Below are 144179 nucleotides of genomic sequence, written 5' to 3'. Positions count from 1 at the left end.
ATACGATACCACACAATCAGCAAAAGTTATTATTTTATTTTAATATGTTAAACTCCAATCTGTTAAAAAGATAATCAGGTAGTTAAATGTCATTTGCTCCCTGTGAAAAAATGGGTTAACCCATTTTCACTTTTTGACCAGGCTGCTCAAACTTTTGAAAATGCCTGTACATCACAGAGGACAAAGAGTATGGATGCTAGTTTGGGTTAACTCTGCACAACAAACATGCTTTTATAGCTGTGACCTGAAGACACTTGGTAAGTGGTAAGTTCCTTTCATAATCCCTTTCACAAACTTCTCAATGATAGCAATAAAAGCAGCCCACCCACTTTAAGATATAAACTGTACACCATGAAACTTTTAGACTCAATGTGGTAATATACAATGCTCCATAAAATATTAATGCATGTGATAAAATTATGTTAGTCCCAATATATTAAATTGCCACTGTCTATAAACTTGGCCTATCAATGTATATTTACAAGCAGGCAGGAGTAGTCTTTAAAGCTGACAGCAGGTGGTGACTTCTTCGGAAGTTGTGTTTATGAACACTCCTGCGTAAGTGCTTATAAATCTGGATGGGATCACAGCAAAGTTGATTTTGAGAACATAACTTCTACTTTTACTGCCTCGTCTTTACCTCAGACTTATGTGCTACAGCCAGACTGTCTGAGTTGTCTAGAGGTGAAGAATAAATGAATGTAAATCTGAAGTAAAGCATTCTTTTTTTTTTTTTTGAAAGAGTCTCTAGGCCGGATAGGATTTAATTGACCACTTTAAAAGGTCTTCATTTAGCCCTCAGAAGTCAAAAGTTATTATGTATATTTTGCTTCACTATTAAAATGTTATATATGTTATAGAATTACATATTCCTGCTGTCGGAGCAAAACCTCATATCTCAAAATTGATAACTTTACAGGAGAAGGAAAACATATACTTTTAATATAAGTCAACGGAACCAGACATTTTTCCACATAACTTTGGGCCATTTATTTTGGTATTTTCAACTGATTGCAGTTGTTTAAGCTTACTGCATTCATTTTGTACAATCATTTTGCACGTCAGATTAACAATAATATTAAGCTGCAATAAACAAAATGTGAAGTTAGAGTGGTGAAAAAGAAATGTAAATAAAAGAAAGTAGTAAGTACATTCATGAGACACTTCACGGGACTGTTAATGTGGTGCTCTTACATGTTTAAAGGGCAGCTCAAGCAACGTTTCTGTACTGTCAGCTATGTAGCTAATTCTAATGTTTTTAGCATACGTGGTAGCAGAATGAGAGGACTTATTTTGGCAAAAATATAAGCTTTGCTTGACTTGACTACACATGATTCTGTGTAATGGTGCAGTGTATCAGTGTAAAGTGTTGTGTAACACTGACAGTACTAATGTTAGCCACCTAGAAAGCACAGCTAGGAAACAAGCCATTTTTGGCTTGTACTTGAATAGATGCATATAATGAGGAAGAAAAGACAATTAAATCATCAATCATAATAACTGACGAGACAAATAATGGTCAGTTAAAATTCATGATTGTGACAGCCCAAAATATATCAGTAATTGCATTAATAATAAATACATAAACAAGCCAAAAATGTAAAGGTTAGTCAAATGTGCTGCATTATTCATTTGCTGAGATGTAAATATAATTATTCAGAGTGGTTTTAAAGAAACTCAGATTTCTTAACATAGGATAGGAACTGGGCATCATCATGTCTGCAATGCAAATTGAGCCATTTTATTAATTATTTACAACCAGCTATGGACCTACATGTGTCTTCTGAGTTACTGGAATGTAATGATAAAGATAAAATAATCCTAAATCTGAAAAATATACTTTTCTTTGAGGATTATTTTGTCTTACAAAGGCCAGAAGTACCTTTTGCCATGAATGCTTTTGCAAAATATGTTTTGGGCCAAAATCTTACGTTAAAAACTGCCATAACACTATGTCTCAGGCATCAGACAGCATAGTAGTAACCATTATAAGTAATAATTTATTGCAAAGTACCTTTTAGAAGGATTAAATGCTTTGGATGTCTGGTTCCCATCACCACCACTATGCACAATTCTGACTCATCCAATTTCTCTACAACAGAGCATTTCATTTCAAACTACACTGAATGATTTTGCTTACATCTTAACAATTTTATTATGCAGAACGAACATTGGTGGAAATTTCCTGTAAAATCATAATAAAATATCTCACGCCCTACTTAATAAAATAAATGTGATACCAACTGAAAGTTTAGAACCTGCAACTGTTACTAAATTTCTCCACTTGTTTCAATGAGCGCTGAGTGACTTTTGCCTTCTGCTTTGTTATCAACGGTGCTATCTGTACGTTCTAGGAGTTAAATTACTCATTTGACATACAAACAAAACCATCATTCATTAGCAACAACATAAAATGTGTTTGTAAGCATGTCTTTTCATATTTGCATAGCAGACATACCAGACAGAATCTAACAAACAGACATTGCCTGAATCTGTATCTGGGCCATGTCTGAGACTGGCTTGAATGCTTGAGTCACTATAGGGGTGATGGAGGTACAGTGAATGCTCCATTCTCCTCGGGGCTGCAGGGTGTGAAGCAGTGCCTCTACCTCAGCTCGCCCGCATCATGCCTTTAACCAGCTGACAGAGCAGATCTGTTCACACCATTCGCCCAAAGAGAGAGGTGCTAAAGCATTACTTCAACATGTGTCACAACACCTTCCACACAGCTTTCTGCTACTGAGGACCAGACCACTGGGAACCCCGACCTATATATTTACTCAGTTTGTGATATTTCTACACATGAACCTGAAAAAAGCACCTCTACATGTCCATTTTTGTCCATGTTTAGTTTTCAACATCATTAGAACACATTTGCTTCTCTTCTATTGCTTGAAAATTTCATGATGAACCAGTAGAAAAGCTCCAAGAACACTTGGGAGTGTCAAAGTTCAGTCTTAGAAGTTGGTTGCATTTTCTGCTTCTCACAATCCAAATAATTCCAAACACTTTCAGTGATGTTGAGGTCTGGACTCTTGGGTGGTCAGTCCATTGTTCTGAAAAGACCAAAAGCTTTTCTGACTAATTTACAAATTGTCTGCTTTTTTCAGTCTTTATTTTCTTTTCTCAGTCAGGACTACTTGACAGCTACACATCCTTTCAGACCCATAGCGCTGAGTTGTTTATTTGGACAGACCACTGTAGATGACTTGCAGATGCTTGTGTTGTATTTAACTTACATTTAACTAAATATCTATTCACTTTATTTTTCCCAAACACCCTGCCCCGAACCTTAAACTCCGCCCAAACCTTAAACCTAACCCTGGACCTATACCCTTGTACTAATCCCAGCCCTAACATTGCTGAGAATCAACTGATTTTCAAGTGACAGTTTGCTAATAATTTGAACATCTATAGATAATCTGTTGGGGGTTGTCCAAACAAAGTGGAAGCCAAAGTGTCTTCTCACATTGGAAGGATTGACAGAAACACTTGTTTCTGTGAAGCTTGATTTTCTCCTCTCTCTCAAAGGTGAAAAGTTTTAAGTACTGTTTATCTGATGGGGACAGTTTGGTGGTCTACCAGGTCTTTTACGATTGTCAGGAGTCACATTTTCTCTGTATCATTAACAATTCTGGGAATGCTAATTTTGGAAACTCTTGTTTTTTCACTCATTTTTCTTTGTCTTCACTCCACTTTATGTATGTAAATTATGTCACTTCTAATCTCCACAGAAATATCTCCTAAGTGAAAATTAAACTAACCCATTGGTTGTTTTTTCTAGAAATAAATGAAAGGTGGTCTTTGACTTTTACACAGTGTAATGCAATTTACTACAGGTACACATCATTCTGTAGGCTCCTTCCAACACAGCAAGACTATTAAATAAAAAAAATGCAGAAATTATTCCGGAATGAAAGAAATCCTTAAAAAACATGTCACATCAACATAGTCAAACATCATTATTTCCCAAAAAGAACTTATTCTAGACAATAATAAGTCAATCTGACACAATTTTAGTTTTAACAACGAATTCACTGTTTTAAACATTGGCTTTAAAACTGAAGTGGAGCACACGAGCAAGGCTTTTTCAGTCAAACAGCCAAAGTCCCCCCGTGTTTATAGTTCCGCGGGATAAAATAGGCTCCATAACCAAATGCAATTAGCTATGTGTTACATGGCTAATCAGACTTGATTACCTGTTTGCAGAAAGGTGAAAATATCATGCTCTATTTTCAGCTAAATGGGATGCTGAAATTGAGAAGATTGGACTTGAATGCAGAAATTAGTGCATAATAGTGGTTTCAGACCCAATAACTACGCAATTCTGATCCAATATTGCGCTTATGCTCCTATCAAGTGCCGTTAACGGCTCTGGTTGAGGATCTTGAAATATGCAAAATACTTTACAAGATAATGCTGACGGAAAAAAAGTCAAGATCATGATGTACCAAGACAGAAAATCAGAGAAATTGTAAGTAATATGTGCTTATTCCATATTTTAGTGATTACAATTCCCTTGACAGGTAAAAAGATGAGATTTTTTTTTTTGAGCTGCGACAAAGAACTTCTGTGTCTTGTGTAGAGCCATCAACTCACACAGTGACTTATCATTTGGAGGTAGTGCTGAGCTCTGCCTGTTTAATTCATTTAGCTGGAAGGCAAGGAGGCTGATAAGACAGCAAACCAAGACTTCCTTCAGAACTAGGAACATGCCAAGTCTGACATAATCCAATCGGGCGCGTTTTTACGAGCTTTTGTCTTGTATTTTTTGCTCTTCTTTTAAACTTCCACTTGGTTCCGGCGCCGAGTAGAAAACCTGAAATGACACAATTCGGTCGCACTTGTATGCCGTGGCGGCCCCGATCCAACCAGCTTTTCTGCAGTAAAACCCTTGAAGACCCACACACATCTAAATCTGGCCCTGAGGGCAACAGACTCTATACCACCAAGATAAAGTGATCAAGGCCAAAAGAAGGAGGGGGGGTGGTGAAATTACACACACATATGTATATAAAAATATATATATCCTGAGCTTTGCTATGGTGATGGCATGCATGGCCCTGACTTTGCAGTAGAGCTGAAATGCTGCAGAAGAAGGAAAAAGCCTACAGAGACAGTGTAGCACATGTGCTAGAGCTTTAATCGATTACATGATGGTGTGGTGGGATGTGACACAATGCAGAAGAAGGGTTAAACAGAGAGCAGAAGATGGTTTAGTGGTCAATTATGACAGAGGAATATCCACAGCAGAGCCACTCAATGGCTCTAAACTCAACCAGGCCCAGCATGAGCACACCCCAGGCATGCCTGCCTCTAAAGCTTTCCCCCAGCCTACTTCCCCACACATTAAGAAACACTACCCACTTAGTGTATTATACAGAAATCCAGTAAGATAAAAGTTAGAGGAGCATCATGAGTTCAGTTTATACTTGCCATTTGTAAGCAGGAGCATTTTTGCCATCAGTGCAATAAGCAGTCACTTAGTCCAGATCTTTTCTTACTTTTTTTCCCTATTGATTAAGTTGTATTTATGCATTCAAAAGAATATTTGGGTGCATGCAGTGTGAAAACTACCCCTACATTGGAATTTCAGTGTTAACATTTCAGTTAATTAAAACTACATAAACAGCTAGAATAAAAATGGTGAATGGCAAGACATAAACAGAACAAGACACATCAAAATGATATTACATTTACATGTCCAGCTAAAAACATTAGGTTCCATAGAAACTGCAGCCCTGAGCCACATCAGTTTAAAACAACAAGCTATGACATATTCCTTAGTGCACTTTGCCAAACAAATTGCATGGGCAATGTTCTTTATGTGCTTCATTATAAGAGTGTGCTCAGAAAGAAGGAACGCATGTGGTGGTAAAGTATTTAAATTTACATCAAATAAAACAGAGAAGTTTTTCTTTCCCCCAAATATTTCTGTCCAGATCAGTGCTATTTGCATTTAACTGTTACACTCTAGGCTTAGAACACAGTTATTGCGTTTTAAGTCTTACTATTCAGTAATTACTACGGAACTAATACGTAATATATACATTATAGCTATGAGACTGACAAATTGAAGCCTTTACTGAATTTGCTCTTAGTTTTTAAATAGCACTGAAAACTATTTACAGAATTGTCATAAACCAATCAGTGTTCTCACACTTATTTATATGGCTTTAGCCTAAAGGCTAAAAGTCTACTGAAAGTAGCTACCTCATATTTAATGCAAAGGTTTTCACTTTGTGACCACATTTAGTGTCCACATTTACACTGGTGTGCTAACTAGGACCAGCAATGCTTGGCTGACTAATAATTCATGGATGTCTGCATTTGCATATCTATTTAATTGAACCCTAAACGGGAAGCCAAAAAGTGGAAGTGGAAGAAGCTACCATATACTGTATGTACTGCAAATGCCTTTGTTTAGTGGCTATACTTAATGTTCACATTTATACTAAGAGGTCTCAAACTAAAAGCACACATGGACACACACTTTTCTCAATTAATGAGGCTTTTCCAGGCCAATCAAGAACAAGAGGCACATCGAGGCCTTCTTCCCATCTCACAGCCAGCACATACATGCCTGCACGCAGTAGGAACACTCCACTCCTGGGCAGAGCCTGAAAAAGTTGGTTAGAAGAAGCAGGAGAGGAGAGTGGGGCGCACAGAGTCCCCCATGCGTGCCTAATTGCACAAATACTCTTTGGTAAATCTCAGGCAAGCCTCTTTTGCTCAAATTAAAGAAAGGGGGAGAGAAATCCGCCACTCGGCTTTAGCAAACTCCACGCTGTGCCACCTTCATTCCGAGCCGTCGATACACCATGAAGATATTTTCGGTTCTCAATAACATCTGACAACAACACAAACTCAAAAAGGAGGTGCGTGTTGGTGATGGTGGGGGTGTGGAGTTAAAAAATTGAGTGTGGGATGCTCCAAAATAAAACCACTGGCATATTATCCTTTCAGCATGCGCACGTACACTCAAGATGAGAGCCACTCCCGTGCGCAAACGCGGCCGCGTCCACGGAGCAATGATGAAAAGCCGTAACACCTATTATGAGGCAAAATAACAAGCTCTTATGAGGGGCCCTGATTGTTTAGAGAATCATCGATCTTTGTAAGAGGTGTGTAAAGTAGAGCTAAGTCTCCATTATGGGCCACCGCCGCCACGGCGCTTTTGATTTTCTGTCAACATCCCTCTTCCAAAAAACCTAACGCGCTCCGTTTACAAAACATACACCGGGGCCAAAAATGGATTGAAGCTATCGCTCCGTCTCACGTCGTTCGAAAGTGTGTCAACTGGTTCGAGGCGTTTCGCATCCTTTATTTTAAACATCTTCAGTCCTTCATTTGCTCCTTCATCGCTTCATGTTGAGCAAATCAACAGGGAAAGGAAAACACACAGTGTGGATGCGGTCTGCGCTGCGCTGCCACAAAGAGGTTTAGCCGCTATTGTGTTGTGAAGACAGTTCACTTCTGAAACACAGAGTCGCGCCAGCTGCCGTTTTCGCACTCAGCCCAGAAGACAATAGACATTAATTGAGAGATGCCTGAGACCTTCCAAAAAGCTCCTGAACACACAAAAGAGTTACGGTTTTATTCTTTTTGTTTTTCACTCTGTGCTTGTTTTATTAAATGCATGCATACTGTATACAGTCATTAATTGTTTCATTCTGTGAAAAGTACATTATTTCTAGAAATAGAGCTCTTATTTTAAAATACAGTTGCATTTGACTTTGTCACATATAATTTATCTACTGATGACATTAATTATACATATAATTTTGGAGCATTAATGTATTTTACAAAAATACTTTTATGCAGCTGTCAAAAAAGAAGTGAATCAAGTTCACTAATAGCCAAAGCTAAACGCCAAAATTATAACAAAGCACAGTTTGAAAAGAAAATTAGGACAAAATACTATTTGTAGCAAATGTCTATTGAAAGAATTAAGCACAAACGTGTTTTTTACTATAGCTTATCTACCACAATTTTGCAGTAACTTTTCATGAAATTGCTTTAGTTTAAGGAATTCAGCACAAAGATTGTAGATTTGTATTAAAGCTCAACTTAAATAACTTACTGCAAATACAATTTGTACCAAAGCCATGAATACAAAAAAAAAAACCAACACACACTGCAGCAAACATTACTTTACAAAAAACAAAGAATTTAAAAAATGTAGTACAAATGTGACTAAATTTGCCCCAAAGGCCAACCTGAGAAAAACAAACTGCATATAATGGAATTTGTCCCAAAGGTCAATTTAAAGAATTTTTAACAAAAATGACTCATACCAAAGCTCCAGTTAGAAATACAACTTGTACTATATCTCAATTTAGAGAATTTTGCACAAAAATGCTTTGCCCAAAAGCTCAGAGAATTTTGCCCAAACAAAAAAAGCTCCAGAATTTAGCACAAATAAGATTCATACCAGAGTTCATTTTATTTAGAATTTTCTCAAATCTGATCTGCAGATCTGTACTAATGCCTGATTAAAAGAAATTAGCACATGTATTATTTTGATGTGGCTGAAATAAATCAGAGATTGTTGTGTGTGGAGTGTGTGAATGGGGTGATTCTCAGTGACAGTGTGTGTGTAGATGGGCTGTTAGTGACAGTACCCTGGCAGGGAAAAGGGGTGAGGTCCTGGGTTGGCACTGGGGCTCTGCCTCCTGGGGAGCAAGGAACAGATGGTTATGGAGCTTTACACTGTAATAATGGAGCTGAAGCTGAGGTGCCAAGCATTGTCATGAGTCTCTTTCATCTGCATGCCTGTCCTCCATCACCCCTGAGTCATGACCCTTCCGTCCCCTCTAAGTACCACAATAAATTCAAATGTAATGCTCGTAAATGAGATCACTTACATGTGTCATTTTTCTTCCCTTATATTTATAATGTGCCACTTTGGCCTTGATTAACAAATGGCACTCAAGGCACCCGATTCTTCACGGTTGATGAGGACGAGCAAAAAGGCCATGGAGGCCAAAGCGGGTGAGATGTGACCAAATGATGATGGCCTAAAACACAAAAGGCATTACTGTAAATGGGCGGTACATGTATGTGAAGAATGCATTGTGTCTTAAAGTGTAACTGATTCAACGATGAATGCAAAGCACCATGGATTTCGACAAGCATTAATTGCAAAAAGTTTTGCAGTAGTGAGAGCAGGTTTTACTTTTATATATTGTGTCCTAAATCGACACAATAGACACTTCAATAATATAAGCATATTACAAAAAAACTGTATAAAGTATGAGGATCTAGAAGCCGAACTTCAATTTAAGGACATAATATGGGAAAATACATTTTTCTTAATTTTTTTAAATTAAAGAGTTGATGATAGAATGTAAACATTGTTAACATCTCAAAATGTACCCGTTTGTAGTCTATATGGTCTATACATGCAAACTAAGCTGAAACAGCCCACATATTTATTGTTTTTGTGATGTCACAAAAAATACACTTTACATATATCTGCTCATTCAACCCCCAGCAGTTTAGCCCCACCTGCTCACAATCATGTCATACAAGGGTTTTAGGCTGGGTTTATCTTATTTATTTATTTATTTTTAATAGCAGTACAGGGCAGCCAATCAGAAGAGAGATTACGGACATATCTATATCTTAAAGGTGCAGTAATCTAAACAGCCTCTTTAATTCTACAGCATAAATAGAAGCTGGAAAAAATTAATTACATCAGTTCATGTGAAACTCATAGGGAAAAAATGCAGAAAAAACATGGGATATGAGCAAAATAAGCAATAATTCTACATATGAAAAAAGAAGCTACGGAGAGGAAAAACAAAGGTAGTTTAAAACTTTTTAATAACTGTTCTCAGTGCAGTATATGATAGAATAACATGTTCTGATTTCTCTATTCTGTGTGATGCACACACGCACATGCATCTCTCACGCGTACAAAAGACACCCCGCATCATCTGCCAGCCTCCAGCCTCTTTCATTTCCATTTTAGCTTTAATTGGGTGTCCTCTGCTACACTGTGTTCTGCAGCCGGGTGTGTTTGTTCATCACTGGAGGTTAATCTTACCTATTGTTAAATTTATAGGCTGCTGTTTTGCTGTCTCCACTTCTCCATTCCTCATCTGTGTTTGGCAAAGGAAAGCCCCATTTAGCTATTAATTATATCAATGCAGAAGCACGCTGTAGCCAGCCACGCTAACCCTCCTTTTATTCCCTTTAATACACATTTTAAAACAGCTTCATTATAATAATGTATTTTGATTAATGATGTTTACGGCAGTGCTCGGTCATGTAAACTGCTTATCCATAAATTAAACTAATAAAAGTAACTTGATGAAATATGGCCCAAATGTTAAGCACGGTACCACGTTTTAATTCATTTTCAGCACCAAGAGTCTTAAAACAAAATGTACATAGCATGTACAGGCATTCATAAGCATGAAAATGAATCAATTATATTTCACTGTAAGTGAGAACCCCAAAAGAAATATAAAAATCTGATATGTGCATATATGTGCACATTTAGCTTGATATATAAGGCTCATACCTCAACAAGGCCATTAAGAAAATGAACAAAATAGACTGGAAATGCTATAAAGTGCCTTTCAAAAATGAGTAAAAATCAAATGCATTAAAAAAATGTGTCTAACAAGTAACATTACATCAGACACTGGGTATTTAAATGCTTATACAGGCCTAATCCTGTTGCAGTAGGCAATAATTCCTCTGTACGCTCCAAAGTTTAAAAGGGCAACATATGCACAGCTTAACTGAGACCTTCCCATTAGCAGCAATCAGCGAGACTGTATTCATTTTGAACAATTTCCAAGTAGCCAAACACATCAATTCCTGTAATTATACAGCTGTGTATGCATTGCCTCCCATGTGGAAGCAGGTACTGATCTGGAATGAGTTTAAACGTAAATTCCATCGGCATACAGAGAGAAAGAAACAATGTGCTCTTTTTCGAGCCATGCAAAAATGATTATACTATGATTTCATTTCGTTTTGTTCATGCAATAAAGCATAACTGCATCAACCCAAAGCATGCTGGGGAAATTAGCCATAACGACTCTCTCTGAAATGAGACTTAAGTGCTCTGCAGACTTTTTGGTACACTAATTGAACTTTGGAAGCACTGAACCACAACAGTTAACCAAACTTTTCATGCAAATATGAGTGACTTAAAGTGGTAGATTTGTCAATTATAAGAAACACATTATAAGAAAATGCAACCAGCTTAGTTTTACAGCATTAGGCAATTGGACAAATAGCAAAGCTCTAAAATGTCCTGGTATGAAATCTCTTTACACTAACTTACATTAAAGGGACGTTCCACCAAATTTTCTAAATTTTTGCATTATTATACATCATACTGATGACATGTAAACAAAGTCATTAAGAGTTATTTGATAAGACACACACAGTCAGAATCAGTCAAAGTGGAGGTGATAGGAACCAGATGTCTGAATAATTTAAGGCCTCTAAAGACTCCCTTTCAGAAGGTTGTTATATAAAATGGTTATAAGCTCATTGCTCAATCACTGTCATAAAACCCATTGTTTTACAGAAGTTACCTACAGGGTGCTGTCTGGCAACACAGTACCAGACAAAAGTGTATTTTTTTCAGATTTACCAAAATTTGACCTTTATCAATAGTGTATATAAAACATGTAGGTTAACTGGTGGTTCTGGATTGTAAATATAAAGACTAGATGTTGCCATTCCTGGTTCCTATCACTACCATTGTTAAGAAATCTGACTCAGTATGTTTCTCTATGATGAGCCACTTCACACCAAAGGACTCTGAATGACTTCACATAACAACACATAAATAACAGATAATAACCAGAACATGTTCATTTTTCAAAGACTGAATAATGCAGAAATGTTCAAAAATCGGTTGAACTCCCCTTTCAGAATGTTTTGACCTTGTGTGAAGTTATTTCGATTTTACTTTTGTATTCTAGAATTCCTAAATCAAACTTTCTTAAAATGTAATTGGAAAACTATTTAAAGCAGATGGAAATGCTGCAGTCAGCGTTTTATATTCAAAGCAGAGATAAGCAATTAACCCTTTTTTACTTTTGAATGATGATGTGCATACATTCCTTTCTCTCTGTATGTAATCTTAAGAGTCCCTTATCATTGTGTTGTATTAGGAATGGAAGTCTATACGGAAAAGGGAATGAACTGTTGTTTAACCTCAGAACATCAAAATCTCTTTCTCTCATGAGTTCCTAACATGTTGGTATATTAGCAGCAGCAGCAGGAGCGTGCCTTTTGGAACACACAATGCAGCATAACAAACACAAATGTAGAGGACTGTATCTTAATCATGATGTTATTGCGACTTGAAGTATGACTGAACCATGACATGCTTTTGCATGAACATTGTCAGCTGAAGTCATGCTAATGCTAAGTGTATCTCATTATACTCATAAAATAATCAAACTCTTCTACCCCCTAAGAATGGGAATAGCGTCACTTTGATATTAGAACAACAACCATTCACCTGATGTTTATAATGCCAGTCTTTAGCATTTAGTCAAATGAGAATATACTGTAGCTGCAATATGCTGCTATAGACACAATACTGATAGAAGAAGTAACACCAGACCTGTATTAGCTCTCCCGACTACAGCAGTAAATGAAACGACATGAAATCAGAGCTTCTCGGTGACAACTCCTTGTTTTCATGCAGATTCCTAATTGGGGTCTGAACCGGTGTAGCATCCAAGGTAACAAAAGCCTGTTTACCCTGGAGGTACATGTACCAGCTAGCTAGAGAGAAAGAAGAAAAAAATCAGGGTAAAAGCTTTGTTGAGCGAGTCGAACATTTTAACATCGTCGTATTTCATCTAAAATCAGTGACAACAAAATTGCCTGGAGCACGCTTTTCTCCCCCCCTCTTCACAAACTTAACTATGACATCTGGCATGGGTTTGTGAAAGGCAAGGCAACAGACACTCCTGAAGCTCAGCAAATGTGTGTCATGAGAAAAAGGAGAGAGAGAGAGAGAGAGAGAGAGAGAGAGAGAGAGAGAGAGAGAGAGAGAGAGAGAGAGAGAGAGAGAGAGAGAGAGAATTTTACTGGAGGGACCAAAATGTAAAAAGATCAGTAATTACCATTATTTAAACAGCTTCAAATAACAAATGGATTATGGCTCGCCAGTCTATTGTGAGGAGAAAGCGTCTCTTAAATGCCTCTGATGTACAGCTTTTTGTAGTGGAATATCTCAGAGCTATAACACACCACACTGAGGAATAAACGAACCTATAGCAGCAACTTCTCACTGGCTGGATGAGACTGAGCCACGCTAAAGTGCGTATTAGTAGTAGTTTCTATATTATTCAAATATTGAAACTGATGAGCAGTTAAGAAATGGAAATGAAATTAACAGAAGAGAATATATGTGACAGATAGATAGATAGATATCATCTCTATTGGAGTAAAAATACAGTAGACAAAAAAAGATAGTTTTTATATAAGTTATGTTACATACGTAATATCATAATAACATTGACAAACTGGAGATACAAGCTTTTGTTCCAACAGCGACAATATATAATATTAACTGAATAATTATTCATATTTATTGAATTATACTGCTATTCACTGGATCCTAAATAAGGACTTCAAACTTCATTTTCCCATTATTGGGAAATTATTGCACTTAAAAATATTAATAATAAAATATAAATATGAACTTTACAAACAATTGTAGCCATATTAGCTCAAAAACAACATATAAGGATTTCCTCACGCTGTTAATGTTCTCATTAATTTGCCCTGTAAGCACAGCAGTAGTACTTTTCGACCCATCCACTATACGCTTTCATATTGTTCTGTACTAAACTCAAATGTAGCATTTAAATGCCATTGCATTAAATGTCAGATTGAGATCATTCTTTAATGTTTTCTTTAGTGTCGATAGCAATGTCATTTATTTCCATTATTATTTTCAGAAGGAAATTTCAACATGTACTACTACCTAACATAACTTCAGATTGAGCGCATGTGTGTGAGTGTGCGTGTGTACGCTGAGTGATACAGGAGTGTATGAAGGGTGAAAAAGGTCTTGATCCTGAACACAGATTTGTGTAAGCATTGTCAAGCAGCTCCCTCTTGTGGACAGAGGTAGAACTTCAGGTCTTCATCATGCGGCAGGCTCTTCTGCAGCAGCTCCTTAACACTCTCTCACTCTCTGCTGTGAGAAACATTGAGCCTTGTTTGTCGTCCTCCTCTCCTCCACGATCCATCTGCATTTGCAGCCTGTGTGTCGTCTCCAGCTGCCGCCGCTGACCCCCTGCTCAAATATTTAGCCATTCGATTGCAAGCCTCTTTAAGGAACTGCTCACCATAAACAAATCGATGGGCCAAGTTCAAATGCCAGCCAAGCGCTTGAACGTAAACAGGTTCATTCGGTGGCTACAGCAAGAGCCTTCATTCCTTCCAGCCTGCATGCTGCAGAGGAGAGCGCAATGGGATGCAAATGTATGCACAGCCATATAGTTTGCATATGCATACAGAGCGGGGAGGGATTACACCCAGGGCTGGCTCCAGCTACTGAGAGGGGTTGCAAACCAGGGCAAACGTTTGGACAATGCTCAAGCAACGGCTGGAGAACGTTGCAGGGAGGGAAGAAAAAAAGAAACATAGCGTGTTTACCAGGAAAAGAGAGTGGAGAGTGTGCTAGAGTCAAGTGATGAGAGTGTTCGGTGAATGTGAGTGCAAACCTCTGCACATATGCAGGCAACAGAAAACCAGCTAATGAACTCCTAATGCTTTTACATTGATAGTTTGGCAGATAATTCACACAAATCCTCTCTTACCCCAAACGTAGAGTATCAGCTAAATGAAGCTACGATAACAAGTAATGGAAGCTTATAGCTACCAGTTTAGCCTCATGCCTAACAAAACTGCCTTAAAGTGTGTCGAGGTTGGGTCAAAAAGACTTGCTGACACTGTTTAACTATAAAAATGTTCAAAAGGGTGGAGAAGATTCCGGCTTTAAACGCTACTACTGTTTTAGCTGTACCACACAGATCTGTCCATTTGAATAGATAACAGTATGTGATACAGTGTCAGAAATTAAGCACATCTGTTTGAGGTTTCTTAACAACTAAACAAGGTTTGCGGTAAATGTGTGATGATTTAGGCATGCAGCTTGCACAACTCTAGATTGATAGCTAAATTAGGCTTGTAGCTCCAGTGCAAAATCAAGGAAGCAAACTTCAGACACCAAACATGCCTTAAGCACCATTTAGACAGAATGTGGAAATGGAACAATGTAATTTTGCCATAGAACAACATGTAATATACATGCAATTCACAAGGGATATCCTAGTATAAATGATAGAGACTGAAGCACCTGCTCAACTTATGCACTACAGCTTATAAAAAAAAAGTTCCATACCCAGTACAACTGTTCATATGTGGAAGATGTCAAAGCGTACCCAGGGATGTGGGAAAAATAATAATAATTGAATGATAATAAACTTTATCATAACTTGAGTGTGGTAAAGACCATGTTTGATTGTATTCGAGCAGAGTTTATACTTTCCTATTTTACTTATATATTTTCAAAATCTTCAGCAGCCCTTCTCTAAGGATGTATTTCCATCGCAGTGAGCCCAGTCGCTTCTCATAACAACTGTGGCTGAGTTGCAAAGAACACAGCAGGTTGAGGTTCAAAGTGGGAGTCTATGCGGAGTTATAGACAATTTCTCAGCCAAAAACTGGCTTGATATTGTTTTTAAATAAAAAAAAAATCATCTAACATGATAATGATGTATTTGTACCTCCCACTCAGAGTGCAATCCAGTATTTAATCTCACTGTGTGACTGTGAGTGTGGCATAGACGGCATAGACTGCACAACATCAACAATCTGATAGGTCACCACTCATTTGCATAGCAGATAGAAGATGGGCAACAGTAGCTTGATGTGCCATATTATATATTATATAATGTAGCCTCTGCAATTTGCTCAGAATTAATATGAACTGAGATTATTTCTACTGTTCATTTTATAGAAGGTAGAAACTGCTGGAATCATTACTGATGCAGGAACACGCAGTCTGTAGTTTGGACTGGACGACAGTCACTGAGAAACACTGATGATAATAATCCAATCTCCTCATGTAAAATCAATCCCACTTGAATAGTACTTTAGCTGATCAACTACTATAGTCTGAGGGGAATACTGTGTAAACCTGACTGTTGGTTGAATTATCACTTTAAGAAAGGTGTGATCTCCCAATATTCCAGTGTCTCCTAGCTGTGAAATGCAAGGCCGACCAGACAACATACGCCTGTGCTGCCAGAGCAGCCCACAGAGGCTGTGTTGGGGGGGTTGGGGATGTGGGATGAAGGTGCTGGGTGATAATTGTGCAGTGTCATGTCACGAGAAGGGCTTGAGCGAGTGTGATAAATTCTGGGTGACCTCTCGTCAGGGCTGGGGGAAAGGACAGCATGCCCTTGCTGTTCCCTTAAGGCGTACACAATCTAACTGCCCCCCACCCCGGCCCTCGCATCCACAGCATTAATATCCCCACACCACCCCTTGACAATACCCCATTATGTATGGAACCACTGGCCATGTATATTATACACCTTGAGCCAAAAATAAACACACTTCTTTCTTCGCCTAGCTATTAGAACCTGAGCCAAAAGAGAATAAATGGAAAAGTTTTTTTTCATGTTTTTGTTATTAATAAAACCTTATTTTTTCTCATAAATGTCTTTTCATTTCCAACCTTGTAATGTCTCTACCACAGTTTGGCTTTCTATATTTTTTGTCGCGCTTTTATGCAGTCCATGTTATGGAAACACTGTCTGTAAACTGAGCTGTTCTGAATTCATTGTTTTTGTAATGTCACAGAAATCAGTGCATTTACATACATTCACCTACTTACATACATTCACCTACTTACACTGAAGTTATAAGAAGTGTTTCAGTTCTGACTGCTTTTTAATGGCGTACAATATGGAGCAGCTAGTCAGAACAGAGCATATTTAAAATTATGCATCTAAAAGAGTCAGGTAACAAACAGCCTGCTAATTGTGAGAGATAAGAGGCTGGAAAATTGTCACATAAAAATGAAATGTGCTATTTTTGGTATATAAGCCCTCACAAATACAACAGGTGGACCCCACAGGGGGAAAAAAAGCTCATGAAAAATGTGGAATATGTGGCCTTTAAATAAAAAATATACAAAAATGTAAAGGTTGATTAATGTGGATACGAAATAGTGATGTAAAAATGGAAAAAAAAGGTTTTGGGTAAATAATCACACAAAAACAGCATAAAGTGGACCTCATGGAAAACAACAAAGCACAAGAATAATGCAGGATGTGGCTCTTTTAAAAGGAATGAAACAGTGACACAAACATGTAAAATGCAGTGGGATATTAAAGAAATGGAGAGAACATGATAGCAGCCGTGGTCGGCCCAGCCAGATGTATTATGATGTCTCTAAACAGGGAGCATGTCTGGTGACACCAGGCCTGTCCAGATATCGATTGCTCAAGCAGCTACAACACTAATAGTAGTGGAGAGCCATTGAGCTTTAAAGCAAATAGTTCTTCTTCCTGCCCAGGGTGCTCACAGCAGATCAATACATCACAGCCGAGCCGCACGCCACGCCCGCTAATGCCTCTGTCTGTCTGCACTAATGGCCTCAGCGCTAGTTACTGTGGAACAGAAAGGTGGGCCTCCACCTGACCAGAGCTTCAGGAACCACTGCAGATCATGCAGGAGAAATCTCAGTCCAGTTAAATTATATAAACCACTTTAGTCACTTTACCGTTATTTTGGCTAGACTCCGAATATTTTGGTCAGATTCTGAGTACCACAGCTCTTTCTGTTCAATCTGAAATGAAACGGATGAAAAGATGTAAAAGCTATTTATCTGCTCAGAAAAAAAAACGTGAACAGTTTTATTGCAAAATGCAGTATACACATCTCTAACAACTCTGGAACTTTGGATTTTGGAATAAAAAAAAATATGAAATACCTTAAGAAATAGGAAAATATACTTTATTTCTCTAATAAACATGGTATTAAATAATTCTGCATTGATATCTCTCCCAACAACGTATATCACGAGACAACAAAACAAAAAAAACTATTGAAAGTGGTCTATAATGTATATAAGTTTTTGCAAGAGAAGCAAATTTCTAAATGAAAGTAACAACACATTGTCTATAGCATGTGTATATATATATATATATATATATATATATATATATATATATATATGCTCTTTATTTACTGATTATAGTGTGACCCTGTATTAAAATGCAAAAAAAGTAAATGACTCTTTATTGCTTTATTATGTCATACATGAAAATATGTCATTCAGAACTACAATGGCACTAAAAGCAAGATTTTTTCCTGTGACTATAAGCCTATGACTCTGACTCAGACTAGAAACTAGTTCTTCACTCTCTCTGTAGTCCCATTTAAGGATATTACTGTAAAACAGTCATCTGCAAAAAAGGTTCACAGCTCAGTACAAGACAGGGAAAGTCTTTCCGAGTAGAATCATCTGGTCCCCGTCCCAGGATCGGCTTCCACAATAAGCCAGATCGCAGAGAGTTGAAAGTAAGAAGAAAAGGAGAGAGCAATCCCTCAGAGTGCACAGAAAAGTAGAGCAAGCAAACAAAATGGCTGATGGGAGAGGAGTGAGCTTGGAGGAGTTTGAGAAAAAAAAGAGTTAGAGAGAGACAGGGAGAGCAAGAGATAGAGGCAGAAAAAGAGAGGCCAAGACACAGAGCTGTGCAGGTCTCTAAAGTCCAGGCGCTGAGCCCCGGGCCCTGAGAGCCTTTTCCCCACCTGATCCCTGCACTGCTGACCGCTGAGAGAATCGCTGCCATCCCCATGGCTAACAGTGGAAGTGCTGGACAGTTTGCAGCACTGATGCGTATTTCACACTCTCTACACAAAGCTCATCAAAGAGCAATACAAAGTGATCAGGTACTTTCTATACTTTCTGTAGACCTCAGATGTATACAAACTAAACCTCATTCATAATTGAGCTCCAGCTCTACTAGTCAGAACTCTGTAATCTCTGTGCCCAGAATGAACTAAAGGCAGAACAGACAACGGAAAACTGTCTAAATTAGCTGTGTAAAACTGATCTGACAGTCATTCATTTCAATTCAGGTTGTTTATGTAAATAAAATCATCCTTTGAAAGATTTTGATTTATATAATTTTCCAATTCCACCAGATGTAGTTAATTAGACAAGACTTTTCTTGTGTCCAAATTTAGCTTCTTTAATATTAAACTAGAGCTATGAGGCTAATGGTGATAACAGACATCAATAGTCACCCAAATCTTTTCTGTAATTTCATCCCCAAAACCATGGTCGTGCAGACTTGTCCGTATTGTTTAGCATCCAGTCTAAACTATAAAAAGAACTAAATGTCAATATGTAGCTGATTCTGTTTGCCAAACCGTTACTTTGAGAAATAATTCAATACACTGTGAAATCTCAAATTTCACCACGATTTTTCTAAATGAAATTAGATTAATTTATTTTGGTAGAATTTGTATTTTGTTTCATAATACAATGTATAAACATACAAGGCTGAATTTACACAGCAGCAGAGACAACAAACATAATAAACACAGACAGTAGCAAAAATGGCTGTAATGGACTGAGAAATTCATTTCAGCCAAAAAATGACTGCATACTAAATTGTGCATCATTATAATTGTTAACATGCAGAATCATAGCCTTCAGATTAATACATAATAATGCAGTGATGCAAATAATGTATGAAAAATTATGATGTAAATGTGTTTGGAAGAACTCTTGAATTTGTAAAGAACCTTTCCATTATAGTAAAGATTCTTTAAACCTTTAAATAATTCTTCACACTCACACTCACATCTCTTTTTCAAACTCAGTTCTTTCAGGAATCAAAAGATATTCTCTCACTGCTCTCATTGAGTGCAGCTCAAATAAGTAATTCTACCACACAGAGAACGAGACTCTCCATTCTGATGGGTTTAGCCTATTCAATGTAACACTGTATGTGAATGAAGAGACTGGAGGTTAGGCCTACTTTCTGTAGTCTGTGTACAAACGGCTCTGAACTAAACCTCAGTCAGTTTGAAGTCCACGTTCTACCAGTTGAGAAGTCTGTGAGCTCTGCATCTGTAATAGACAAAACGCTGGGACGGAAAATGGCCCAAATGAGTAATTCCATCACACAGAGAATGAGGGGAATATTCTAGATTCAATTTGAGTGTCTGATGGGTCCGGCCTACTCATTTCTTAATGTCACTTTAACATCGTGCGTGTTAATGAAGAGACAGGAGGTTAGGCCTAACTCGGAGCCATTATCCACTTATTAGACGCATTGACCCTAATGCTCCCCACTCCATTAAACTGTATGAGGACGCGTCCCCCGCCACGAGCCAGAACAAGATAGGCATGTGTGGAGATGAGAACCATCAGCGTTCAGCTTGACTGGGCTGAGCTCAAGTGTGAACGCAACGCCGCCCCTGTCTATTCTGACAGAGGCCGAGTGGGACACCCCAAATTCAGCGCACCCCAAGCACTCACATACTCGCGACAGAACTACTGACATGGGTCACTACCTCCTCTCATCCACCCACTTATCTCCTGACAAAATGTATCTGTCAGGTTGTGGGCGAGGCAGGGCCAGATCGTAATAGACAATTTCAAAGTGTGACGGGCGTCGCTGCGCTGGGCGGTTATGGACATCCGTTTGAAACAGGGGTTGGTTGAAATTCTATATAAGAGACTGTGTCTGTAGAAAAAGCACACAAAACACAGTGACGCTTCAATGAGCCCCTTTACATTTTCTCACTGAACCACAAAACTAAACAGATTTGCTTGTGTTACTCTTCCGTAGATGTGGTATTTGAATAAAAAAGGCTTAAAGAAATAGTTCAAATCAAATGTAGAAAATATTCTCTTTACCCATGACATGTCTGAGGTTTGCTTCTGGAGTTTTGCACTGCAGCTAAGAGGCTAATTTAGCTAATGTATAGGACACATCTGCATTCCATCACAACAGCATGCAACTTACTTCTGGGTGGATAACACTGATAGTGCTGCATTGGTACACCAGGATTTTGTACTAATCCTGAGAGTTAAAGATTGAAAGTTATTTAATCAAGATACTAGAAAAACAAAGCTTTCAGTGATCTTCAGATGAAACTGCTCAGCGTGTAGATCAGGAGTGTCAAACTCAACCAAGAAAAGGACCATATTAAAAAATCTCAATAAATATGTGGGCCAATGGACACCTACATTTTTATTTGATTTTTAATTCATGTTGCGCTAAAACCCAAACTGGGCATTGTTTATTCATAATACACAAAACGTCAACAATAAAATACACACACTTGTAGTAGACCTTGAAACGTTACATGAATACGTGAAATATTTAAAATGTAAATGCCCTCAGGTGCTTGGTGTTTTAAACCTAAAATTTATTTGCTTGAACTAGACACCTGCCATCTTTCTCAGATCCATGTTTATTAAGACTTGGGCTCAATGTCTCAGTTGCTGGGGTGTACAGCTAGATGTAAATGAAGCTAGTGCATTTGGTGATATAACTGGTGTGGAATTGTGTGGAATTGTGTAGAACTGAGGTGTAACCACTGTCCCATAGCTCTTGGGGTAGCAGTGCATGCTGGGGACTGTAGTGCAGGGTATTATGAAACACGTTTATATTAATAGAAAATTGAAATACTTTTGCAGGCCGGATATGATTGTCTTGCGGGCCGGATCTGGCCTGCGGGCCTTCTGTTTGACATAGTTTTACAAACAAGATGCTCCTAATGACATCACTATTGTTTACATTAGTAAGCTTGTATACCTGTTACGGTTAAAGTTGTCTGTTATTTTTAAACTGATCTTCTCGGGTTGATAGCTTCACACCCTTGTGTGGCCAATTTTTTGTCAGACAGGCTAATTATGAACATGCACTAACAACATTTCATTGCAGCATTCACTGAATAAGAGGTCACTTCATAAGGATGTTTTTATACTGCACATCCAAAACTGACCCAAACAGGAGCCTAGTTCTAGTTCATTTTCCACCTGCTTCAGACACAGTTTAATTAAACTGTCCTTTTAGTCATTTCATGCCAATCGAAAGCATCCAATTTGGCTAATAACTGGTTCATGGTAGTGTATAGTCATGTTGGTTGAACAGCATACCGGCATTCAAAACATAACATATGCTGGTTTTGCTGGTGAACAGCAATGCTGGTCTATGCTGTTTTTTTTTCTAGCAGGAATATGAAATATGAAATGATATACTGCACTGGTCTGCATACGCATAACCAAAAATGTCTACATGCACAGAGTCAAGCAAAGCTTATATTTTTCTCTGTCAAGTGTGAAAATACAAGCAAAAAGACTAGTTCTCTGGAGGCTAACATGATGCTAATAACATTAGGCTCCTAACTAGCTTATGTCAACTTATAGTTACCTCTTTTCTAAAAAATAGACATCAATTCTTCTCATCAACACAGTGTTCTGGTTACATTCTGGTGATATAATAGCACTTGGTGACTTTACCTTTACCTGAACACATACAAGTTTACTATATTGTCATTAGCTTCAGCTCATAGCAGCTCTACCTGCTTTTGAAAGCTGAAAAATGGGAAAAATGCTCATAAAATTCATTATGTTCTTGGGTACACCTGTCAGTGTCAAATTCAACAAAATGTTACCATTATTGCCAATGTTCTGTCTGTTTGTATTTATGGTTACCTAAATACCTGCTTCCAGGCTGCCTGACATGTTTTACTTACCCAAACTTTATGCTTATACACATATATAATTTGGTCTCTTGGAAGCCTATAGCCACGTTATGCTTGTGCAAACTGCCTAAATCATAGACTTACCTCAAATAATGTTGTTAAGTCATCCTAAATAGACTTTTTCATGTCATTTCTAACACATTACAACATACCAAAATAGACAAAGCAGCAGCCATCCAGCAGTATAGGCTTTTTTTCTATTTTGGCTGATGGAGTACGTTCAAGTAAGAAAATAAAACTGTGAAAATTAGATTCCTCGCTGAACTATTCCTTCAAAAGATCTGAAATTATTCAGGTACCAACTGCATTTCTAACATAAGGTGCCCTCTGTCCATTGTACAGCACGAGTTAAAATGATGCTGTTCAGATGCTGCACACGGTCTTAGACGTTAAAAAGGGCCTGTCTTTTCAAAGGGCAGTGTAAGTGTGAGATTTCATGCACTCAAAGGCCTATTTTCATGTTTGGAGTGTTTGTGTTGTAATTTCCACTGCCATTAGGGCCACTTTGAAGAATTACCCTCAGGAAAAAGGAATGTTCTCGCTGTTGCAGGGTCAGCCACTGGCGCTGACAGCTCGGAACGTTCCAGGTCTGCATAGTCACACAGCAGTGGCACTGTCCTGCGCCTGAACCCAAACTTTGCACTAACATATCATTCCCCTCTGCTCCCCTGACCCCATTACTTCAACCTCCATCAGAAACCCCCCGAACAGAACCCGCCTGATTGCTCTAGTGCTCCGTGCCTTCACCCTCTCATAATGTTATCTTAAGAAACGTGGAAACGATTGGGCTGGGTTTTTATTTCGACAGAGAGAGCTGAAAATGACTACCACATTGGGCCGTCTGCAGGGAGAGGTCGGGCTGGAGCTCCAGCTGTGGGAATGCAGGGATATCCCGGGAGGAGAACCTGTCCTCTGGCCAGATTAAGCACATGTACCATTCTTTAGACTGAAAAAAAAATGGCAAGATCAATTTGTGTGTAGTACAATGGACAGAGGGCACCTTATATGTTAGCAATGCAAAACGTAGGAACAGAAATTGGGCTCTTTTACATGAATAGTTACTTAAGAAAAACAAAAAACTGTCAATGTTCCTTCAGACATGAAGGACAAACATGAACAAAATGCAGGCTTTATGATGGCTGCTAGTAATATTCTGGCTAGTCAATATACCATTGCATTACAGTATGTCATACAGTGTCAGAAACCACATAACCAAGTCTATTTGAGATTACTTAACGTCTAATTACTTAAGTCTATTTGAGATTACTTAGTGGCTCAATATGGGTTGAGACAAGTGTAAGGCATTTTTACAGCTTTCATTGCCTGTAAGCTACCACCCTTCCTTAGGCAATGGTCTTGCAACTGTACCAGAAGGAAGCAACTCATCTTTCACATGTTGATATAAAATTAGCAAGTTATTACCTCATTTCAACTGTGTAGCTGTCAAAACACAAATACAGTCATATTCAAAAGTGTCTCTGATTGAATTTTATTACCGATTTTGATGTTTCTCTAAGGAAAAAATAAGTACACCTCCTCTACACAGAACACACCTCTCAACATTTTAATGCATGCTGTTTATATGATGACTACATATATTTAAAAAAAAGTAATGCTATATTTTATATTTTATGTTTTATTTGCAATATGGAAAAATAAATCAAGAAATAAACAAATAAAATAGAAACTGTGCACTAACTTTAGCATAAAAGGTAATATTTGTATTTGTTCTCCTCACAGGATGTTGAACTTATTTTCAACAAAATTACTTCAAATATAGTCCATTAGCAAAAACGGACAAAAGCATGGACAACATTCGGGATCAATCATGGCTGCTACTACTGTTCTAGCTATGCAGTGTAACTTCTATTATGAGCACATTTCCTTTTAAACCTAAATCTAAAGGCATGTTTTTCAGTAACTATGTACTGCAAAAAAACTGAGTTTCAGTTAAGTTATAGGAGCGAGAAATGAGAGAATGGACCTGCTGTCAGCTCCATGAAGGTAAAGAGGTTGAATAACACATTACACAGAAATCACAGAATAAAAATAAATAGAAAACGGTTGTAAGATGACAAAAGTAAGCCAACAGTGTAAATGGAAGACGACGCAGCGATCATAAGAGATCACTTTGAGAGAGAAGAGATGGAGTCAGAGGGTCTAGTGTCATTCCAGGCTCAGGTTAGGAGGAGAGCTGGAGAGGCAGGATCTATCTGCCGTTCTTAGCAGGGATTACAGGGGCCACTTGTTCAGCAGAGCCCACTTCCCATTACCCCAGCCTGACTGAGGCAGCGGCGGGCCAGCGAAATCTGTCACCATAGTCCAGCACAAGTGGCAATCCAAATTGAAAAAGTCTGCCACGAGTGGAAAGGAGGGGGGAGTGACGGAGGGAGAGGGGGAGGAAGCGGGAATAGAGAGAGAGAGAGAGAGAGAGAGAGAGAGAGAGAGAGAGAGATAAAGAGAGAAAGAGATAGGAGGGGAGGGGGAAAAAATGTGGTCATCAATTGCTGGCAGTAGATCGCAGGCAAAGATTATTGGAAGGCAACACTGGAGCAGATGTCTGATGAGTGTCTATTAACCTGCTTCCTACACTCATACACACACACAGACACATGCACACACACACACTCTTTCACTTCCTGGTCCAGATCATCATGATGTCAGACTGTGAAGCCTTGTCCAGCCCTATAGGAGGGGCTTGTAATCCCCCGGAAAAAATATGAGGCTAGGCCTGCACGGCGCTTCTGATTTGTCAGACTTATTGCATTGGCTGAGGCAGGACACTACAGTGGCTAGTCTGCCAGAAAAACCCACTGTTCCGGTATAACTGAGCTCATGGCGGACTAGGAAAGGTTACCATGTCAGCCATCTTGGAATGCCACTCAAGTGTACACTACATCCTCATATATTTGGAACAGAATGGAGTTTAATTGATAACTGCATACAGTGTTCAGTTTGCCATAAGAATGTTCAGATTTGGTGTGTTCTGGGACTGCACTAAGGGCCTCTGAGGCTTGGCTTTAGTCTTGTCTCTGCTTTGGCTGAGCAGTTGCCATATGGAACATACTACTATAGGCCAATCTCATGCCAAAGTTCTCCTGTCCAGCTCCCCCAGGACAAAACATTCAGCACTAAAATTAATACAACAGACTCTGATTCCCTAGACCCCCTTAAATATCTCTGGCATGGTCGACTGTGCTTTGGAAACAAAGGCCCAGCGCTGCTTCCAGACAATCCAAAATATCAATGTATTGTGACGCATTGTGTCCTAAACTGTAGCTCTCTTGGACTCATTGGCCCATTCTTCCTCCCATCTTGCTTCCATCTCAGTCTTGTCGTCTTTCCATATTAACGCCGGCGCCAACTGGGACGTTTTATATGAGCAGGACTGGACGTTCCACTGCATAGCATTGCATTCAGTGAAATGTCAGTGTACGAAGTGATGAGTCTAAGCTCTTAACTGAACAGTTGACCAGTCCCAGAGAAAGACAATAAACTACAAACAATGGACTCTATCACTCTATGATAATACAATAAAAATGTATTATATAATGTAAATGTATTATATTATATAAACACTAACCATCATATATATAATTCAAGTTTTCCCCCTTTAATCTGCACTCAATACCCCATAATGAAAAAGTTAAAACAGAATTTTAGAAATTTCGCATGGACATAAGTATTCAGACCCTTTGCTATGCCACTTGAAATTTAGCTTTGGGGGCTTCCCATTCCTTTTGATCATATTTGAGATCTTTCTAGACCTTAATTGGAGTCAAATCAAGTCAAAGTACAGAGATATTCTTAATAAAAACTTGATCCAGAGCTCTCAGGACCTCACACTGAGCCGAGAGTTCACCTTCCAACAAGACAATGACCCTAAGCATACAGTCAAAACAAAGGAGTGGCTTAGGGTCTTAAGGTCTTTGAGTGGCCCAGCCGGAAACCTGACTTGAATTTAACTGAACATCTCTGGAGAGATCGGAAAATGGCTGTGCATCGATGGTCCCCATCCAACCTGACAGAGCTTTGTCATTATGGGGTATTGAGTACAGAGTGATGGAGAAAACTTGATTTTTTTATTTTAGCACAAAGCCACAACATAAAATCTTCTGAATGCATCAAGCACTTTATTAGTATCACCTGTACACCTGCCTTTCAAGTATTTATCTTATTATTGAGTAACGCAGTGCATAAAATCATGCAGATGCATTCAAATATTTAACTGAATAGAATTACAAGGTGTAAACATTAATATGGCATTTTTTTTTTTTTTACAAATTGTCTTGGAATTACAAAATTGGCTGCAGAGAGAGTGTACTGTCCAGCTGAGCATATTTTATTAAATAGTGTGCCTTGCAAGCTGCTGTAGCACTGATTCTCAGCGTGTTTGCTCAGTACTTGAACACACAACATGCTATTGTGAATGAAACAACTTTATATGAAGCTGTCCATAGACAGACTTGGGGTCTGTAGGGGCCGCATTTAACAGAACAGCAGCACTTTTTTGACATGGAACAAAACCCATTCTTCTTCACTGAAACCCTACTCAATCCAAGAAAATTAATGTAGCATACCAGACTAATGCATGTCATTTAAAATCAGCTAGATTTTAATGATTTAACTGTTAAGTTACACAGCACTCATTTACACTAAAACTAAAACTAAGTAATTAATTCATTATGGTATTGAACTCAGTATAGTTGAGTTTTAAAAATCTGTGCTCATACTCTGACAGCTGCAAATACATACACATACATGTAAACACAAAAAAATGACAAAGACAATCTAATGTGCAAACTAACAAAATACACCCATTCACCAAAAACACCCCCCAACACAACCCTGCAGAGCAGCCATATTTCTAGCAATGGATCCTTCGTAATTCATCTTATCTCCCTTACACACACACACTCACACACATATACGCTCCCTACAGAGCACGCACGGACAGAGACCATCTGAAATACAAATCATCCCCACCCAATCATCGGAGTCTAGCAGTTTGCTCCCATTAAAGCTTATTTTTACTAGCAGGCAATAAGCATGACCTCAGCTGATACGGCTGGCTTGGAGCAGCGTAGGAGAGGCTAACCCTCTCCACATCTGGTACTGTATTAAAGGCATATGGGCCATCCCGCTCAGACAGCCCAATCAGGCCTGATCGGGGTGATGTCATGGCCCCCGCCGCTGCCTCTGACCCCCACCCCCTCCCCAACACCATCCCCACCACCATCCCCACCGCCCTCCGTTCTGCAGAACAACACTGTCGGAGCGCCAGCAAGCTGTCATCAGCACAGCTCGAGCGAGAGATGAGGAACGAGGGAGAGGGATAAAGGGATAGAGGGAGGAAAATGTAAGGAACAGGTTGGGATATTTCATCCTGGCAGAGACAAGGGAGAAGAGAAATGGTGAACAGCGACAGACAGAAAAATTGCCTTCATTTTACCTGACGATTGCAATTCCTGTAACCATCTTGTATAGCATTAATAATGCAAACAGTGTAACTCCTCAACACACCTCTGACTTTATTTTCAAAAAGCCAATAAAAGAAGTCTCCTTTAGAGCATTCAGAACATTTACAAACATTTCCAGAAGGCTTTCAAAATCCTACAAAAGCCAGTGGTTTTATTGGAAATCTATAACAACATGACATCCTGCTGTTCAGTATGTAGTGGCTTCAGTGTTGACTACTTTTACCTCCCAGTGACAAGCAGTGAACCAATCAACCCATCAGAGGTACAACAAAGTGCTTTTATTTTGTAACTGCTAGTGGAAGAATCAGACATCAAAAATATTTTTTAAACTTTCTGCATAATGTAATGGTTAAGATGTAATCAATTATTCAGAATGGTTTGATGTGCAATGGCTCATTGTAGAGAAATTTACTGACTGACTGATTTTTTACAGTGGTAGTGACAGGAACTGGGGTCTCAATATCTGCAGCATTAATATAGCAATTTTACATGCTACCCAAAAAGACAAGTAAACACAGGTGGTTACAAGTCACTAAGTAACAAGTAACAAGTAAGTCTTGTGTGTTAAATTAAGTCCCAAGTCAATACAGGCAAGCCTTAATTCAAGTCCTATGTGCTAATCTTCAAGTCACACAAGTTAATATGCAATATGCAGCGCGTAAGTAGTGTATGGCTGTATATTACTTTTTATACATTTTTTCCATCCTTCCAAATAAAATACAACATCTATGGTACATAGGTAACCATGGCAGATACACTGGCATACCTAGCATATGCAAAGAGCAGTGCAAATTGCTCTTTTACTACAAATGGAAAGAAATAGAAATAAAATACTATTAAACTTAATAAAACTTTATATTAAAAGGTGATTTTTTTATGATCTTTGGGAAAGGATTAAAACAAAACTAGATCAACTAGATCAGTTTATATCAACTACAACTACTTCAGCTAACTAAAACCAACTGCTGGTTTGAAAACAATTTAGATAACATCAGAAACCAAAGCTGAACTAAGTTAACAGAAAAGACAGCACAATGATGGTAAACGTATGAAGCTTGACTTTTTATTTGTTTATTTATTTTTCAAAATTTTTATTCATTCAAATTTTCTGTTCCTCTTTAAATGGTGCAGCAGTTACATTCTGACACCCACCTGCAGCACTATGTAATCTGAATATAAAGCTTGTCATCTTATATTGCACTTGTTTCAACTGCAAAGGAGAGCTGTGTTTCTTTTGCTTTGCTGCCATGAGGAAAACGGTCAGTTTGTCTATTAAATTTCTCAAGCAAGAGTTTAAGCACTGAGAGAAGGCTTACCGATGCTACTGCTGCCTCTTGTTTCTAGCTTACAGAGATGAACGTTGACACTTCAATGCTCTTCCAAAATAAATGAACAGTAACAGACTTTTGAGGATGCTGCAGTACATCAAATGGCAAGAAACAAATCCATTCACATGAACAGTAAGCATCTGCGTAGAGTCCGGTCAGATGCCTCTCCATGCCTCTTCCACTTTGGGTCTTGAGTCTTTCTGAGTCGTGAGGCTCAAATGAAGTCACTGTTGTTGTAGTCAAAATCGCGTCGCAAGTCTTTTTCGATTTCGTCAAGTTGCGTCTCAAGTCATTACATTCATGACTTGTGTCAGACTTGAATACATACCTCTGCTAGTAAACCCTACATGTGTATTCTGAGATTATATAAGTAATGCTGAAAATTAGGTATGAACCAATATCACTTTTTACCTCCTGATACCTGATCCTTGAGTATCAGCTGATAAATATTTTTCGTATTTTATTTTGGTAAATGATGTGCTCTGTGTAACCACAGAGCTAATTCAGATTCTTAAAGCTGATCTATTTTTGTATATTTACTATATATAAACAGCAGTTGCATTATTTTTATTGTGCAAAATGACAGAACTGAAAAATATATGAATAAACCTGTAGTGTTTACATGCTGCAGCTTCTGTGGCTCAGCAAAAACTACGCTGAATACTGTTCCTAATTGTTCACATCTGAATTCATACTCGTGCTTACATCTCTAAGCATCATACTTTGCTGGATTTTAGTCAATTTTACATTTATGCTAACAGCAACAGTAGATGAGTCCTGGACATCTCGGCTTGGTTGAAGCGAAAGGTCGCTCTGGGATGACACTTATTGACAGAGGTGTACCGCAGACAGGGAAACACAGGCTACCAGGCTGTTATGCTAAATGCTAAACCAAGGCTAAATTACCCAAAAAGAACTGCAGTTCCTTCCATATGTCTCTCTAGTGTTTAGTCCTTCAATAACTACTTAGACTGACCCAGAACTGTAACGGACTGGAACGATTTCATGTCATAACTTTTTTGTAAGATAACTTTAAGAGGCATTAAATGCAGACACCTAGTTCCTATCACCACTGTAGTGAACAACTGTGACTTGACCGTATTCTCCAAATGGCACATTGCACATCAAACCACTCAGATGCTCTTTACATTTCAGTGATTAAATAATGCAGAAATCTTGAAAATTTTGTGGAATTCCCCTTTGGTATACATATCAGACATACATACATTAAAGTTGTCAATACAAGCAGATCTCAGATCCATTTATTCGCATTACAACAAATCAAATAAGGCCCTGCAGAGGCTACCAACACCAGGCCTGCGGTAACCCTCACTCGTCCGAATCCCATTCACGCTCTGGCGGCTTTAATCACGTGGCTTTTACAGGGGGAAAAAGGAACAATCTGCTTCAGGGAACAGGTATGGGCGGTAGAGCATGTTGCTGTCGACTTGGGAGGTCTGTGGAGCTGCACCACGGGCACTTTTCAGGCAAACGCTGCTTCAGCCGCCCAGGAGCGACCCCTTTGAGCATGTCATTCGGATGTAATGAGGTCAGATTACAGGTTGGGTGGCAGGTAATCCCTCATTCATTAAAGGCCCCACTCCGTGGCCGGCGGGATGGAAAAAGAGGTGGGCGTGTGTGTATGTGTGTGTGCATGATGGAACTCAATAACACTTGATTCGATATGAAAAGAGCCCTGGCGCCACCCAAGAGCATGCAGGCCGGATGCTGGTGAAGGCCAAGAGCAGCAGGAGTTCAGTGTCCAGCGAACAAGCCGTGTTTTGTTCTCTGTTTTAAAGAGCAAAACAGATAAATCCGGCGCAATGTAAGCTCAGTGACTTTGAAAACCTGAGCACAGGAACACCTGGGGATCAATAGGGCTTAAAGAACTACAAGCAAGAAGCTGGCTTAAGGACAAGAGGACATAGTCCTGCCTTGTTTTACAGCTGAAGCCAGCGATTCGCTAATCCATACCAGTCCGACTAAATAGCTCAATCTTTAATTGAATAGATCTGCTTGCTTCCAAAATGTTTGGCTGAATATGTAGAACAGGTGCTGCTTAGGAGACTGAATTCCTACTATATTTAAAGTTATTCAAAAAATAAATGATAGTAAAAAATCTAAATCATATAATTTCTCAACTGCAACCAATCAGTCAAGGTATGTTTATTGTCTCAAATTTGCTTCTTTAGATGTTATAATGGATCTACAAGACCAATACAAGGAACAGAAGAATTTGTACCATCAAATAGAACTGTGCAAACCGCATGTTAAGTGTTTAAGTAATCTTAACTCTCCTATTATGTTCACAAACCAGATACATAATTAATCTTTGAGGGTGAATTTTGACCATGTATAGCTAAACCACCTCAAAGCAGTCCTAGAACATATGCTACTGCGCAATTCCATTTGACCCTACTTTCCCAACTTAATCCCCTTGAATAACCTAGAGATTAACTTATTTAATTAGTTTATTTTACTGTTCATAATAATCATAATTACCTTAAAATAAGACATTAAAGACATTAAGTTTCATTAAAAAACACACGTTAGAGCACTGTTGCTGTTTTGAATGCAAGAGCCACATATTCTACTGTATTATCTCTTTCTAGCATGTATGTACTTCACAGATATTGTATTTGTATTGATTACATCAAATTATGAATAAATTCACAATTTTCATGTTATGGGTCAAAATTGACCCTTAGGTTATAGATGAAACCAAAATAGTTTTAGACATTTTTCCTGAAGATCTTGTGGGCACTAGAGTCAGTCTAATCATATTTTGAGGCCATTCTACTCCAAGTTTCAGATGAGAACATGCGCTTTGGGTATTTTTGGACATGAATGCCTGCTGTTCATCATTGTGATGCACATCAGTTTCATCAGAGAATAATTCCTCATTGTCTGAATTGATTTCAACATTGTTCTCTGTTTCTGATGCCTCTTCTTCTATTTCCCTATCTTCTTGTAAATCATGGCCATCTTCTTGCTCAAGTTCAGGGACTTCAGAGTCTGTGAACCTCCTTTTAGCCATTATGGTGGCAGAAGATGTGGGCTCTGTCCTGCACAGGACCCTTATATCAGTTTCACCTCTACCCTGGCAGCTATGGATCATACTTTCCCCAGAAAATATTTAGTTTCTGTGGACTAAAAGTAACACTGTAAGTGTTTGAGTGAACATAGCACACAGTACGTGTGTATATGTATGTGTGTGTGTGGGGGGGGGGGGGGGGGGGGGGGGGGTCCCTCTGGGTCTGGATTATACTTTCTCATGAAAAAAATGCTTAGTTCCCATGTCTGTGTGTGAAAAAGAAACGCTGCACATATACGTTATGGAAAAATAATAAAGAACAGGCAAAACTTAGGCCTGAGGTTAGCTGCTACTACTGTTTTTAGCTATGCAATGCATAGATGTCAACCCCTAGAGACTGTAAACTAATTATGTGTTTTACACAAATCTTTCAGCTGTTTTTGGAGAACACTGGGACCACACTCTCATTAAAAAAAAAAGAAAATTACAACAAAACAAACAAGTAAATTCTATGACACTGTATCTGAAAATGAATCTTTACTCTGTTGATCACTTTATGCTTGTGATCTCTCTCCTCTCAGGATTCATGTAGTGAAAGCACATAACACCTGACTTTATTTCTTGTTTAAACAACAAACATAATGAGGTTTTTGTTTATTAGTTATACAGAAAGCAGATTAAGGTTGTAGTGAAAATGAAATGATGGATAATCTTGCTTAAGAATGTAAACATAATATTGAAAAAAATAATGGTCAATGCTACTAAATGAAGAGCTATTTTGGAGCTGAAAAAGTCAACTCTTATTTGTTAGCTGAGATAATCAATCAGACTTACGTAACAGAGTCAGAACACCCTACACTGTAAACCTTAAATTCAGTTAACGATGTATAATATCTTTCTACTGTTAAAATAATAACCAGCTACAGCAGGTTATCCATGTCTTTAAAATAAGAAATTTTCCTCTGGTAATCTGATATCAGGTGTCTGAAGAAATCTATTTTATCATGAAAAAGTTATATTTATATTTATATTCGCGCTCCCGCCCCCACCCGCACGCAACCCCACAACCTTTTCTGGGGCAGTAGTAAGTCAGCTGGTAGTTAGTGTAATAAAACAGACAGTGGAAAATATATTTAAATGCAACAGAATTATTGTCATTAACTGGCCGTAGTTTATATGAAAAGGTACTAGACCAGATCATATGGAGACAAAACAAAGGAAAAAATCCTTAATTTATAGGGAAAACTGAATGGGTTGCCACTGACGGCAACAATCTTTTGTTCATTTAAAAAGAAAACAGTATGACCTACAGTTATGATTTAGGCATGCAGTTTGCACAATGTTAACTGGTAGACAACAAGTTACCATTACATGTTAGATACAATATCCTGTAGCTCCAACTTCAGACACCCATCACATCTTGGCTGAGTGACTACATCTGGGCTACAGAAAAATGATGTAAATTGATTTGTTAGCCTACAATTCCTTTAAAGAATGCACAGACACATTGTGGACTCACACTCTTCCAGATACTATATCTCCTCCATTAATCAAGTGGCATCATGGGTCCATCTCTCCACATTCTTCACTAAACTGAAACAGATCCCTGGCTAAGCCCGGCTGGCATCTCCACGGCCTGGTGTTTACACAGCTCAAGCGGAATTGTCAGGGTTACACTGGGGCAATTATGGCACAAAGCCCCATTATCAGTCCCTCCTATCAGATACAGTTTTCTCTCCGTCGCCTCCAGTCCTGGGGTGTCTTTTAAAGTTAATCCCTTAAGAGGCCTGGGCCGTGGAAGAGTTAATGAAAACGATTGTGCTGAGAGGGCCACGCCAGCCACTGCATAAATCAGGCCTTTGCACTTTCACTGTCCACAGAGAGCAGCGTCGCTGTAAGAAACACTGCTTCTGATGTAAAGCAGGCTTTAAGTAACAATAATGCAAATGTGCCTTAATGCATCATCAAATGGAGCGCTGAAGGTTTTGCAAATGTTAGTGGAAAAATATGTACAAGTGCTGGTATGCCACATCCATATCCTACTTAAAGTGTACATTTTACTGTGCAGTCAATTTCAGTCACAAAGGAGATTTTCACTGTACTGTACATTTATGTAGTGAATTAAATAAAAGTGTTATATTTTGTGGTAATGTATATTTTACTTAAAATGTATATTTGAACTAATATTAAGTAATAATTTAGTAATAGCTGCTAGTTATTATTAGCAGTCCAAAATAGGCAGCTCAGCTACAAAATACACTGTTAGCTGAAACAGTACACATAAATGACGAATAATTAAACTCAATCAAACAAAGGGTGTGTAACCTGTATATTTAACGGTATCATTAAAGTCATTCAAAGTAAATGTACCCTCAAAGGTACAACAATGGTTTTAAGGTCCAGTTCTAGACTTTAAATAAGTTTTTTTCCAGGTGAAAAGTATGTATGTGTTCCTTTTCATAATCTAATGTTTTAAAACAACAATACATTAAAAAGCCTGCAGACGTGACGGGGTGTGTGGAGTCAATACATCTTAGAAAATATCGTTTCAGTGGACTATCATACAATTATGTTCTCTGGCTAAAGGTATTCAGATGCACCCTTGAGGGTCCTGCCCCAGTGACAAGAGGGGAACTGCCCCAGTTACAAGAGGGGAACTGCCCCAGTGACAGCATCATATGCTTTTTTTTCTTAGAGTGTACTGTGTACAGTATGTACAAGCACAGGGACAGTCTGTGTGCTGAAATGAATTAAAGAACTCCTAGAACTACTAGCACATCATGGCTGCAACAAAACCTTCTCCTAAACAGTTACTTTTTTTAGGAGAAGGAAAAACAGTTTTAAATTTGGATGTAAATTAATGAAACGAGATTCCCAAGTGGACCTTTCCTACTCCTGACAGAGACAGTATGTTGTGTAATGGATATTAGACTTACATTTCATATGTAAACTATTAGGGTAATTTAATAAGAGCTGTATGTTAGGTGTGGACGATATGGCAAATACATTACATTACAATATCACAATATCACAACAAACAACTGAGGTCTTATGAGTTTGAACAGGAAAAAAGGACCAGTAATGCTGCATTAAAAAATACTTCCAAACACTATGACTAATAATTTATATTATTATTAAACAATTCACATACTGCACTGCATTATATCCAATTGACATAATCCTATATTTGCATTGTGATACATTGCGACTCCTGGTTCTTATCACCACCGCTATAAAGAAATCCAAATTGTTAAGATTCTCTATAAGTGCACTATTTTACATTAAAATACTCTGAATGACTTTGTTTACATCGTAACATTTTAATTATGCTGAACATTTGAAGAATTAGTTGCATTTATCATGGTAAAATCACTGGAATGCATGGCATCTACAGGCTTACTGCAACCTTCAGGAATAGTCAGCCCATAATAGAGATTTTCATTGTATTGCACCCTTATAATAAACACTGAGTTGAATTAAACACAGCTTTAAATACAATTGGTGAGGTCAATAGTAACATGAATCTTTGCTCAGATCCCACATTCTCAGGCATAAACCTGACCACAGAACCTGTGTTCCCTGGTCACCTAATAAAGAAATAAACTCTGGCTAATGAAAAGAGCCTAGTTCCGCCTCAGCTCCCCCACCCTGTTTCACCTCCTTATTAGAGAAGCTGAACTGAGTGCAGTCAGTATTGTCGACCCTCTGACCCCTGAAACTGTTGAACGTGACCTCCAGGTCACCTTGCAGCCAGGTTCCACTGACCTGGGCAGGCCTGGTTGGCTGATAAGGCCGGAACTAATAACAAGGACAGCAGGCTGACCTGGCCAGGGAGAATGTTGTCCAGGGCAATTATATTCCAGACGTGTGAATTGGACAGCACAGTGGAGAGCAAGCAGCTGACCGCTTTTTCTCATCTGCGTTTGATGGCTGAAAAAGCGTAAAAGAAATGGACATTGTGGAATGTTCTTTATGTTGTGGCCACTGAGGTGTGTACTTTAAAGGGCCCATATCCTACATTTTTTGTGAATTATTTTGTTCACAGAAGTCAACTTATGACATTTTTGTGGTTTCATGTACCAAAACAGTAATAATACCTTTCTACATGACTATTTTCCAACATCTCTTTATCCCTTTAAGACTGATATGTAAACGACCTCTGTTCTGATTGGCTGCCCTGTATCCTACCTCATCCAGAAAGTGGTTTAGGCTGAAACACTCTTTAAAACTTTAGCGTGAGTGTTTGGAGCTAAACGGCAGTAGGAGATGTACTTAAATGTTGTAATGACATCAGAAACACAATGTATTAAAAATTGGCTGTTTTTGCAGGTACATTTCCATAACTTCCATATTTTCATATTACATTAAGCTCTTTTATTTCAGTGAGAAAAAATGTTTTCCATTATATCGGTCCTTTAAAACTGATATCTAAAAATAACTGTCCTGATTGGCTGTTCTGTGTTGTGCCTCATTCATTTATAACTTCAGTGTGAATGGGCGGAGTTTAACTGCTGTAGGCTGTTTAGGTGGATATATATATATTGGTTTACATAACATCAAAACAATGAATTCATGGGCTGTTTCTGCAGCTTAGTTTCCATAAATGGCCTGTAAGAACTGTGGAGTGAATATGTTTTGAGATTTATACAACATAAATGCGTATTATATAAATAATGTTTACATAATAAAAGCTCTTTCATTTCAAAATTCATGCAAGCAAAATTCATTTCCATGTTATGGGTCCTTTATCCACCAAAAAAGGACATGTTGAAATTCAAATGTGTACCTGATTCATGTGTGTCAATTTTGTAATTTATTTCATTCATATGGAAATCCTGTACACATCAGAAAATGTGGTTGCCCAAACATAAATTAAAATGTGTCTAAATCTTTATTTAATAATTTATGGTAGAGAAAAGTATCAAATCATGTATGTGCAAATGGGTGAACACACACCTGGCATGCTAAACAAGTGATTCAACCAGAAAATCTTTGCCTGTGTGCATACATGTGTGAGCTACTTAACCCACCTGGCTGTGGTCTCCTACAGCATGTGTTAAAGCAGTCTGCGCTACATTAGAGAGAGCACATATGGAGAGCTTTCCTCTGGGCCAATTAGAACACACTGAGAAGAAAAAGCTCTGCCCTTAATGATCTCTCAATCTCACCCGTTTACCGGCACACTGAACACATTTACATGTACAGGGTTATCTGATAACTGCCAAAAATCAGATTTTGGAAATCATTTTATTCAGCATATATACATGCCCTTATAGAGGAATTCCGCTTCGTTAGAGGATTTTTCAAATTGTCTGTATAACTCAATTACTGAGATGTAAACACAGCCATCCCGAGTGGTTTGATGTGAAAGGGCTGATTGTAGACAAACTTACTGACAGATTCATTTACAGTGGTGATAGGAACCATGGGTCACAATGTCTACAAAACAAACAGCCATGTTGTTTTACTACCCAAAACCACTCTGTGTCTAATTTTGTGTATATAAACTTACTTAGAAGACATGTGATGGTTTGGATAGTAAAAAATTATGGCTGTTTGTTTTGTAGACAATTTTTGAAGATATCTGTAGACGTTGATCATGACCAAATATGGGGAAAGTCTGGGTCTGCTTTGCCGTACAATGACCTGCATACACCACTCTGTCATGAATGGATTTAATAAAAATAAAAAAAAGGTTATTTCAAATCTTCTGTAAACCAGTGTCTCACCAGACAGTTTATATGCAAACATTTTGTTTTATAACTTTCTGTGGGGAGTGTTTAGAGGCATTAAATGCTTCCAACGTCTGGGTCCTTTCACCACCACTGTGAACAATTCAGACTTGAGTTTGTTTAGGACAGAGCATTTCACAAATCCCTCTAAATGACTTTGTTTGATAATCTGATAATGGGTAAACTACACGTCTCAGTCAATAATTTGATTTCTGTCTAAATACATAATGAATTCTTTGTAAGTGCATTATGTATGCACAGTTGCCTGTTAATGTTCCAATAAACGAAACAAAGAAGTGACTAAAGACGTAGTTTAATAATAATCATAACAATAAAATTAGAACTAGAACTAGAACTTTAGTTGTTTCTGTTTTTGATGTGTTGATGCAGGTGTAATTTTGAATTAGGTCTACAGGGTTTATTTCTTCCAAAGCAGCTCATCACTACATTATACCTGTACACATACACTGAATAACCTGTTTATTTGGCTAGAAATAGAGGTGCCTTTATTGGATTTCTTGAATATAAAATTTCGTAACACGCTATTTGTGTGACCACTGGTACATTCTGCCTGCAATCAGGTAATGACCAGATTTTTAGTGTGAATGCATGTAGATACGGTCACTGACTCTTCAACATGCCCTCAGTTTTCTTTTGTCTTGGCTAGAAGACCCGTTCTGTCTTTCATTCTTTCCAGAGGAAATCAGACAAAATGCTCCTGTTGCTTTTTTTTTTATTTTCTGTGCAAAAGACACAAATTCACAAAATGCATCACCACATTACACAACTACGGCCTTTAACAATAAACCAGAGGCCGTATCACTGTACTTGCCGGCTATTTACATGCATGCAACCTGTATGTACAATATGTGTAGCCATCTATATCTAGTATGTCTGTGGGCTAATCTTACATTTAATGTCGGGGTTGTTCCATTTGGGAGCCCATAAGAAGGCCTGGCTGTATCAGTCATGCAGTTCAGAGAGCAGTAACCTTCCCAAGCGGCCAAATGCACCGTCCTCACTGCAGCCTATTGACCAAAGCAATAAGCCATTCTATATGGTGTATTAAAGTCATTTTCCACATGCTACCTCAGCACCAGCCATTGTTCATGCAAGCTCCTGCTGACCATGAAGAAAAAAAAGAGCGAGCGAGTGAGAGAGAAAGAGAGAGAGAGAGATGGCAGGAGACACAGAAACAGAAAAAAACCCTGTGTGCTCTCAACTAAATTGCAACACTTTACACCGTTACAACAGTTAAGAAACAAGCGGCCCCTCCAACAGAATTGTTTCTCATTCTTTTTTTTCCTGCCTCCCTATTCGCTTTTTGTCGCTTTCAGCTGTGAAAGGCGTGGTGATTATCGCGGTCACTTGAGGGGCAATTTTAGCGCTGTCAAAGCGAGGCCGGAAACAGCTCCCGAACACTCTAGAATATATGCTGACTGCACCAGAGTGCCTTTTCCTCTTCCGCAGCCGATGGCGCGCTGTTAGAGAGGCCGGGCTAATGTGAAATAAAGGGGGTCTCGTTGGCGTAATGTGTTCCGGGGGCACATCTGCGTAGTCCGGATGCTCGTGGTGTCAAAGGTGCTGGCGGAGAGAGCGAGGGAACGTATCCCGTCTGCTGCGCCCAAATCCACTCCCTGAGTGACAAATGATTTCAATCTAGGCTGTGGCGCCCTTGACTTGACCCTGAACCGGCGCGCACAAGTGCAGTCACTGGAAAAGATGTTGTGCTCTAATAAAGCTAAGGCCTGGACGACGGACGATGAGAAAGAGAGGATGGATGGAGGAGTGAGTGAATGAGGGATTCGTGGGGGGCGAGTAGGGGGGTTCCTGGACATCTCAGGTGCAGGTGGATAATGAGATCACTTGTTTGCTCGCTGAAAATTACCTTACAAGCCCTCACGCCACAACAAGGCCATCTTTGCCTAGCTTGCGAATTGGGCTAATTCCTCGGGGTGTGCGCCGTGTCAAGGATTTCAATCTCTTTTTTACACTGCGCAAACATGTAAATGGGCTCCGATGGCACCCTCTTGCCCCACAGACTCCCTTTACGAAGCTTTAAAGCCTTCCCCGTGCCATCGGCCCCCCCACCCGGCTTATAAACTTAACCCAGTAGAATGAGCAGGCACTTGCCAAGCTCAGTGGTGGAGAAGGCACAAGCTCTCCAGAAAGGTCCGGATGGCATGCTGGGTATGCAAATGAAATTCTCCTTCCCTTATTTTCACCTCACACCACCCTGCTGGCAAAGCAATCCCTCACTTCTAATCCTTTCCCTGCTCTCCCCTACTCTCTCTAGCTCGATCATGCTCTCTCCAAATTACACTACATGAAGAGTGCCTGACAAAAGCATGCCAAATCAGGCAATGAGGTTAAAAACCCAGCTGATTCAGACTGAACACAATGCACAAAGCAAATGCATTCTAGTAGAAATGAAAAGAAACAAACTACATAAAAACTAACTCAACCATGTTATCAACTTTCATTGTAGAATGAGTAACTAATGCAACACAACAACTTAAAATTAAACTAGTATTTTCATTTGATTGCTAATATAGCTATATTTTAGCTATAACTATGGAGCTTGTGGCCCAAACTGACAATGAACGATGCTGACAATATCAAACTTAATCAAAAATCCCTTTTAAGTGTGGAGTCCTCTATTTTCATTCATGTTATGGCAGAAGAATGCCCAGATGAAATCATCGTACGAAGCAGTCATGTAGATTTTTCTGCAAAAATATCAGGGAGGACAGGGTAGGAATAAGCAAACAACTGTTTGTGTGGGAAAACAACATGAGTAGGTGGAGCATATACAATGGTAGGCTACTGTGTAAGCTTGTTAAGGAAAAATATGGCACAATAACAAGCGCTGTTCATCCAGGACCGCTAGAATGGATCATTTCAGTCGTGAATGACCTGTGGCCTTGGCCAACATTGCTTTTAACAGCCGAGCAAGTTGACAAAATCGCGCTCGGAGAGCAATGCACTGAATTAGAGCAGTAAGGAAAGCAGTGAAAGGAGATAACACGGACCCAAAGTGTGTGCAGAATGTGATCTGACAGTTTGGGCTGAAATCCCATTGCCAGAGTTCTATCTGGTCAACAGCTTTAACGGCAGCTCTGGCACTGGAGACATTAGCATGGTGGAAACGTGTTGACACGCCATAGATCCTGCTCAGGAGCTGGAATGAATGCAAGAACGGTGTGACACCAGAGCGTGAGTGGACGTGATGGAAAAACATGTCACATGCTGCACAGTGCATGACACCATGAGCGGATGGTGGCAGGCTTCGCTTTAAAGGCTGCACTTCAGAGCTTGAAAATACACAGACATGCTTGCTTTACATGACAAATAGAGGTCACGCTAAACAAAAGAGGAAAGAAAATACACTGCATGATGCCTGTCCCTGTTAGATGACTGTTCTGAGAAGGCTTTGGCCTAAAACAGACTTTTAAACTGCATGCAGGTTTGTAGGGTGGCAAGGAAAAGTAGCACCCAAAGAAAACTTCTTTCAGATTTACTCTAATTTTACCCTCATCAACATTACATACAGAAACAGAGAAGATGTATGTTCATTAGTTATTTTGCATAGTAAATAGGAAAATAGTCAAATGTATGTACGTTTTTCCATATTTCTGCCAAATCTCAGGCTGTCAGGCTGCTCAGACAGACCCCAGGGCAGCTTGAGGCCAGCGTGTTTATTCTTAAAGGAAGCATAATATTTCATAATGTGGTACTTTTGAACAGCATCCAACCAGGCGGTAACAAGGACACGAATAATTCGCACAAAATAATCAGGTAGCACAGTGAATAACATTATAACCTGTTCTTCTGGAGACTGGAGTTCAAATCTCTGCTTGGGCAGTAAACCTAATATTTTTGTCTACCTTAGGAAAAATCTTAACATGTTTGGCTTCCTCTGAAACATGATCGCACTGTCTCGTCTCATGATACAGGTGGCTGTAATACACTCTAAACTAAATGAAATTTGATTCACACATATGTTGCCCTTCATTCCCTTGAGCCCTTGCCCCTCAGAATGTCTGCACTGGCCTGCAGACATGTATGAAACCACATGATAAGCTTATGTGGTTTCATAAACTATGGAAATCATATAAGCACATCTATTTAAGATTGCTCAGCGATTCAAAGCTACTTGAAGCCAGCGTGTGAGGATATAGGCATGCAGTTTGTATGATGTTAAACATCTCCAAAAGGTTATGAGTTTCTACTGCTTGTAGCTCCAGTGCAAAACTTCATGTCTTGGCTAATGGACTATATTTTAGGGTAAGAGGAGAACCATGTAACACTTTACTCAGGGGGAGTGTTTATAAAGCTACATAATGCCTACAAAAACCCTTCAAGACAACTTACATACACCTTCATAAACATGTATAAACACTCATTCCAACAGGCATAATTTGTCGTAAAAATTGCATTTGTTAGTTTTGAAGTCAATGACACCTATGTCTGACATAACACCTATGTCAGATTTCTGGGATGAAATAACAGAGCACTTTGTAATATCTGACTTTATAACTCAGTGTATGTCACAATGACATAATGCTGTTGACGTGACATTATGTAGGATTATTACAGCATTATGTCACTAACATGCACTGAGCTACAAAGTCAGTCAGAATGTGCTGTCAGTTCAACCAAGAAAAAATATGATGTTGCCTGACATAAGTGTTATGTCACCTTGACATAATGTTAACAAAAGCAGGCTTTATGACAGATGATGTCTATTCAAATATGTTTTTATAAATATTAATGAAGGTTTATGTCAGTTTTCATGAAGAGCTAGGAAGTAGGTGTCATGTAATTGAGTCAATGATATAAGGTTTTCAAGATGACAATTTTTTTAAATTGCATTAAAAGCGTTACTTAAATCTTGATCAAACTGCAATGAATTCTACATGATGTAAAACATTTCTTCAGAAAAATACGGCCTTACTAAGAAAGACCTACATAAACAAGAATACTCACATATTTAGCTTAAATGTAAGCAACTGGATGGAAGTAAGGAAGCAGGATCAGAGAATCTGTTGCATCACTGAGACTAGTAACCAAGAACACAACATTACAAATAACGAGGAATACAACAAAAGGCCTCTGTTCACTCTGTCACTGTCATAAGAGAATGCAAGAGATGCATTTTCCGGAGCTCTGCAGAAAAAAAGTGAGAGAGATGAAAAGGGAGAGGTGGCAGTGTTCGTGCTTTTTTGGCCAGTGCAGAGGGCTACAAGGAGGTTTTCTCTGCCCTCTTAAGATAATGGAGAGGAAAAAACCTGACCCTTGTGGCAGTGTCCCTGCAGGTGGGAAGATTAATGCCAGAGCACAGTCAGCGCTCAGACTTCTGCGTATCAATGGCTTTTCAATTCATTTATGCTTCATAACAGGCAAGGTCAAAAAGCAATTTGTGCAACATGCGAAATAAATAAAACAGGCTGGCAGTAAATTAAATAAAAAAGAGCAAAGCTGGGCCTGCAGCTAAAAGGTACAGCAGAAAGGATGGGAGGGAGGGAGAAAATCTAACATGAAAGCTAACGCTTGATAACATCAAGCTTTTTACGCATTTGACTAATTGGGATATAGTGGCTCTATAAATAGTGATGCCATTAGCGTGGACTTTGTTTTTGTCAGATATTATTTGTATGTTTTCTCTCTCTTGCAGCCACAATCCTACTGTTGATAATCAGATTTTTTTCCTGCCTCTCATATTACTGTATAAATCCTATTTTTACACTTTAATTTTTCTAGGCCCTCAGAATGTATTACTTTGTTACATTTAAAAATGGCACAATACCACTTTTTCCTACCCAGTACTAATACTGATACTTTAGAGCAGAGGTTGCTGACAGGTACACCGCGGTCCGAGTCCGGACCCAGATGCTATCCTATGTGGACCTGGACCTATAGCTGATAAACTATGGAGAAATATTTAATTTAGACTATTTGAATCTGCATACCTTTTCTAGCCTTACCAGTAACCCTTTAGCACCCGGGAAACTCACAGACCAATTGCATGCACTGTAAATATCACAGGTGACGCAACTCAGCCAATCAGACCTGTTCATTATGATGAGCACTGAGTGAGCGACGCACATACAGGGGAGAGATGAGGCGAGACAGAGCAGCCAGAGAAGAACGTGAGTCAGAGGGAAGTTATTTAACATGCATGCTCTGAAAAGAGAAAACTGACAATGAACGTTGCTGAAGTATTACTGAACTGTACTTCATTTGATTTGACATTCAGTGGTTGACTACAGAAGATGTTGATATAACTACTAGGCTACTTCAGTAAACAGTATATGGCACTGAATCATCAATCTGTATCTAGTTAGACTTTATGATGTTCCAGACCTTTGCCTGAGGAGATTTTCTCTAACTGGACCTTATTGAATTTTAATTCAAGACCCATGTTTTAGAGTAACAGATGATATTTTATTATTTAAAAATGACTAAGCTTTAAAATAAGCTTCATTTAAGATGGCCATGCTCATAGTTATGTGAAAAAAAAGTTCCTTGAAAATGCTTGAAAAGGCCAATGTCTGCTAGCACTTCACTGCTCTTATGTTAAAGGGGAGGTCCACTGATTTGCTTCTGGATAATTTTATTGTTGAGATGCAAAAAAAGTCATTCAGAGTGGTTTAATGTGAAATTAATGTGAAACTTACGGACTCCAATGTCTTTACAGTGGTGGTGAAAGGGGCCAGACGTCACAATGTCTACAACACAAATACAAGCATGTTATTTACTATCCAAAACCACCGGTGAACCTGCATGTGTAACACTGATAATGGTAGAATAGTGCTAAATAGTGTTTTTTCTCATGTGTAAAGCACTTTGAATGACTTTGAGTGTTTGAAAGGTGCTATATAAATATATTTGCCTTGCGTAAATCTGAAAATACATTTTCTCTGGGGTCTATTTGAGGTCACAGTGGCCTGTCCTGCCATGAATGTACTTTATACACATTTTAGGCCAGAACCTTCTCACAACTGTGAATTTCCCCGCTGTGGGACTAATAAAGGATTATCTTATCCTAATTATTGTAAAACAATGTCTCAGGCATCAGGCAGCATTTTCTTAACTAATTAATAAAATAACATTCCGTGAGGCATTAAACTCTTCAGATGTCATAAGTTTCTCTGGAATAGTTTCATTATTATTTCACAGGAGAGATTCATCTTTTTCAGCTAGAGGTTGTTGATTCATTGGTACAAATTATGTGATGTTAACACTGTCCTGCACCCCTGTTCACATAGAGTCATTGACCAAAGAAAAACAAATATCTCTAAAATGGTAACTTTACAGGAGAGGGCAGAAATGTTCTTTATGTTCAATGTAAGTTAATGTGAGAGGTTTTATTCCAAGCCAATTCAGAGCATTTCTGCTGGTCCAATCATCATGAAATTTTCACACAATGTAAAGCAGCTGCCGTGCTCAAATAATCTAGAAAGGCAAAGATTTTTAAAAATTGAGATGCATCTTTTCATTTGGATAGTAATGATATGTTCATATTATAGAAGTGACATGAAAAAATCCACTTTTTTCACATTGTTCTAAGTATAATAAATAAAAAAAAACCTTAGATGTGGTTTTTAATCATTTATGCACAAAAATGTTTGACAACTTTAAGATATTTTAACTGTCTGCTAATCTGTTTTCAACACATGCACTTTCACTCACAGAAGATTCAGACTGTTGTGTGCTTTTCACAATTAGCCATTTGATCTAGGGCTCAACTGATACATTGTATCATACTGATACAGTTATATCAGGTTACACAATTTATCATTAGTAAATGGATATTTAAAAACATTTCATATTAAACAGACATACATGACGCAAAGACAACTGTTCCCTTCTTAGCACTGAACTGTTACCAGCTCGTACATCAGTTTATATATATATATATATATATATATATATATATATATATATATATATATATATATATATATCACTGATAAATTTGAAGATAAAATACCACACAATGCTTAAAATCAAACATGTAAAATGGATGAGGATAACTGTTTGTAGCAAATTCATACAAAAACCTGATGAAAAATAAGAAAAATAAATTAAGAAAAAAATTATGTTCATTAAAGCTTTAAAAAATTTGACAACTGACAATCATATCAGCTGATATTATTGCTCTTCAACATCTTTTTCTTCTTAAAATTTGTGTCAGTATGAGGCACAGAAGGATCACATCGTCAGGCCCTGTTGAGTTCATACTTAAAGTGCTAACTTTGCTCAAGTTTCTTAACTTCCCAACACGTGTCAGTGCGTTAGCAGGTCATTGGCAGAAGATGAGACACTCCTAAGTGAATCCTCATTCAGTGACCCAGCTTTGAAACGTCTGGCTTTCACCGTGTCTTCTTACGCCCTGTTACCAGGTTGAAAAGCGTTACGTGCGCACACTGCCTCCATCTTTCCTCCTTTATGTGCGTACAAAACCGCTATAAGCAGCGTGGCGTGTGGATTCATGGCACACGCAGCAGCCTGCAGCACAAGTCAGTGTGGAGTGTCATAAAGCTGGAAGTGGAAGGGTGTCGGGGATGATCCGTTTTCCTCCCTGCATGAGGCCTGTGTGACTCAGACGCTCTGCAGGGGGGGGCAGCGAGCAGGAGCTGAATCATGTAATCTACTCCAAATTGTTGCGAACCGTTTGCTTTTTAAGCTCGCTTTCTCCTGTCTTGCACCTTCTCCAAAAGAAAAGAGAAGCATTTTGCATTTTCAAGAGTGCATTTATAACACACTGCACTGAAATCATCACCTAAGTCACTTCTCACAACAAAAATATTCAGGATTCTTACTATTCAGTTAGTAATCTTAATCTTGGTGACTACTCTGAAACTAATATGAGGCAGAGTACTGTGCAAAAGTGAGAGACCATCCTTCATTTATTTACTGTCCAGTCCAAACAGCTATTAAGTACAAGATGTAAATGTTTCATGAGATCGGTCCCAACTTTATATTAAGTGTCTGTAATAACTCTGTAGTTACGTGTGAACAACATATACAACAACAATGTAACTACTAATGATTTAGTCACTGTTACAGATGGATTAAAGAAGTAGATTTTATGTAATTATACAAGAGGAACAACTTCAGTTTTGCCTCACAGCAGATGAACCCTTATCTTAAAATGTAACTTTAGTGACATTAATTAAATGGGTTGCATTTTCCCAAAGGAATGTCTCTATTACCACTCCATTATTACATTGTACCTATACAACAACTACACAGGAACTGTCCACAGTGTAACTAACACACTTACAGGAAAGTCCCTGTGTTGAAGATACACTTATGTAATTACACGAGGCAAAACTGAAGTTGATAAAGATGTGTAATTGCATAGGCTGCACTTCTGTAATCCAGCTGTGTCTAAATCATCAGTAGTTACAGTGATGTTATATATGTTATTCATGTGTAATTACATAGTCATAAGAAACAATTAATATAAAGTGGGACCGGTATTTCTGAGGAAATTAGATATAAAGGAATGATTAAAAGATAGAGAAAAAGAATTCCTAACAACCGTACAAGACTTGGTAGATCACCAAAATTGTCACCATCAGATAAACAGTACTTAAAGCTTTTATCTCTGGCAGAAAATCAAACTCTTGCTTCAGGTCTGAAAAAATCCATAGAGGTTTCTGTCCATCCTTCTGGAGAAGACAGCTCAATACTACAGGTCTAAAAGGATGTGTAGCCGTCAAGAAGCCTTTTCTTAAAAAAAAAAAGGAAATAGACAAAAATGGTAAAACGAAGCTACTTAACAATGGACTGACCACCCCAGAGTCCAGACCTCAACATCATTTAATGTGCTTCAGATTGTTTGCACCATGAGAAGCAAAAAAACAAGGCTTCTAAGACTGAACTTTGGAGGTGTGGAAAAACATTTGTGTGTGTGTGTGTGTGTGTATATATATATATATATATAGTATGCATTAGTGTGTGTGTGTATATATATATATATATATATATATATATATATATATATACACATATATATATAGTATACATTAGTGTATATATATATAGTATACATTAGTATATATATATATATATATATATATATATATATATATATAGTATACATTAGTGTATATATATATATATATATATATATATATATAGTATACATTAGTATATATATATATATATATATATATATATATATATATATATATATATATATATAGTATACATTAGTGTGTGTGTGTATATATATAGTATACATTAGTTTTTTTATTATTATTATTTCTTGATTTCCTGTTAATGGAAATGCACTCTGCAGAGAACTCAAGTCCATCCCACTAGATGACCAAAGTTTCAAAGTTTGTGTCAAAGTTTGAGCCTGAAAGAGAAGTATACCTGGTACAAAGAATGCAAAAAGAATCCAAACCATGTTGCGCTGGTTACACAGTTGCATGCAAAACACCCTGGAGAAACTACATACTTTGTTTGTTTTCTCTCTAGATGGAAAAAATGCATTAAAATGTTTAACAAACTGGAAAAGAACTCCACAAAACAGAAAAATGACCATAACCTTTGCACAGGCCACATTTGACCCCCCCCCCCCCCCCCCCCCAACCCCCCCAATATTAAATTCAACAACTACAACATGCCGATGTGTGTTCTCTGTGGAAGACGCATATTTATTATCAACAAAAAATTGCTTGTTCTTAAGTTTAAAGTTAGTTAGCTAAGCAAGAAACCCTGTTTTGCTGGACAGGACCCAGGTAGGGTTGCAGGACACAAACTAGTAGCTCAGTCTCCACTGGTTGGGAGGTTCTCCTCAGGTTATAGTGCAAGGCAATAAGCTGAGCTTTACTTCGTCTCAGCTGTCAGAAAGTGAGACTCCTCATCTCTGTCTGGGACACTAGCACTTTCATTAAGTGCCATAACCTCCATGACACTCGAGCTTCTGAAACAGACAGTTGTTTTTAAGGGTGAGTTGACGCACCATATTTTCCCGTGGAAGAAAAAACGGGGGTAGCAGTTTATTACTGTTTAGGAGCATCGGTCTGTAGGGGGGGGAGAGTAATGAAACGCTGTGGGGTCAATATTTTACACGAGGATGCATTTTTTGGAACACACCTCTACAGGGCATCTACGAAACAATGGGTGTCATAACCAAAAGGCGCATGTTATTAATCTCTCCCCACTCCCTAATCAATCTGCTTCCTGCACCGCAAACACTGTAATGCATTACGGCATTAAATGAAAGACCATTTTTCATCGGCCCACAAAAGCGTGGCTCAGAAGGTGATGTCTTCTTCACACAAAGCAGCCATGCATTACAACTAAACAGCTTCCCAATGTTGTTATATACATTACTGAGCAATTCCAGTCTAAGGGATAAGTACAAACATTGTAATTTATGTCAATTTATTTTCCTCGCCTGACACAACGAATAAAAAAGGCAATACTGGAGTAGATGCAGCAGATATCACTGTTTAATAACAGCGTTTGTGTTTATTGTAGGTGTTTCTATTCAAATAAAAGGAAATTCAAAGCCATTATCGGGGCATATAAAGTATGAAAGCAAGAAGCATGGACTTGGCACGAGTCGCTGCATTTCTTCTGTACTGAGGATGAAAGAATGTTCACTTAATGACTAGCAAATCAGAAACAAAACGCGCCATCACATTAGCAACTGGAAACCATTTGAAAGGCATGCTCTGAGGTCATATGGGGAAAAAATCCTGAAAAAATAAAGATTAAAAAAAAGATGCTCACTACAACAATCATTGTATGATGTGCGATCATAGTGCAGGAGTTATTCAAGCTCTTTGATTGGCCTCAATGTACGCAATCACTGCTGAAAATCGATTTCAGGGACTTCCGAAAATCAAAAGCAAACAGCATGCCAACAAGCTGAGGGCATGTTTTGGATGGATTTTTTTTTTTCAGACATTTTCAAAAAAAAAAAAAAAAATTAGGCAGTTTTTTCCCCCCTCATTTTAAGATAATCAAGTGAAACAGCAGTGAGCTCGCTGTTGAAGATGCTGCCAAACACAGAGCAGGCAGTGAAGTGGAGCCAGGTACTCTCCAATTAACGTTTTGCGTAACTTAATGCAAACTGCTGGCAACTGGCACGCTGCGTCCGAGCACTTGTCACCACAGTTACACACATCCACCTTCAAATCGACTAACGCGTCCTGATTTGTTTTCCCTTCCTGAGCTAGCGTGAAAGTTGAAATGAGACGTTTCCGCGCGTACGCAGGCCCTGTTGGCACTATCGGCTAAACAGATTGGCTTCAGCACTGATGAAAAATACAAAAAAACGAGGGAGAGAAAAAAAGCAACTGCCATGGTGGCTGGCTGACACTCGATGGCTGTGATGCCTAAAACAACATCAGAAATAATCTATTTGTGAGATGCGTCAATTTGTGTGCGCGGTCTGTGTGGCGCAGCTCATCATTTGCATTTTACTGAGAGAAACAGCAAGTTACGGCAAGCACGTACAGTATTTACACTTCACTGCCACGCTGTGCCGAATGTCAATTTACACAGTGCATCGCGGTCTTGAGGCACTGTCTCTTTAATCTGAATCAAGCACTTTAGGCAGTCAGACCGAATTGGATACAGATACTTTATAACACAGAAAAACATGCATTTGTATTCCTTTGTTTGTCTGTTGTAGGTTATTTTTACATATTGGTCAAGGTACTTTACCAGCATAATTAAAACATTTCTGTTTTATGTTTTTCAATCTATGTAAGCTTCACCTTTCACAATGTCTTACTATTAAAAAGTGTCAGAATGCAATTATGCATCTGGGTCCCTATGAGAACAATCAGTGAAGATACAAAACACATATTTGAACCACTTCTGTCTCCCAAACATGTGTGGGAGACCAAATTTGTATCATTACCTTCAGTTAGCAAGATTTCAGTTTTATCGAATGTCATGCAAGTATGCAGCCATCCATGCAATCTTTCCACGAGAAATAGAAGCAAATGAGTCATACAAAGAACAAGGCAAACATCACATCTGACCCACTTTTGTCTGCAAATGATACTTTTCCTTCAATGTATTTAAGCTTCACTTTTAATCAACAACATTTCGCTATTAACAAGTGTTATACCGGAATAATACATCTGCATGAGAACTCCTATAGGAAGTATCAGCCAAAGTACAAAACAAACAACAAAGCAAACACAGTCTCCAAACCGTGCTTTTTCTCGTTTCCAGCTTGTGTATGCTTTGCCTTTTTTTAATAATATTTCAGTATTAAAAAGTTCTAATGCAATTATGCATCTGTCCATGCATCACCCTTTCCTAGAAAACAGTCTCTCTAAAGAAATAGCAGGAAAGCTAAAAAGTATAAAATAAAGCAAAGATTCTAGAATTATTGAACAATCAGTCATGTCCCCAAGCTTTTTGCTCTTCTGCATGTTTTGCCTTTAATTAACAAGGTTTCATCTCTGCAAAGCCCAATAATTAGCCCATTTGTCTATACACAATGTATAGGGTAACTTTTTTTATGTAAATAACAACATGTTACATCAACATACCTATCACCACAAATAAGTAAAAGACCAAAAGCTGTACTGATGTAATATATGTGGAAATGATGCCTGTGTGAAGGAAGTAAATTAAATGTGGTGTTCTCCTCAGTGTGCAAAATACTGAACGAGGCAAATGTCAAATTTGAACCACTACCGTGTCTCCAAATCTTGCCTTTTCTTTGCTTTTTCCCTCTTTTTTCTAATTGAGTGCAGACATTTGTGAAAATCTCCACAGGATGCGGTGTCTGGCACAGGCCACACAATCGAGTTTTGGAGATGGCACAAAAAGAAGACAAAAGTGACCATGAGGCCTCCTTCCCTCTCCTCAGTGAGAGATCCTTGGGAACACTGCCCAAATTTTCTCCCAAATTTTCTACAATCAGCCCACAGTGGAAAATCCAACCCACAGTGCTTCCTCCTCCTCCTCATCATCATCATCTTTCTCTCTCTCTCTCTCTATCTCTCTCTCTCTCTCTCTCTCTCTCTCGTGAGCTGTCTTTTTCTCTCTGACCTTCACCCTTTCATTTTTTGGAGATACTGTGCATGACAAAGAACATAAAACTGTGACATGTGTACCGAATTAGCCAGAGATACTTTCCATGCATGATGATGGTCAAATTGTTTCCACACGTGGCATTTCATGATGTGGAAATGGGAGAATATGAAGCTGTAGGCGCGCATGTTTGATTATACAGTAATAACATGATGATAAACATACACCAAGCCACCAGTAGAGGACCATGTGCAAAGAATACAACTCTGAAAAGTTTTATAATAATATCCATAATACGCAATGCATGAATTGCAAGGTTAGTAACAAGCAGGGCTGCACAATATAGGCAAAGTACCATATTGCAATTATATGCGACTATATTGCTTACAATATATCAAAATCCTATTGGAGAACTATTAATGTGACTTAAAATACTGGCCTGCATTATTAATATATTTTTTGCATAATTACCTTGATTGATAAAACACTCACAGAAACTATTCTGTTCTGCCCACAAATGTATCCTTTTGTAGCTGTTGCTGCAAAGCTGCACATGCTGTACAGAACACAAACAATTCACTCTAATGAGAAATTGTACTATACTACTCAGTGAAATATGAAAGTTTCAGTACCTCATTCAGGAGCTGAAACTTCAGGAAAGCTTTTGTATATACAGGCGTATGCAAGAGATGGAAAGTCCCTGTCAAATTACAAGTTTTGTTGATTTTCTAAGTGAAAATAAGTTAACACATCCTCCAGAGGGACTAAACTTCAACATGGCATTTTTCTGCAAATGTTATTGCATAATTTCTACTTATTTGCTTAATTCAACATATTGAAGAAAAAAACTACCAAATAAAACAAAATATGCAATGTGCCATAACCTTTTCACAAAAAAAAAATTTAATTAAAAAAAAAATTCAATATGTTAAATTTAGCCAATAAACATTGACTGTACATTAAAATGCAGCAGTGTGTTCTCTATGGAAGATTTGTTAACTCATTTTCACTCCAAAAACCAACAAAATTTCACTCATATCTTTGCACATGACTGACACTTAAACCTTGGCAAGCCAGTTTGATCAGCTTTTGGAGATGCTAGTACATCTGTGAGAAAGCAGAGGACAAACTAATCCTTTTAACATAAGTTTAAAGCTGTAGTTGCCAGAACACAACTGATCAGTGATCTTGGTTGTCACCATGCCAACGGCAGAGATGAAAATGATGAAAGAGGAATTCATGTCACTGCTTTGCAGAAATAAATCACAATCAATGTAAAGGCCTTTAGCATTTTTCATAACTTTACAACTTTACAGTACTTTACAGTAGTTGCTATGAAAAAATGCATTTAGAGGCAGAGCATGGAGAGGTCTATAGTTCAACACAGAACCAGACCCTTGGTGACTTGTTTGAGGACATTTTAACATATTGTTCCATTGCAAATCATTAATAAACAATATATCCTGCAGTAACTGGCACTTAGTGACTCCACCCACCACGTCTTAACATCAAACAAAAATCAGTACAAGCAAACTCATTCACCAATTCATTCCCATCTCAAATCCACAGTGCCATCTCAGGTCTTCTCCTTCATGAATGTTTTAATGTGAGGGCCTGTTTGTGGACTATCCACCCCCCTTTCAATGTCGGCCCACCCTGGGCCCAGACATCCCATTAAATGCCAATTAGGGTTGGGTTGCAGTAACAGTGGCTGTGGCTGAGCCAGGGCTTGGAGCAGGCCTGTGGGAAGGTGCTTATTGGTCCCAAGGCTCCAGGGTGGGGATGTGTGAGGTCGGGGAGCACACATTGAGTACACCCCCCCCCACCCCACCCCCCCCAACTCTATCACTATTGCACCTTCTGGAGATTCTCTTCAGCTTTCCAGCTTTCACTGTGGCTAACATGATTTGTTTTCCTAGATTAAGGTGACTGTGAAGAAAAAAAAGACAAGAAAAGTAACTTCTAAAGCATTTTTCTCCAGTTCCACACTTAAAAAAAAAGACTCAAATGTTCCCTAAGCTTTAAAAAGGCCTCCCATAAATAGTTCTTTGTCCATCAAATGGTTCTGTATCCACTGAAAGGGTTTTTATGGAACCAAACATGATTCTTCTTAGACACTGCTCCAAAGAACTCTTTTTGGCACTTTATTTTAAGAGTGTATTTATGCTAATGTTAATAATTTAAGAAGAGAAAAATACAAATGATAGTACAAAAATGATATAAACTAACATAACCACACATACACCCACAGAACAATTAAAGAACATCATTTAACAAAAAAAAAACAAAAAAAGATAAACCAAAAAAAAAAGAACTGAGAGCTATATGGCTATGCCTCTAACCATTCAATCCACAGACATCTAGATGTGGAAAATGTCAGACATGAAATGGCTGTTTCTGAAAATCCTTCTGTAAATTCTTTCTGTTTGCATTAAAGGGTAGTAAATACAGCCCAACCTATGAAATCCATTTTAGCTCTAGGCATAATAAAACTCCTTAATGTCTGACTTGCACTGTATTTATGTCTGCCATGTGCACAAATTGGTTATATAAATGTATGGGAGTTTTAACACACAAATATGTCTTGTCAGAACAGCCGGGGAAGTATTTCTTTCACTCTTAAGCAGGAGAGTGTTTTTATGCGTCATCTCAGTTTTCTCTGTGATTAGAGTGAAAGCCAAGCTGTGCTACTTTATTCTGATGTAGCTGAAATTTAGCCAGATATGTCTTAGCTGTGCTTGACTATATCTCCAGACAGTAATACAGACCTTAAAAGAGTACAGACTGAATAACATGCATGAACAAGCAGCTTCTAGACATTTTCACTACAGTATTTTCAATGTGCTTTCTCCATGACAATCTGCTCCTCTACCACGGGGATCAGTCAGTACAAGCTTAGCATTTGTGACCCATGCTGATATTAACAGCTATTAAGATTAATTGGAATTCATACATTTTCATGCTCTACCATGATAAATTTCATAGTGAAACCTCAGAGAGAGTCTCTGGGGGTGGTGGGAGGGTGAGGTAAGAGGGTGAGACATTATTGGACATATAAAAGTTTTTTTTGTTTGTTTTGTTTTGTTTTTTCCCTCGCCTGGAAAATCTGGATGTGTTACGGGCAAGCAAAATCAACTAAACTTTGATTTAAAAAAATTACAGAACTTTCATAGTTTAAGTAATATTTTTATATGTAAATTAATTGTAAAAATGGGCAACGGTAATGGGTCCAGGGTGGTTCCTTGAGGGACACCACAATATTTCTTTCTACTATTATAGAAGTTACAATTAAACAATGCAGAGCTCTATTACAGAAATATCTCTGCAACTATCTGGTGACTTTTTGGTCATTTTAGTCTATAAACAAAACTAAGCTTTTTCATAATATGCAATCATGGACTCATATGGATTTTGTAAAAGCATGCAGAAAATCTCTTGCCAGACTTTTGCTACATAAATAGATTGCTCTTGAGATGATACAACTTTTTCCATCAGCTTTTTCAAAATTGGCAACATACAGAAAGTTTCACTGTTAGAACTAATAAATAACTAATATCTAATAACATTATGTCAATATCTAATCAGTGTTAATATATGATACAAATGTAATAATTAATAATGTCTTCATCATGTACACCTTCTAATAGTAATTGATCTAATAATGTGACAGCTGAGTTGGAAAGAAAGGACTACATGTACGATTGTGTCTGTAACCAAGACAGAGAGCAATAAATATGATCAACTGTTGGAATTACCTTTACTTGGACTGTCCTGACCTTAACCTGACCTGTTCTTTACTCACAACTCAAACGACATGATACATTGTCACATCTGTCCTTTTGTTTCTTTTGTTGTCTGTTAACTGTGGCTTTCCTCCAACAGAGACAGAGGTGTTTGGATTTTTAATTTATATCAACCATATTGTTCTTTACACTGTGTACAAATGTCATGATGAATGGTCCAACACAAAAGTCCAAAACTACTTGTACAAATCTTTTTACATTAACCGCCATCAAAAGTTAAGTATGTTTTCCCTTCTCCTGTAAATGTACCATGTAGAGATATAGACACGGTATTCAATCTTCAGAAAATGTTGTCAAAAAACACAAAGTTAGAAACTACCAAATTATGAAAAAATAGGTTCTTACTGTTATGTGTAATGTGTTCTTTCAAAAGTTACTATGACTACTATAGATGGAACAGATACCTAAGCAAAGTATGCAAATTCCAGTTCATATTAACCTCAGTAAATCAACCCCTGCCCCAGAAACTCAGACAGCAAGTCTTATGTTCAGCTTAATTCATGAAATGGCAAGTTACACCTGCATTTACACAACTCATTATCATGCAAGCAAATATTTCACTTTCTTGTGGTCAGGAGAACAAGCTCTAAAAAATCTTTGGCATGTAAAAATTCTTGGGAAATGTTCCTAAGTTTCATGAACCTAATAAGTACTGACCAGTGGAGAGTGAGTGAAATATCCTGGGGCCCACGTCTAAGTCAACATCACTGTAGCTCGCCTTGCCCTCTTTGTCAAATCAATATCTGCAAATAATAAATGAGCTCCCAGAGGGGCGCTCCAAACCCCACAACACACCCCAGCCAAGTGCACAATTGGTCTGCGACTCTATATCACAGGTGAGCTAGAACAGCATGGAACATCCTTAGCACTTCATAATAGAAAATTAATGGTGCTCAAATCAAGGCTAAGGGGACCCTGAGGGTTACCTAATAGGCCTAGTTATAACTGTCATCTAGCTCAAATAAACCTAACGTATGACATGCAAAGGAGGCCAAAGATTATTACTCATGCAGGTGAGTGAGAAAGAGTAGTGCATAGGGCTTGAGTGAAAATGAAAGGATTTATTACAGGTAAGATACGACTACAAGGAAAAGAGACCTTACTAAAAGTCTAATGCAATACATAAGACAAGTTAGGGGAGGGCAATATGATTATTTTTATCATTATCATAATAACTCAAATCACAATATGCTTTTCTTTTCTGCTTTTCTGTCCGTGGCCAACATGGTGCATGAATAATATGTACAACAGTCAACAAAAATCACTTGTAATTGCAGCACATTGTCTGTTCCAACTTATTAAACCTCAACTCTAACCTCAAAAACTAAAATGTCTTGAAATATTGTGATTGTGATATTTTGACTGTATCGTCCACGTCTAGGAGATGTAGTGCTGAAATGTTGCACCTGTTTAAAAACAAAGGTTCCTAAATAGTTCTTGAATGGCACATAAGGTTCTAGGAAAATCTTTAATTGGCATAAAGCTTTTACATTATGTGGAGGTTCTTCACACGCACTTAATTTACAAAACTGGTTCTTTCAACAACCATCTACTGTTCTTTAGAGAACCAAAAAGGAATCTTCTCTAGCCCCAAAGAATCATTTGACACCTCTATTTTTCCTTTTAAAGTGTAGGTTGTGGAGCTTAATTCATGGAACTGAGTGACAAAATTCAAACAGATCATCAAAACATTTATGCATTAAATAGTAAAGAGTTTAGCACTAAACAGTAAAGAGCCACATCGTTGATTTCCTACAAATTTCACTGATCTGTCAGCAAAAACTGCATAAAATGAATGTTTTCCTAGCAAGAAAATGTATGTCAGTCTCTATATGCACATATTTCTCCCACCAATGTGATGCTGGCTAATCGAGAGTGGACTAAATCTGAGAGACTTTTGGTTTGAACACAGCATTACACTCACCCAAAAGGAGTAGCCCTCTTGTCCTCCAATGCAAACACTGAGCGTCAATCTCCGCAGGCCACCTGACACACTCTCTCTGAGAGCCAGGATAAGATGTAACTCCAACTAGAAAGGAACAAAGTTTTGGATTTAGACCACCGGCATCCATCAATCCATCGATTTCTAAGTATTCCACTGGTTCCGTGTCACAAAAATTCCACAAAATGCATCCTTGCAGGGGAGGATGAAAGACCTAGACAAGCCGGAGAAGAAATGGGGGGGGAGAAAAAGCCTCAAAGTGAAATGTAGACATGGGAGCTGTGCACATCCATGGTTCAGAGTCCATCTACGCTGAACGTGTGTGTGTCTCAGAGACTTCTATAAAATGAAAGCAAGCGAGAAGAACCAGCCGGTTCCTCATCATGCGCTTGTTAGCTTGTCCAATCTATGGCAATCAGCACCATCCCTGGGGTTGAAAGACATGAGACGGCGGGGGAAACAGGGGAAGCAAAAGCTGAGGAAAGATCAATACTGCACTGTGAAACAAGAAGTGTAGGCTATTTACTTTTCATTGATCCGATGATGCAGGAGAAACACCTCAGACTGCTGTTAAATTGAGGGAATAAGTCTTCTGGGCTGGCAGGGCTCCCCACTCCACCATGACCACCAAGGTCAGGAGAAAAAGCTAAACACGAGCAAGAAAGAGAATGAAATTAGACTGCAGTAGGTGGAAGAGAGCAGTTCATTTGAAATAAAATTCAAAACAGGGATTCTTGATGGGTGATGAGACTACAGTCTTGAAATGTTTCCTTGTAGATCTAAGAAAATACTCCTAACTATACAGAGCCCATTGAGGTATATCAAACTCCAAAAAACCTTCTCCATACTCACACATTCCATCTAGAAAAATGGTTCTTTGAAGAACCATCCATTAAGAGGTTCTCTTCTGTGGCAACACTCTAAAGAATTCCTTTTGGTACCTCTGTTTTTTCAAAGTTTAGAGTCAGGAACAGTATTTTGGTAGAAACTGTCCCACAGTTACGCTTTCATTTATTTCATTTCCTGTCAAAAAGGCCATTAAATATGCTATTCGTTTTTCATCATCAGTAAAACAGCAGAAAATATAGCTAACAGAAGATTACACAGAAGCCTAACAAATGAAATATATTTTTAAGTATTTAGTGTCCACCCTTTGCTTTTATAAGAGCTTCCATTTTCAGGAGTCTTGCTTCGAGCTTTTCAGAGAGGGATATTTTTTCCTGTCTATTTCCTTTTCTCAGGCTTCTTGACAGCTATATATGCTTTGAGACCCATAGTGTTAAGCTGATTTCTCGTAGTGGAAAAAGGGACAGAAACACCTGTGGATCTTTTCAGATCTGAAGCAAGAGTATAGCCTGATTTTCTCACTCAAAGATGAAAGCTTTAGGTACTGTTTATCTGATGGTGACGCTTTTGGTGAGCTAACAGGTCTTGTACCTATGTTAGGAACCCCCTTTGACCTTCCTCTTCCTTATGCAAGTGGATTGTTGTCTATTTCATCTACTTAAAAAGATCTCTTTTAGTCATTTTCGCTACACAAGAGAGAGAAATTCGTAAAGCAGCTAATGTGAATTTGGGTATTTGCTTGTGTGAGTGTTAGTGTCTCTTTGAACCGGAACATAATGTAAAGTAAAAAGGGGACAAATAAAATTCTGATAGACTTGATTTTATACGTAGTGTTGGAGGCTTTTGTGTTAAATATGTTTCCTGATTTTTCTAACGCTGAAAACTAAGTAACTTGTACTTAACGGCTGTTTAGAGTGGAAATCAAGTAAGGAAAATAGTGATTTGATTTGCTTGGTACTGTAGTTGTTTAATACAACAAATGCAGAGTACATTTACAGCTGTAAATTATGTGGGCTAGACGGTGCTAAAATGAACATGCACAGTTGGCAGCTTTACTGTTCCGTATCAGCAGAGTGGACCACTTACTAAATCACTTACTAATACCGGCCCCAAAGGGTTTACATACAGAAGGTACGTAAAGCAACTCAGTTTGATTTTTAAATAAATAAATAAACAAACAGAACAGGTAGAATGTGTAGAACACGTCATCGCAGTATCTACACTGACATACTACGCCTATCATTCCAAAAAACCCAAACACAGCAACATCTGCAGTTGCCTCATTAGCTAATCAAAACACCACAACATTCTCCTGATTGCTCACTGTTTTCCACATGATGTCTCTGATTACCAATAACCTCATCATGACCAGCTGAGGCCAGCAGGTGTAACGGATCAATTAAAATGTCTGAAACTCAGCTTGGTAAATCAAGATATGCTTAGACATAGGGGCCGTAATCATGACAAGTAAGTCATTTCCTGAATAGGCCATCAAGATTAAAGATGATAAAAGATTAAAGATTTGAAAATTACTACTTGGATTAAATAGAAAAGCTTCATGATATCATTTACCACAATCTAAATGGGAGGCTTACCAGCAATATCAGAGATATTACTGTAAGGGCCTGGAGTTCACTGACAGAAGTAGTGGCTCACTTTTTAGGCCCTAAACACCCTAAACACACTGGACAGATGTAAATAATGTGACGATTTTGTCCAATTCCCACATATAAAACATATATTTTTGCAAATATTAAAAATATATATCAACTATTATTAAAACATTGGCTAAAACTAGTTTGATGGTCACCCTGACCCTATCTGACTTAAACATGCAGTTGAGCTTCTCAGCACAGACTACAAGGAAGACAGAACTCCAGTTTTACCTGCTAAGTGAACATTTTACAATATAAGGTTATATTTTCATTAATATGTTTAACTGTTTTTCCATTTAGCCTAGGTTTTGGAGAATATGTGTCTGTAAAGGCACTCTTGAAGATTTACTGTTTTTGTGCAGTTAGTGTGCTGCAAGATCTCTCTATAATCTGAAAGTTTGGTGTCATGGCTGCTCCAAAGTAGCCAAATGATGGAGACCAAATCTCTAATGAGATTCACTTATGCTGGTCAAGTTTTATGGCAGAATAATTATTTATTTTACACAAACCACTAATTCAGTTGTGCATGTCATAGAAGAACAACCTTTATTTCTCTAAAAAAACACTTTCAGTGGATGGAGAACCATTTGTTGAAAAAACTTTCAAAAAAGGAAGGAACCTCCATACAATGTTAAGAATCTAGGAAGAATCCCTTATGATGGTAAATAATCTTTATGTGTGTAAATCTTTAAGTTTCTATAGGCTGTTAAAAGGTTCGTCACACTCACAAATCTCTTCTAAAACATGGTCTTACTAAAAAACTAAAAAAAACTACAGATCTGATAAAAAAGGATTAGTTGACCCTTATTAATCCCACAATGGGGAAAGTTCACTTCCGCATTTAACCCATTCGAGCAGTGAAACTCCATACACACACTGATGAAGAGACACACTAGGGGGCAGTGAGCACACTTGCCTGGAGCGGTGGGCAGCCCTTTCCACAGCGCCCGGGGATCAGTTGGGGGTTGGGCGTCTTGCTCAAGGGCACCTCAGTCACATTCTGTTGGCTCAGGGGATCCAACCGGTGACCTTCCGGTCACGAGGCGTGGGCTGCTCCTCCAGCCCACGACTGCCCCCAAATAATACACCGGTACACATAAACTATCGAAGTTACAGCTACTGCCGTAAAAGTATCATGCAAAAGGGCATGACCAGTGCAGAATAAGCAGTAAACATTTTAACCAAACAAACTAACAAACAAAACAATTTCTAAAATGTAAGGTTACTGCGCTCCCCTGCAGACGTAAAGCCATTGACCTATAAGACAGTGATATCCTGGAGGTGAAGAATGTCCAAACAACAGTGGGTCATTTACAGCCATTAGAGCCACACTGTCAGTGTACATAAACTCAGAATCCAACTTTCTCTTATCAGTGCTGCACTGAAAAACATCACTTGAAACCTTTTTTAAATAGTTTAAAAACAGAGTTTAAATAGTTACAAAACAGAATGCCTCGTAATTTTCAGACAGCAGGGAGTAATATTCCACTCTGAAACACATCATGTTCACAGGTCCACAACTGACTATAGCTGTTGTAGAGCAACCTTCAAGGAATTCCACGAATCTTCCACAGTGAGTCTTGTCTTCGATGTATTTTTCTCCAGTTTTTTTGCTTTTTTTTCCCCCAGTAAGAGAACCACAACGACAGCAGCAATACCAGCACTGAAAGCCTTCTAATGACTCCCAAAAGGCTTTTCTCTCCCTCTCTCTCCCACTCTCTCTCTCCCTCTCTCATCCCTCCTAATTAACCCTCTCTAATAGCTTAGATTACATTAGCTTTGAGCTGCCTCACACCCTCCACTGGACTCGCACAAGCCAAACAATGAACCTTGCCTTGCTTTACAAATCTCCCCCTTCAGCCAGGCACAATTATGAATTCAAACAAGCCTTATTCAAACTCTCTCATCCAGTACAGCGCCTCTCCCCTGACAAACCCCCCGTAATGAGGACCCTAAGCGGGACCACACAACAAGAGGGCTGGCCGCACAGCCCATGGGCAATTCACAATGGCAAAGGGTCAATTTAGGTGTTGAATTCGCCAGGCTTGTAGGGTCTGATAACCTCGCATCTTAACATTCCAATTAGCTTTCCCAATGGAATTTTAATTACTTCAGCCTAGGGAAGGGACAGAAGGAATGGTTTACTTTTCATGAGGTTAAAAAAAGAAAAAGGTTCTGGACTAGACTACTTAGTCAGAGTGCTATATTAATTTGTTTTGTTATCTTATTATTAAACATGTTATTAATGGATGTATTTATCCCTTTGATTTGATACATGCTATTAAAATAAAAGGATTGAAAATGGTTCTCTAGTAAAATACCATAGAAGAACCACATGTAGTTTCCTATATAACCTTGTACCAAGTGTGAAGAACTTTTCAAAAAGGCCCCATATTGTGGAAAACTGGGTTTATATATGTAGTCACTCACTACTAGTCCATACATGGAAACACAGGCTTGAATTGAATGCGTTTGTGATACCATACATTTACTTATTCAGCTTAGAGTAGCTTAGCTCTGACACACTGATGTTTAAAGCAATGTTTCAGCCCAGGCTGCTTTCTGAATGAGACTCAATACAGTTGCTAATTTGCTCTGTTGTATCTGCACATATCAGTCTTAAAGGCACAGTAACTAAAAGAGCCTGTTTAATTATAAGAGATAAAGAGAGGTTGTAAAATGATCATGTAAAAATGAGTTCTGACTACTTCTGGTAAGTAATTCTGTATGGACATCATATGTGGACCTCAAAGAACACAATAAAATGCAAGAAGCTGGGCATGTTTTAAATTGTGTCACTGTTTCATCATAAATGAACTAAAAGAAATAGTTCAAAATAATCTGCAAAAAAATCTGGTTAAATTGACACATATTAAGACGTTTTTCTCCTATAAAGTTCCATTTCGATGCAAGCTTTTCTTATGACAGCACCGATATGTTATACACAGCAGTGCAATGGAGGTAGAGCTCTCATGAGAGTATTTTTGCCAAGTAGCCATGAAACTATTATATCTAAGAGGATTATACAGAGGAAAAAGGACAAAATCGATCAAAAAAAAGGTACTTTTTTTGTGAATTGGAGGATATTTTTTTCGAGCGGCGAGTAAGGTAATCTGTAGATCATAATGAGAGCAGATAGAGGGAAAAAAGGGAAAAAAGGTTGTAATCTCTTCAACGTGAATCTAAATTGGTACATTTGTAGTGAAAAGGACATTCTCATGTTTCTTTGTCCGAACAAGTAATTTCGCCCCTCTCCCTCTCTCCAGTGCAGCTTGCCGTGGCAGCAATTTCTGCAACACGGAGCACTCTCCTTTCTATTTCAATAGGACAGCTCATTTGCTAGACTGTGAGCTGAACTGCTGACGGAGTCTTTTAGGCTCTTAGTGAGAGAGAGTGAGGGAGGGAGAGAGAGAGAGAGAGAGAAGGGGAGAGAGAGAGAGAGAGAGAGAGAGAGAGAGACAGAGAGAGAGAGAGACACTCAGGGACTGGGAGAAGGACAGAGGAGAGCAGACAGGGAGACGGAGAGAGTGTGTGAAAGAGTATGGTATCATTACGGCACTGAGAGATCATTAGACAGAGGAGCTGCTCTGTAATGCAAGGTCGTAGCCATCACCCTCCACACCAGCCCTTCTACAGCCAATCTGCACAACAGCTGTACACTAAACTCATCAGCTCCGCTCGCTACATCCTCCACTGTTTACAGCCTGAGACTCACTCAGTTACATTACCCACACCTACTGTTCTGCAGACAGTGAGAGAAAGAGAAATATAGAAAAACAGAATGTGCATGACAGAAAGAAAGCGAAAAGAGAAAGTAAGTGCATATGACAGCGAGAGAGGGAAAGAGAAACAGAGAAAAAGAGAAAATGTGTGCATGTGATGGAGAGAGAGAGAGAGAGAGAGGGAGAGAGAAAATAGACAAAAGATAACATCTGTACATCTGAGAGAGAGAAAGGGAGTGAAGAGAAAGAGAAAGAAAGCAAGACAAATGAAAGTGAAGGGGAACAGAAAGAGTGGGGAGGAAAAGAAAAGAGAAAGTATGTGTGTGTAAGAAAGAAAAAGGAGAGAAATGAAAGAGAAACAGGGAGAGAGAAGAGAAACAGAAGAGAGAGAAGAAGAGAGAATGAGACATAATGGAGAAAGAGAAATAGAGAGAAGGAGAAAGTGTGCATGTGACAGAGATCAAGAGAGAGAAAGTGTTCATTGGAGAGATAGATAGATGGAGGGAGAGAGGGAGAGGGAGAGAGAGAGAGACATGAGAGAGGAGAAACAGAGAAAGCAGTAGAGAGAAAAGAAGAGAAACAGACAAAAAAAAGTGTGCATTTGACTGAGAGCAAAAGAAAGAGGGAGAGACAGGAGAGAGAAGAAATAGAGAGAGAGAGAGAGAGAGAGAGAGAGAGAGAGAAAATAAATGTGAACATATGAGAAAAGACAGAAAAAGAGGAGAAACAGAGAGGAGACAGAGAAGAGATAAAGAGCAAAAGAAAAGAGAGTGCATGAGAAAGAGAGGCAGCGGACAGAGAGAAAATAAAAGTGTAGTGATGGAGGCTGTTTGGTCTCAGGAAGCTTCTTGTCTGTCAGACTGGCTTTGTGAGTGAGTGAGTGAGTGAGTAAATGAGTGAGCGAGCTACAGCATGAGTGAGAGAGAGTGCTATGAAGAAAGTGAGAGTGAGTGACCCTGCAGAAGCAGGTGCATCACGCCCGTCTGTAGAGACATGCATCTGTGTGCATCATCGTGTCCTCTGATTAAATCCTGTCTTTTAAGAGGGTTTGGATCTGGCAAACTGCCCTGAGCAAAGTCCTTGGAAGAAGAAAGGAAATGGGCAAACACACATGCGCACACACACACACACACACACACACACCTGCTAAACCCACTTTATGTTGTGCATAATCCCCCAACAACACTCCGTAAGTCTCCTCAAGGACATGTCTCTGGCCGTGGCTAACAAGTGGGCTGTGCAATTAGACCGCTCATCTAAATATTGACGGATATCCCCCATAAACAGGCCCACTACCACTCTAAAGAGACGAATGGCCAGCACAGCCTTTTACTCCACATTTAATGACGAGTTTGTGCTTCATCATCACACTCTGTAGAGACCTGCTGCTCGCCATCAGTGTAATTAAAGCCACACCCACCCAGGCTCACCAAAGCGAATCATTTAAACTAAACTGAATGTGAAGTTTCTAAAAAGAGCAAATGATCTTCACCACAGAACTGCGGATCAAAGACTTACAGCTTAACTTACAGCTGGTTAGCGGAGATGAAAGAGACAGACGTTGGGCTAGCGCTGCCCCTTCGACTCAACTAATTAGCCTAATGTTATTTTACAAGACACTTGAAATGTCAGCACATTGCTGGACGCAGTGTAAACTTAAATTCCATTACCTAGCAGGCATTAATTGCTCAGCCAGCAAGGGCCGAGCTCTCCCCGGGGCCCGATACGTTTCCCTCCCGCTCTGTCATCTCACTAACTATTCTGTCTAGACCAACTCCGAAGCCCATAATCCACCACGGGGATCAATAAATGGCACATAATTTAGGGCTAATAATGAGCTTTCACTTCCACATAAATGGTCACCCACTCCGAAGGAACGGTGGGCGTAAAATGATAATGTAATTATTAAAAGGACAGATAAAATCAGGAGGCACTTTGCTGCAGAGAGTGGACGATGGCTAAGCTCAATTAGTGGTACTTTAAATTATTATTATTCTAAAGCAGCCTGATTGAGGAGGAAGCTAATGTGTCCATTGCTGGTAATAGAAGGACATAACGCATGTTACGCATGTATACAGCCTTAAAAAAATGGTTCTTCAAGGCTTCTGTAGTAGAGGTAGTGGTTATATAAAAATTATATACAGAACTAAGAACATTCAAATACATTTTTGAAAGCATAAAAAAGTTTGTTGTATGGTTAAATGGTTCGCTATGATGAAAAACTTTTTTTTTTTTTTAAAGAACCTTTTAAAAATGGTTCTACCAAAAAGGGTCCCACTATTGTTAGAAGTCCTGGATTGTTTTTTTGATATTGCAGAGAAACCCTTTTGCTAAGAGTGTAGAACTAGACAACAGTGCAACTACTTTCCCAGTTGGAAACTGGACGAATATGCGTGAGGTCTGAATCTAGAGAACACAGAGGTGAATCCAACATGACGGCGTCCTGATGCTAGACAGTAAGAAGTTTGCTGCGGCTCGAAATTGTGGCTCTCCTCCTCCGACTCCGTGGATATTTAACTTCGGTTCTGGGTCATCTTGTACCCACTGCTACAGTGGAAGGTCTTGAAAACTTAATCGATCGATACTTTTACCACGAGATGGAAGTAGCGATGGATCCGAAGGAAGAGGTGCAATACCCGTCAAAGCGGAAGAAAACCGATTCCTCCACTGACACGGATGACTTAAACAGCAGCGAAATACAGGTCAGTGTACTGGCATCTATCAATAAAAAATGAGATATACTCAGAGTACTGCATCAGGACGTGAAAGACCTATGAACCAGTTTAGAATTTTCTCAAGAACAGATAAACAACCTCCAACGAAATAACAGCGAACTCAAAATCTCTGTGGCGTTACTTAAACTATTCTTGACATTCAGACTAGAAACATATGAGACAATCTCATCTTTTCTGGCAAACCTGAAAACGAAACGGAAAACCCCAAATTATTAATTAAAGACTTTATGCAGACTGTGAAAACATCTCCTTCCACCGTGAACACTGTCTTGAAGCCCGCTACATGAAGCCGAATCTGTTAAAATTGTGAAATATGCACACGACACCACTATAATATCCATATTATGTCCATATCCATATTATGGATAACAATAATCGATCAATAAGATGATGTACTAATAACGACCACCACCTTAATACAGAAAAACAATGAAGATCACTTTGGAGGAATCAGAGTGTAAAAACGTCAGTGCAGGTTTTGGGACAGTTAATACCCGTTGTAAAACCCTTAATTTTTTTGTTAACTTGCATTAGTGATTCTTTTAATCAATTCCGATCATTTTATCAAAAAAATTCAACGATTGTTCTTTTTGAGGCAAAAAAAAACACAAAGATATACTGGTTAAAATATATTAATCAATTATTGAAAGAGTTCTTACGTCATCTGTTACAGTTTGACATGGACATATAGAAATTCAAACTCACAAAAATCACAAGGTATTGTTTGTAAAGCTTTAAAGATAATTGGAATACTTAATGCATCCTTAAGTAAGCAAAGAGATAATTACAGATTGCTCTCATTCAGCATTCAGCGTTTTCTGACTAGTTCCTTCTGGGAGGCACTACAGATCTTTAAAAACGAAGACAACAGGCTCCCGAGTGGTGCAACCGTCTAACGCTGGCCCTATCATCAGGAGATCGTGAGTAATTCCAGACACTGCTGTTGAAAGAGACAGATCAGGGCTCAAAACTATGAAATGTACTTTACTTAGCTATAGCTTTATACAGAAGCACTTTTCTGACGTGGAACAAAACCCACTCTTTTCCACTGCAGGACTATTGGATACAAGGTAACTAATGTAACTAACTAGCTAATGCATTTCATGTAAAATAAGCTAGATTTTACTTATTTAACTGTTAAGGTACATTGCATTCATTCAGACCAACAACTGCTTAATTCTAAGTCAGTTATCAGTATCAGCAAGTACCGAAATACATGTACACATATTCATGCTCAGTCTGAAAGCAATGTTACCAATGCATCCCTATGCACACCAGATTTCTGCCCATGTTCAAAGAACCTGGTACAGTTCATCCCTTAACGTGGCCAGGTATTGAATACTAAGACAAAAAGGGCCATCTGACCAACAGGCAATATGACCATTACAGTGACATGGGGGCAGACAACTTTCCAAACAGTGTGTGTTAACAGACGCATCGTCACCACATGCATTAGCGAGGATGCTTGATGGTTCAGGTTTTGAAGTCTGAGGCTTTTTTCACTTTTTTTTTTTTACCTACACCAATATCCACTGGCCACCAACACCCCCACCCAGTTCAGGGACAATAACTCTTGCCCTCTATATTATTGTTGTCATTCAATTCACAGTTCATAATATGAATCTCATAAGCAAGTAGTGGTGAAGCTTTGCACCCAACCCCGCCATAGGCACCCATCCCACATCCTCTTCCCCCACCCAAGAGAAAAAACAAGATGTGGTAGAAAGGGGAGGGGGTTACTGTATGCAGAAGGAGATGGTGTGCGTCCTCCCCTTCTTCCCTCTTTTCCTTCTATAACCTTTCTCCCTTTTGCTTTTTCTTCTTTGTTCTTGTTTTATGCCATAACCATGATGTGGATAAATGTCAGATTTTACATATGTACTTCTGATGTTTTCACAGAGAGTGTGGAATGAGGAATTAGCTCTCAATATATTGTAAAAGGTGTGACAAGTTTTCCTCCAATAATGTTGTGTTGTTTCTTAGATTTGCTTTGAGTCATTCCTTCATCATTAGAGTGAGCTATAAGGAGCTTGAGATTTACTTACAATGCTTTATAGAGATTTAGTACCTTAGTTTTTGGCAATGGTGAGAGATATATTCATATAAAAGGTTTAAGATGTACAGGCATTTGTTAATGACCAAATGTGATTAAGTAGCACTGCAGTGGGACAGACAGGGATGCTGAATTTCAGATAACTTGTCTGATCTCTGACCAGAAATCATGGACACAAGGACAAAGCCAGAAAGTGTATATCTGTTGTTATACACACACACACACACACACATATATTACATACATTATATATATATCTTTCCTAAGCTTTAATGCTGTATCTGAGTCCGTAATGGAGTTTCTATTGTGGATTTTTCCTTTATAACTTCTTTGGGCTATATATACTAAAAGTATCAGTGATATGTTGAAGGTCATGAGCAAGTTGTTAGTGAGTAACTGTCCTAGGCTGGTTACTCCTCTCTGACTCCAAGCTGAAAACATGAAAGATTTATTTTTGATTAGAAACATGGGTTTGTTCCATTAAGAAGTGTGCTCAAAAGGAGTATAATTGAGGATTTCACTGGATTTCCACCAGACAGTTAAGGTGGTTTATGTACTGTGTTTGTAATAATCTGCTGATTTTATAATTTGGCCTATGCAGGGAATAATGTTAATGTCTAAGTCTTTAATTAAACTGTGTTCAATGTCTAACCATGGTTGGTTTTTGCAAAAGTAGCTGGTATGATAAGCAATAGTAATAAAAATGTTGGGTGCCAAGTCTTCCCAGATGTTTTGGCTTTTGAAGGGTGTATAATTTATTCCAGTCCTTTTTGTGCTTCCAGTAAAATATTCTAACGGCACTATTAGGAGAGGAGAACCAGCTGAAAGGTGGGGTGACAGGGCTAATAGAAAACAGATAATTGACTTCAGGAATGATATTCATTTTAATTGTGTATATTCAGACAATTAGGACTAAGAGTAGTTTATTCCACCTCTCTAGACTGTCTTTGATTTCTTGCTGTTGAGGGACATAGTTTAGTTTGTATAAATCACTTAGGTTTGGAAAAATGGAAATACCAAGATACTTAATAGATTGAAATGTTTAGACAGTATGACCCAAATTTCAGCATACCAGTTAAATTTACTTAAAGGCAGAAACTCAGATTCTAACCAGCTAATGGAGTAGCCAGACACCTTGCTATAGCTGCTGATCAGACTATGGACTGAAGGCATTGAAGGAATGGTGATATAATGAATTGGCATCAGCATGTAAGATGATTTTATGGTGTGATTTGAATTGAATACCTAAGATTTTGATGCTTTTTTCAGTTTTGATGTACATTTGAGCCAAGCGGTTTTAATTTGTCATTTGCATTGGGGTAAAGTGCTTATGAAGAGCAGATGTATGCTTTTAAAGGAAAATGTTGCACTGATTGTTGGCTTTATGTTAATCTGTGTTCTTGTTAATGTGTGCATTGTTTTGTCTTGCTATTGTTTTGTCTCTACTATCTTAAAAAATATGCACTAATAGCAATAACATGACCAATAATGAGGTTAGGTATGCTGCCATCATGGAGCTGAATAGCCCTCATGTAACCTGCTGTAATATTAAAAAAAAAAAAATCACTGACCTCCCAAAAAAAGGTACCGACAAAGGGCCCACCAAATATTTGTGCCCAGAGGCCATAAACTTCATGTTTCGGACATGCACAGTATAGATGAACATAGTGGCAACATAACTTCTTCTGTCTCCTCTCCTGTAAATGTAAATGAAAAGGAATTGTAACACACTTTTGTTTGACAAACAGTGCAGCAAGACACTGATATGGTAAATATGTGCAGCCCCTTCCCCACTAAGTGGTCAGTGAAGACACATGAGAACCACAGAAAGGCCAGGTATAAATGGCTACAGGTCTGGCTGTCCACTTTGTGCTCATTTGAGATGGCATGAATGTGATCATTTGAGATGACTAGGTATGAACAGGGCCTAAGATCTTAGTCAGATCACAACAGTCAAAACATGATCAAATCTTTATTTGCTGTGTACAGTATGTAAATGTAGTCAGACAGCTACAGACTGTTGAATGATGGCTGTGGTTCAGTAGCTAAACTGCTAACAGACAGCCAAATTAAGTGAACATCCACTACGTTTCCCTGTGCAATCTGAACATTACCTTAAAGTTCCAGTGAATTATCCTCTTTCCCCCCTACAGTGTACATGTATTTGCACAAATAAAACCAGCCCATTTGATGTTCTTCACCCAATGCATAAATTGTGTGCTACAGGATCAAGCTCTCGCACTTGTCAAAATTACTTGCTTTTCATTTCAGATTACGCTATTACCCAGGGTTCAGCTCTCCCTACTTCAGAGATATAGACTGCATTAATTCCTTTTTACACACGCATTTCATCCCTTATCCATAGCTAGAGAAGTGTGCCTGTGCGCTTATGCGCAGCCTAACCTACTGTATATTACAATCGCTTTGAGAGCTGTGGATGTAGAGTGCAGCGTGACCCCCAGGCCCCTCCACCAAATGACTGCTCTTTGATTATGTGCATCCTTGAACTCCAAACTAAATTAAGATGAACTTCAGATACCTTAAGATGTGCTCAGCCAAATCGGGAAATTCACGCTCGGCTTGCCTCCGCTGTTTATCTGCTGGTGACATTTGCTGCGAGGCCCCGGCAGCGGGATAATTACTCAATTTATTCATCAAACAAAAAAGCCTCCCTCCTTTGTGGGCACCCACCCCGAGTTGAGGTTGCAGGCCTTTCAGTGACATTTCAATTTAGGGATCAGCACCCATTCGCCATGTGAAGCAGGCCAGCTTCCATTTAAATTAGCATGAGGAGGAAAAATAAATAAATAAGTAAGTAAACATCATGCCATTTGACCTGCTGAGGGAGAACATGGACGTGGCCATGTTTTACAGCAGGCTGGTTCTCTCCCCGATGCACTAAAATGCAGCGACGCGCTTAGAATGTCGCTTCATCCGTAGAGAACTGGCATTTGAAGTGGGTTCCGCAGGCCCCCCTTCACCCCGAGTCGCCCCCCACCTCCCCCTCTCCCCCCCTCCCCAAACCAGAGCACTAACGGCAGATGAGGCTTGAGGAACAGAAGAGTCTGCCGGGGGAAGAACATCAGACGACACCAGAGAAAGGACGCCACACACCCACATCACTCAAAAGCAGCAAGGACAGCTCGTTTTCAGCTCGGTCGACTATGTCCGTGCCAGCAGGGTTTCAAAGTGCGGTGCAAATGCTCTCAGGCCTGTCCCAGTGTCTGATTCGGAGGCTGCCAGAGGCCAGGATTGAAGCTCGTCTCTGAGTGAAACAGCCTGACAGGATAATGGGACATCTGGAACAGATGTTTACTCCCCCATTTGTTAAATGGTGTCGGTTATGGGTGAATTATTATGCTAATTCAAAGCAAAGACACACCTACATTTTTGCATAGACTCCACTGCCAATTAAAAGTTTCGATTTTTGTGGGTTTTGTCTTATTTCGTAACTTCACTGATTAAAACTTAAGGGTAATAGTGGTACGCATGCTGCAGTACCATTCCTATGAGCAGCAACATACATGTTTCCTGTTTCGCTCTTAAGCTGAACTGCCAATTAAAAGTTATTTTAATAGCTGTTGTTGTTGTTTCTCCTGCTTTCACATAGCAAGTCTTTAACCAACATGTAATCAAATGACTGTCAATGCAAGTCAACACAGATGGATGGGGATGCAAGTGTAGACTTTCGCGATAATGAGCATCACATGATACAAGTGTTCTGATTCCCCCCAGCATTCCCTATGTTTAGGCTGTAATCAACACCCAGCCATCTGCAAGCTTGCAATTAGCATAATTGCTGTACATTACATGCTTAATGTAAAGTACATTTTTAACCACCATTCTTCTTGTGGTCCATCTTATTGTGACGAAGTTCAAGGAGGGGGTCCATTGATTGAACATACATTTTTGGGAGCTTTTGGCGGGTGCTAATAAGAGGATTAGCTAACAATGAGCAGTGCTGATGTCCAGGTGCAAGGTTAAAAGGTCAAGCAGCTTTGCTTTTATGTGACACAAATAGTTTTGAAACACCTGGAGGAGAGACAGCAGTTTAAACGCGTGAGTGAACGGGCGCAACACTGAAGCCTGGTCCAGCTGCTCCAAAAGAGCATAAATTGGACTTGATTAGAATTAATAGTCTTTAGAGAATTGGCATTTACATATAAAATCTAGAAGACATCTGCTATAAAGTCAGGAATTAAGAATATTTCGTTGATCACGGTTTCATAACACTCGGTTGGTTGTGGAATTGAGCTTACAATGTATTTCACTGAAGTAACTTACCTCTTCTTCAAATTGCCAGGACTGACTGCCTAGTGAAACAGTTGAATTCTTAGCCATCTTTCTTCTATTGGTGGAACTTTTTGTTTAGCATAATAAGCTCTTCGTCTAAATTCTACACACACAACATGACAAAATCAAGAGTTGGGGATCAAGAGACAGATGGAAGAGCTCCAGAGGCGAAGTTCAAAGACGTTATCATAAAAGCAAAGAAAGAGAATTACAGAAAAAAAAAAGTTAAATTCCTCAAAGGAACAAATCCTAAAGACTAAGGGGATTACATCAATAAACAGCTAGGTCTTTCAAAAGCAGCAAAAGAGACAGTGATCACTGATGGCCTTGAGGATCACAGAGTGGCAGAAGAATTGAGTGATTTGCTGAAGTCTTGACTCCTTCTTCTACTTTCGCAGCATCATGTATGTCTAGACAGTTAATCTGACGTGTAGAAATGGGCAAGTTAAGATGGCAATGACCAAAGGCCTGTAGCTGTGATGGGATGTCTCTATGGTCAAGGGCAGAGCAATGGACCTAGCTTCAGTTATAATTAATTTATGAACACGTTTCATCAAGTTGGCACTGTGCCTACAATTTAGGAAGCACCAAATGGATTAAATGATTGCCTGAATAACTATTTCCCTAAAACCAACCTTGGAAAAATAAACCAAAAAATGAGTTTTGAGAAAGATCATGACTACTGTGGTTGATCAGTTTAAAAATAAATGTTTCCCTCCTGAAAAAAAAAAGTGTTAAGAGCTACTTAGGTGACTGCAGACCTAAAATAACCCACAATGGTTATATCTTCCTGTTCATCTCAGTACTATATTAACTGTCTTGGTTAAATGTAATGCTTTTAGATGCAAAACACCTCACTGACCTGGCAACTAAGCAACCCCCTCACTCACTCAGATTTAGCAGGCTATAAATGTTTCTACATTGACCATTAGCAGTTAAACAGCTTTTGATGCTCACAGTAAATCTTTGTCCAAAACATCTTATCTAGTTGCGTTAAGTTACCTGACAGGTCAAAAAGAAAAGCTTTCAGCATATTTATAACACCAAAACCACCAAACCATAAACACACCTTTTCCTGACACTTTACATAGGAGTTAATGCTGATGACATTGTGCTGGCCTATTTCTGAGACTTTCTGATATTTGAGAAGATATCAAAAAAGCAACAGGATGCAGGTGCCTTGCAGAAATGGGACACCCAAAATATGTTTCTCAATGGGATCAAGTCTGATGAACTTTGCTCTTCTCAAAATATTCCATCCAATTCCTTTAATTCTGGTGAGACAGGATGTCTCCATACAGTCAAATGCTATGGCCGGGCTGTGAAAGAAGGTTCCAAGCACTTCACTTCTTTAGTGAAGTAAGATTCCTCAGGAGTCATCTATTACACCCTAATCAGGCCATGTATGGAACATGCCAGTGTGTTCTCTGTGGGGTGCTTGAAGAAGGGGAGCCTCAAAAAGAGTTTAAAAAAGGGCAAACAAGATCAGAGCAGAAACAGATCTCTCCTGTTCTTCTTATTGCAGATTCAAGAAGAGAAAGCTGCAAGCTTAGAAATGACATGTTTGGATCTGATCATCCGTTAAACGATCTCCTTCCCCAGAAATGAGGAACAAACTCTGGCTGGCTCCCATATAAGGAACTCACATGCATTGCTTCCAGAATGGAAGACTAGCTACAGTCACATTTTGGTAACATTTTATTCTGAGAACCCCTTATGTATGAGCTACAGATGCTTGAACTGTTTAAAAAATAAATAGTGATTATCAACACTGATAGAGGTAGATGCCGGATTTTAGATTTTAGGTTAAAGCTAAGGTTAAGGGTCAAATTAGGCTTAATACAATATCTTACATTCAAGTTAAAGTTCACATACATTCAATAGATGTTTAATTCAATGTTAGCTAAAACAACAAACATCTACAAAGACTACAATAAAACGATGATAAATTATCTTGGTTGATTAAGCAATTCTAAGGTTTCAACCTACTACATCTTGCTTCATTTCACTTCTGATCTGTGACAGAAATAAACCTAAACCTAAACTTGATCCTAAAGCTACACCCACTAAAGAATTCCACATAAAAAACAATGTCATTTTGTTCCCTTTCAGTGAAAAATGAAATATGCAAAACAGCAGCTTTCAAACTTGTATTTAATTGTATCACGTCATGGGTCCCGGGCTAGGGCATTGTTGCTTGAAGTATAAATTGGGTAATTCAATTAAAGTGCCTCGCAAAGACACATGATAACGGATGGAGGACGATCCTAACCCAGGCTTGAACCTCATGTCTCCTCCGTATCACTTGGCCTGCCTGACAAACGGCTGCCAGTTAATAATTGAAACACATGGCTGCCAGCACAGGTCAATAACGTCCTTCCCTCCTTCAGCATCAGTGAATTAACCAGCTCACCCCTTTATTCCAGTCTGCCTTATTTCCTCATCAACGGCGTCGGTGTGCAGCTGCTGATTAGCAATGAAAGCCACCTTATCGTACAAAAATAAACAGTTTTAGTTAATGACAACTGTGTGTTTGTGTTGTTATAGGTAATGTAGTCCAAAGCAAAGAGCTAGCCAGTCGGTTTGTTTGTCACGTCCATCAAAGACGGAGACAACTTGACAGTCTGACAACAGTGGAGAATCACTTTGTAGAACAGAGCAGCTAGGACCAAGGCTTGAAGGTCACTTAATGCTGGACTGAGTTTTATGACCTGGCAGCATTTCAGTAATTCAATTCTAACAATTTAACTGAAATTCTACTTCTAATTACTTTTAAAATATTTAAGAAGTGAAACTCTGGTGGGCAGAATATTTGTAATGAGGAATCACTGATAAAATTACTATTTAAATAAGCTCCTTTAAACATGATCTACTGCTCATTATAGTATTAGTGTTGTATAAACACCGATTAACTCTGCTGAACAGTCCGATGATAAAACAAAAACACACTTAATATTGTGTACACATATCTATTAAACCTCCAATATCCTCAGTGTATTTTTTGCAAATGTTGAGTAAATTGTGGGTCAAAGGGCAAGGATTTTGAAGACCACCTACCTATAACAAGCCTCTGTCGCCTCTAGAGGGAATAGAGTATTGCTTTAGGGCAATTCAAATAAAAACCTCCAAAAAGGTTGGACAGTGTGTGAAATACAAAAAAAAACTTAATTGATGAATATATTCTCATTTCAAAGTGGATGCAACATATGCAAAAATGTTGAGACAGTGCAATAAAAGACTAGAAACATTGTTGAATGTTCAAAAACATCTGAGACAGGTCATGCAATCATACTTGGGTATAAAAAGACTAGCCAGGAAAGGCCTAGTCTTTTATAAACAAGGGTGGGCCAAAAAAGCTAGGACTAAGCCAAAAGTTAAAGAACAACGTTCCTCAATGAGTGATTGCAAGGATTTTAGCCATTTCCCTCTGTACAGTACATAATATCATCAAAAGATTGAGGGAGACCAGAGAAATCACTGTGCATAAAGGGCAAAGACAAAAACAACTACTGAATGTCCAGGGCCTTCAATGTCTTAGACAACATTGTATTAACAACTGTCAATCATTCATCAATTTATGCACAAAGTTAAGACTGTACTACGCACAGTGACAGTCATATGTTAACATCCACAAATGCTGGGGAATCCTCTACGCACAAGCACCTCTGCAACGGACGGATGCAAAACTACATATTGTGGCCTGACTAGACTGTTCATGTAAATAATAGATGTCGCACTCTACCTGCCACAGGCGCAAAGAATAATCTATTTTGGTACCAGCATAAAGTTTATTTCATAGTTATGGGGGCAGGAGTGCATTAGAGCCCATGGCATATGTAACTTGCACATCTAGGCACCATTACACTCCCAAGACAAACACACTTTTGGAGCAACATATGCTGCATTTTAAAAGATGTCTTTCAGAGGCATCCTTACTTATTTCAACATGAAAATGCAATGCCACATTTTTCCTGTGTTACACAGTAAGGCAGCATAATCACAGAGGGCATGTGCTAGACTGGTCATTATGAAGTGCACAATACATCAAGAAAGGTCTACATGGTCGCACAGTTGAAGACTTGTGAAACAGAAGAAGGGCAAAATATTCCGTTTTCAAAACTAGATCAGTTGTTGCCTTTAATCCCCAAACAATTATAAAGTGATGTTAAAAGGAACAGTGATGTTACACAGTGGTAAGCACACTTCTGTCTCAACTTTCTTGGAACATATTGCAGGCACCAAATTTGGATTAGGCATAGTTTACAAAAGTAAAACAAAAAAAACACAAAGTTTACAAGACAAAGCTAATTACATCCTTCTGTTTTTATGATCAGTTACATACTGTCTGAATTATTTAGGAAACAGAGTTTAGTAAATAAAATCTCTAAAGTCATCTATGAAACACTTCAAACATGCCTCTTACATGCTAACAGCACACAGAGCTCAGGAAAACACAACAAGAAGATATTATATCCACAAATTAGTTTTACATGGATACTTAACTGAATCTTTTGTGGGGACTTTGTGTAGCAGGGGGTGATCGTTGTGTTGCTCCTGGTGAAAACACTGTAATCCGCTGTGCACAAAAGGTGGCAGCTCCATTGTCTGACTGACTGACAGATTTGTTTACAGGCGTGCACTAGCCCAACAGATTAAAACACTATTGCGGGAAAGATAAACGCGCACGCGGGCGTCTGACTGTCACAAACCTCCTCAACCCTCCCTTTAATTCAAGAAGAGGGAGTCAAATGGAACAATGCCTTTTAATCCATTCCACCCCTCCACAAGGCCTATTTGACATTGTTCTAGTGCAGCCCACACAATCTCCACATTTCAAAGTGAGTTTTGCGAGGAGCGGAGGATCAGAGTGAGGGGAAGGTTTCACCATTCAACTGAACTCATGCAAATGATTGCTCCAGTGAAGAGTCAGTGTCAGGGTGGCTTTTAGTGAACCTTCATCAAAAGAAGGATTTGTTTCTTCCTCTGTCTCATGCTGGCTTCAAGCCCATGGAGCGCTGCACGCTGAACTGTAAAGAAATGTTTGCATTTGAAGACGTCTATTTTATTTTAGCTCAGCCACACTAGTGTCTTCAAGCGAAGATGTGACCTTGTACTTTGTTACTGACATATCAAAACATTTTAGCTTGTAGACAAAAGCCTTCAGAGAGAAATCTATCTGCAGCCTAGCAGAGATACTCTAAAAGTACAGTGAACAAAAAGATGGGGCTGCATTAGATCGACAGGTCAATATCATAAGCTCTAATCGTTCTCAGCTCTTATCGCTGATTAGTACTGTGACATCACCAGAAAACAGGCCAATCTTTACATCTTTCCCACCAACTGTACTGCACAAAGCTTCCCTTTTGTGTTCTGTCAGAACTGTTATAGACTTGACGTGAATAAAAATAACAGGACCATCCTTCTTTAGTTTGCTTTCACTCCATTTGGTACATACTGTCAGTCACTGTACTAATCAAGGATGCTTTTTTTCCTGTTCTGATACCAATTCCTGATATCTGAACCTCAATGCTGAGTACTGATCGAGTATCGGGTTTTTTTAAAAGACCAACTTTTGTTTTTTTAAATAAAGACAGTATTTCTTGTATGCACTACAAATAATGAGTATCATGAAAAACAAATCTTTAAAAAAGTCATTCATGCACTTTGAAACAAAACCTTCATATGGGCTAATTTAGCGCAACATACAGTGCTAAACATATGCAGTGGAGACAATCATACACCAACATCCATTACAGGAATATTCTTTTTTTATCTATGTTGCTCTAGAAAGTTTATAAACTGTACTGTTGTAATTTTATTCCAACCATAACTAAGCAATAGTATCAAACGTGGATCAGTCACATTTAACCGATATCCAATCTGATTCATGAGGTTAGTATCAGTGCCAATACCAACCCAGTAGATTGGACGCTCTTATTAATGTCCCTCATGTGTTTGTGCAGCAGATCTTAAGAGAATCCACGTAATATTTCAAATTTGTGGAACTCTCCATGCATTTCCTACCTATACCTACATGTAAGAACTGCAGACACTAAACAGCTGGCTTTCCCAGCGAAACTCTTTACTTCATATTGCCGTGGTAAAAAATGATCATTACCAATTAAATGCCCATTAATTGTGCAAGCATGGGATCGCACCAGATGTTTACATTAGAGAGACAAATAGCCGCTTTTATTTATTTTTCCACAATAGCCACCAGCATAGTATATCGCTCTCACAGAGATTAGCAGCAACACATATGCATAGGCTCATGTGTTCACAGGATTAAGAGACAAAAAACACACAGCTCAGTAAAGGTAGGACTTTTTAGTCCATGTCCCCATAGACGGTGCATAAATCAGTGGAGAAGTAAAATGCATTTTAAAGATCGTATGCAATTCATGGACACACATGCAGGTTAAAGGCTTTTCTAGAGGACAAATATAATATGATTTATGAACTGCACAGCGCACCTGGTTAATTCTATTCCACTACACACCCAATTGCCAAGAATACACTGAAGTCTTTTTGAAAAGCGCTGCCCTATTTTTTTGGTATTGATATATCCACAGCACAATTGGAAAACAGAATCTAGGTCTTTCAAATGAAGACTATAAAAATCTATTGCAAGGACACATACAAGCAAAAGAAACCCAAAAGCACTCCAAAGACAGGCTTTGACTCTCCAGAAGGACTATAATAAATGACTACTGGGCACTCGAACAATCTGGTCCACGCCTGGTCTGACCTCGACACAATGGCCAGAGTAGGCCAACTGTGGCCCAGACTGGGTCCAGCAGCTGAGGGTAGTGTTCCAGCGCTCTTCGTCCTGACCTGGCTAAGTCTGGTTCTTCCTCAGGCCAGCACTTTTTAATTCCCACAAGCCGGACTGCAGAGCTGCATGTCCTGGCTAAGCAGGGGAAGCATCCATTGCACGTGTCAGGAGCAGGCACCATGCACTTGCTCACTGACCTCAATTAGAGCAGAGGAGCTTGCTCTAAAAACTACTGCCCTGACCCGTTAACTAAGAACAAACTGTACAAAATAGTGTAATAGGCTGGGACAATGTCATTAAGGGGTAACTGCTGTCCCTTTATGGTAAGCCATGGGATGCATAAAAAGAGTGCTCATTCTGAGAAGAATTCTCTTCAACTTTAACTTCTTTAACTGATCAACAGCAGTCAAAGCAGTTCTCTGGTCATCATTAAAATACTGGTTTCAGTCAGTCAGTGGGGAACCTCTAGGATCTTTCAGGCCTTAAGAAAAGGCCTGGAAGAACTAAAAAAAAATGCTTGTAATTTTTATTCAATACAGTCATTCCACTTGCTGTACTTGATCTTTGCCATTATTGCAGTAATACTCTTATTACTCTTACTATGCCACAGTTAACCTTTAGTTGGAAACAAATGATTCAGTCTCTTGAAATGGCCAGTGGACAACTGTCCATTTAGGATTTTCTCCCTAGAGTATCTATGAGGATACAGCTAAGATAGCTCTCCCTTTGGTTAGGCCTTCAGGAGTTGTACTAAAGGCCTTATTCATTAGATTAGCTACCAAAAAATGATCGAGAAGTAACAGTGGAACCAAGCAATTTTGATTCACAGTGGTGATTAAAAAACACCACTCTATGCCTTTTGGAAGACCCACATGTTACTGACTTTGAGTATGAGCTGTAGTCATTGCTAGAAATGGAAAAACAGCAGCTCTGGGCTAGGAATTGTAATGTGGAGCGATGACGAAGCAGAAGAATATGCGGAGAAAAGAAAGATTTATTCGGGGCAAATCCAGGGTTGTGGTCGATATAGTCCAGGTCCAGGTAGCCAATACGAAGAACAGGAGGGACAGACATGACAAAGAACACAGAAATCCAAATACTGAGAAAAACACTTCAAACAGAACAAGCAAAACTTCCAACAAATCAAACATATCCAACAAATCAAACAAAGACCAGCACTAGACTAAGGAAAACACAGGGCTTAAACACAAGAGGGCTAATGAGGGTTCACAAGACACAGGTGGAAAACAGGTGGAAACAATCAAGGGCGGAGACAAGAAACAAGGGGCAGAACCAGCAGGAAACCAAACAAAGAAGCACATTTACAGGACTAAAAGGTAAACAAAAGCACATGAGGAGATTGGGAGGGGCCAATCGTGACAGGAATCTTTACTGAAAGAGTCAATGTAAAACTTGCATACGAAGTATATATTTATGTCTGTTAGAAACTTCAAATAAGCATACGCAATATATTTTATATAAGCTTAAATTGTCCAGGTTCAATATCAAAAAGGCTGAAGAGCATTAATGTGCCACAGTGGTAGCTTAACACCAAAATACTATTAGAAATTCCATACGCACTCTAGCAGTAATCAGAATTAACACAGACTTGAATGAACAAGATGAACAAGTTTTGACATTTATGGCCTAAAATGAAGGCCTAGCTTTATTAGTCATGGTTAGCCACAGTAATCAGTACCTACTCATCCTGTTAGCTTAGTAATAACCACTGCAGACATGGAGCTTTTCTGCAACTCCATACTTGTGGCAATGGCATACCTTTAGGTTCTCAAAGAACCTTTCAGTGGCTGGTTCTTTACATGATCAATTTCCAACCTAATCTCTACCTGCTGAATCACAGGCACAACACACGTACATACGAAGCACCTGTCTACTGACTTCTTTTGTAAGTGCAGTGTGAGTTAGGAAGTTTTCTGCTCTTTTACTAAGCACAGGAAAACATGTCTACATTATGATCTGTGGTAATTTACCATATGTTACGGAGGAGCCTGAGAGAGATTAAGTTGAAAATCACAGGAGTATTTTTTTAAGTATCTTCCATTGAAAGGTTCTTTAGGGGACCAAATGTGGTTCTACAGCATTGCTCCAAAATAGCCCTTTGGCGCTTATGCTCTGTGTATTACAAAAACCTACAATCTAAACATAAAGGCCCTAAATCACTGGATGCATGATATATTGGTAACCCCAGCATCCCTTGACACCAAGGGAAGCCTCATCAGCTGCCCCATCACCGAGGCCCTGACAGTGGGTGGTCAGAGCAGATTTGTGAGGGTCATCTGCCTGTTCTGCCCTGCATAAGCATCCAGTGAGCCAGCGGCAGACAGGTCTGTTTTAGTTAATGCCATTAACCTTGTGGAGAAAGAGGGGGGAAAACAGGAGAAGGAGAAAGGAATAGAAAGATATGGAGAGAGGAAGAGAGCATGAAAAGGATGTGAATATAAAAGAGAAAAAAGAAAGCAAAGAAAGCAATACGTTACCAAACTGATCTGGCCAAAAATAACTATTCTAATTGATTCCAGCAATCCAAAACAGATGGACTTGAATTGGTGACTTCTGATGCATACAGCATCAATAAGTGCTTCAGAACGACAGGGAGAGAGAGAGAGCTGGAGTGGAGGAATGGTGGTGAGGAGCTTATCTCATAATGATGGAGGCGAGTGGGCTTAGGCTGAGGAAGTGTTCTGCTGTCCCTCCTCAGGGAACAAGAGGTTGGGAACGTGAGTCTCGCCGAAAAGGCAAAGATGAAGGGCCTGTGTCAGGCTGCGTTTTAATGGTCAGAAGTGTGGTTAGTTCCACTGCCTCGACCCGCTCCCCCGTGGCTCTGGGTCCACTTCATATAACTGGCCATAATTCACCTCGTTTGGCAGTTTGGGGTCTCCGAGGTGCAGGCTAAAAAGTGCAGGGAGCAGTAATGGCAGCCGGAGCGGCTGAGGGCACTTCCACGCTGCCGAGCAGGGGAAAACACTTCTCCAGCTGGGCCTGAAAACCAGTGGCTATCCATTAAGAGCAAAGCAGAAGAGCAAAGAAAATGAGCTGGGTATCAGAACCCACTAGACATACAATATTAACGTGATGGTTTGACCAAAAAGCAAATTTACACAATATTCCCCTCAGCCCAAATGTAGTCTATCAGATAAGGCACCTATGTCTTTTTAGACTTTTTTCTAGAGATAAGCAAGGCTAATGTAGCTAACAAGTAATGGAAATTTATAGCTGCTAGGTTAGCAATGTATAAACGGCATGTCTTTATCAGCATGTACTTGTCACAGTTGTTATGCAATCACAAATATCTCGCAAATATCTCACAAAGACAGAAAAAAACAGCAGCAGCCATCATCTTGAAGCCTAAATTTTGTTCATAGTTTTGTCCAGTTTGAGCAAAACTAAATAAACAAATCTCAGATAACAAACATGCGTTTACTCACTGGCTACATTTAAGTCCCAGGAAACAGAGTAAAATATAGAAATGTTTATGTGATACTACATTTGTGTGTTATATTATTAGCTTCCAGCAAAATAATAAAAAAGGATGGAAATTTAATAAATCACTGCTTGGAAAACTCTAATTGGACCTATCTGGGAACTGTGTGGGTGTGGGCCTAATATTTTAATGAGAATGCTTAACTGACAGACCTCTAACACTCCCAGCCTGCGATGCCACTGAAGAAGTGAAAGGAAGATGAGGAGAAAGTGAAACAGGTTCTACATATTGCAGGTGGTGTGGTCGACTCCACTGTGTCCACTACTCACTAACAGCATTGCTAGAACTTCTCGGACTGGAAACCCAGTTTTGTTAAGTGGGCAAGACAAGCCACATCAGGCTTGCGATTGGTGAGGATCATGCTTACGTAAGTAATACCCAAGATTAGAACCAAAAGGGGAGAATTCCATTTATGTCATTCACTGGACCCTGGAATGTTATTCATAGTGCATAATTTGTCCATGTATATTGTATATATTGTGTTACCACAACAGCAGGATTAACCTAATTACAAAGAAAACATGGCTTTATGTTTCCTGGTGCTTTATTAAGAGTTTTGTTAAAAATGTGTAAATATGATTTTTGGCTGAACTTACTTTAAAGTTTTAGGCAGGCACAACGCATTTATTTATTTGTTTATTGGTGTTAAAACGTGATCTGCTGATGTGTGAGGTGTGAGCCCTGTATTGTATATACTATTAACTGATGTGTCTCTCTTGGCAGTTGTGGATGCAATTATGCATTTCACAGTTCTTATTTTAACTGCAAACTCATAACTAATGTTGCTCTCTTTCCATCCATGCCATGCCATATTGAGCATGAAGCTAACAGCTGAAAAGCATGAAAACGAGAAAAACAAACAAAAAAGCTGCTACCTGACAAGCTGACTTTAATTATTTTATTTGAATCAACACAAAGGCCAAAGAACTGTAATTCAAATTAAGAAAATATCAGTAATGTGTAAAAACAGGCATGTTTGTGACATGACAATTGCAGCCTACAGGCTACTGCTCATTACAGTCCTTACATGCCTTAAACAATAAACATAAAAGGACAATAATAAACAGATTTATGGATAAACAACACATCTTCTCTTCCTACTAAGGCTAGCTATTACAGCAGACACTTTGCCAGGCACTTTACTTCCAGTGCCTTGGTCCCAGCCACCAAGAATAAGCACCACAGATTTGCATGCATATCCCAGACAACAGAAATATGTAAAGAATACTGCTTAAGCACATTTGTTAAAATCTTAACTATATACAACTCAAATGAACAATAAATGACAATTGCATAAACAGTCTCATTTACAAATACCAATATCTGGAATATCAGGTCCTCCACCAGAACTATAGCTGGTGATGTTACCGTACATAAACCAGTGCATTTTCAAGAAAAAGTTCAGGCAACAAAGCAAACGTTAACTAATACTAATGCAAACGAATAGCCACGAGCTAGCAATATGCAAATGTGATCATGCTAATTGACACCTACTACCTTTTATTCACTGATAGCCACATTAGCATCTTTGGCTTATCAATTCCATTACCAGCTGTATAGACATGCATGCACCAAGGATGAGTCTGAATTTTCAAATAGCCATGAAAGTGTAAAGAATCCAATAGTAAACTGGGATTAAACATAAATTGTGATTTAGCGTAACAACAATGTTCTCGTAATTAAGAGGGTGCTATTTTCCGAACATGTTTGTAATATCAGATTTGACTGAAATGTCCACGCTAGCACATACCCAGAAGCAGACAGAGAGACAGAGAGAGAGGGAGACAGGCATTACTGCATCCTGAGAGCTTTAATTGGGGTGCAGAGGTGGCTCAGGCACCCACAGTTAGTCTAGTTTCTGAGTCTAGTCTGGACATGTTTAGTCTGGATCACTGAGGGGAAGACAAACCCCTCTTACCCCCCACAATGGGGCAAGTATGGACAATGCTAACTACCGCTGAGCAGCGTCCTGCTTCAATTAAAGGGTGCAAATCAAAACCCTGCCTTACCTAAAACTCTCAGCATTATTCTTCAAACAATCATTTGTGGTGATACTTGAGATACTTGAGACATAATACCAGGGTTCATGACTTAACCCCTTAAACCCCAAGCTCACTATTCAGTTATTAATCTTAATTATTCTCTAACTACCAACTGCTTAGTAACTATTATGAAATAAACACGCATGTTATGTACAGGGTTCATATAATGGAACACTGAATTTTTCTAACTCTCACTGAAATATGAGTTTGACAGTGTTTCAAAGCATACCGTTCAGTCTGTTGAGAGCATATATAGAAATTAAGCTGCAGAAGCTGTTGTTCTGAGTTCACTGTTTTTGTGATGTCACCAAAAACACCGCATTTCCACCTATTCATCCAACGGGAGTTTAGCTCACCTACATTCTCCAATGAGGACAAGGTCCACAGTGTTTATCAGATATGTATACAGAATACATCCGATTCCAATTTGGTTTAGTTAATACAGACATTTCACTGTCTATATCAATCAGCTAAACCCACCTATTATCTGTGTGTTTTGCACCTTCTATTTAGTTTCAGTCTTTCAGCTACACTGACCAAATGAGTGACTAAGGACACACTCAGCTACCTCACTGTGTGTCATTCTGCAGCCGTTAATTTGGTTATTTACTCTTTGTTTAAAAACTGGATCTCACTTCTGTCCTCAGTTCAATCCAGTCTGAGGGGGAGCTCAGGGGGCTTTGAGAAACTAGCGAGAGATTTTAGGCTAATGATGCCGTCTTTAGCAATATGGATATAACGTGGTGATTTTTCTCACTTTCATTAATTGTGGTATATAAGTCTGCTTAATTTCCCTGTTCTTTATTTCCCATAATTCTGTTTTTTATTGTGTTTTTTCAATATTACACTTACAATTACAATTTCAGAGTCCACTTCTCATTCAGGCCTCAACTGTTTGATCTGAGTTGAGTTTTAAGCCTCATTTTTGTGTTCCTATTAAAGAGGGGAGATATATCTATAAAATGAACTCAGCTTGTAATTGCCATTTTACCCGCTTTTATGATATAATGCTTCATCTAAAGCAGTGATCAATAAACCTCCAACTCAGGATTCCATAAGTGTTCTACAATTCTGTTGGGATCTAAAGGGTTAATGATGAAATTGTTGGTTAATGATCATGTAAAAATGAACTGCGCTTGTTTTTGGTACATAAAAACACACAGATGTCAAAAGTACATACATAAAAAAAAACAGAGTCCAGCACTGCCTCTAGTTTAAGGGGTTAAAAGAAAACTTCAGTACATACGAAAAACAATCATTTATGTCCAAATTCTATTTCACTGAATGTAAACTCTTGCTAGTCTAATCAGAACGTTGCACCAAAGTTTAACAAAACTGACCATACAGTGTCCTTGCTTATTTTCAATCCACACATAACTGTACCTGATACTGTCCTGCTCTGAAAAGCTGCAACAGCACAACCTCAAAGCCCAGAAGAACAAGTTCTTTCTCCTACTGCATAACATGCACTGTAAGGCAGGACTTTTCGTCCATGCAGCTGAAAGAGTGCAGGTTGCCATGTTTGCACTGTAGCAGTCTCTGGGGGGAAAGAAGACTAAAAACAGTGAGGAACACACAAAACTGAAGGATTTAGATGTGCCTTGATTTGTTTTAGTACACCATTGTTGACAAACACAAGAACCCTTGTGTGCAAATATTATTATAAAGCTCCAAAATTACAAATTTACAGGAGAAGCAAAAAAACAATTTATTTTTAATGTAATTTTAGGCCATTTCTTTTAGCCCTTTCATCATTAAATTTACCCACAATGTAAAGGGCAATATGCATTTTCAAACTGTCAAAAACTCAAAAACGACAAAAATGGAGATACAAGGTTTTGTTCCAACAGCAGCAAAATACATATACAATACAGCTCATGTTACACAGTGCTTTACTGACTGATTTGATGAACCATGAAATGTCAAATTGTCAAAAGTGACTCTTATTTACAATACAAAACAAGCTACAAAATACTGCTGCATTATCATTGGAGTTTCACTAACAAATCAATACAAATGAATCTGCAGGACCTCTATATTACTGATCAACCGAGATGGTAGTCAGCCGCCATTACCAAGCAGACGGTTTTCCATGTACATCCACATGCTGATTTACAGTCTTAATTTCTTCAGGTCAAAGGAAACATGCTTTACATCAAGCCATCAGCACCAAAAACAATGACTCCAGCCAACTACATAGCAAATTCCTGGCAAATCAGACAATAACAGGCCTGAAAGTTTGCCTGGACTGAAACTATAATCCTCTCTGTCCAAAAGTAGAGTCATTTTGAGATTACCATTTGCTATATGATGGTTTTGGGACACATATGATTTGAAGGTTAATTACAGTGGGTATGGCTCGTCAGAGCTAGCTATTGCAATCAGCTCAGTGAGAAAACAAGTGGGTCACGAGGCGAAGCGCTGATTAAAATCACATTGATTATAGTGTGGGGTTACTCCTCCTGATTTTGAGTGCTGGCCCAACATCTGCTCACTTCACCACGAGGTACAGGCATAGGAAAAATAAAATGCAAACTAAAAAGTACGACGCCTGCACCTGCACGCAAACACACAAACCCACACACGCACACGCACACACACACACACACACACACACACACACACACACACACACACACACACACACACACACACAGGTAAAGCAAGGTCTAGAAAATAAGCAAGTTGAACTGTACAATCAGGTTCAAAAACCACACAGACCACATTTTATTAGACTAGAAAAAGAAAAAAAAGAATCAAAGGAATCTTCTAACATAACAAAACAAGTGGCTGCATAGACCATAAAAGCCTCTTAACCACATCCTTCTGCTTTAGCTTCAATCAGCATCAGCAACGGACTGACACACAGTAGCTTAAATGCACCATTCTACATAGTCCTGTGTGTGTAAACCCAAGCGTCTGTCTGAATGGCAGGTGGGCTGATGGGCTGAGAGGGAGCAGCAGCTGGAGCAGGGTCCAATGAGACCCCTACAGGCCCATGATTGTTGTGGGGGGGGGTGACACAAAAGAAAGAAAGAAGGAAAGAAGAAAGAAAAAAAAAACTAAACAAGTACTAAATGAAAAAAGTTAGAAAAAGACAGAGGAAGAAAGAAAGAAAGAAAGAAAGAAAGAAAGAAATATGACTGTGTGTCAGGGAGAAGATGAGACAAAGAAAGGAAGAAAGAAAGAAAGAAAGAAAGAAAGAAAGAAAGAAAGAAAGAAAGAAAGAAAGAAAGAAAGAAAGAAAGAAATATGACTGTGTGTCAGGGAGAAGATGAGACAAAGAGAGGAAGAAAGAAAGAAAGAAAGAAAGAAAGAAAGAAAGAAAGACAGATAACTGTCCAATGGAGAGAGGAGGAACAAAGGAAGACAGACAGAAAGGAGTGAAGAATGAAACACACATAACTGTATGCATGTAAGGGAGAAACTTTAACTAGATATCATAAATACACACATATATACATGAAAAATGTTTTTGAATGTCCATTAAAGATCAAATGTTTCAGGAGTATAATGATATTTAGTGTAACATTTACATTTCTCCTTCTTCTGTTCATTCTATTCCAGAATCTGTCTTATAAGTTCATTGTTTCTACATATCACTCTCAAGGGAACTGAATTGATTAGTTTGCAAAAAGCTCAGAGATACTAACAACCAGAAGAAAAGATCATTTCACGCCCTGCTATAAACAGGGGGAAATAATAGCTAGTCAATAGAGGGATTATATTTCCCTCTTGTCCACAATCCAAAACATGATCCTTAAGAGTCTTTGAAAAACAAGAGCTATGCCAGATAAATAGTGCCTGTGCTGTTCAACAGCAATGTGAAATCAATATACAGTTAGAAATGGCAGGACAAAATATCATAGTAAGCCAGTTATTGACGTGCTGCAGTAATTTACACTTGCCATTACAAGATGGATTGGGACAATATTTATTTAGCCGGAGAGAGCTGGTAACTTGGAGATGGTACGGCAGCTGCTGCGGTTGCCAGATGCTGGAAATACACCCTCTGTCCATCAAAACTCCTCCCTTGATGATTTCCTCCTTGTTGCAACCTGACAACCTTAAAACAACTGTATAATTAGAGCTGCATCTGCTACGGCGCGTCACTCTCTGGATTGATCAGGCAGAGCTGGACCAAGACAGACGACAACTCGCAGAGAAGAACTGTCTGAGTTTTGCTGAGAGACAAAGTCTATTTCCTAAAACACTATGAAGGGATATACTGCAGAAGACAGCACCAAAGCATTAGTGCACAACTGATATTGGGCAATATTGAGGCACAGCAGATTTAACACCAATAATTAGCTGCATATTTAATATGGAAATAAGCAATTCATAAGTGAAGAAAACCACCTCTGAGGGCTTAATGTTTATTGCATGTATATCTGTCTTTATAGGGCTTACAGTTAGCATCTGCTAACATCTGGCACAGCAATACATGCTGATTTTAAAACTTAAATACATCTAAGTAAAAAAAAAATCTAAGCCTAATCTTTAACATGGAATGACATGTTAAATAACTTTGTGAAGAAAATGTATGAAACAAAGGAAAATAATTAACAGAAACCAACAAAGTGCTAGGAATTATTAGAAGCTCCGCCTCCTCGTGCTACAATATTAATATCATTTAAGAATATTAGGGGCCAGTTTCTCAGATCAAGATTACGTCTAAGCCCAACCTTAATCCTTGTTCAGGAAACCAACCCTAAACTGATCATATCAGTCAGCATTGTCTTACCAAAACAAATGGAGTTGAACTTTTAAGCATATTAATGTATCGATGTCAATGCAATTATTTTCTATGAATTAATCTCCAGGCCTTTTTTTGCAAAGACAACCAGCATACACAATGTACCAGACGGCCAGTTAATTTCCACACTTGTGTTAAATTTCAGCTCCTGCAATTTTAAATTTAACCACTTGAAAATTCCATTTGATATAAAAACAATTGACAACACTCAACTGTAGCGTTTTGTTCATAAGCCTACATGACACCTATATAAGCTTGTCATGACAACTGACATAACCCTACGCAAATGTTTAGAAATGCTTATTCCAAGAGGCACCATCTGTCATAAAAACTACTTTAGCTAACTTCGATCAAAACTGGCAAATGTAACCTTTAGAGCAAATTATGCCTATTGGAATAACCATTTACAAACACTTATGTAGGGTTATGTCAGTTGTCATGACAAGCTTATGTAAGTGTCATATAGCCTTCAGAACCCTATAGAAAAAGTGTTACCAAACAATTGACCACTCAGTGCTAATTATCAGTGCATCCTTAAAACTGGTATCAGGGATGAAATGTAACTATCAGTTGGGCCCTAAAAGGTGTACCTCAGGGACATCCTTCACCTCTAGTCTGCTTCTTGAATAGGCTCTATTCAGCCATTATAAAAGAAAATGTCACAAAATGAGCACTGCAATCAAACCCAAAACCATCCACAAAGCCTCCTTTTCTCATGCTGACAAGAAAATAAGAAGCATAATGCGCCTTACAAAATTTATAAACTATGTGCACTATCATATGTCTGTCATTAATGCCCAATTTAAAAATCCCCACATTTTTCCGGTATGACAGCAGATGGGCGAGTGACGGAGGTGAGGTAGTTAACTCTAACCACATCTACTCCAGCAACAGTGACTCATAATGAAGGGCACAATGTAAAATGTCATGGCGGATCATCCTATCCAGTCTAAAGACAAGAAAAAGAGAGGGATAAGCAGAGCGCAGGAGAGGAAAAGGACTAAGACGCAGCGCTGCAAAAGTCAGGATGTATATTAAGAGCATGTACAACCACGGAGCATGACATCCGAGATGATGGCAACAACTTTAACATGGCTTTTAGCTACATGTCGAGAGTCGCTCTTGCTACTCTGAAGGGGGGAGGGTCAGCTTTAAGTGCCAGAAAAGCCTTAAAAAGGAAAGATACATACATTTATCAAGAATAACAGAGTGACTACAAGCTTGGAAGAAAGTGTGGAGATTATTATTACTAGCATGCAGGAATAATAGCAGTTTCATGCTGTGCAAAAGTCGCAGCGCACAGTTTTGCTCTATTCACATTTTAATGAAAAAAAAAAAAAAACAGCTCATCACTGGCAGCAAGTCTGAGCTCGTTCACTGTGATTAGCACCGCAAAAGCTTCACCCAGCAGAAACAGCATCCCAGGTGCTTTAGCATTGAGATGGCTGATTACTTTAAGCATAGCAGACAAAAAATAATCTGATTGCTACATAAACATATTAATATCATATTCCTGAAACATGAGCCTTACATGGTAGATACACAGCATGTTATAAGCCTATAAATCTACAAAGACAATAAAATCATAATAAAAGGTTTTACTTGGTCATTTAAATCTGTGAATAAATGGCTTCTTGTAAGTATTTCCTTTACTGAGAAAAAGGTGGTGCAGCTTCAGTATATTACAAGCTCCCTCTAGTGGATAAAGATTAATGTCCATGTTAAGATGTGAAGACCAGGATAAAAGGCCAGGTAAGACAGAGAAAAGAGAAAGAATTCAACTGATAACCAACGCAAACTCAAATTATGTTTTAAAGTGTAAAATCTAAAACAAAAACCAAATCATGAGAAGAAAATGTTAATAAGCTATAATCTTACTTGAAAGCTAAACACTGGCCTAAAAAGCTCCTTCTAAGAATTATTCCTACATCTAGCTGCCCATATGACCATACTATATACATGACTGCGAGCTATGTGTACTACAAGTCTAATTTGCTTGTGACTGTGAGGTGAATGTACAGAGGTCTAATGCACATTTAGGCCTGTTAGCTAGATATGATGATCTATGTCTGTTAAAAAAAAAAGTGAAAAGAATAAAAGTGGAAGGGAAAAAAACACCCCGCAGTGCAGCACACGACTTAAATTAAAATAGAGGGGGTGGGGGGGAATCTTCAAGGTTAATTACATGTAGATCTTCCCTGCTTGAATTAAAATCACCAGCTACATGCTGCACTAACACAAGAGAAGCCTTCAAGCCCACATGTACCTCCGGATAATTCTTACAGCGCACCGTATCTTAACTCTTGACCCTTCCATAACTGCACCACAGGGATTTTGGGAACATTCAATCAGTTTTCCATAAAAAGAAAAAAAAAGTGAGAGAGAGAAATTTGGGGTGAAATGAAGAGCACTTGTGTCCCTGTTATAAGTATTAAGTATGCTTGTAATGTGAATAATAGCATCTATAATTAATTTAGGAAGGAAGCTGAACTTTCATCGCTTCTCTTCTTAGCAAGTAGGCATGAGATGAAAAATCATGAGTTTTAACAAGATATTGCTAAAATACACAGGTTACCTGAATGCATTTAAATATATAAACTTTAAACAGTCTTAGCAAATACGCAATACAGATATGTAAAATGAAGGTTACTAAATTGGTTTCTGGTTTGAGCATATGGTTCTAGGAAAAAGAAACCGTTAATCAGTATAGAACTCCTAAAGGTGTAAAAAAAAAAAAAGCCCATTGCGCAATGATAGAAGAAATACTTTTGATTCCCTAAAGAACATTTGGATGGATGGTTCTATAGAGAAACTTTTAGTAAATGACACATTTTCAATGTTTAATGAATGTAAAAAAAATTGAAAAAGATCCTTTTTCAAATATCCTTTTTCAAATATGGTTCTTTAAGTGAAGTAAGGGTGGTTCTTTTATGACACTGCTCAAATTATCATTGGAGACACCTTTTTGAAGAGTCAGTCTTTACATTAGCACTACTATAGAATTATGTTGGAATTATAGAATTATTATATGGAACATTTTCGTAACATTTAAAGTTTTTTTTTTATCACATCCATTAAAAAGTTATTCATTCCAGTAAAATCGATTCAAATCACTCCAAAAACCTTTATAGGCAGCTTTTAAGAGAGAATCAAAAAAGGATCTGTGGGTTCCAAGTCTTTTCAGTGTTATACAACATAGTTTTAAAAAAGTTTTTAAAGGACTAGAGTAATAATAATAATAATAATAATAATAATAATAATAATAATAGAATACTACAGAATACTAATAATACCATACTTACTATAATACTATAAAAATGCTAAATATATATATATATATATATATATATATATATATATATATATATATATATATATATATATATTTAAACATCCAAATGCTTTTTTGGGATATTGTGGTTCTATATATAACCCCTGCCTTTACTAAGGAACCCTTGAAGAAGCCGCTTTTAAGCTAACCGTGTGGTCTAAATGAGTGGTCTTGAATATCTGCTGGTTAATTGTATGGATGAGGTGGTAATTCTCAGTCATGCCTGAAAGTAGATAGTAAGTGGGGAAGAGTTCAGTTTTGAGGCAAACCGGTGCTAGCACTGGGTTCACGGGCAGTATCACAGAGAAACCCGCCTCCTCCTCCTTCTTCTATTCATCTTCTCCATCCCCCTCTCCTCTCCTCTTCTGTCCTCCATCTCCCCCTCCTTCCATCTCTCCCTCCGGCTGGGAGTGCCACAGAAGAGCGGAGATGCCCAGAGAGAGATGGAGAGAGAGCGAGCGAGGGAGTGAGGGGGCGAAAGGCAAGGCAAAACTTCAGCTGGGAGAGAAAGAGAAGGAAAAGCAGAGAGAGAGAGAAGGAAAAAACATGAGGCATCAGCAGATAGGAGGAAGGCACTCTTCAACTTTCACTCCCATTCCCAGCTGTGTTACAGGCAAGAGTTAGCCTTTGAAGAGCTGGTGGCAAAATATACACACATACACGCTGTAACACACACTCGCGCACATTTTTCCCTCCAGATAACTAAGCAACTGTTCCCTTGCTGGCCTCTCCCTGACTCTCTCCCCCCTGGAACACTTTCTTTTTTTCCCCCTTTTTCTTCTTTGGTTTGTTTGGTTTTAAATAATAAATGATACTATGCCTTATCCTGCCTATCTACATATCATTAAATATAGAAAAAAAAAATCATGCGGCTTTCTTTACAACAGTTTTAGTGATACACTTCACGTCGCCCACACACGCTCGTCTGGTGCACGGCTGGGTCAGAAAACAGCCTTCATAATAGCAAACCAAACACTTAGCAATATCAAGCTGTGATTCGAGAAAAGAACAACAGCGCGGTGAAGGCTGCCTTTTTAGTGGTTTCAATGTTGCGGTCATGGATTTTTTATTAGTCATGTCGTTGACTATTTCTATCCCTGAGGTGTATCCTCAGATTACTGAATCTCTTCTTAGTCAAGAAAAATAAAACATCTCCTCAGGGCTCGAGCTTTCCTTCTCTATAAACTTTTCCCTCTATGAACTTAAAAATTATAGTATAAAATTCAATGTAGTTTTCCAGATCATCTATAGAGCTGTTTCTAAACTTTTTTGCTTTCATTCTTACTTTTATATATACACAAGCTGCCCTTTGCACAGACTTGATTGATTGTTTTTAAAAGCAAATTCAGTACTACAATTCAATACTAGCAAAGGGGGTAAATATTAATGGCTGTATCATTAAAAAAAAATGTCCAAAATCTAATGTGTGTACGCTATTGGTCAATTTTCCAGAGTAGGAATTAGGTTTAGTCTTGGACTACACATAATTCTCAATGAAGACTTTTCATTAACACAAAGTAGTCAAAAGTAGACAAGTACTCTAGGATGAGCCTTACCAACTCTTTGAGATGTGCAAACAATATATGTGACAATCTCTAGCCATTTTCCTTAAGATTCAAGATTCAATCCCTATTTAGCTCCACCTGCTGTTCTTATTTTCTTGCTAGAACTGAGTATATAAAGTAGCATTTTATGACCTCAGTTTCTTTAAAAATCCATGTTAAGCGTTTTGGAGTAACTGTTAGATTGTGTGCACATTTTATCATGAATGGACCAATAAAAATGGTTCAAAATTGATAATGAATAAAGTCAGGTTATATTAATGTACATTAACAATGTTTTTTTCCTTCTGTTAAAAAGTTAATATTTAAAAAATACAAGGGTTGTTATGACAGTAATGTTAAAAAAATTGTTTATATGTCTCACATTATTAGGCCTTCTGGTTTTCATATGAAACTTCAGAAGGTTCCATCAGTCACACATGAGAGAGAGAGAGAGAGAGAGAGAGAGAGAGAGAGAGAGAGAGAGAGAGAGAGAGAGAGAGAGAGAGAGAGAGATGGAGAAAAAGAAAGAGAGACAGAGAGAAAGAGTTTGGAAGAGAGACATAAAAAGACACAGAGAGAGATACAGAGAGCGAACTGAGAGAAAGAGAGCGCAAGAGAGATAGTGAGCAGAGGGAGGGAGAGAGGGAGAGAGAGAGAGAGAACATGAGGTGTCGATTGCTAGCCGTCAACTCGTCGGATGTCCTCCGCGCTCATCTAGGAGCACTCACGTGTGAAAACTTGCTGCAACTTTCGCCGGGGACGTCTTTTGACGGGCGGCGGGGAGAGCTCTTGACAGATCCGGGCGACGCCGGGCCGTCTCTTGGCCATTTGGCATGCGGTGGGCGTCTGGCACGATGGAGACTGCCTGTCAAATGCCTATGACTCCATAGAAGAGCACGGGGGACCCTACGGAGCACCAGATGGGCCATTAAGGTAGTATTAATGTAGATGCCACGGCTTTTCCCGCGCTGACTGGGACATGCTCTTTAGAACTGCGAGCAGCTGCTGCCATTTACTCCGACAGCTCCCCGCTAACTTTGGGCCAACTGGCAGAGTCGGAGTCTTTGTACCTGAGCGGGCAACTCACAAAAACACTTTGAACTGGCCCTGGAACACACACACACATGCATGCATACGCATCTACGCATCTACTGGATGAATATAGACACACTGTATGGATGGCCTTGTGTAAAGGAATGCTGTTCAACACAGACATCTAGCTGAATATGGAAAATATAAAGTATCCAAATGGCATAAACATATACATTATTATCGCAGATACACACAACCCAGTGGAAATACAGCATAAGGCCATACATACATCTAACACTAATATTTTTTCTAATCATCACCACAAAACATGAATATGAAAACATCACGTTAATGCGATGTTTCCATAGTCATTTACTCTCTAAGCACTAATATCATGCTTTAATTGAGAGAAAATTGGCTGTTGGTGAAAAAATAAAGAATAATCAGGAAAAAAACAAGCATAGATAAGCACTCCAATCAGCCACATTCTACTCCACTAAATAGACTGAAATGGTATATTTTCAGACCATTAACGAAATCACATAGACGAAATCCTATTAAGGCAATTATTTCTTTCCTCACTTCAATTTACAGAATTAGAGACGTACACTGCCTTGCACTTGCATGGCTTGTTAGTACAGCAACACATTCCCAAACACCAAAGCTCAATTCTACTTAGTAAAGTAAAGCATTATAGCCAACAATACAGTAACAGTAAAAGTTTGAACATATAGGGTACTCGGCAAAAGTGGCCTTTCAAGTACAAGTTATTAATTTAAAAATGTATTTAATGCAATGTACAAGGTATCAATGACTTACTATAATTTAATGTGGTTCTGTATTTAAAGTGTCCACCTTTTGTCTTCATTACACATTGCATTACTTTTGTAAAACCTCCTTTTAGTTTTTCAAAGAAATGCAGGCACATTTTTCTACACCTTTAAAAGTTGGTTGCATTTTCAGCTTTTCATGATCCAAATAATCCCAAATTCAAAGATGTAAATACAGTTTATATGACAGTGCCAGTTTTGGTGATCTACCAGGTCTTGCACATTTTGTTTTAAACTCCAGTTTTCCTTCATATTCTGCCTTCCTTACACAAGTGAATTGTCTTATATCTAACCTCCCCAGATACATTTCCTTGTATGTTAAGACTATCCATCCATTCATCCATCCATCCATCCATTTTCTAAGCCGCTTCTCCGTCAGGGTCGCGGGGGGATGCTGGAGCCTATCCCAGCAGTCTTCGGGCGGAAGGCAGGATACACCCTGGACAGGTCGCCAGTCCATCACAGGGCATGTTAAGACTAGAAATGTAATAATTCGGTCTCTGATTTTTGCACAACACAGCATATATTTTCAATGAAGAAATCTTGGTAACAATTTCTATGAATGTCACGTTTATAAACATCTAAAACACATTTATAACATGTTATAATGCATTCATAAGGCATTATAAACATGGTTATAAATATTTATAAATCTCAAGTATGCTGAATTACACTTTCACGCATCTGACAAACTCCCAAACGGACTCCATTTCCCAGATCCCAACGGGAGATCATGTGACTGCTCAGCCACAGTCGGACTCCAAAACAAACTCCAGTACCCCAGAGTCTATGGGGACTCACATGACCTCTGCCTCTTGTCTGCGCTCCTATCAGCGCTCGCAACCCTCGGAATTCTAACCGGGTTCACCTGTGCAGTATGTCATATGACTCTTAGAATTAGTATATAAGCCCGGGCTTAGATCAGGTTAGTTGTGAGGTACTGTTTCTTGTGACCTACTGAGCGTTTCTGTCTGACTGCCATTGTTTCATGTTTTTTAACATCTGCTTTGCTTACCTGTTTTTCAACTTTGTGCTTTATCCCTTTTTGTTCCTTTGCCTGTCTTTTTGGATCCGTGTTTTGACTTTTTGGTCTGTCTCTGTTTACAATTTTGTCTTGCCCCTTTTTGTCTTCTAGAGATTATACATCTCTTTTTTGGAGATCTGCTCACGTGTGAATTCTGTTGCCTCGTCACAATGGCTATGTTTGTTATACATTATGAATTGTTAATATAATGCATTATAAGTAGTGTTAATAACATGTTACACTGTCAGTGCCAAAGAAGTCAGTCCCAGCTTTGAGAGTGCAAATTAAAGATGAATACAAAGTTTTTTTATGCCCTGGGATTTCCAGTATTTTATTTCTCACTGCTGGTGCTGTTAGAGCTGCATCTTCAGGGCTTCAGTCCTAAATGTTCATATGCTCTGAACAGGCTGTCCAACCTAGAATTACTGCTACAATGTGCTTTTCTTAACCATCGCTTTCATTTAAATTACATCACAGCAAACCAAGAACCCATCAGCTCCTCCCCTGAACCCCCTCTGACATCACACTGAGTGCGAAGTTACAGTGGAGTGAAGGTCTGGAGAGGGAGAGACAAAATAGTAGAGTGCTGTAATTGCAAATTGCTTCCTCACTGGTTCTAACATAAAACACAAGAAACCTTCACTTTGTAACATCACTACATTACAGTAGTGCTTATTTCTGCTAGCATTATATTGGATACGCAGTGATAAGTTAGTGCCAAGTCTACAGTGGTGTACATTAACTTTCCCACATTGGGTAAAACTCTACTGATGGCAGCACTAGTTTAAAATCTGACATTTGAGGCCTGTAATCTGCTTCAGTGTTCCAGTAAATTCTTCATTAAATACTTCAACTTGAAGCATCACTCTTAATTCTGGAGGAGGCTTTAGTACAGTATGCTTCACTTTACTTAGAGTGGACAAATACAACTTATGAGCTCGTATGATTTGTCATGAACAGTACACAGTACTTATAATGCATTATTACAGGGCATATCACGTTTTGACAGTCTGTTAGCTAAGCATGCTAATTTGCTGCTAACACAAAGTGCTTTGTATTGTTTTTTTTTCACTCCATGACAAATTAATTGCAACTGAACACAGTAGCACTGATACAGCGACTTAGTTGACACTTATCTTTGTGGGCAACTGAAGTCTCTTCTTATGGCCTTATGGCTTTGTCTCTGTTAGAAGTTAGTGTTTCACCTGTGAATAACTGTCCCTCAACCTAGTTATATGAATTCAACACTTTTATAGAATCTTGCTCTTTGCAGAACGCAGATGCTAATCAAGCATAAGCTGAAGTTGAAGGCTAACCACTGTGGAATTCAGCATTTCAGTGGGGACATTTAGACAAGCAGTCCTTGACTTTCAATGTGCTGCTGCTAGTCAGTTGTGTCCACTGGATTATTGAAAACCCATGAAAGAAAGTGACATTTCCTCCCCTAGCATCTCATTTTATTAAGATCCTCTTGATGATAAATGGAAAAAAAAAAATATTGACTCCAGAGAGCACTCACAGCTAATATAAAAGTTGGCAAAAATACTCTGTGCAAAAATTAGAAATCAACTGCAATGGGACAGCAATAAAGGACCCAGTTGTCATTCTTATGGTTTATGTCCCATCTGTTTCAACCAAATGAATAGAGCCTCTGAAAATCAGCACATAAAAGGTGGTAAGTCTCTTACGAGGCGAATTCTTGTTAGGCAATTTCACTTAGGCCTGCACGTATAACATACAATACATGATATCTATGCATTTAGAAATACATGGAATGACACCAAGTATGCTCTGTGCCAAATAGCTTAGAAGAAAGAAAGAAAAGGCAAAAAGACAAGATGAGATGAGAGATGGAGGACTAGATTTTGAGAAAAACAGAAGCATCATGATCAAGGATTGGGCCAAAAAGCTTCGAACACAAGAACCAGTCAGCAATAAAGGGGATCCTAGTCTTTATTTACAAGGTGCGAATGATCGCTTTCCCATGCAAATGCATTCAAAGTCTCTCTAATACCATACTATCATTGTGTATGGAAACGGGTACAGTGCAATACGGCAAGCAAGGCAAAGCTGACAGTGGAGGGGGTTGAAAAAAAAGAGCACTTCTCCAGCACTAAGCAACGTGCGTGTGTGGGAGTGTTGCAAATAGGTTATTTTGGCTTTTTTATATCTTTGCTGGAAGAATGGAAGCATTAGGCATCCAGTGGAAGCCCTCTGTTATTTGCTAACAAGACGATTAACATGAAAGGGAAACAGTAAATGTCATTTTCCAGCACCACGCGACAGTGGAAACCCAGTAATCATATTATTATTTGTGTTCATATCAAGATCAATCACAGCTGCAGCATGTAAGTGGTTGTTTTTTTGTTTGTTTTGTTTGTTTGTTTGTTTTTACAAAGCCTGGTTTTAGCTGCACAGCCCTAAAAGTGTGCTTCTGGGGCAAGGCAGTTCCAAACTGTCACTTTTTACTATGTTGCTATGTGATTTAACACTGAAACTTTTTATTTTGACACAGATTGCTACAAAGTGTAATGCGCACTCTTCAAAGACAACAATTCTTGCCGATTCTACAAAATATAAAAACAAAAGAGGAAATGATGAAACAGCCCGAAGCAGACAAATCAGAAGAGTTCATTTACTGTATATACAGTATGAAGAGAGTACACACAAGCATACGCACTATGGCTACATACTAGACAGCAGTTATACTGATATGTATTGAGACTGCTAAATCCTTGATGTGATAAAGACTGACCTGCATTATTTTGACCATTATTTATTTAGATATTTTAGATCGAGTGAACTGCTTATTCAAACACCCACAGGAATTCACGTGAAATGCATGAGATTGATCAGAATACATGCACCGATATGGAAATTGTTGGCTGATGCCGATATCCTTCCTGGAAAAGCACTGCTGAGCAACACATTTCTTTCTGTAGGGTTGCAAATCTGGTTAAAATGCAAATATTTGAACACATTAGCCCAGCATCCCCTAAATGTTCTGCACTTTCAGACCGCAATAAGTACATCATCAAATACCGTTTTGAGGTACCGGTCAAATCTAAACATCTGTCATGCTGCTACTGTTTTTAAGCAGATATGATTTCAATATCAGTGTGCGTGCATAATACATACTGCTCAAGTAAATTAGTCCATTCATTATATTTCCATTCAATTACATTAAAAAAGCCCATCATTATGACACAGTTGCGCTCGAACTCAAGCTATAAATGCTTGTGGGAAACCATGAAGTATTATATTTTCATACTTTAACAACTCAGCTGACACACTGGCACACTTACGCTGTACAGATAATATTGAGATTTTATTTTTCACAGTGAGACGTTTTGTTGTATTTGACAATTTGTTGTTAATTTGTCGTTTTTCAGTTTTTGACATAGTTTGAAAATGCCTGTAAACTTTTACATTGTGTATAAGCTTCATGATGAATGGCCTAAAATTATCTGAAAAAAATCTGGTTCCATTGATATATACTATAAGTAAAGTTTTCCTTCTTCTATAAAGTTACCATTTTAGAGATACAAGGTTTTTGTTATGACAACAGCAATATTTTTACTTTGTATGTTGCAGCTTTTACAGTGAATCCTTCAGTACACTCTTAAAGCCCAACTCTGAACATCACTGTATTAGACTGTTAACTGATTAGCAATTACCTGCACTGACTGTTAAACAAGGCATTCTTACATAGGGTATGTTTATTATCCTTTTGGACCTTTTAGCACATACACACAAAATCTGTGACCAATTTGGGCATAATAATAGTGAACATTAATATAATTTTGGCATAAATAGCTACACTGCACAATGCACACTCTTTAAAACGGATAATTCCTGACAATTCTATGAATATAGAAACAAAGCATGTTATATGAGATATACTGTATAAGTAGAGACAACTACACATACTTCGCATACTCACATCTGCCCTGCCTTACGGTTTAGCTGCCTCTCTTTGGTTGACTTGGTTCTGGTTGTCTTTTTGTTCAGAGTTTTGCCTGCTGTGCTGCACTAAATAGATAAACAGAACTTATTATGCTCTCTCTGTTATTAAACATGATGTAGCTCATTGCTCTTTAATACTTATATTCACTATATGCTCAGAAAAGCATATTGTCAAGAAATTGATGAAAATGATGGGAAAATATCACCACATTGCCCACCTCTACACCTCCTATGTGATTTAACGTTGAAAATTAATCTCACGTTTGGCACATACAGCTACAGTACACATTGCAAAGCCTTAAAAGATGATCATTCGTGACAACTTTACGAATACAAAAACAAAGCACAACATACAAACTACATTCACATACTGTACAAAAACAGGGAATACTTCGCACACACATCTCTCCTTCCTCTCGGCGGTGGCGTCTCTGTGTGGCTGGCTCGGTTCTGGCTGAGCAGGCACACTTGTTTGAATGTCATATTTACGGCAGCGCTTTGTCAGGACGCTCTCGTGCGCGGGCGCGGGCGGCGGAAAGCGAGCATATGGCCGCCTTACTCTGGGGAGGTGTGACAGCCTATCGGAGCGGGCGCGGCGCGCTGGCCGGGCAGATGCTCTGGGCTTCGCGGCGATTAAGTGGAGATCATCACTGTTTTCTTTGAGCACCACTGTGCCTTGTACTCTGAAGTGTTTGGTTAATCACTGTCTGCATTCGACAGAAGCTGCCAAAATGCTCATTAAGTCGGAATCCTCGCCGACATGTCATGCTCGAATGATGGATTTTTTTTTCCCTTGTTTTCCCCTCAGTAAGGCCCATCTTGCATGAGAGTACACACATGCCAATGCAAGTGTATGTATGTGCTATGTTGCACAAATGTGGGCATATGTTATTAAAATGTTTAAAAATGTATGATAAGATGTTAGAGATGCTTGTTTTTTTTAAGCTTGCCTCTTTGTTTCCGCTTGTCATTTGTGCAGTGAGAGGTGGGTGTGCGAGTGCTGTCTCTGCCGTGGCCTCAGAGGGACAGGGCTCTTTCTTTCCTCATCTGTTCGGCTTGTGCAGCTTCTGCGCTCCGCGTGTTATTAGCAAAACGCTCCAAGACACACTGCCTGTGTCAGCTTTGTGAGTGCATGTGTATGTTTTTGCTGTCGTCTCATTCTTTTCACAGAAATATTAAAAATACAGCTCTGTTATGAAGTCTGAGATCACCCTTACTTTATATATTTTTCAGTCAAAATCACCACTAAGTACATGTTATTCATTTTGAGGAGATATTTCTGATGGGAAAAGGAGACTAATGAGGAAAAAACTGGAGTTTAATTATTAAAAGATATAGAAAATGGGACTCCTAATAACCACATAAGGCCTGGAAGACCACCAAAACTGTCACCATCAGATAAACAGTACTAAAAGCTTTCATCGTTGATGAAACAGGAGACAAATCAAGCTGCCTCCACACTACGGGTCTGAAAAGATGTGTAGCCATCACAAAGCCGTTACTGAGAAAAAGGAAAATTTGCAAATCAAAGAAGTTGCTGGTGTTCTCAGAACAATTGACTGGACACCCCAGAGTCCAGACCTCAACATCACTGAGTATGTCTGGGATTACTTGGATCGTGAGAAGCATTAAATACAACCAAATTCTAAGATTGAACTTTTGGAGGTGGGAAAAATATCCCTGTAAATTTCTTTAAAAAAAAAAAACTTCAATAAAGTCTTGTTACACTAAAGTACATGATAATATATGTATCTGAAAAATATGTATTTCAAAAAATATATATGTATATATATTTTGAAAATATACATATTTTTTCCTTTTATTTTAAAGTCACCATTTCTGAGCTTTTGTTACAACAATGATGATACAGAGACATTCAACAATGCCTTTTCTAGTTTGTACTGTACTGTACCTATCAAATACCTCCCTATAGCTCAGTGTGAGAACCGGTCACTGCAGTGACCTTCCTCCATACGATCCCACTTCAGAAATTACACAGTGGACTGTGGGCTCTTTTGTCCACCCATCCAGATTAGCTTTCGTTTTGTTTCGCTGTACGTATACGGCCCTTCATTATGACATCAAAATAATGTCGATCAAACCATTTAATAGCGCAGGCTAATAATGGGCTGCTATCTGCACCTGAAACCATATCGCCGTTGCTTCACAATGGCCGTGCAGGTGTGAGAGGAAAGAGTAACGGAGAAACAGCTTATCAGGCTTTAGATAAAGAGGCTCGGGTTGCCACGGTTTCATTGACTGGCCCTTAAAGCGAAGCGCGCCCCAAACTCAAGAGGGCTAAGCTATCCAACATAAACAATCTCCAAATGCTGTACAGTATCATGTAATGTGCCTTGGGGGGAAAGAAGCTGCGACCAAAGGAATAAAGGAGGCTGGGGAAAGGAGGGTTGATGCTTGTCAAGAAAGGCCTGGGGTAGAAGTGGACTGACAGGAGAAGGCCAGGCTAGGATCAACAAGACACCCACACCAACCCAAACACACTCACACACAAAACCACATACTATATTCTGGCATGCTTCCAGATGTATGAGTAGGGGTGGGCAATACTGCAAACATCTAACATCATGATACTTGAAGACATTTTCACAATAGAGGAAAATGGGGTTGGTTGTCAAACTTAATTTTGGCGCTTCACTCACACATCTAATAATTCAGCCAAGTCTATTTATGAGTAGAAGCTCTTATTATTAAGCTCTTATTTTATTGGTGTGATATAAGGTTTTGAACACATGTTCTGCATTAGTGACAACTCCATCTCAGTTGGCTGTCTCAATCAATAACCTAAAATGAATAACTAAGACCTGGTTAATTGATCTTTAAAGAGTTTACTTCTCTTCAAAGATCAATCAGGTATATATTATTTATTATATCAATTGAACATCAATTATAATTGATCAATATGTGCTTATAATTACAAATTGATTATAATTTGATCAATGCAGTTGGATCACCACCTTCAGCGGTGTGCAATATTAGAAAAATACAACAATCTATATATAACAGGAGCTCAGGGTGTCCTACACAGAGTGAGTAGCACTTTAAGTACTGATTTCATTAATGAGATATCAGGTTCTGAATAATAATTAATTATATTATCAATTGGACATCAATTATAATGGAATATAAGACTCTAAGCAGTTGATTCGCCAGCTTCAGAGGTGGAAAATGTTAGAAAGCGACAGCATCACGAAGCCTGAAGATATTCTAACGAAAGGAGAACAAGAGGTTGGTTGTCACATTTTTTCACTCTGGTACTCTTTTCCACAAAACTATATATTTAGACATACCTAAACCCACCAAAATCTCAGCATGTCCAGTATGAGTGGGGCACTAGTTATATCACTGATATGATGAGAAAGCAGGTTTTGAAAACATATTGTGAATTTGTGAAAACCAACCCCTGTATTAGGCTTGGCTGTCACAATTGTTATACCTTATACCTATAATGAATGACTATACCAAAGCATACAGCAATTAATTCAAATGAATTACATCACACATTGAGTATGTGTTACTACTGTAAGATTCCAAGGTCTATGCTGTTGAAATGCCACTTTCAGACTGATGCATCACAATGCATTTTTACGCTCCTTGTGTGTTCATGCGATAGGATGACAGATCTGAAGATCTGTCAAAAACTGTCTACTATATGCACACACACAAAAGAGGAACTTATTCGGCCTACCGCTAAATATGAAGCAGAGAGGAGCTCAAATTCCACATCCATTCACTCTAACATGAAGCAGGACAGGCAGGTGTTTTCGCCCAGAGCAGAATACCAGGTGGCCAGATCCAGATCTTCCTTGCTTTATTAAAGGGAAGAAAAAGAGACACAGTTGTGTGTTGACTGAATCAGCCATTAGAGGAGAATAATACAATGGCTTTTTGAGTAAAAAAAAAACAGCTGTGTGGTCTTATTGAATGTTCACAGCAGAGGATGTTCTAAGTGCTATCGGTCTGAATACTGTTCTAGTGTTTACATTTAGGGGACAAACAGTTAATTCCTTTTATGAAACAGCAAAAAGTCTTTAAAACAAAAATTTAGTTTTTTTATATATATTTTTTTTTTATATTTTTCCTTTCACGACAAACACAGACAATACGCAAGGACATACTTAGTGTCTTGCTTCTTTAGTTCTGCACTGGAAGTGATAGGCTAATGTAGCTAACAAGTACCAGATGCTGTGTTTTCTGTAAACCAATTGGAGCTGCTTTTGGAGATCCTAGCACCACACGTAACAAAACAGAAGCAAGTCTTTAACAATAACTGACATAAACCTATATAGACATTCATAAAGGTTTTTCCTAAGCTGTTATAACACTTGCTTAGGTAAAATGACATCAACATGGACAAAAGCAGGTCTTATGAAAACTGACATTCAATGAAAAATGTCTTTATAAATATTTATGTAGGTAGGCCAGTTGAAAGGCCTATGTGTCATCTAACCCTAAGAATGCTGTTCAAGGGTAAAGAGTTACCAAATGTTCTAGTTGCTGGGACACGGCCAATCCATCATGTTGATTGTTGTCATGCCAACACCAGAGACAACAGTGGTTAGCAGAGTGAGTTGTCACCTGTAAAAGTGAAAATCAAACAATACAAAAATTAAAACAGTAACAAATAATAACAATGAATTTATTAATTTAATTAATTTACTGATATCTAAATAAACTGCACAAATAAAGGCCTTAACTATTAACCAAAAACATACAAAATTCAGACTGGCTTCTACAGTTACTTTTGAACCTGTATTGCACTTTCCTCTATTTATATAACAGATTATATATAGAAAGTAGTGATTTACCGAATCATCTACTTTGACTTGTATTTGACCAAAAACAGCACAAACACATGTATCTTATCAAATATTCGCTCATTCTGAAACTCATGACTGAAAGTCAGTGGGTTTACTAAGCGTCGGCCTAAACTTTCATTATAGCTTAGCTAGATTAGCCTCATAGCTTTAAAATATGACACAAAATATGCCTAAACTGATAAATAACACTGAATGCTTTATTCAGTTTTTAAGGCACTTCACATGGTGAAGTAATTTACACAACACCTAAAATCATATCATCTATCCACTTGACCTTTTTGCAAAGTGGGACACCATGTTAAACTGCTGAAAAGTAGTAACAGATTATCTGAAAGATTCCTTGTAGTGCTTGATTATGTGGAAAAAGTGGTGAGCTGTTCTGTAGTCCCGTGGGTTGCATCAATAAGGACATGCATCACTGTTGTACAGCGACTCAAATGTATGTTGAGCCTAGCCTGCAGTTGTCCTTTGCATTATGAAACAGAGCCATGTGGGAATGGGTGCACGTGCATGCCTGTGCCGTGTCTGAGTGTGTGTTTGTGAGCAGACACATGCTGGAGTGTGCTCAAGTGCACCATCCTTTTACAAAAAAAAAAAACAAAAACATTTTCTACCCTCTTAGGATAAACGTATTTATCTATATGAATACCAGAAAGAACAGAAAACGTTTCACTGGGGAAAACCCACACAGGGATGGAGTAGTGTTGTAAGTAAATGGCAATAATGCATGTCTTGCACGTGTTTTGAAATTCAGCTCAGACACACAAAAGGAGTCAAGAGGCCATTACAGTGCTGCCATTCTTTTACTCACCATCAGCCAGGGTGAGAGGCCCTTTTCCACAAAGCCACTTCAACCAGGCTACATATTGAGTGTGTTAGAGTGTGTATGTGTGCATCTGCATGCGTGTGTGTGTGCATGTGTGACAACGAGTGAGCGTAAGAGAATCCAATAAAATGAGTAGGCAAAATTAAGCTCAATGCAAGTGGAGCACTTCACTAGAGAGAAGTCTCTATTTCTCCAGCACTTAATTTTGGATTTGTCTCTGCCGGCAAACTGCCAGAGCCATTTGAGGTGACAACATGAACACACACACACACACACACTCACGTCTCCCTCGAGGAATCCAATACACTGCTTAGATTAGCCTGTCGCTCTAATTGTGTTCAATACTTTCGACGCTGATAAATGAAAAAGTAATGATAGCTCGAGTATTAATACGCTTATAATGATAGCAGGCTTAAGCATACACAAGCACTAATAGAGGCGGGGTAGTGACTGCAAATGCAGCAAATTCGGAGATGGCTTAATTACTGCCATTGTTTAAATCTATTTACAATCTAACACTGTTCAAATCTATGGACAATCAGTGTACAGACATTACATAAGTACTTATGTTTACAAGAATTATTCATTATCAATTAGTATGGGAGCACATTCATGAAGTTATTATCCTTGCAAATGTATTAGCTTACAGGACAATAAACATTGCTAAAGTTTTAAAACATACCATTTACCCACCTGTCCATTCAGCCCAAGTATGGAAGCTAAGCTTGAAAACAGCCTGTTTTGAATTCACTTTTTTGTGATGACACAACAAATGATACATTTCCATATATCCAGTTCAGCCTACACTAGTTTGTCCGATGTAAGCTCAAGTTATAAGAAGTGTTTCAGCTCAGAAAGCTTTATGGCACAGTACATGGCAGCCAATTAGAACAGATAACATTTAGATGTGCCATGCCTAAAAGCCCCAATAACAAACACAGACCTTATCAAATGGTGTGAAAGCCTTAAAAAGCATAAAAAAGTTATTTGACCTCAGTCATTCCTAAATGATGTGTGCCACAGCAAGTTATTTCAGAAACATAGCCCATAGTCTTAGAATATTAGACTGAATGAGTGGTCTTTGCAGAGTTAATAAATATGGGAAAAGAAACTAGGAAAGTAATTTCCACTGAGGTGTTCAGACACTTCGAATATTCCTATATATTCCTATATATTCTATATATTCCTATATATGCTAACACTTTTGCAAGGCTATTCACAATAGGACTTCAAAATACATACTTGAGCATTAAGTAACATACTTATAAAGCAATATTTCACTGTTTATAAACAGCTTATGCAACTAATTGCTAGATGACAAGATGATCTCAATAAGCTTTTATTGATATAAAGGTCCTTAAACTAAAGTGAGGAACAATGTTCCATTTGTAACACCGTAATGAAGCATCATTAACAAGTAGTGGGAATTAAGGCATAATTATGTGTTCCATATATAAATGAACAGACCCTTCATTAATCTTCAATATAATCGTCGATATAATGCCATTTACTTCATAAATCATCCTGTGATTAGTAGCATCTGTCCATAAATGCTCAAATATTATTTACAAATATACTGTTCAATGCCTATGCATAGATAAGACTCCCTATGCAGGTAGCCTTGAAATTAAGTGTTGACAAATATTCTTGTATCTGTTTACGCTCCATGCGCAAAAATGTTTAGACACCTGCTCAACCAACGTCTCTTCTGACACCAACAGAAGTGGGTTTTCCATCCACCAGTATTTTTTGCAAATCTTGAAAAGGTGTATAAAAACCTGAATGAAAAATTCTCCCGGAATTGTCTGGTGCATTTGTGTTCTCAGATGCAAAGTGGACGTTGTTGGGTTAACGTGGGTATTTCAGCCCTCATTAGGGTCATTCCTTGTCCTGTCTCTGTCTCTGAGCTGGAAACAGTCATAACAACAAGGCAAATAGCTGTGAAGATAATTCTACTTCAATTTTAATTCTACAAAAACTGACTTAAAATCTCTCCAACACGTTTTTTTCCAATGCAGCCCCTAATCATAGCCTATGTCATCTAAAGATTCTTTGCATAACTGTACTGGATTGGAAACACGGCTTAATTTGCTTTTTCACTGCCAAAATGTCATGCACAGCTGTGAAATATCTGAATGGAAACCCAGTTTTAGACTCCTTTCTTCTATGAGCTTTTTGAGATTGAGACTGGAGATTTATATGAGATTAATTCAACCAGCAGATATTCTTATCCAGTACATCTTAATAAATGTGCGAACAACACAGAGTGCAAAACATCCAAACAACAAAACTAGTGCCCTTTATAGCAGGCCATTCTGTAGTTGTAGCCCAGTTTGCTGCCAAGGCTTGCTTTGATCTACAGGAAGGTGTTTCTGCTGCCACACGCCAAGCCAGCCATCTCCCTCTCCTAGCTGCTGCCACACCAGCACCTCTGTCTTCACACAGCTGGCACATCATCACCTCCATCTACTCCCCACCTGCCACCTCCAACTCATCACTGCTGTCACACCAGCCACCTCCATCTCCATACTTCTGCCCAACTGGCTGTGCAGACCTGCACTTCCTGTCCATGTGACTCAGGCTAGAGAAAACATCCACTCATACATTAGTATCATCATGTCTGCAACAACTGCACAAATACTTACATGGAGACATGATTCTTTCAAAAGACTTAGTGTTCATTCCAATATTCTCCTCTTGTAATCTTCAATCAAGGCATCAAACTATACTATATTAAATCAATTGGCCTTCAAAAGTGTTGACAAATTTTTAAAGTTGAAATTTGAATGTACTGTTCAGTCAAGTAAGAATAAATACTGGCAAGTTTGGTTAACCAAAAAACTTAATGAAACTATATGAAGGTTATTGTGGTTTTCCCTATTGTGTTTCTTTCCCAAACTCTTGTTAAAAGAGAGGTTCAGAGGTGGTTAAACACCCACACACCACAACAAGTGGACTAAACGTGTGGACTCCATTATCCATAATCCATGATTATTCCCAAGGTAGCACTTTCTTGTCTGATTTTTTTTCTTTTCAATTTTGCATTTTAAACACTCTTAACATATCTAAGCAGATTTCTATTCAATATTTTAACCTACTGCAACTTCTCAAAATCTAAGTGTCCTCAAATATTTGAAGGGCAGTGTTTATTGACATACTTTGTCCATATAAAAGCAAAAGATGAGCTGAATACCTAAAGTACTTTGACAAAACAATACCACGTATCTGCAGTGTGTGGACGGCACACTGTGGACATCATTTGCTCATGCAGACTTTGCCTAAAGCAGAACTGTAATATATAATGTATGTCTGTTTATCACTCATCCACAGATGTGGTTTTTTTTTCCACTCTCTGTTCATTTCATAGCTGTGAACTATTCCCAAAACGAGGCACCTGCATGCTCTACTGCTCGTCTGCTTGTTTTTCCGATGTCTGGAAAATAACAAACAGGCATCTTGTATTATTTCCGCGGTGGCGGAGAACGAAAGGTCCACGGCCCGCCTGCTCTCCCCTGAGCGCGTATTGATTACAACGATGCCTCAGTACCACAGGGTCAAGGCTGTTTCCATCACAAACTTTTTACTACTTTCAATCTGATCTTCACCGCACCCAGCCTTAGTGGCACTTCTTTTCCTTTCTCTGTCTCTTCCACCTCTTCTTAAGAGTTGATAAAGAGCAGAAGTGTTATGAGCATCGGAGTGCAGCTTATGTAACGCTTCACCTTTTGCTCTGTAAGTGGGTGTTGCAGTGCCTATAGAAGCTAGGGCTTCTCACTGACCACTAGAGGATGTTAACCCGCATAGGTGGATCAGAGTGGCACCTTGGAGAGGTACTCATGTGTGTACACGTAGGTGTGTGCGTGTAAGAATTTGTTCAAGTGCCTGCAGGGCTTAAGATTCACATTTCCTGAAGCTCTAGGATGTCATTATATCCAGTATTGGTTAAAGAAGGGAAGGAAATAGGCCTCCTGCAAAAAAAAAAAAAAGAAAGAAAGAAAAAGAAAAAAAATCTGTCTGAGTATCATCCACATCTCTGGCTATCACAGAGAGGAGGATTCTTTACAGCAATAGCAAGACAAAAATCTAATGTACAATCCATTTTCCAGTGCTCCCACATTTTCCCCCTCAAGTTTTCTTTCTGCTTTACATTTTGCTGAGTTTGTTGGTTTGATTGCCATGTTCTTCTGTTATATGTGTCGTTTTGTTTAATTCCTTGGTTTTGTACAGTGTGCTTGAGTTTGAGGAAGGTGCTACATTGAGGAAATGGTTGTACTTTGCAAAAACTGATACATTTGTTAACACAAACACCCTATGATGCACTGCATTAATAATTGTTAGCCAATGTTAAGCAGACAAATAACAATAGCATTTATTCATATTTCTTTCACTTTTGTTCATATACTGCATAGATAAATTAAGACTGAATAAGCAACACTCCAGAATAGCTTAACTGGATGTAATAGCATATAAGCAGTAGCTTTTACTCAAGTTATATGTACTCAAGTAAAATTGACTCATTTACGCTTTCTGAGAATTTTCAAATGATAATAATATTTCCAATAACAACACACGTTCATCTTCCACCTGTATCCACCAGACAGCTTTCATGCTTTCTTAGAGTACCTTTTAGGGTGTGTGTGAATTAAACAAAACATGTCTAGTACATCAGTACCATCTATCACACTTTACTAAACATCAATATGAATTCACTCAAAGCATTTAATTGAACAAATGTAAAGTGAAAACTAATCATGTCTTAGTGATGAATTAAGGCAGTTGTTTTTTTTTTACATAAAACATTAATGTAGTACTTGCATTATTCATGTTAACAAAGGCATTATGTAATGTTTGTTCATCAACACTTTAGTGTAACCAATTAAACTTTAGATTTTATATTTATTTCAGTAATCTAGACTGATGAGGAGCTAAATGGTAGTGTAACGTGGAGCGAGGTAGCGGACGCATGTGCGGAGGTAAGCGACTTTTATTGAGGGCAAATCCAGGGTCGTGGTCAAGATGGTCCAAAGTCATTGAGCCAATATGGAGAGATCGTGGGGCAGACATGACAAAACCTGAACACAATCAATAACAAACATCAAACACAGACCAATACATCAAACAAAGACCGATACAAAGACCAGCCAAGACCAATACAACAGGGATAACAAGGGACCAAGAGTAACCAAACAAGGGGCAGGACTAGAACACCAAAACAAACACACATGGAATAAACCAAAACAAACACGTACAGGACTGGGAGGGGCCAATCGTGACAGGTAGGCAGAATAGAAATTACAAGATCAGTGTGTGAAACGGCAAATATGGACTTTAGACCATTTACATACCATTATATTGGAATACTGGACATGTCCAGTTAAAGTGTCTTTATTTTACTGTTAAAATCTTCTGGGTCCACTGTGTAAGGCGTTTAATGTTTTAAAATCAAATATTCAAATTTGTATTTTATTTAAATCTCTTCACATGAACAAAATGTATTACACGCTGGTAGTGAAAGATACTGAAAGTTAGAGCAATTGTAAGTTATGAAGTCACTTTTCAAACAATCTGGAAATCTATGCACGCTGGCTGAGAGATGTGTTCATTAGTTTACATTTTTCCACATTTTCTTCTGTTTGTGGATGTTTGTGCTTGGTGTTGCGTAAGCAAACTTTTGGCTGCGACCGGTAAATTTTGATTAATAACATTCAGGTTTCAGGGCCAGGGCCTGAGGTCTCTATTCTACACCTCAAAAAATAATGAGCTTTCAAGGATAAAAAATATGCTGGGGAGGAAGAAATGAACATATTTCAACGCTGCCATCCACCATATTCAAATGAAATGAAGAAATGAGGTGGCTTTCGCTGATTAAATCCGCTCCGGCCCTCGCTGGCGCGCTCTCCATCCGTATTTAACTGTCAAAGGCTCTCTCCCGGAGTCAGGGGTGCCATCAGGCCTTTTGCATATGTTTTCTATAAATACCTGCACTGCCGTGTCACTAGCGCCGAGCCCACTACCTTCTGGGACTGCAACAACCTCTGGGGCTGCAGCCAATCATGTCGGACTTCGAGAGGACTCGTGTAGCAGGAAGGCTGGCCCTAGTTGTTGCGGCAGTCTCTGTTTCAGAGCGGGTGAGCATGATTTACTTAAGCTTGTCAGGAGAACAAAATCTCAAGGCAAATGTGGAGTAATAAATTGTAATACATGCTGCATATGTTTAACTCGTGACCCCTGGCATTTGGAGGCAGCTCTCAGCTCAGGAATTCCACTGACAAGAAATGGCAAGAGAGAGAGAAAATTTACAGGACCAGGAGAAATGAAGATAACAAACTCTGAGAGAGAAGGAGAGAGAGGGAAAGAGAGAATGACAGAGAGAGAGACAAAAATGACCAATAAACTCAATATCTTTCATATCTCAATCAACTGGCCTATCCACGCTCCATCAAGAAATGCCTGCTTTCATCAGAGCAGCTTTACAAAAGACTGGCAAATATAAGATTGAGGAGTTCTGATTTTCTACATAATAACAACAAATTTTCCACCATTCTAAGCTTATGGCTTTTTTAGCCAGCGTCAACTAGAGGAGGACGGATTTCCTTTTAGGGTCTTGATTTCTCTAAAGGTTTCTTCCACTTGCTTTTAGTGAGTTTTTCCTAGTCACTGTCATCACTGGTTTGTTCATGGGAGCTTGTTTTTTTCTGTGAAGTTGCTTGATTTTTCTATAAAGCTGCTTTGTGATAATGCCTGTTGTAAACAGCACTATATAAATAAACTTTGACTTGACTTGACTTCAGTGTTGTGCGCAGGAGCGGGGGTATCAAGCCCACTGCAAGCGGGAGCAGGACGAAGCATGCATGAAGAGAAACCCCACAAATGAATGAATAGCATAAATAAAGTAGAATGATCGTTAAATAATAAACATAAACCATATAAAATGACAAGAGTAAAACATTTCAAATGAATAAAGAAACTTTTAAGAATTGCAAAGCATCTGATCACGTGAGCAACACGCAAATTCATGTAGCTTACAGAGACACAAGCCTTTAGTCTGATGGCTACAGCTGCCCAGTCCAGCAAAACACCAAAACAACCAATATGCGGTTTAATTCTTGTTTTGTCTTTTCTTGGACTAAATGGTGTATGTTGAAGTTACTTCACAGTAAGCCTGATATTAATGACTACGGTGTATTTTCAGGAGGAAATAATGTATTTGTGAATAGACTTTGTCAAATATCAAATGCCAACTTGCCTTGACGGAACTGCGTGGGCGGGAGCCAGCCAAAACGATTCTGTTACAGGTGGGAGCAGGACAAACGATTCCGGATTTCTGTCGGAGCGGGTTGAAATCTTGTGGAAGTAGGACAGAAAAAAACAGTGATACGCAGAGCTCTACATCATGGGTCTTACAAAAACCCAGTAAGCATGCATTTGATTTCCATTGAAATTTTTCCTTAACCTTGCTGTTCAACTAACCACTAATATATGTCCAACAACTGCACCTGAAAATAAACTGGAAGGATAATCTGATGTGTTGATGGTCCTTTCTAAAAAGATACCCAAGTTAAAGGCTGTTATAATGTTAGTGCCATTAGTAGGTATGCTAACAGCTAGAGTTTTTTGCTCATATTTTAACACTCTCAAAAATGTCCATTTTTCTGTGAGTAGAAATCATACTGATATATCAGATAGATATGTTATTATGTGTTATTATGCTGATAACAGTCTGTTACTGTGTTAACTAGACCTAGCTAAATCTGTCTTTGCAGATTGAATCATGGCACAGCCAGACACACAATGACGACTGCATAGCACAGTGCCTGAGTGCCAGAGTCCCATATAACTGTACTGTATAAATAAGGTACCTGAACAATAACTGAACATTCTAATTTTTACTGTAATAAGTTGCAGTTTTTTTTATTAGTAGTAGTAGCAGTAGTCGTAGTAGTAGTGACAGTGAGCAGCTGGTAAAATGTGCGCTTCCACACCAGACACTGCAGGAATCAGTGCAGGAGCTGCTATTGGGAGCACACAGCTACAGTTCCACTAACCACTGAACAAGACCAAGCAGTAAAGTCAAAGTGCCACAGAGTCTGAGCTTTAACACCAGACACCACCTCTAATGTGCATGATGAGTTCTAAATGTTCGAGGAGAGTCATAAATGGTAATAATTCAGATGAAATTATATCCTTTAGCCAAATGCGGAACATACCTCACTTAACCACGCTTATTATGAACTACCGCTAATTGCAGCTCACTTCTCTGCTGGTTTGTGGGAAAGCAAGAGGAAAAACACATTATAATTAGAAGCCGCATGTTGGTAGCAACACATTTAAGTAGCGATATAGTTCGACATAACAGCTTTGGTGTCTGAGAAAAAAACTTGCACCGATTCAAAAGTGTAACTGAGGTTTCAGCGTAAAATAACATCCTTATCCCCTCACAATCTTGTTAGGTGTTATTCTGCCATGTGGTGAGCTTTAAGAATGCAAGAAAAAAAAGGAGTTATATAGAAAACTGGGATTGTGTGTGGGAGTTACCATGTGTTCTTGCATACATAGAGAGGGGGAAGAAAATTCTGTATGTGAAATGATTATATTTTACTGAAGACATAATGTGCTGTAGATATGCTTATACTTCAAATTAAACTCATACAATTTCCATGAAAAGTCTGAGGGCACTTTGACTTAATAAACTTATTCTTTGCTTATGTAGATTCTGACATTCTGACATACTGAACTCTAAAAAAGTGAAAAAGGGAACATCACTGTGCATTCATTTAATATCCAATCAAAATTGCCATAAAGTACAAAGAGTTTTGATATAAGGCAATGCATAAGGAAGGGAAACGTTAAAGGTTAAAGAAGTTAAGAAAACAGGCGTTTCAAACAAAAAGAGAGAATGAGACTCCTAACAAAATGTACAAAGAGCTGGTTTATCACCATCAGATAAACCATGCCTAAAGCTTTCATTTTTGAGAGCGAGGAGAAAATCAAACTCCACTCTTGATTCAGATCTGAAAAAATCCACAGGTGTTTCATTCTATCCATCCACTGTGAGAAGACAACTCAACACTATGAATCAGAAAGGATGTGTAGCTGTCAAGAAGCCCTTACTAAGAAAAGCAAACATCCAACCATCCATCCATTTTCTAAGCCGCTTCTCTGTCAGGGTCGCGGGGGGGTGCTGGAGCCTATCCCAGCAGTCTTCGGGCGGAAGGCAGGATACACCCTGGACAGGTCGCCAGTCCATCGCAGGGCAGACAGACAGACACAGACAGTCACACCTAGGGGCAATTTACTGACTGCATGTCTTTGGACCGTGGGAGGAAACCGGAGAACCCGGAGGAAACCCACGCAGACACGGGGAGAACATGCAAACTCCACACAGAGAGGACCCTGGTCACCCGGCCGGGGAATCAAACCCAGGCCCTCTTCGCTGTGAGGCGACAGCGCTACCCACCACGCCACCGTGCCACCGTGCCACCAGAAAAGCAAACAGACAAAAGAAAAAAAAAAAAAAACTAAAAAAATAGAAATGTAAAAATCAAACAAAGAAGGCGCTGGTGTTCTCAGAAGACAAGTCCAGGCCTCTCATTAAATGTATTTGGAATTATTGGATTTGGATTGTGAGAAAAAGAAAATGCAACCAACTTCTAAGACTGATTTTTGGAGGAAGATTTTCTCAGCAGATTTCTTAGAAAAACTGAAAGCAAGTCTCCCAAAATGAATAAAGGTTAAAATAAGAGCAAAGAATGGACACACAAAATACTGAAAAAAATGTTATGTTTAATTGTTGAGGCTTCTGTGTCATTTTCTTTTAAATGTTTGAGTTCTACTTTTTATCTGATGCTGAAATACAAATAACTTATTTAAGGACCACAGCACTGTAGGTCACACAGCTAAAATCATGATTTAGATATGTGGTTTGTGTAATACAAATGTTAATAAGAGGTAAATATATATATATATTCTTGCCAGAACAATAGCTTTGAGTTATTCAAATGGAAAAAGAAAACATCTGTTAAAAACATTTTAGGATGCCTAGCTGTTCAAAATGTCTTTAACTAATGAACATGACAGGCAGCGCACCCACAAAGTGTACAAATAAATCAAACTCCTCTCAGACGGTAGCATCAGTGTGTGTTTAGAGGCAGCAGATGGAGGGGAGAGGGCAGTGGCGGATGCTGGGGGACTGAAGCTGACACTGTGGACTGATGGCTGGGGCTGGAGCTGCCAGTTTGAGTGTTAGCCCCTCTGATCCACCCCACGATGCAGCACCAGTGGCCCCTCCAGCCCCCCTGCCATCCGGGTCCCCATAAAAATAGCCCCTTCCATTACTCTTCTCCTTCCCCAGAGGCTGCAAGGTCTCCGGCATCATTACCAGGACTAAGCATGTGACTCTGGCTGCTACACAGCAGTCTGGAAGCCCCACCTCCAACCCCATCCCTCTAATTATAGGTCAAGCACTCTTTTTGTAAATTATAAAAAAAAAAACCTTTGTTCTTATCTGGAATGAAAAGACATCATGAGATTGGACAAGAAGGAGGAGGATCAGGGGAGAAATTAGCAAAAAAGAAAGAAAATGATATAAAAATTGGAACACGGCAAAAATTTCAATTATAAAACCCGGCTAATTTGGTATGACCAGCGAGTGTCATGCATGCTGACAGTGCTCCATTATGCAGTCATTTGGGCTCTTTCAAATTAGTTATGTTAATGTCCTGCGCTGGAATGTAACACTTGGATGGGACAAGATTCCAGCAATTAATTTCTACAGTCAGCCGAGAGACAAGCAAATTTATTTTCCCCCCTCTCGGGGAATGGGTGTTGGAGGAGGTGGCGAGGGTGGGGGCGAGCGCGTCAGGGTGCGCCAAACAAGCACAACACCGGGCCTAAATAAAGCCCGAACAATGGGCGCCAATGCCTCCTCATTCATTCCACTGACAATGTTTTGCAGCTTAAACCTGTTTTATTAATTATGTTTGACATTTCCTTAATTAGTTTCATTTACACCAAATCAATCCCTGCCGCCACCCGGCCTCATTTATCATTTTAAAAAATTTGCATAGCCGGTGCTGACTTTTTCTACTTAATTATACATTAAAAGTGTCAAGCGCGCTTGCTGCCTGGCATTATCTGCCACGGAAAGGGCTGTGGCTGGGCGGCGCTGGCATTAATCACGGCAAGGCTGCGAGTGTTGCCGGACGCTGGCTCTGCAGGCAGTTTCAAGTCTCGGAGCCCCCCAGCAGCTCCACGGCCCATTGATGGACCCCCAGACCCGACAAAATGCAAAGATGAGTGACCTCCAGTCTCCTAAACAACCAGGGCTTGTTTACTAGTACAGGCATGAGGAAGGAATAAATAACCAGCATAAATAAAATGTGGCTTTGCTTAGTTCATGCTGATAGTGTGGACACAAATATGTGTGTTTTATATGGAGCAAAGAAACGTAAGAAGTATTTCTCAAACAGCACCAACTCAAATGACAAGTTCAAAGCATCTCAAAGAGGTAATAATAAGATACTGGGTTTCTGTATTAATAGTAGTTTGGCTACAAATCATCAAATCAAATTTACATAACTTTTCTCTTGCGTGAAATATAATCAGTCAGCCATGGCACATCTGGAGTCAGAAGTTACTGTCTATATCTTTGCAGCTAGCTAGCAACTCATGCTAAACTACACCAGTTAACATCAGGCAAATTGCAACAAAATCATCATATACTTCCTTTAAACTGTCCAATATGGCAAACATATTATCGCTGTTGTTGGAAGAAATCCTTGAATCTCCATCTCTCTAACTTTACAGGAGAAAGAAAAAACCTACTTTATTTTAATGTAAGTCAATGGAACCAGATTTTTTTCCAAGTTGAACTGTTTCTTTTGGTCCATTCTTCATGAAATATATACAGAATGTCAAGGGTAACAAGTCTTTTCTGGTTATGTCAAAAACTGAAAAATGTCAAAAATGTAGATACGAGGTTTTCGTCTGACAACAGTGTTATGCTACTGTTGTTCACACTAAATGGTATGCTACAATATTTACGTAGGTTGGTAGCTACGTATGTTCAGTCAGAAAACGCAAAATAGAACCAGCAGTGCACGTACATTAACATTTAAACATACTATCGAAAACTATGAATTCAACATTACACAAACTATGCTGCACTACACCGATTTAACCAGGACTAACTATGCTCTCTTTGTAATGAAACATACAGTTTGTCAGTGATCTTTAGGTCCTGATGATAACCACAATATGCTAAAATTATTGTGTAATAATATTGATATCATCCTAATTGTACAGCCCCACTTCAAGTTGTTAAGTACTCCCAAATAGACTTGCTTATGTTGTTTCTGATAGTGGTGCATCAAAATAAAAATACTTACCCTAAAACATAACAGAAAACAGGAAAAAAAGGTTCAAAAAACAAAGTTACTAAAATTGTTACAGTATGTGCTGTGAAATCCAACATCTTCAACAACAGAGAATGGGTGATCATGCTTGGTGATGAATTCCATTATTGTTTAGTTACATTTTGCACTTTGGTCTTGTCATTTGGGAACTTTTTCCAGCACTTTAAAAACTTGGCCAATAGTGTTGCCATGCTAGCAGGGACCTTGTGCATCTGTTAATTTGCTATATTCTGCATACTGAGCATCTCCAACCTGTAATGCACTCTAAAAAGGCATGTTCTGTTAACTAAGTTAACAGAACAATAATCAAATTTTTTACAGAGATTTGATTATTGTGTATTCTCTGTACTTTAAGCTTAAAAAAAAAAACTATAGATTTTTCTAGTGTGGGGAAGTTCCTGCGTGTTGTGCCTTACAAATCAATGTCCAATAACACTCATTTATTTAAAAATCAATTATTTAACTGCTTGAATTATCTCTGACAGGTGGGAAAGTAAAGGAACCAAACAGCATTTTTAATCCCATTTTCATTACCAGTAAAATCACTAGCATAGTTCACTGCAGGCCTATTTGGCTGAAAATAGTACATGGTTAGAAATAAAGGTACTGTACAGGTACATTTTTCAGCCACAAACAATGTAAATGTTCCCTCAAAGGTACAACAATGGTTTTAAGGTCCAATTGTGTACCCTAAATAAATTCTTCCTAGTGGAAAAATATATATTTGTACCTTTTCAGAACCTAATAGTTTAAAACAGAACAATAAAATCCAAAGCCTGGAGACGAGAAGGGGTGTATGGAGTGAATGCAACTGACTAAAGGTACTGAGATGAACCCTTGAGGGTACCACCCCAGTGACAAAAGGGGTACTAGCCCAGTGACATTTTTAGTACCCTTTTTTTCTGCGAGTGCAGCTTCTGGCATTGTATGACACGCTGTTATCTACAAAAAAATGAATAAAAAAAACAAACAAGAAACAAAATTCAGACTACTACTTCTGTTGTAGCTATACATCACATGTTATCTTGAAGCTTGAATTTTGTTTGTAATTTTATATATATATATATATATATATATATATATATATATATATATTTAGGAACATTTGAGTTTTCTGCAAACTGTTCCTTTAAAATCAGACATCATGAGCTCCTGTGTGTGATGGTAAGTGGAGGAAAATTCTCACTGTTTACGTGTGTACGTGTTAGGAAACGCAATGAGCACTCTTTAAGGCCGGCAGATTAACAGAAGCTTTTCTTCAACTCTTAATAAAGCGCCATTAGAATTTCCGATTTTGACTGGCAGACTCACTGACAGACTTTCTTGATCCCAAACCCTGGTGGATGTGCGTCCTCTAGGGCCTACAGTGAATTACACTGATCTTAGGCCATTAAATAGCCATATGTGCTTTAGGCTCTTGTCACATCACTCTCTCTCTCTGACAGACTGATAAAAGTTCTTGACATAATGCAATTAGAGATGATGTGCTCCTCATTTTTTTCCACTCAGAAGAGGAAGAGCAGAACGTCTCGGCAGACCGGTGTCAAACACCTATTTGAAGTGGAAGTATGTATTGTGTGGTAACACAATAAAATAGGACTATACTTATGAATTACGCTGAAGTGGAATGTCAAGATGATGCATAGAGGAGAAGTGACCTCTTTTGATGTTTTACAGTGGTTCTGACAGAGCGGTTCTTGAGTGGCTATAATGCTTCTTTTTAAAAAAAATTCTAATACACATCAAAGAATAACATCTAGGCAAGTGAAATCATCTTAAATCTAGACAATATTTCTTATTATGAGACTATCACAGGGATATGGATAATTCAACGTACTTGTTGTTATTTGCTTTAACATAGTTTTAAGTATTTTTTAAGTAAGCATGATTATCAGATTGCATTGGCAGATAGTTTTGCTTGAATATTGCTTAAGTATGATTCACTGAAGCAAGCAAATGCAATGAAATAATGAGAGGAAGCAAACTTGTCTGAAAGTAGAAATAATCTTGTTATATTTAGAAACACCGTACTCAAACATCTACACAGAGACTTCATAACTCATGCATAAGCACAGAATGATGTATTTAGAAAGCACTGCTTGATTTATGAACAGCTTATGTCAGTATTCAACATGAGACTCTATGACAAAGAAAAATGGAATGACTTAAGAGCCCTTAGTTCCTTTACTTGGGAAGAATGCAGTGTTGTAAATGGAAGAAATCTATGTCTAGGGCTGCAACAACATTATCGACAACATCAAAAATAAAAATCTTTGGCAACAAATCTGGCTGTTGATTAGCTGCCATGATGATGTTTGTGCTTCCCATTTATATCACCTGAACACATGCAATGGAAAACACAGATGCCATAGACTTTAATACACGGTTATGCATGACTAAGAATCAAAATTACAGGAACATTTCAGTTTAACATCATCCAAAAAGCCAATTTCCTGTAAGAAACTGAGTGAAACTGTGAAACTGAGCTCATTTTTGACTGCAGTGTGACTAAAAAATGTCAGCATAGTGTGTAAACAACTGTAAAACTTTAGTCAAAAGTAGAAAACAGCTCGTCGTCTGCTTTCAGTGAGCTCTGTTTTGGCTTGGCACAATAACTAAACTCCATGGCTAAAATATACTTATTGAGATGGTTTGGACATGTGTTGAGGAGGAATAGTGGATATATTGGCCAAAGAATGTTGGAGATGGAGCTGCCGGGTAGAAGGAGAAGAGGTAGACCTCAGAGAAGGTTTATGGAGGTAGTGAAGGTGGACATGGAGATGGTTGGTGTAAAAGTAGAGGAGGCAGTGGATAGGGCAAGATGGAGGCAGATGATCCACTGTGGCGACCCCTAAAGGGAGCGGCCGAAAGAAGAAGAAGAAGAAGAAGAAGAAGATTGCTAGTGCGTGAAAGATATATCTTTGCTATATCATTAGAGAAGACATCATTTGAAAAGCAATGTGATGTTCTTGTAGAGACTACCTCCACAACAGAACTTGGATTGCCATGACTTATTCATGTTTTCTGTCTGAACTATTTTTATGTTTTACACTTAAAATTGTGTTTTAAGGGCCCTGCAGAAGGTACCTTGTAGCATTATTGACCTTGATAAAGGCATAATTTAGAAGATAAGGGAGGTGTTTTATATTGGAAGGAGCATTATACAAGATGAGAAACTTTTAAACTTAAACTTGTATTTATAATTTGTTGAAACATTGTGTATGATGTAAAATATTCAGTTATTGAAAGCCTGACTGCCTACTTTTCTCAATTAATCTATTAACTGATGCCATAATGAACCAATTAATCAACTGTTTCAATGGAAATCATTGTCAGTTGCAGCCTTACTTCTGTCAATTTAGTTTTAGGGCACTGGTCTTCAAGCCTGGTCCTGGATAGTTACCTTCCTGCAGATCCTAGTTACAACCACAATTTGCCACACCTGCACCAACTATTCAGCCTATTCCCAAGTCTCTGATTGGCTGGATCAGATATTACAGAGTTAGCTAAGGGGTGGTGCAACTTATTAGATAAAGCTTGGAACTAAAAACTCCAGGACTAGGGTTGGAGACCACTGTTTTAGGGCCTTTAAGAGCCTTAATGTCATTTACTTCATATAACATGTCAAATACGGACACAAGCTGTGCACAAACTGTTTTTTAAATAAATCATTCAACACTACGCATGTGAAATCTCTAAGTAGACAACAGTCTCACCATGAGAAATATTACACATAATGACTAGATCAATTTTTTTTTGCAGCAAAAATACTAAAAATCAGTCCACACTAGCTTAGCCTTCTGCTACAGCTATATAAACTTCACTAAAAACAAAGAATCAAGTGAATGATCCTTTTCCTGAAATAAACTGTGATCCGTCATCCACTCTTGATTTCCAAATAAAGAAGCAACTACCAGAGGATACAGGCAGGGAGGAGTGAATTAAAAGGCAGTCTTTGCAGAAGCACTGATCCACAGTGAGCCTGAAGAATAGCTGCATCAAGACGTTGGGCAGCGAAGCCACGGCGCGGCCTGTCTTTCCTCCAAGGGCGATACAAAAGGCAGGCCGGCCAACAAAGGGTCTAATGAAGTCACTAATGCGCTGGCATGCCCTAACAGAGGCAGCGGGTGGTGGCGACCGCTGGCACGCCTCACCGCTCCACAGCACTAATGCCTGCGGCTAAGCTAGCAGGGTCATTAGCCTAAGCTATGGTGCCTTAACACAGGGCTAAGAAGACCAGGGTAATTGCACTAGGATAGATCAATACTTGTTCAAAAAAAAAAAAAAAAAGTTAAGAGGGGGGAAAAAATTCATTCGCCCTTGCTGTCAGAAGGATAGAGTGTTAGAATTAATTCTCACTCTCAGTAAAAGAGTGGGTGAGCATCAAACATCATTATTCCGGAAAGTTCCTAATCAGCATATTAATACAGTGCCGAACGTACTTTAGAACGGTTTTTAAATAAGCCCTGGCCATTTTGAGGCAAAAATATTATAATTTATATAAGTGATCATCCTGGAAAGTGGAAGACCCCCACCATCAATACCCTTAGTGGTTAAAAAAAAATGTTCCTTGAAATGCAAAACGTTTTTGGAATCAAGGATTACGGCTCTTTTTAGCAGGGAAAAAAAGCTGGGATAAAATATGAATATGAATTCGCATGCCTCTAAAGTCTGGTGGAAGCCTTAGTTCTACAAGGGCAGAAAAAAGGGGGAGGAGGAAAAAAAAGAAAAAAATAAGAAAAGAAATCATTTATTTAGATGGCATACATTACCATTACTCTTGCATTGTGTCACCACTTTTTATAATGACTAGGATAAGTGTCTCGCCTGGAATGCGCACTCTTGACAATACAGTCGGATATTACTTGGTTAAAAGCTCGAGTCCTGTGGGTAAAGGAGCCTGAAAGAATAAAGAGTATCCGTCATTGCTAACGAGCTATAAGGCTAGCACATTGCCTTAATAAATCACCATATTCGCCCTGTTTATTTAAATTCATTGGTGCCTCATTATACCTGAGCTATGCACCTTTAGGTCCGAGTTGATTAGGAGTGCCATAGCTCAAAATGGCTTTTAATTCAGTGAAATGCGCTTTGACCTTGTGCCGTAACCCTGTGTGAGACATACTGTGGCCAGCCCCATTAATAACCTCGGCACTTTTTTTTTCCTGTGGAGCGACTGTGACGCCCCCCTCTCACGTCTTCCCCCTTTTAAAATATGTATTATTAGTTAGCCACAACGGCACATTTATCAAACCAAATTACCCTTTGGTGTAAAACGGCTTAATTCTGCATCCCTTTACCCCTCTCTGCCATTACCTGCTCTTTAAGAATGCTGGGAATTAAAGAGGCTGATGGTATCGAGGGATAATGAGGCGAGTGTGTGCTGACTGAGGGTACTTGATCACCTCTGCAGTGGCATTTGGGATCAAGCCCATGCATCTTCTCCAGGAACTATGGCCTCTTCTAATGCAAGGCTAAGAGAAGATGCATGGATAAAGCCTTATTTGCTTAAAGAAGATAAGGAAAGGAAACTGCATGCAAATATTTTTTAATTTTACATAGCTCACTTGAGGTAAAGGGGAAAATTAACGCCAAAATTCACTTAAGATGTTTTATTCAAGTGATCACAAGCCTTTTTTTTCCATCAAGACATCAGGTTTTTCGGACTTGAGGCATGAATGACAAAGGTCATTTACCTGGCTGCCGGTTCAAAAGCTCTGTGTTACTTGGTTAAACTTTTCCACTTAAAATGGTTAAGACAAGTTTGAATAACATAGGATATAAATAAAAATCTCTCTCACTGCACAGGTCAATGACATGCTTTACATCAAAAAAAAAAGCCAATTCCCTTTTAAAGCAAAAAAAAATCTGCCAATTCACATGGGCAGTCTTCTCAAAGATCATAAAATTAATTGGTTATATTCTTTTCATTTTGTTGGATCACATGAATGACTTGATTCCTCAAAATACCCACAGTACATCTGGAATGCTTAAAACTGTACACAGCGACACCACACAACCAAAAATATTGTGATTTGTTAGAGTTATAATTTGGTCATTTGCATATTGCAGCCTTCAGCGATGCCACTACAGTAAAAGCCAGTATTGCAATAACAACTAAAAACAACACATTCCACAGCTCTAATGACAACCACCTCCATCATCATCAAACATAGAGATCCATTACATCCATTATTTGGAAACTCTTCATTGCACCCATAGGAATGGCCCACTGTGACAAAGTCAAAACTTTGTACAGCTCCAGCAACTCCGTAATGACACTGACTCAAGGTTAAGGGCGAGATGGCAAAGCCAGCACAGAGTGGAGCCCAGCTCAGAGATGCCGTTGCCACAGTTCTACAGAAGAGCAGACTCGCAGGAGCAGAAGACATTGCCCATTGTCCAGAGGCTCGGGCATGAAAGAGACGAATGGCTCCGACCAATCGAGTGAGTGATTAGATCAATTAAGCCATTTCGAGCAGGACCTGGATGAGGTATGTGAGAGAAAGAGAGGGAGAAAGTGAAAGAGGAGAAAGAGACAGAGTCTCTGTTTTCCAGAGGGACTACGGCCATCAGAACTGCCTCATTAGGCTACTGGACACGGCCCAAGTCCACTACCCCATAGATATCAAAGAAGCATGAGCACATTCACCGAGGCACTAAAGAAAGGATCCTAACAGACCATGCTAATCAGTGAGATGGCTCTGTAACGTTATCTATGTAGCAACTAACTTGGCGATATGACCTCAAATCAATATCCCGATTCATTTGATATTTTACCTTGATTATAATTAATGAACAACTGTTGTTTGCCCTCATTTTTCACTGACAAGGTTTGTGCTGTAAATCTGCTTATCTTAATGTAAATCGCCTCACTTCACATGGCTTTTATGTTAATCCAACTCCACATTCCTCATAATTTCGCACTGCTAAGACCTCAAACATTTTGGATGGTATTCCTGTACAAAAATAGAAGAGACTTCTCTAAAACAACTCCGTGTTTCAAGAGATTTCAAAAGGAGAGCGAGGCTGCAGCGTCAAAGAACAGTTAAAAGTCTGAAAGGAAAGTTTAAAGAATTCGAGGACACAAACTAAAGAAGTGACCGAGACTTTTTATGGTGAGCTCGAACACACTGTGGGTGATGAGCCCAGCAGTCAGTCAGTGAAGCTTTATGATGGTTCCTGTGACACTGGCAAAGATGAAATTGAAAGCTCCGGGAGCGACTATGTTCGCTATGTTTATAGTCATGCATGGTTTAACTGCATTTATCTGCGATGGACTGGCGACCTGTCCAGGGTGTATCCTGCCTTCCTTTGGTCTTTATGTAATCAATGACTCGTGTCCAAATATGGGGATGCCGATGACGTAATGGTATATAGTATATAATTGAAATGAATGAATTGAATTTACAACCATTTGTCACTGTGTTTGCACACTGTGAAATTAGACCTCTATATTTAACCCATCTGTGCAGTGAAACACCTTTATACATGCACACTAGTGAACACACACTCTAGGGGGCAGTGATCACACTTGTCCGGAGCTGGAGCGGTGGGCAGCCCTATCCACGGCGCCCGGGGAGCAACTGGGGGTTAGGTGCCTTGCTCAAGGGCACTTCAGTCATGGACTGTCAGCAAAGGGGATTGAAACAGCAACCTTCCGGTCACAGGGCTGGTTCCCTAACCTCCTCCCCACGACTGCCCCCTATAAATACTGGACCTGCACAGAAGACATCATTACACCTTTGACTCTTCATCAGAGAAGACAGTTATCGCTGTTTTACAGCTTGCACATCTGCTTCTCTAGAGTTCTTTTTCATGATTCTCCTGTGAAAAAGTCTGAGGTATGGAATTAGACTTATAATTAGAATTATTAGAATGGAGGTGCAGAGTTACAAACAGTGGATCTATGAATCACACAAGCAGTATAAAAAAAGTTTCTGTTGGACCAGTGCCACTGTGCTATGATTGGCATTGCTTTAGTATATTTTTATTCCATTTATATTATTATTATTATTATTACTATAATATAATATAGCTGAGCTGGAAGGTGAAAGCCAAGAGAAACAGCACAAATGAGACATACCAGCAGAAGAACATGAGGCTCAAATTGAACTTTGAGAAGAGGTGCAAAATGAAGACCAATAGTATGGAGCACACATGTTGTATAGAGAGGTTTCTGTTGGGCCAGTGATACTGAATTATTATTACTCTCTGACTGTGTGTGCACCTGCCCTCCTAAGTTGCCAAGGCCCACCGAGCTTCCACCACGGCCTGTGAAGGGTAAAGCTGTAAACTCACTTGTTTGTCAAGGCATCATCATCAAATCTGATCCAAAGGCAGGTGAAACCAAAGGCAGTCTTTAAGAAGCCCCAGCCACAGAGAAGCTCCAGGAAGCCCAACTTCATCCAGGCTGCAGCTCCCATGCCCAGCCCACAAGAGAGCTCACTGAACATAACAGTACAGGGTGTGGCCATTCCACTCAATGTGCGCTTCAATACTGCTGGACATGAAGATCCACCCAGCTCCCCATCCAACACCTGTCCTTAAGCCAGGCCCTCCTCCTTAGCCATGCCAGACAGCAGGCTGCACCAGCCAGCAGACACAGAGTGCAGAACGGTCTGCAATGGACCTTCAGACAAAGACCATGCACCTGGTCCAAGTGATGCAAGTAAGCATCTCCACTGCCCAGCAGAGTGACAAGAGCTCTAAAATTCTCAAGGGACACTCAGCTGACCCCATCTGCTGACTTTGTGAAACCATTCAGGAAGGCTGAGCTGGAAGGTGAAAGTCAAGGGAATCAGCACAAACAAGACATACCAGCAGAAGAACACAGGGCTCAAATTGAATTTCGAAGAGAGGTGCAAAATGAAGGCCAAAAACAAGAAGAGATGCAACACCGCATGAGGATGATGATGGTTTCAGGAACCTCAGTGAATGAGCAGGAAATTGTCTGCTTCCTGTGTGTGCCCATCTTCCTGAGCCCCAAGGAGGAGGATGAAGAAGACTGAGAGTTGAAGCTGCCAATGTGAGCATCTTGTATGCAACAAGGACCAAAGTACAAGAAACCACCTACCACCCTGATGCCCAAGACTTTCCCGAGACTTTCAGTTACTACAGAAGCACCAGCATAAATAAGTATTTATGCAATAAATAAATGCATTGAATTCTGGGGTATTTTTCCATTTGTTATATGCATATGTTCATTTTTATAGTTGAGCTTTTCTTCAGGACAGTTTATTCTCATGTAGTTTGTTATAGTGAACATTACACTTTGATTGTTTGAATGTCATAATGTAATCTTAAGTAGCTTCTTCCAAAGTTTGCAGGTTCTTTAAAAAGTACCAGAATTAAAATGTAGTAAATTCTATCAGTATTGCACTCTGTATGAAAGGTTCTGTATTATAAAGCACTTACCAAGTGTAAACAGTGTTGGATGATGGTATGTTGGTGAACCAGGATGACCATGCTGGGTGACCAGCTAAACCAGCATAAACCACCTAATCCAGACAAATTTAGACCAGCGTGGAATTCACGCTGTTCTTTGTTGCTTTTTCAGCAGGGAGAGCTGTTTAATAGATAATGGATAACAGATTCATATGATTCTTATTTGTCCCTGCAGACCTTCAGGTTTCTGCTTGCGGAACAGACAATGTGAGGATCCAGAACATGGAACTTGATCTCAGAAGTTCAGACAGAAGTCGTTGTGCCCTTCAGTCTGTAAAGGTCATGTGATGTTGTAATAGTCCTTTAAAAAGAAATGAACAATAAATCATCAGGGGTGTGAAGCCCTGAAGTATATTAAAGTGTGTCCAGTGTCTCTAAGTGTTTTTGGCACGGCTGGTCCTGGTGCTGTGCTGGACAGTCATGCTGTAGTCCATGTTTCATGAGGTCTATTTTCTACAAAGGTCAGTGTTGCAAAATCTACATGACTGCTAGGCATCTAGAAGAATAGAAAAAAAGAGATTTAAAAAATCCAACTTTATCAGTAACAGGGTGGGAAAGCTTAACCAATAACCAGGCATGTATCTATAGGCCCATGTATTATCATAAGAACACATACAATTCTAAAACTGAGTGATCATCATTAAATGATTTTATTTGGGCCGTGCAAAACAATAGTTTAATAATTTATTATTTATGTGGTGCTTTCTGGTTGGGAAGCAGGTGTCTAAATAGGCAGCATTTTAAGGCAGTATGTAGTCATGTTGTCATGTTGTAGTCAGCGCTATGCTCTATATGCCTACATTAGGAACTCTAGGATCTAGGCTTGATTTCTCTATGGCCAGATTGAATAAGATTTTCGAAAAATGGCCTCAATCGCACCGTGTTAAATAAAAATGTTCAGAACCTGATACGTTTTGTCCTGTGAATACACTTCTCTCGAATATCACTGGATCCTCTGAACTACGAAGTCTGTAAAGAGTTGAAATATGAATGTTGCTGCATGTACGCTAATGCTACTGTACACTGAATTGATGTCATTAGACTGGAAATCCTCCTTAAGCACACTTTGCCAGTGTGGTAGCGTATTTCCATGTACAGTCTGAGGGCAAACGAAAAGGAGTTAGAACAAAAGAAGCAGGTTTCCCTGTAGTTCTCTGTTCTTCACCTGATACTCACTGAAACACAACTGATCTTTACCTTCTGAAAGTTTTCTGAGGACACTTTTTTCAGGACATTCACCAGCTACTTGTTCAACTTTTCCCATTGAACCTTACAGTTACATTCCGGACTGCTGCGCCATTTAAGGTGGAACTGGAAAAGTCAAACAAGAAGCTGGTGAAAAAGAAGCTAAATTCAGCCTCATAGTTTTAACACTGGTAGAATTTTAAATAAGAGTTTTAGCCTATCAGAATCTCTTGCCTAGAGGTTTTAATTTGCGGGTATACCTGTAAATATGCACTACAGTAGAACATGTTGATAAGGTAGCACAACTCGTCAGAGCACCGCCACAGCCCGCCTTAGTTCAGTGTAGCTTAGTGACAGCAAATTGATGTGCAGTAACATTAGCTTGCATGTAGCAATAACAATATTAAGGCTCCTTAACAACCTCGTAATTCAGAGGATCCAGTGATATTCATGAGAAAAATGTACACAGGACAAACTACAACCCCAATTCCAATGAAGTTGGGACGTTGTCTAAAACATAAATAAATACAGAATATGATGATTTTTCAACCTATATTCAATTGAATACACTACAAAGACAAGATATGTAATGTTCAAACGGATAAACTTTATTGTTTTTTGCAAATATTCACTCATTTTGAATTTGATGCCTACAACACGTTCCAAAGAAGTTGGGACAGGGGCAACAAAAGACTGGGAAAGTTGAGGAATGCTCAGAAAGCACCTGTTTGGAACATTCCACAGGTGAACAGGTTAATTGGAAACAGGTGAGTGTCATGATTGGGTATAAAGGGAGCATCCCTGAAAGGCTCAGTCGTTCACAAGCAAAGATGGGGTGAGGTTCACCACTTTGTGAACAACAGTTTAAGAACAATGTTTCTCAATGTGCAATTGCAAGGAATTTAGGGATTTCATCATCTAGAGTCCATAATATCATCAAAAGATTCAGAAAATCTGGAGAAATCTCTGCAAGTAAGCGGCAAGGCAGAAAACCAACATTGAATGCCCGTGACCTTCGATCCCTCAGGCGGCACTGCATTAAAAACCCACATCATTCTGTAACGCATATTACCACATGGACTCAGGAACACTTCAGGAAACCATTGTCAGTGAACACAGTTCGTCGCTCCATCTACAAGTGCAAGTCTCTGCGATGCAAAGCGAAAGCCATATATCAACAACACCCAGAAAAACTCTGGCTAACTGTTTAAGCTGGCTGGCAAAATTAAAACAAAATCCAACTAAAATTTGTTAGTACAAAACACTTTGCTACCTGAATGTTTAAGTTTCATTGTTCTGTGCTGGCTAGGCTATCCTTTAGGCCTACGTGACATCCAAATATAACTAGCACTTTATTTTCTAGTTCAAAATTTGTGATCAGCGACAATTATCGCATATTTGTATATACTGTTCAATACTATTTATAACCTTCTTTTCTGACAACACCAGCCATAGACAAGGATCAGAAGAGCTTTCAGTCAAGGTTAGGACTAACTTCACGTTGTGATGGACCTTTGTATTGAGCTGCACGAGGTTCACAAGGGAACTAGTTCAAAAACCAGCAAAAATTCCTCCTCAGTCTCAGTTTTACCCACAGGGACTGAGCTGTAAAACAATTCTTACTAACATCTGACTTGTGCAAAAACAAACAGTCCTTCGTTCTATCCATACTGCATGCGGCATCTCTCAAACATGCCAACGCTTTGGAGAAAAGATCACAGGACGATTACAGTGGAAGTTCTCTGTCTGTCCTGGGAGAGAAGGGAGGCCTGCTACGTCCGACATGGTGGGAAAGGATCAGGGAAACTCCATCAAGAACGACAGACAGAGGAAGAGAAGGATAAATAATGCGGTGTGTTCTCCTCTCTAGCGTCTACATTTCCATTTACGCAGGCGCTGGGACACTTTGCATATCAGAGGCCGACGCGTCTGCAGTACACTCCGGTGATTAACGTGTGATGACATTATCTCTCTAATCGCCCTATAGAAGAAGCTCTGCATTATGTATAGAACACAGCTGTAGCTGCCGCTGCACGGGTGACAATTATAAGGTTTTACAGGAAGTCGCTGTGTAGAGAGAGCCTTTAATCGTCTAATCTGCTGCATAGAGCTAGTGGATACTGTTACTTTCAGGGAAGAAGGAGAATAGAGATGGTGTTATTTTTATGGAGTCTATAATACAGGAGAATAAAGGCGATTTCCTCAGGGTAAAAATATCCAAATCTGATTTACCTGTGTATGAACACAATCACGTCTGATCATTGGGCATCCCAGATTATTAGCAAATGAATGTGCATCTTCCACGTATTGTCTCGGGTAAGCGCGCTGTTAGTAATCAGTCTTTCTTAGACTGTAAATCAGATTAACTTATAGTAATTCTAAAGTAAACTACTTTCAATAAGAATTTATTTGAACCCTGCTACATAATACTGACATAAACATGTCATGGCAGATGCTGCCATGTTTATGCTGCATTATATCCAGTAATATAACAGTGTCACTGTAGCACTGCATGTGCTACCCCAGGCTCAAGGAGGACACTGGAGGCAGGGTTCACGTTTGCAGCAGCCATGTTTCTTTATTTTCACGTTCAAACAAACACAAACCAAACAACCAAAACCAAAGCTATGCTGGCCACTTTTCAGTGGCTCAAGCTAGACTCTTCAGTCTCTGTCTCGAGCTTTTCAGCTTTTCAGTCTTATGCTGCTGCTGCTCGTACCTCTCTTCTGCTCTGTTTTAAAGGCGCTCAGCCAGATCAGAGCACCCAAGCCGAGAGGGAACGAGAGCTCGCCGCTCCACCTCCTCGTTACCGCCCCCAGCTGGCAGCTCGGCCGCCTGGGTCGAACATAAGGTGTAGTGAGGCAGCCTCACTGTGTAACCAGGGGCAGGGCCCGGGCGGCAGAGCTCGGGAGTCACTCCTTGCTGGCACCATCATCGTCCTCATCTTCACACCGTCCTTCCCCTGACTCGTGTCACTCTCATCCATCGGGGAAGCTCGGGCTTTGTGCTCTGCCCCCTCCACACTTACGGCTCTCTCCCCGGCATCCTCACTGAGGTTCATCACTGCTGCATGTTCGGGGCCCGCCTTCCTGCCGGCTCTCGCGGCCGTCGTCGTCGGGGCCCGGGGGGCAGGCGCATGCCACAGTCATGTTACCATTAGTGATAATTGTCATACCAGATGTCATGACAGCTAACTACAGTACATTTTACACATAATTAGCATGTGATATAAGCTGTCATGACATCAAATATCAAGGCATCATGATAATTATTGGCAATAGTCACATGACATTATATATGTTATATTCATGGCTTAATTTGAGAATGATGAGGCCCCAGAATACCAAGTAATGATAGAACCAGCAGGTCAGAGACAGGAAAATGGGAGGTAGGGGGCACCTCTGTTACATTTTTTCCACTTTTCTGAGGTCAAAACTTAGCAGATGCTTAATAGTTATGTTGAAGTCATTACTTTATTGTTAGCCACCATCCGTGGAAGTTCAGCCCACCCGTGAATTTGTTATACCAATCCAAAACAGCAGCCTTGGCAACTACTGCTTAAAAGCCAGTGGTTTTGCTCAGTGTTACTAAAATCCTATGGGGGATGAGCAAACAATGGTGTTTCAACAGTAGTTGAAAGTGAAAATACATGCATGTCATTTTTTACTACTTTTTAGTTGTTTCCACATTTTGGTTTAATTGAGATCATTCTATATTTTGTAATATACTGGTCAAAGTCAGAGTTGAAGACACAATTCAGACTTCTAACTGATTTTAGACTAAAATCAAACAAATAATTGAAAATTCCATTTTGTCACTGCTAAAACAATGATAACACTACTGCAACTACTGGAACTTAACCAAATGTTATACAGTACATGACTAGCAAACAGCTTCACATGTATAAAAACATAATATTTTTCACACACAAAAGTATTTAACTGCACAAAGTATGTATTTCGGTAGTGACAATTCTTAAACGTTACACACTGATTTTCAGACCTCAGAACACATTTACTTTAAAACAGTGGGATCTAACTGCTCAGCATGTGTCCAGGAGGGACAGGGATGCAATCCCACTTCCTGCTCTAAAATGCAGGGGTGTGGCTAAAATAAGGCTCTACCTATGGACTAAAATTCTGTGATTCAGGGACATAAAGATGTGAGACTTTTTTTTAATAAACTAAAAAAATCAAAAGAATCTTTAAAAACTGTAAAGAAAATATGTTTTATTCAACAAATTGAAATTTAAGGGTTACGGTTTGGGACAGGGACCTCCCAACAGAATGATAGTAATAAGATAAATAAATAATTATCTTAATTAATGTTTTAAATAGATCACAACATAATGCATGTAAATCTGAAAAAAAGGTCTAAATAGTGATTCTTTTTGTTTACCGTGGGACTGTACTAATTCAGTAGAAGGGTCCGTATATGTTGCAGAAAGATATTTTCACTTCTGTGGCACAAATCTATACAGTATGATATTGTATGCCAAGATTTGAGCAACTTGCATGATTCCAGGTGATATTTTGGATCAGCTGCCAAATGAAGACAAAAGCTTGCTCCCGCTGGACCTCAGGCAGTAATTAACTGTCATATATAACGGCCTGCGGCAGGTCCCTATCTGATAAACTTGAAATGTTTTGAAAGGCTCTAACTACACATTTTTGGCCACGCTTCACTTTCAGCTCTTCCTCGCTGGGGTTCGAGATGCAGAAAAAACAGACTCTCCTATCGACAGGATGTGCACCACCACCGCATGCCTTTTCTTTGAGGCTGGCAATGAGGAAATGAAATCTAATAAGGTTCTGCTTTCCTCAGAACACTGTCAGCCAAGTCTTCCTCTCAAGCCTTCCTTCAATGCAACACAGCCTGGAGGGCCTCCACTGTAAGAGCGCGCTGTGGAAGAAGACAGGGCCTTCGGCTTTCGGTTTATTCCCTGGATTCCACCACTGCCATCGCTTCTCTCCCATGTCAGTGGCACATGCCAGGCTCTGCTGAAGCCTCCGCTAGTCCCGGGTCTGATGCAGGCACATTAGATCATGTGTTTGTGCCCGCGGGACTCACTGTAGCAGAGTGTTTGGGCTGCTCTGTCAGATGACTCGGGCTGTGTGATTTATGGGCTCTGGAAAGGTTGCGTCGCCGCTACGTGCGAACGGCCCCGCATGGTAAATGGGGGAATTCTGAATTTATTAACATACAATGAATGATGATTAATGGATCGGCGCGGATCACGCAGTCTCTTTTGGATGTCTCAACACGCTTGATGTATGCGGCAATAAAAAGATATGTGCAAGCCAGTATTCCGCCTTGAGCTTGTCTTGCCGCTGGCTAACATTTGGGAAGGTGTACGATGATGGCTGAGTTGGGGGGGTGTAAAGGAGGATTGAGTCTATAAGGACGTACTGTACAGAATGGACAGGTGTAGTCTAGCATGCATTATTTACCATACATTACCAACAGTGTCCTCTGCATTGCCCAAGAACTCGCATAGTCAACGAGGAAATGAATAAATTAAGACTGCGCAAAGCAATGCAATTTGGGGCCAAATCAGGAAGCATTTGCCGGGCCATTCATCAAACCCCAGTATTATTAACTTTTGTATTCCATAACACATCTTTGTCCTTTCATTCGCTTTTCTAATATCTCTTCAAAAATGTTGGCAGGGCTGTTTAGAGGAGAGCCTTCACCCTAGACCTATTAGAAAGTTGAACTTTCTAGCAGAGAAACAGGGGGGTGTTTGAATCACAAGCCTGTTTTCAGGATTCTTCCACCAATGCGGTGCCCCCATGCAGCTCTAAGGGTTCATGTCAATCTGTACATGCCAGTAAAGCAAACAAATTGAGATGCAAGACCACGCTGCACATGTGGCTGTTGCTTTTGCTGCAGTAGGAGGTTTTTGGGGGGTTCCAAAGTTAAACATCACAGTCTGGCAGACGCTATCCTGTTACAACCCAGCTTTGTCTGGTATATGTGTGAACATGACTGAGTATGTTTAAAAAGTACATTCCATCTTCAGACTAAGGGACCCAGATGTGTACATTTATGACCATCTACATTATTTTGTGTTCACTCATACCTATCTATCGCCATACTGGACTTCATGAGGTATAAGCAGAATTAGGACATTGCTAGCCCAGCCTTGAGGGTCACTACTTTGCATGCATGTGTGGACACTCAGATCACATGTGACACACACACAAACCTGCCTTTCAGCTCCTTATCTTCCGCACCTTCACCTTCCGTATTTATTGCATAAAGATTCTCTCAAACATAGACAATAATTCAAAAACAAAACAGATGACAGTTTTGGTATACCTGAATTGTGAGAACACTGCCTACTACGTGTACTTTTAAATCAGTCCAATTGTCACAGTTGGCTCCTCCCACTACTCCATGTGCTTTTTCTCTTTGCTTTGTGATTGCCCACGTGCATTTGTTTTCCGTCTAGTCTAGCCCCTTGTTTCATGACTCCGCCTCTGATTGTTTCCACCTGTCCCTCATCATCCCTGTTGTATTTAAGCCCTGTGTTTGCCCCTTGTCTTGGCTGGTCTTTGTTGTTTGATGTATGTTGTTTTTCTTCTGGCCCTGTTGTTTGTGTACCTGTTTATTTACAATATGTCTGTCCCTCCTGCTCTATGTATTGGTCACTTGAACCTTGACTGTCTTGACCCTGAATTTGCCCATAATAAAAGTCGCATATCTCAGCACATCTGAGCCTCCTTGCTCCCTGTTACACCAGTTTTTTGTGTAATATTGAAAAATAGAACTTAAAATTGTTTTCTTTTCAAATATATGAAGACATTTTTGTCCTTAGCCTTAAACACATGCTACAACCCAATGGGCCCAGTGCTAGGCCCCAAAAAAGGAAGAAAGACAGAAGTCTTTAGTAGCCACAGTAAAATTATTTCATCAATTGCAGTGCATGGAACCAGAGCATTCTGTGTGCTACTGTATTTTATATTACTGTATAAAATATGCACAAGGCTTCCTTTCTTTTTGGAGACACCATGTTATTTTCTGCGTGAGCTTGTTAGCTCATTCAGAGCACAGAGATCAGTAAGAGCTCATTGCCTAAAAGGTGGCTGATGTGTGACATATTCCTATTCATGTCTCTTCTTGTTCCAAAAGGTAGTGTGACACTAACTAAATAAAAATCTCCACATTTCTGAGTTTGTTAGATCATATTTTTAAATTTCAAATATAATACAAGAACAGCATTTAGAAATTGCACTATTAGTGAAAGAAATGTGATTAAAATGGCAGAAATAGTCATTTTGAGTCAGCCTTACAGGGCTAATTGATTTTGTTTAACAGATTATTCATGTCTTATCAAGCATTTCTAATCCGCTGATTGTTCAAATCCATCATGAATAGATCATATTTTAAGATGCCCTAATACATGTGTATGTATTTGGAAAGTAAGTAATAATAATAATAAATCATCATCTCAATGAGTGTTATTTATTTTTCAAAACTTTGAGAAGTTTTCTCTTGCCATTCAGTCAAAATCTAGGACATGCTAATATATTATTATTATTATGAAAGCATTCACACAAATTCGTCTAAATGTCCACAACTCTGCTAATCTATCTTTTTGACAAGGAAAACTTTCCTTTTATATAATGTCCACACTTTTTGACTTTCACTCAGGTCTGTCTTTAGATCCATACGTCCTCTTTTCACCGAGTAAGATTTTGTGTCCACACTTTCTCTGCAGTTTTTTCACCCCAACTGCAATTACACGGTCATATGCCTTGCATTATATTAAGATGTATTAGTGAATCAATTAAGTCACATGGTTAACTACCTGTCTGCATTACTTTGAGCAAAATAATGCACTGGTTGTCAATTATTACACCTTGAATCAACAAAACATTGATCTGAAACTGTGAAAGGGATCATATCCCTATTGCTGCTTTCTGCAATATCAGTATTGCAAAGGCCAATGCTGCAATACAATTAAGAAGCAAATATACTGTACAGGCGATACTAAGGTCTTAACTTAAAAAGTTTTCAGACAGAAAAAACTCTTACATTCAAGAAATGAAAATCCTCAGCTATCCATCCTTCCCTTGCTCTTTCTTTCCCCCTCTCTCTCTGCATGAGGGGTTTCCAAAATGGGAGGAATACAGGAGCAGAGGAAACAGGAATAGGAAAAGAGGAGAGAGCCAAAGAGACTTGATGCAGAAGAGTGAAAGTGAGAGTGGGAAGCCAAGCATAAAATAACTTCAATCTAACATATTCTCGGCGGACGGCAGGAGGCAAATAGCAGTAAGGCACTGGGCTGGGACTGGAGCCGTGGAGTCTCTGGACGTCAGTGACCCATAGAGGAGAGGGGCAATAGGGAGGAATACCCGGACACATCCCAGCCAAACCCTCTTCAATTAAAGCCCACGCAAGCAACACAACCTTATAGATGACACCCAGTTCAGTCATAGCTAGCTTCAGCATGCGTAAGGCCTAAAGTGAATTTAAATAAACAGGCTAGAGGAAATGTGTGTAAGTAGTGCTTGTTTTTGTGTATAGATAATGGTTTGGTGTCAAAGTGAGAAAAAGAGCACTTGTTTATATAAAATACTATTTTCACCATCCAAAAGTTACAAGAAAAGGTCTGAAATATGGAATAGCATAACAGAATACCTCTCATCATGTATACAGTACTGTACAAAGGTCTTAGCCCATTCTATATGCATTTCATTTCTAATCAACACAGCCATTAACCAACGCAACCAACTTCTAAGACTGAACTCTTAGAATTCTTAGAACTGTAGGTGTGGAAATGTATCCAGGCAGCATTCCTTGAAAAACTAAACTGTTAAAATGCTTCCGATCTGAAAAAAATCACAGGTGTGCAGCTGTTAAGAAGCCCTTATGGACAAAAAAGGTATAGAGTATAATATTTGCAAATTAAATTAGCTGCTGGTGCTCTCAGAACTTTGGACAGTGCACTCCTTTAGTATCATTTATCAGACAACAGTAAATATTCTGTAGATTTTTAGGAAAAATATGAAAATATATCAAGTACATATATGCTTGGTTTGGTGGGGACTTAATATTAGTATAATAGCATTTAATTAAGCCTATCCAATAAGAAGGTTTGGCCAGTTTTGGATATGTAAGATTGAAAAGGGACTTAAGCACTATATAGGCTGGCTATACAGTCTGCTGACATGTATTAAGGTCTTAAAAAAGGACATGTTTGCTTGATCTTTTCTACGCTGGGGATTTATAACCTATTATCCAAACAAGCACATTAAAAAAAAGCCTAATTGAAATCTCTCGACTTATACAGAACGTGCTATGAAATTCTGCACAACGTTATGGGCTATAAAATAACACTGATTAGAGCCATACATATATTAGACAGTAAAACAGACAAAAAGAAGTCGCGCTTTTGATCCATTTACAATAAGGAAGATAAGATAATTTGTCAAGATGCATTTTCCACAGGAAATCAAAATCAAACACAGCCCGCCTCCCACTACTTCATACTACTGTACCTACAAATCCACATTAAAGTGTGCCACCACCCCCACTACCATAAGAATAAAAGCCAAAGAAAGGGGTTAACCAGTGGGGGGCCAAGCGCACAGCTCTGAGCTGCTATAGACAGTGTGTGCCAATGCTATGCTTTTGCTCTATGATTAGATTGCCATTACCATAATATCAGCTTTGTCCCCACACAGGCCAATTGTGAAGCCACTGCCTCGCCTTTCTACAGAGGCAAGCAGAGGGAGACGATGCTTTCTGCTCCCTCTCTCTTTGCGCACGCACTCCTGTTCAGCTCCTAAGGAACAAGCTGGATTTGGCTCACATCCTTGTGTCTTCCCCAGTACAGAGCGTATGTCATGCAGCCAACTCTTCACAGCCCAATACTGCTGATTAGCCCTGGAAGATTATTAGCAGCAGCGCATCTTCTGGAACACCACCACTTTATCACACTCGTTTTTGTAGGCCCTCTTTTATTTTCCTTTTCTTCCTTGATGCGACTACTGAGGCTGCCAAAGAGACAGAAATAAATAAGCAGATAAAAGCAGGCGATGGGAGCCCACAGGCTGGAGAAAGAGGCTGGTTTGTGTGTGTACAGATGAGAGTTAGTTCTTGTGGATGACTTAGCTGTCATCTCTACTCAGAAAATCCTATTCACTATCATACTGGTCTCTCTCGCTTTTCCCTCTCCATACCTCCCCCTGTGTCTCTCACTCTTTCCATCTCTCTCTACATCATTCTCTGTTTCCTCACCTCTCTCTCGACCTTTCTCCCTTTCCTCATCTCTCTCTCCCTTTCCTCACCTCTCTCTACATCTTTCTGTTTCCTCAATTCTCTCTCTACCTTTCTCCCTTTTCTCATCTCTCTCTCTCTCTCTCTCTGCCCCATTTCCTCATCTCTCTCTCTCTGCCCCCCATTTCCTCATCTGTCTCTCCCTCTCTCTCTCCCTTTCCTCATCTCTCTCTCTCTGCTTCCTCACCTCTCTCTCTACCTTTCTCCCTTTCCTCATCTCTCTCTCTCTCCCTTTCCTCACCTCTCTCTACATCTTTCTGTTTCCTCAATTCTCTCTCTACCTTTCTCCCTTTCCTCATCTCTCTCTCTCTCCCTTTCCTCATCTCTCTCTCTCTCTGCCCCCCATTTCCTCATCTTTCTCTACCTTTCTCCCTCCCTTTCTTCATCTCTCTCTCTCTCTCCCAATACTGCTGATTAGCCCTGGAAGATTATTAGCAGCAGCGCATCTTCTGGAACACCACCACTTTATCACACTCGTTTTTGTAGGCCCTCTTTTATTTTCCTTTTCTTCCTTGATGCGACTACTGAGGCTGCCAAAGAGACAGAAATAAATAAGCAGATAAAAGCAGGCGATGGGAGCCCACAGGCTGGAGAAAGAGGCTGGTTTGTGTGTGTACAGATGAGAGTTAGTTCTTGTGGATGACTTAGCTGTCATCTCTACTCAGAAAATCCTATTCACTATCATACTGGTCTCTCTCACTGTTTTCCCTCTCCATACCTCCCCCTGTGTCTCTCACTCTTTCCATCTCTCTCTACATCATTCTCTGTTTCCTCACCTCTCTCTCTCTACCTTTCTCCCTTTCCTCATCTCTCTCTCCCTTTCCTCACCTCTCTCTACATCTTTCTGTTTCCTCAATTCTCTCTCTACCTTTCTCCCTTTCCTCATCTCTCTCTCTCTTTCCTCATCTCTCTCTCTCTGCCCCCCATTTCCTCATCTCTCTCTCCCTTTCCTCCTCTCTCTACATCTTTCTGTTTCCTCACCTCTCTCTCTACCTTTCTCCCTTTCCTCATCTATCTCTCTCTCTCTCCCCATTTCCTCATCTCTCTCTCTACCTCTTTCTCAGCTTCCTCATCTCTCTCTACTTATTTTTTTTTTTGTTTCTCATCTCTCTCAACCTCTCTCTCTGATTCCTGGTCTCTCTCTACCTCTCTGTTTCCTGATCTCTCTTTCTACCTCATTCTGTGCTTACTCATCTCTCTACCTTTCTTGTCCATTTCCTTACCTCTCTTCTCTTTCAACCTCTTTCTCTGCTTCCTTATGGCTCTTCCTCTATTTCTGTTTCTAAATCTTTCTCTACCTCTCTTTCTCTATTTCCTCACCTCTACCTCTTTCTCCATTTCCTCACCTCTTTCTCTGCTTTCCTATCTCTCTACCTCTTTCTGTTACTTAATCTGTCTCTACCCCTCTCTCTACCTCTCTTTCTCCATTTCCTCATCTTTTTCCCCATCTCTCTCTACCTTTCTCTATTTCATCACCTCTCTCTATGTCTCTTTGTCCATTTCCTCATCTTTCTCTACCACTCCTTCCCCATTTCCTCATTTCTCTCCATCTCTTATCCTCCATTTCCTCATCTGTCTCTCTCTACCTCTTTTTCTGTTTCCTTATCTTTCTCTCTCCTACTCTTAATCAGATTCCTCAATTCTCTCCACACTTCTCCTTTTTTTCCTTCTCCTTACCTCATAGCTCACTCACCCTCCAACTCTCCCCTTTACCTCTCCTTATCTCAATCTCTCCCTCAACCTAAGTCTCTCCCCTTTGGGCCTTTCTCTTTTTCTCTCACAATGTCTCTCCCTGCATCCCTTTTACCTATCCATCTCAGCCCTTCTCTCTCCATTTCTGTCTCTCCTTCTTTCTATAGCTCTGTTCCCTCTCTCTCTCTCTCTCTCTCTCTCTCTTCTTCCCCTGCCTTTTCTCTATCCCTCTATCTCTCTGTCCACTCTCTCTCTCTACCCAAACCCCCTTCCCCAAAGCATGCAGCTGATTGGCTGCCAAGATGCAACTCTAGGAACAGGAAGTCAGCAACCTGCACCAAAACTTCAGTGGAGCCTTATCACACACACACACACACACACACACACACACACACACACACACACAATCTGAAGCTATCTGCTCACCATGGGCCCAACCCTTTCTCTCTTTACCTCTCCTTCTCTCCACCTCTCTCTCCCCTCTCCCCTTCGCCCTCCCTCTTTCTGAAGCTTTGCATTGGAAATTGAACAGACACTGAGCCAATTTATCATGCGCTGACACATGTCATGTCCAAGGCCTTACCGCAGAGACCTACAGTACGCTTTGTATTTATCCCTTTGTTGTGGCTAAGGACCTACATAACACAAGCTGCTATTAAGAAGAAGAAATGAGGCAAGGTGAACATTAACAACTGAGCATGCTCTGCATTTCAGAAATTTGCTGCTCGCTGCTGCAAAGGTGACAGACCCCGACAATGTTAGAGCGCCACGATTCCCTCACAATCAGGCAAGTGTCTGGCTATAAGAATGCAAAACAGGCTGGGGAAAATACTACAAGGGCCTCAGCAGAGCTAACACACTTATACACTTTCTGACTCTACGGATTCTGTATCAGAGCACGCCTGGAGGAATAAAGAGTACATAAAAAAAAAACCATTTAATTGGGGTTTTAGGTTAAGGTCAAATGCCAGAATGGTTCTATGACCCTAAATTCAACTGATCTTTGACCTGATATTAAGTAGTACATACAGTATCTCACAAAAGTGAGTACACCCCTCACATTTCTGCAAACATTTTATTATATCTTTTCATGGGACAACACTATAGAAATGAAATTTGGCTATAACTTAAAAGTAGTTAGTGTACAGCTTGTATAGCAGTATAGCTTTACTGTCCGTTACTGCATAGTTTGCTAACTGGTGGCATAAGCTTCCTACTTGTCAGCTACATTTGCC

At 39.1% G+C, this 144179-nt stretch overlaps 1 long non-coding RNA gene across 1 annotated transcript; it reads right to left on the bottom strand.

Annotated features, from left to right (window-relative positions):
* Positions 1-45080: 45080 nt before the first annotated feature.
* Positions 45081-106841, bottom strand: LOC108423584. Its single transcript, XR_001857569.2, has 5 exons — positions 106757-106841; positions 105963-106083; positions 58677-58796; positions 58133-58237; positions 45081-45108 (listed from the first exon to the last, which is right to left on the bottom strand). It is a non-coding gene; the product is annotated as an uncharacterized LOC108423584 (long non-coding RNA).
* Between the last annotated feature and the right edge of the window lie 37338 nt (positions 106842-144179).

The sequence above is a fragment of the Pygocentrus nattereri genome, chromosome 20, assembly GCF_015220715.1.
Source record: "Pygocentrus nattereri isolate fPygNat1 chromosome 20, fPygNat1.pri, whole genome shotgun sequence".
Taxonomy (NCBI): domain Eukaryota; kingdom Metazoa; phylum Chordata; class Actinopteri; order Characiformes; family Serrasalmidae; genus Pygocentrus; species Pygocentrus nattereri.
Note: the sequence above shows the minus strand (reverse complement) of the source record. Positions and strands in the feature narration are given on the sequence as shown.